At 42.7% G+C, this 144,179-nt stretch overlaps 1 long non-coding RNA gene across 1 annotated transcript; it reads right to left on the bottom strand.

The window, feature by feature from the left end:
• Positions 1 to 39,948: 39,948 nt before the first annotated feature.
• LOC131924371 (uncharacterized) lies at positions 39,949 to 122,501 on the bottom strand. Its single transcript, XR_009382871.1, has 3 exons — positions 122,349 to 122,501; positions 48,830 to 48,971; positions 39,949 to 40,542 (listed from the first exon to the last, which is right to left on the bottom strand). It is a non-coding gene; the product is annotated as an uncharacterized LOC131924371 (long non-coding RNA).
• Between the last annotated feature and the right edge of the window lie 21,678 nt (positions 122,502 to 144,179).

Here is a 144,179-nt window from a genome sequence, read left to right as displayed (position 1 = left end):
GATACATCAAAAATCATAAATATATCAACCAATTGTTATGTCAGCCTATCTATGATAGGGTGAAGGAGAATACATAATAGACATGAGGGATGGATGCACAGTGGACTGATGCACCTGTGTGACAGAGAGACTGCAAGGGAGTAACACTAAACCGCTCAATTAGAAGACCAGGGAATCAACTTGGGGAAGACAGCTTAGTCTTCCAGTCCATAACTTTAAACCTAACCCTTTCCCTCAAAGGTCCGGTATGGCCATCTACAGCAAGGAAACCTGAATGTCTTGATCTTTGTGAGGAGGAAGAATGTTCCAAGTATGCAGGGGTGGTGAATCCCACAGAGCATATGAAGAACTCCCTCTGCTGCGAGCACTAGGTGCTCAGGACACCACAGTAGTGCTCCAGCTGCAGGCACTGGGGAATCGTCTTCAACACTAACAACACACACAAGAACGGAGCTGAAACCCCAGTGCCGGGGCAAAGAGGACAGGGTGGACAAACAGCTCTACTTGTCACATGGGTTTCATCATGAAGAAGAGATCCAAGGAAGTAGATGATCTGGGGAGGTGAGGATGACCTAGGCAGGACTTTACAGATGAGATGAAGTTCCCAAAGCTTCAAGCTAGTTAAGAACATCTAAGAACCTACTCCAGGTCTTTCTTCCTTTAAGGTTTGAATTGTGTTCTCCTAAAAGATAGGCTGACCTTTCTAATCCCTACAAATGGTTTTTTATTTGGAACTAAGATATTTGCAGATGTAATTACAGGTTCAAATAATGACATTCAAGATTTATGTGGGACCTAATAGAATGGCTGCATCCTAAGGAAGAGAGGGGTTTAGGGGATAGTGGTACTTCTTAGCAGTGAAGAATACTGACTGCTCTTCCAGAGGAGCCTGATTTGGTTCCCAGCATTCACATGGCAGCTCATGACTGTCCATGGGGACAGTCCAAGGGGATCTGATGCCTTCTTTTGGTCTCTGTGGACACCAGGCACACACATGGTGTGCAGACATACATGCTTGTGAAACACTCATACACAGATGTGAGTAAAGAATGCCAAGGATTCTGTGAAGGAGAAGTGGACGAGATCTACATAAGTGGACTGGGTGTGGGGGGATGACAGAGGGCGAGGAGTGGGGGATGAGAACATAGGGAAATGAGAGGGTCAAGCTGGAACAGGGACAGAGTGGGAGGGAAAGGAGGGAGATACCATGATAGGTAAGGACATCATGGGAATAGGAAGAGGCAGAGTGCTGGGGAGGCTCTCAGGAATCCACAAGGATGACCCCACCTTGGTCTCATGGCAGTGGTCCAGAGGGTGCCTGGACCAGTCTACTCTGGTGACCAGCCTAGCAAATAACCTAGCTGTCATCATAGAGCCTTTGTCCAGTGACTGATGGAGGCAGATACAGAGATCCATGGCCAGGCACCAGGCTGAGCTCCAGGAATCCAACTGATGAGAGAGAGGAGAGATACTGCAGGCGAAGGACGTCGAGATCATGATGGGAGGACGTACAGAGATGACCGGCCACACTAGTGGAAGCCCATGAACTGTGGACTCGTGGCTGTGGAGCCCCCATGGGACTGGACTAGGCCCTCTGGACATGGAAGATGGTTGTTTGGCTTGAACTGTTTGGGGGGCACCCAGGCAGTGGGATTGGTATATCTGTTCCTGGTCTATGGGCAGGCTTCTGGAACCTGGTGCCTGTGGTGTGACACCTTACACAGCCTTGGTGCAGTGGGAAGGGGCTTGGACCTGCCTAGGCTCAGTGTGCTGGGCTCTGCTGACTCCTCATGGGAGATCTTGATTTGGGGGATGTGGGGATGCGGGGTGGCTTGCGAAAGAGGGAGGGGATGGGAGGTGGGGGGAGGGAGGGGGGTCTGTGGATAGTATGTGGAGTGAGTAGAAAATTTTTTAATAAAGAAAAATGAAAAAAAAAAAAGAATGCCAAGGATTGCTGGCAGCCTCCAGAAGTGTTCACACTGCTTCTAGAAGGATCCAACCTACTGACACCTTAATTTTGGATCCCTCACCTCTAGAACTGAGAAAAAACAAATTTCTAGTGTTCCGTTATGGTTTGTTTTAGAAACCCTATGAAAGGAACTCACTCCTGCTACAGCCAGCACCAGCAGATGAGGCAGAAGGCTGCTGGTGGACAGCTATGACTAGGCTGGATTGGCGGGCCTGGAGGAGGGATGAGAGAGATACAGAGGTTCCTGGGTGGTCCTGTGAGGGATATAACAAGTGATGAAAGGTCCTTCCAGAGAACCTCAGAGGTTCAGAGGGTCCATAGGAGCTGAAGTGCTTTTGAGCGTCACGTCTCACTCCACTGATGATTCCACTTGCTGTGAAGGAGTTCTTTAGTTTTGTAGCCCACTCTTTCACTCTTGTTTTTATTGCTCTCTTTTGGTGTCATATCCATGAAATTAATAGAGCCAATGCCATACAGTTTTTTTCTCCATTTTCCTCTAGGAGTTTTATAGTGACTGTCTCTGTGTTTAAGACTTCAATCCATTTTGTGTTGATTTTAGTGTGTGGTATAAGATGAGAATTTAATTTAAATCTTTTGCATATGGATATGTAGTTTTCTTAACATCCTGAGTATCTATCCAAAAGAATTGAAATAAATCTCTCAAAGAGGGCTTTGCACCACCATGTAAACTGCACGGTTATTTAGCACAGACAAGATGAGGGAACAACTTAAATGTCCATCCATGGGTGAATGGAAAAGATTCCAGTATGGTCACACAAGAAAATCTTACTCAGCAATAGAAAGGATAACATCAGCATGGATGAACCTTGAGGACACTGTGCTAAGTGAAATAAACTAGTCAAGAGAGTGAACATTGCCTGATAGCATTTCTACAAAGTATATAAAATAGTCAAGCATGAATAAGAGAACACAGTGGAGGGTTCCATGAGCTGAGGAAGGGCCACTCAGAAGGTCATGGTTGCAGTTATGTAAGATGATTCAGCTTTAGAGAACCACTGTACAGCATCGTGCCTGTAGTTAACAGCATTCCATTATATACTTAACTTTTGTTAAGAAAAGGTATGTACATAAATATATGTCTATACATATACGTACACAGATACAGACACACACAACACAGACACAGACAAACCTAATGTTGGACTGAGTCCTGGGATTTCTGAAGAACATGCAAAGAGAAAAAAACTGCTGTTCACATATCAGGAGAGATGAAATATTTACCTCAGTGAAACAGTTTGACCTTGCAGTTTGACCAGCATAGAACAAGGGGCACCTCCCTGTCACACCTTGAAAGCTTGGTTGTTCCTTCTGTGCTCACATGCTATCTAGGGAAAAGGACAGTGGGTAGAAGGCAGACTCCCTGAAAAACCAATCAACCAAATCGAATTGAATTGACCCAAAACAGACCCCAGAGTGGGAAAGATTAGGCCTTTGAATGTAGGAGCCACACTCATTCTGCTACATCCTCTGCTGGAGCAAGGTGGGGTAGCTGATCCCATTGGCCACTGGAGGGGGGGTCTTCAAAGTTCTAGATCAGTTCCAGAAACTAGAGAAAGGAACATTGTATCTCACATCTGAACTGTAGTGCATGCACTCAGACACATTTATCCTAGGAAACTGGTGCGGAACTATCTCACTCAAGCCTAGAGAAAAGGTTTGGTCAGGAGGGGTGACACACAGTGAGATGGCAGCGTTTTGGCACAGAGCTACTGAGCACTCACTCCATACAAGACTCTACAGGAAGGCAACTGTAGAGATCATAAGACAATATCGGCAGGAGCAGGGAAGAAGGCCCTGTCTTCCTCCCAGACCCTATCTTTTGCAAAAGACCTTCATAAATGTCTCTTTTCAATGGCCAATGTGTGTCAGGAGGAAGAACTAGAAGCCCAAGCATGAACTTTCAGACAGCTTTGAAGTAAAGACACAAAGTCATTACCTGTCTCATCATGCCACCCTCTGAAGTTTTCCTACGTCTTTCCTTAAGAAAGAACAAAATGTTCTCATCCCCCACTCCTTGCCTTCTGCCACCCCCCACACCCAGTCTGCTCATGTAGATCTCATCCACTTCTCCTTTGCAGGGTCATCCACGTGTCCCTCCTAGGGTCTTTCCCTGTTAGCTAGCCTCTCTGGAGATGTGGGTTGCGGTCTGGCCTTCCTCACATCTAGTATCCACTTATGAGTGAGTACATACTATGTTCATCCTTCTGAGTCTGGGTTACCTCACTCGGGATAATATTTTCTAGTTCCATCTATTTGCCTGCAAATTTCATGATATTGTTTTTTACTGCTAAGTAGTACTCCATTGTGTATATGTGCCACATTTTCTTTATCCATTCTTCAGTTGAGGGGCATCTAGGTTGTTTCCAGGTTCTTGCTATTATGAATAATGCTGATATGAACATAGCTGAGTATGTATCCTTGTGGTAAGATTGAGCATTCCTTGGGTATATGCCCAAGAGTGTTATAACTAGGTCTTGAGGAAGACTTAATCCCAATTTTCTGAGAAACCACCATACTGATTTCCAGAGTGGCTGTATAAGATTGCATTCCCACCAACAGTGGAGGAGTGTTCCCCTTGCTCCACATCCTCTCCAACATAAGCTGTCTTCAGTGTTTTTAATCTTAGCCATTCTGACAGGTGTAAAATGGTATCTCAGAGTTGTTTTGATTTGCATTTCCCTGAAATGGGAGGGTCAAGCTGGAACAGGGACAGAGTGGGAGGGCAGGGAGGAAGATACCATGATAGATGAGGACATCATGGGAATAGGAAGAGGCAGGGTGCTGGGGAGGCTCTCAGGAATCCACAAGGATGACCCCACCTCAGTCTGCTGGCAGTGGTCCAGATGGTGCCTGGACTGGTCTACTCTGATGACCAGTCTAGCAAATAACCTAGCTGTCATCATAGAGCCTTTGTCCAGTGATTGACAGAGGCAGATGCAGAGATCCATGGCCAGGCACCAGGCTGAGCTCCAGGAATCCAATTGATGAGAGAGAAGAGGGATTCTGCAGGTAGAGGACATCAAGATCATGATGGGAAGATGTGCAGAGATGACAGGCCACACCAGTGGAAGCCCATGAACTGTGGACTCGTGGCTGTGGAGCCCCCATGGGACTGGACTAGGCCCTCTGGATACGGAAGATGGTTGTTTGGCTGGAACTGTTTGGGGGGCACCCAGGCAGGGGGATCGGGATCTGTCCCTGGAGCATGGGCAGGCTTTTGGGAATCCGGTGCCTGTGGTGTGATGCCTTGCACAGCTTTGATGCAGTAGGAAGGGGCTTGGACCCGCCTAGGCTCAGTGTGCTGGGCTCTGCTGACTCCCCTCGGGAGACCTAGATTTGGGGAATGTGGGAATGTGGGGTGGCTTGTGAGGGAAGGCTGGGGGGGGGTGGGAGGAGGGAGGAGGTGGGATCTGTGGGTGGTATGTAGAGTGAGTAGAAAATTTCTTAATAAAGAAAAATGAAAAAAGAAAGAAATAAAAAAGAAAGAACAAAATTATCAAAAACTCCATTTTGCTGGCCACAGTCTGATAAAACTGAAGTCACAGAAGAGAGAAAAGTCAATGTTAACATCAAATGCTGGGGGGAGGTAGGGGAGGCTGCGAAGGAGCAGGCACAGGACACAGAGACAGAAGGACATAGTTCTTGTCCAGCCCTTCCTAGGCTGCATCCCAACAAGCACCACCTCAAGCTGGCAGCAGTCCCACCGCAAGTTGGCCAGTCAGCCTGGCTGAAGCGGAGCAGGCTACCAGAGCTGTTTGTAGCTAAGAGAAATAAAACACTGTCAGAAAGCAGCTTGGAGGGAGTGGACGATTTGCCTGATTCACAAAATCAAGTGAAAGCCACATATCACCTTAAATGAGTTTCTGGTTATCCTGAAGTTAGCCAGATGACATTCTTTTATAAAACATGACATTTATTCAAATTCCTGATTGAAGATTTGTGCCTCTTAAAGAGAAATGTGCATTTCATGGGATCCAATATTTTGGCTTGCATAGGAAAACATGTTCTTTAGTTTATATGCTAAGTACAGATTGCTGCAATCTATTTTAGGCATGGCATAGAAATGCGTTCCATAGGAAAGGCATAGGCACGGGGAGTATAACCTTCTTCACTCTACGGATAGCTGCACTCTAGAAAGAACACAAGCTCATACTTCATAACAAATCAACAGCAGAGCCAAAGAGATCCTGTAATTGAAATGAGATGAATAACAATGACCCTGAAAGTGATGGGGAGCAAGAGCTGGGTCACAACTGGCCATTTCTTAGAAGTCTGCTTTGCTAAGCACGTTATAACCCAAAGGAGAGCCTCAATCCTCTTTTCCCACAGCAAAAAGAAAGGCATTTTAATTTTTTGAAATGGCGTCTAGGAGACCCACACAATAAGCAATAGTAGCAGCATTGTTAAGAACTTTGTCATCCAGCAACTGATGGGTGCAGATGCAGAAAGCCACAGCCAAGCACTAGGTGAAGCCAGGGGAACCCCATAGAAGATGGAGAGGAAGAATTGTAGGAGCCAGTGGGGTCAAGGGCAGCATGAGAACATGGACACAGAATCCACTAAGCAGGGCTCACGGAAACTGAAGCGGCAAACACGGAGCCCGCATGGGTCTGAGCTAGGAGCTCTGCACATGCCTTAGGATTGTGTAGCTTGGTGTTCTTGTGCAAACACCAAGTTGCAAGCCACACTTCTCCACCACGTGCTCCTGCTCCAGCCACCCAAGAGAGCAAGGGTGACCCCTCTCCTCCATTCTTACTCAGTCACATACTCAGACAAGACCGTGCCACATAGGGCTAGTCACTCCAGTCCCATTGGCTGAATGGATCGAGTTCCCACAACACTGGATCTGGCCATTCAGATGTGCTAGCATTTGCCTTTCTCTTTAGACATGTCTCAAGGACTCTTCTTCCAGTAGCAGACTGGCCTCCTGCCTTTTGGGCTCAAAGTAAAAGGTATTTCCCTCACTACCTCCCCAGAGTGGGAGCCAATGTTTCAATTAAAAACAATAATAAAGAAATGGCCCAGCTGCCTGACAATGCAGTAGATGGCCTTCAGGTAGAGTGCCCTAGCTCCTTGAAGCCTTCTGGTGTCTGTGTGCAGTGCTGAGCCAGATCGTGTGTTTAACCTCCAGCTAATGACCGGATGAGGACAGTCTTCTTGCCTGTGACCATGTCAGGCTTCATCTCAGTATGAATTCCCCAGCACAGACTCTCTCTTCCTCCACTCAGCTCCAATGGCACTTTCCCAGGAAAGAAACAGAAACATGGGAGTGGAACCACGGCAGTGAAGCAAGGAACTGGGATCTGGAGGAAATGAGGGTTTCCCCTAGGCTTGAGCCAGATACAATAGAGAACGGAGACATATCATCAGAACTGGACACTGATTTACCCAATGACAGCTGTAGAAGGATTCTCACAATGTAGCTCTTCCTATAAAACCAACCCTAAATGTTTTCTGCATGTATTTGTAGTAGGTGCAAAGAAACATTCTAGATGGGTTTATTCTAAGTCAATATTAAATTGCTACCTGGTTACTCTTGGAAAGAAACTGGACTGGAGAGGTGGTGAAAGCCCACCTTGTCTTGTTTTAATTGATATAAACAAATATTGTCTATACATTGCTTAGATTAAAAAAAACTCATATAAAATATATATTGAAGTTAAGAGTTGGTATTCTTTTCTTTTTTGCTCTGGAATGGAAAACCCAGTGGCTAAAGGCAAGGGTAGGAAGAACTTTCTTTTCACTACAAGTCCTTTTGTGAGTGAATTTTGCATCACATGCAATTATTATAGAGAACAAAACAATATAACTCCAAAGAAATCACAAGGCTTGAAATGAGCTAAAATTTGTTGCAAAGGTTGGGCATATAATTTAGTCAAAATATCTTGGAAGAGTGCTTGGAAGAGGGAGGGAAGTCTGCTTTCAGTCTTTGGAGGGAAGACGGGCCGGGGCCAACTGGAATCTCAACATCCAAGCCCAGAGGCAGACTCTGAAGCTGCTGCCAAAAAATAAATGGCATCTACACCTCCAAGTGCCTTAGGTTGAGAAGCAGAGTTTATTGTAAGATAAAGCCTTGTAGGATTAAACCAGAGAGGCTCCCCACCTACCCAACACCTGAAAAAGAAGGAAATGTATGTAGGAGATGATAAATTTATGGCATTGAGGATGCCAATCTGTAGGGGGAAGAGTTAGTCTAAAGTGGAAGTGATCTTCGGTACTGCCAAATCTGTCCATCCATCCACCTGTCCATCAGTTCATGATTAGAAGTGCACCATTTAAAAAAAATAATTAAATATGTATATTGTGGTATATGGATGTGTTCCTGGGGGTGAGTGTGCACTGCACACGTGTGGACATACACATGAATGCCAGAGGTTGATGCTAAGTGTCTCCTTCAATTACTCCTGTGTAATTCCTTGAGAAAAAAAGGCCACTCACAGAACTTGAATCTCATGGGTTGGTCAGGGCAAGCTGGCCAATGAGTGCCTGGAACCCACCTTTGTCCACCTCTCAAGCCCTAGGGTTATGTGCTGCTGCATTGACTTGTCTGGGTGCTGGGGATCTGAACTCAGGTCTTCATTCTTCACAGAAAGCACTTTACTGATGCAGTCATCTCTCCATTCCCCTGGTTCTAATGTTTTAATACTTGCCTAGTAGTTCTTAAGAAATCTTTTAGTAACTAAATCATAATAGCTAGAGGCTCACCCATCAAAGGATCCCTCCCTGGCTTGACAATTACAAGAAAACGGTGTGTCAGTGTTTTAGTTGGGATTACTATTGCCATGATTGAAACGCCATATCCAAGAGGAACTCAGGGAGGTGTCAGAACAGAGTTGTGTGAGAGGCTTTTAAGTGTTTGTAAGAAAACGAGACATGAGTCTTGCGATCTGTTTCTTCAGAACATGGGATCGTTCTTGGATATGTTTTCATTCTTCTCCCACGTGTAGTGCATAGGAGTGAGTTTACTTCAGCTGTTCTTACTCATATTTACTGTATGGAAAAACATGTTTTTGCCACATGAAGCTTGTTCTTATGATTTTATACAGCCTGAACTCATGGGAATTCTACTCAGGTGACCCTTCTTAACCTTCAGAGTATAAACTGTCTGATGCTTTGAATAAAGTTGGCTACTGTGTGAGACTTTCCTTTAACCACCTAATTTTTAGGACCTGCTCTTGCGGGTTCATGCCTCCAATAAGCAGTCAATAGGGAGGATAGGGCTTATTTGACTTACATATCTTGAATTATAGTCTATTGAGGGAAGCAAGGTAGGAATTCAAACAACACAGACCTGGAGGTAGGAGCTAATGCAGAGGCCATGGAGGGTGCTGCTTACTGACTTCCTCCTCATGGTTTGCTCAGCCTGCTTTCTGATAGCATGCAGGATCACCATCTCAAGGATGGCACCATCCATAGTGGGTCCTTCCCCATCAAAATGTACTACAGGCTTGTCTATAGCCCATTCTTATGGAGGCATTTTCTCAACTGAGGTTCCTTCCTCTCTGATGACTCTAGCTTGTGTCAAGTTGTCATTAAAACTAGCCATCCCAGTTAGGGAAAACAATGGACTTGAGGAAGGTAAAAGTGGAAAATAAAATAAAAAGAATTTCCCAGCAGTTGCGAGTGGCAAAGGGAGAGAAATGTGCCCAGGGTAGCAACTCTACTTCAGACTTGGAGTCCCACAGCAGTCCTAACTCAGCCCTGTGAACACCCCTGGGTAACAGGTAAGTTAATCCCAAGGCAAAGGAAAACAGTGGATGAAGGTAAAGGCTTTCCAAGTAGTGCCTGGATTCCTACTCCCTTATGACATCATCTTTCTGAGTTTGACTACAAACTGAAGGGGTGAAACACGTGGCTGACAATGGACCTCTCTGAAGGGCCTGCTTACCTTTAGATGGGATGGGATCCCACCATCCACATCAGGTACAGCTTTCTAGCAGAGTTCAGGGTTCTCATGAGGAAGGCACCCCTGTGTTAGGACTGCTTGTTAGACACCTTTGTCCAGTCACTTGTGTTTAACTAACGTCTGTGAGCATGTTCCATCATCTCCCATTCTCACCTGGGCGGGAAGATGTGGGCGGGGACGATGTCTATCTGCTCCGCTGCCTAACAGGACTCTGTACCGGCTTCTCTGTGTCCTGCTTTGATGAATGGTTTTCACTTGGCATCACAGAGACTTTTCCTCTGTGATTTTCTTGGGCCACAATCTTTTAACATCCACAATCTTTTTATCTGATGTCAACTTAGACGGCTTCTAGAATACTTCTATCCCACTTCTATGTAAAGCACTGTAAATAGCTTTCTCCTTTTTGATAACTACACACAATATTCAATTCACAGAACCAAAGGAATGAGGGTTGTCAAAGACTTAAATGTGAGAAAGTCACGTCTTTAAATCTTCCTACCTTATGCTTTCCAATTTTGCAACCTGCTTGCTAGGACGTTTTCTGTTTCATAGCCTGTAGGGAAAGATAGGATATATCTGGAGAAGGAAACACTTCTAACAGTGGAGATCTCTGAGTTGGTCACAGCTTTGGGCAACAGAGCAAATGCAGCTCCGAGGTCTTCTTTTTCCAGACATGGTGGTGACCATGGAGGATGCCTAGGACTTAGAAAAATATCCAAAGCATGCAGCCAGTGTTGTGCTCTCATCTACCCAAAGACAGAATGGGCTTGCTGGCTCTTCGCCTACAGAAATAGGTGTCCAGGAGTATGGACAGGGCTTGGATCCCCTTGGCTCTAAGGTTTTTGGTGCATTTTGCAAATCTGAAGCTTTTTAATAACCAAAGTACTTGAAGAGGGTAAAGAGGTGGTCAAAAGACTTGGGAGAGATGATGCTTTCAGCTGGAAACCCAGAAGAATCAGACCCAGGAGAGTGACAATAGAATTTGCTTAGCAACTTAGAAAAATACCATGTAGCTTTGTGTTTTCCTTGAAAGAAAGGCAACGAGATGGCAGTTTGATCTTTCAAGATTCTGTCTGAAAGATCAGAATTAGGTGGGGGCCAAATCCACGTGGACTTTACCTACTTCATTTCATTCAATCTTTTCTGTGATCCAACCAAGTGGTACTGCCTTTGATTTCTTAGAAGATGAGGCTCATCAGCAAGGCTAACTGGGTAAGCAACCCAAATCATGGAATCTAGCACAGGTTTACTTATTGTCCAGACAGAAGCCCACTGTGGGTGCACTAGTTTGGTCGGCCATTCTGGTGCCATCTATAGGCTGGGGATGGCGAGGAGATTGAGGTTCACATGGCATACTTATGTTGCAGTATCACGCGTGACCATATCTTACTGGGTAGGGCACAATTCCATCCAGATTTGAGGGTGGGTTGGAAACATACACAATCATGTGTCTAGAAGGAGAAGAAAGCTAAATCCTGGCAAGCATCAGGACTACCACACAGACTGGTAAAAGAGGGCAAGTATTTATTATTGGCTGTCTGCTTTCTTTCAAGGAGGCCTAAAGCAGAACATGTAAGTCACACGGTCTCACACAGCTGTGTGTGACACAGTAAGGACTGGAAACCAGGCTCACCTGGGCCCAGATCCTGAGGCCTGCACTCTACTCCAGGGTTTCTCAAGCCAAACCACATGGTAGGAAGAGGGTATTATGCTTTTATAGACACCTAACAGCCTAAAGCACATTGCATGCTGGAACAGGGCGGTTCACATCAAAAGCTTGTTAGAAGACACCAAAGACAAACGCAGGTGAACCCTCCACGCTGCGTCTGCAGGGCAGGGCACTGGGCAGGCTTCCTTTCAGAGAGAACCACAGTTGCCTTTGCTTCCTTCGCCGTGTTTTGTTTTCTCTGAAGTTCATGTCCCGTGTTTACCACACCACTTAGACCTGTGGGTGTGCTGCCTCGCTCCCTTTTCATCTAGGCAGAACAGAGCACTTCCGGAGGGAGCGCTTAGCTCCTTGAAGTTTGATTCTGGATCATTAGAGGCTGAATTCCAGCCCCTGTTTGGCTGGACACAACCCCAGCTTTTCCATATACCTGGGATTAAAAAACACTTCCCATCAAAGACAGCATTTCCCTCTTATCTCAGCTCCAAAGAGTCACTTAGAGGACATCCATCCTGGGGTCAGAGAGTGATATTCCTCCGCACCCTAGGGGCATCCATTCCTAATCCAAGGTAAAGCCCGGAAATTTAGGGTTGGATAGTGATCTTCGCCCTTGTTCTAAATCCTTCATTTATCAAGGGGAATGTGAAAAGAACTATAGTCTTTCCTCACATCTCTGCTAAATTTGGTGAAAGATACTGAGCAAAGCCAAATACCTTTCCATAAACAAGAGTGATAAACATTAGATTTGTGCATAAGGAGGTAGGCAGCTGTGAGTATTTCAAGGCTTACTCTGAAGAAATGATGGAGGCCAGTGCATGGGACATCTTGGAAGGATGGAAGAAAGAGAGAAAAGTTTCTCTCTTTCTCTCTCTCTCTCTCTCTCTCTCTCTCTCTCTCTCTCTCTCTCTCTCTCTCTCTCCTGTAAACACAGAATTCTACATTTGTTGAACATATCCCTTCAAATTGCAAGCAAAGGATTTTTTTCAAATAAACCCGGATGAGAGAAAATTTGAAAACACGCATTCCCAGGAAATGCTACAGGAAGCACTCAGACTTCAGGGTGGATATCAGATAAAATCTCAGATCCAAGGAAGAAACCAGGACCCAGGAAACAGCATTCCAGCCATATGGAGATGCAAAGGTATAGCTTATTTTTACTTTCTTCTTCTAGGTTTCCTTATTATACATGAAACTAAAACAGGAAGGAGTGTTGTAGAGTTTCAAGCATGCAACCATAATACATACCATTAGTATGTTATAAAAGACAAGAGCTAGGGATTTCATGGTTTGTCTATGCATTACATGAAGTGGTACAGTATTTATATAAACTATGAATGGGGAAAACTAAATATTATAATTAATAGGTTAATAGGTTTTCTGTAGCTCTATAACAGGTTTTTTTTTTTTTTTTTTTTTTTGGCCAATGCAGTAAGCCAGATCAAGTCAAAGTGAGGAAGCGAAAAAAGAGGTTTATTTGAGCAAATCAGCTCTTGGGTGAGTCCTGCCCACCCTGCCCCCAGCCTAGAAGTCACTAACTAAAGCAGGGAGCTTATATACACTCTCCAAGGCAAGGGGGTGATGACGTGTCCCCCATAAGCTGGGTTTGTGCCCAAGTATGGTCAAAAGCTGACCACTTTAGGCAGGGTCTGGGGCTACCGGCAACTTCAAAGGAGGAGCCGCCGCAGCTGCTGAGAGTTCAGAACTGGGCTCTTTGGTGCCTTCTCTTTGCTGGAGATTCTCTGAGAGGGCAGGGTCAGAAGAGAGAAGTGGGGCTTTCCAGATCAAGCAGGTCTGAGCTGGAGGTTGCAGCTGAACAATGATATCTAGGATAGTCATTAAAATATGTAATGCAGTCAGGTGTGGCAGCACACGTCTATCATTTCAGCACTCAGGAAGTGGTTCCCCCTCCAGGTGACTCTAGTTTATGTCCAGTTGACAAAAACCAACCATCACAAGTATCAAACAAATATACTTGAGAACAAATTTAATGACAGATGCACAGCACACAGTCTTTGAATGCGACAAGATGCTGCGAAGGGCGAGCAGGGGATCCTACACAGAGGGCTGCACCGCGTTCAGTGAGTGGAAGACCGGGTGTCCTTAAGACAATTACCAGGGCAATGTGTGTGTGAAAGAAAAAGAAGACCCCGCAAAGTCAGGCGAGTCTTCACAAGACGGAAGGCAATTAGAGGAACCAATATTTCCTCACTTAGGTGGGACTGAACTCAGGGCTTCACAGACACTTGACCAGTGTCCAATATAATTAGTATAAATATAGTACAAATTAAGAGTTTCTCCAAGAAATTAGAAGTCAGCAACCAAAATAATAGCTAATAGCTGTACTCACCCAATTTCTTGTAAATAATGTCACTAAAGAGTTTTAGAGTTCAACCCGGTAGATGGGAATGGGGGGTGGGCTGGGGGATCCGTGGGGGGGGGGATGGACAAGGGAATCCGTGGCTGATATGTAAAATTAAATTAAATTATATATATATATATATACATACAGTATTCTGTTTTGCATGTACCCCTGCAGGCCCAAAGAGGGAGCCAGATCTCATTACAGATGGTTGTGAGCCACCATGTGGGTACTGGGAATTGAACTCAGGACCTCTGGAAGAGCAGCCAGTGCTCTTAACCTCTGAGCCATCCCTCCAGCCCCCAAATTAAATTATAAAATAAAACAAAAAAAAAAAAGGGTTTTAGAACAGCCCTCCTCTGAAAAAAAAAAAAAAACCCTAAAATATAAACAAATCCCAGATGACAGCCGATCGGAGAACTGGAGGAGTGGGTACAGCCTTCCCAGGGCCTGTGCTGCTTACAGCAACCACTGCACCGGAGGGCTGGAGGCAGGAGCTGGTGCACTGGTGTGCCCACAGGCAGACAGGTGCGGGGCGCTGAGACTGCAGCTGAGGAGGAAAGTGGAGTAAACACAGGGCTCCATGCACGAGGCCGAGGCCCGGAAGTTATACGAGAGATGGAGCAAGTAGTCAAGGTGAGGCAAGCAGCCAGAAACTGACTGCTAGGTGGGCTACAGGAAGCAAAGGACCGTCTGAGCAGGCAGGGAAGGAAGCAAGGGTTGAGGAGTCTTTTCTTTTAACTTCAAGATGGTTTCACAGCACAAGGGAAGCTCTGTGAGCTTCATTTACTAATGAATTCCAGAGAGAAAAGGGACGTGCGGAATTTCACACAGGGAGGCTGACATGATAAACAGCAGTCGCAGTGACATTTTTATTCTAGAGACTGGCCAGTGGGAACTGAAATCGATTCTATAGATGAGCTGAGAACAGTATCTATCCTGGGTGCCGTATCTTTTGAGTACTTCCAGAGGCTGGTGTGAGTAATGTTTCAATGGGAATGAAAAAATTAAAAGGGAAGGAAAGAAAGCAGTAGCCTGTACAGGCTGGCACAAAACAGAAGGAGACTGAGAATTAAAGCTTGGAACCATTTCCGTAATATCGATTTGGCATGGTGGAGAGTAGGACAGTAATTGTAACTCAATACAGAGGTGATTAGGAAACATGGCACAGCCATCAATTTAAGAATTCAAACAGGTGCTGCCAAGGTTTTCTTCTTACTGTGACTCTTTGATAGACAATAAAATACACCTTCTCCCAAGAACTTTCTCATGATGATGCCCTGGATGAAATGGACAGAATGGATCTGAGCAGGACAGGTGTCAGAGTGGGCAGAAGTCAGATAGGAAGTTGCTGCTTATGTTTCTAGAAGAGATTATGGTGGTCAAAAACTAGACATTACAAAGTATTGTAGAGGCAGGCATTGAGGATCATGCCTATAATCCCAGGATTTATGAGGCTGAGGCAGGAGGACTGCCATGAGTTTGGGGTCATACTGAGTTACAAAGTGAGTTTCAGGGCCACTTGAGCTACGGTACTATGAGTACTATGAGTACGGTACTATGAGTACTAAAGAGTACTATGGGAAGCGGGCTGTGGTGGGTCACATCTGCAATCCCAGCATTTGAGAGGATTATGTAAAAGTAGTCTTGGGGGTTCAAAGTCAGCACAGGCTACATAGTAAAGTGCTAGGCCAGGTGAGACCTACAAAAACAGACCATAACAGAAAGGGTTGTAGGGCGTGGCACAAAGAATGAAGATGGGCCAGTTAGAAGGATCATCAGGACATGGGCTGTGTGAGAGAACTCATGGGGAAGGGAGTGAGGGCTGTGCAGGTGTGTGGTAAGGCCACACATGTGGCTGAGGAAGCTCTGCATCTTAAAGGGCTACCAGTAGGCTTATAGATGCCTGGATCTTTCTTGCTATGGAAATTTACACATCTTATCCCATGTTCAAACCCTTCCCCAGGCTGGAATCAATGGCCTGTGGCCCTGATATAATGTTCTGGGAAATATTATTTCATAAGAAAACACAAATAGTAGGGCCGGTGAGATGGCTCAGAGGGTCCAGGTACCTGCTGCCAGACCTCAGGACCCGAGTTCAGTCCTTGGGAGTCTCACAGTAGAAGAGAATCAACTCTTGCAAGTTTTCCTCTGACGTCCACATGCACACTGTGGCATGTGTGCTCCCCCCACAATAAATGAATCAATCAAGAAATGTAAGTGTTAAATAAATAAAATTTAACCTTTAAAAGAAACAAACCACCAGGTAGTGGTCATCCACAAAACTGAATTGGAAGCCATACCCTTTAAAAAACATTGCTTATAACCTTTCTTAGAATGTAGTTCCCATTTTCACTCCCCATTTTGCTACATAAAAGTATCTTGCCATGAGTTATCATAAATAAATTTTGAAAAAATTGGCATCACACTATAAATAGAAAGAGAAAAAGCAAAAGATTAGACCTTTGGGAAAATAGAAGCCGACCTGGCTAAGTCAGGATGTGATTATCTCTGGCTGACAGACCTGCCTGAAACCTGGAGGGAGCTTTTCTCTATCTCACAGGTTTCGAAGTGGGCATTGCAGGGCCTGGCTGGGGCCTCTGCTCCTTGAGTGTTATAGACACCTGACTTCATGTCTATTCCCCTGTCTCCAGCTGCACTCTTTATCCTCATGGAAGAAAATGATAGCCAGAGCCCCAACTTCCACATCACACTTCAGAGAGGATGAAAGAAGAGTCCAGAAATTAGAGTGTGCACAGGATATCTTTTAGAAAAAAGTTCCTGGCAACAGTCCTATGAATTTTATTAGTCAGAAATTGGTCATATGACACTTTTTGTTATGAGAAGTTCTGGGAAAATCTTTGTTCTGAATGGCCACACACTAGCAAAACTGTATGCTTTCTGTCATTAAGGAAGAAGGGGAGACAGATTTGGGAGGGCTAGTTGGTATGAATCAGTCTAAACTGAATAAATATCTCATTAAAACAGACTCTTCAATTACAGAGTTTCAAGTGTGTCTGGTCATAGCAGTCTTCTCCCCTTCTGGCCACGTACACTGTGTTTCCCACTCTCTCTTACAGTAAGGAAGGTTTAGGCAGTCAACCAAGGCTAGCTGACAGTTTGTGACAGAGGGACGTGTGTCACAGAGTGGACATGTGTCATAGAGTGGACGTGTGTCAAAAAGTGGACGTGTGTGTGTGTCCCAGAATGGACGTGCGTGTGTCACAGAGTGGATGTACGTGTGTCACAGAGTAGACGTGTGTGTCACAGAGTGGACATGTGTGTGTGTCACAGAAGGGATGTGTGTCACAGAGTAGGCTGGCTCTAGAAAGCTTTCATGTTTCTTTCCTTGCTGGATGGTCAGAGCAGATGTGCCCCTTGCAAACCTGAAAACCACATGGCAGACATTCAAAGCCAGCAACAACTGCCTTCCCATTTCCTATGTATTGTGTGTGTAAGACACGAATGACCACTGTGTGAGTCACTAGATATTTGCAAGGGTTCTGAATTTGAGTTACTCTACCCTAAGACAAGAAATGTGATAAATCCTGTGACGTAACTTCCATAAAGGTTCTGTTGCACATATTTAAACTTAAGCATGTATGCTTCTCACAGCTTCAATATGTGCTATTTGGCTTTTTAAAAGTTTTCCAGTAGTGAAGGCTGGGGAGATTTCTCAGTGGGTAAGGTACTTGCCTTGTGAGTATTAGGATGGACCTGAGTTCAGATCTTAGGCATTCACACACAAGCTAGGCATTGCATTGTACTGCCGTAGAATATTATTTAAGGTGTGTTACTTTTGTTTATGCTGCATTTGTTTGTTTAACTCTGTGAAGCTGTGTTACTTTGCCTGCCTAAAACACCTGATGGTCTAATAAAGAGCTGAATGGCCAATAGCAAGGCAGGAGAAAGGATGGTGGGGCTGGCAGGCAGAGAGAATATATAGAGGGAAGGAGGAGAAGAAGAGGCAGCCAGAGGAGGACCCAGGAGCCAGCTACCCAGCTACACAGCAAGCCACGGAGTAAGAAACAAAGAAAGGTATAAAGGAATTGAAAAGGAAAAGGCCAGAGGCAAAAGATAGATAAGATAATTTAAGAAAAGCTGCCTAGAAATAAGCCAAGCTAAGACTGGACATTTATAATTAGGAATAAACCTCCATGTGTGACTTATTTGGGAGCTGGGTGGTGGGCCCCCCAAAAGAGTGAAAACAACCACCAACAAACACCAGCAACCCAAGAACCAGGGAGGTTGAGCCAGGCAAATCTCTGAATGTATTGGTGAGCCAATGTAGACAACTGGTGAGCTCCAGATCCAGTGAGAGACCCTGTCTCTCATAGATAAATAAGGTAGATATGAATAGAAGATGCCAGACTTTGACCTCTGGCCATTATACACACAGGTGCAGACATGTGTGGACACATCTCTCTCGTCCTCTCCATCTCCCCCTCTCACACACACTCATACACACTTTCACACACTCATACACACACTCACATGTACACACATGCAACACTCACACACTCACTCACATACACATGCACACACTCTCTCTCACACACATGCACACTTTCACACACTTACACACACTCACACATACACACACTCACACACTCATACACACACAACACTCTCACACGCGCGCACACACTCTCACATACACGTTAACACTCTTAACACACACACACACACACACACACACACACACACACACACACGTGCCTTTGCCAGCCTGTGCTAGCCTGGACTTGATTAGGCTTTCCTTCCCCTTTCCTCCTTTCTCTGTTGTCATTTGAGACGGAGTTTCATGTACTCCAGGCTATCCCCAAACACACTATGTAGTTGAGGATGACCCCAAACATCGGATTTTTCTGCCTCTAAGGTTTCACATTTCTTGGATCCTTTTTCAAGACTCTTTTGATAGATTCACTTGATTAAAGTTGTTGAATTTTCTGGAATAAAATGCCACACTATCTTCCTATCATCCTGAAAACATCTGAGGAACTGTAAAAACATTGACTTTTATTTCTGTTCATTTGCTTCTTCTTATTTTTCTCTTGATAATTCTTATAAATTTTAATCATCTTTAAAAACAACAACAGCTTTGGAAGCTGTCGAGACGGCTCAGTGGCAGAGGGTAAATCGTTCCCTGTGCAAACATGGAAACCTGAGACCTGCTCCCTAGCACAGATGTCAGGAGCTGGACTGTCAGCAGGGCCTGCGGTCCCGGAGCAGGGAGGTGGAGAAGGCGGCTCACTGTCAGCAGGGCCTGCGGTCCGGAGCAGGGAGAAGGCGGCTCACTGTCAGCAGGGCCTGTGGTCCGGAGCCGGGAGAAGGCGGCTCACGGACCCACTGGCCAACCAGCCTGGCTAATTGTGAGCTCCGGGTTCAAGTGAGAGACTCTGTCTCAAAAAATAAGGTAGAAAGCAAATGAGAAAGACATGGAACATCAGCCTCAGGCCTCCACACGTGCATACACAGGTACAGGCACCGGCACACGCACACGTGCATACACAGGTACAGGCACCGGCACACGCACACGTGCATACACAGGTACAGGCACCGGCACACGCACACGTGCATACACAGGTACAGGCACCGGCACACGCACACGTGCACACACAGGTACAGGCACCGGCACACGCACACGTGCATACACAGGTACAGGCACCGGCACACGCACACGTGCATACACAGGTACAGGCACCGGCACACGCACACGTGCATACACAGGTACAGGCACCGGCACACGCACACATGCACACACAGGTACAGGCACCGGCACACGCACACGTGCATACACAGGTACAGGCACCGGCACACGCACACGTGCATACACAGGTACAGGCACCGGCACACGTGCACACACAGGTACAGGCACCGGCACACGCACACATGCACACACAGGTACAGGCACTGGCACACGCACACATGCACACACAGGTACAGGCACCGGCACACGCACACATGCACACACACAGCTTGTAATTTAACTTTCCCCATTGTTTTCTGTTTCAGTCTTTATTATTTCTTTTACTTTAAATTTAATTTACTCTTCTTAGCTTCTCAGGGTGAAAGCTTAGGTTATTTTGGATATACCTTTATTCTTTCTTAATTAAAAAAAGAACTTAGAACTGCAAATTCCCCTCAGACCTCACATTCCCTAGTTATTTAAAAAGGTTTTCCCAACTTCCCCTGAAAGCTTACTTGCTATTAATCTTTAGGGTATTTATGAGAACATAGTTTCATTTCTAAGCACTTCAGGCTTCTGTAAGTATCTTGTTAATTATCTGTGATTGAATTATCTGTCAAAATATGTCAGCAGTAGAGACCACATTACAGTTACTCTAGTAGGACACTCTGTGAGCACTAGAGCGGATGCATGTTCAGGAGACAGGCATGGTCTTCTGTGGGTCAGGTTAATGTCGTCAGCTGAGGTTTGGCCAGCTCTGATTACTTCCACTGTACTTTGGAGCCACATCTCAGGATGTGAGTGAGCATGAGTACCCCAAGGTGGGTTGGCTCACCAGGTAATGTCTGCTCCAACATAGCACAAAGATTGAGCAGGGTAGCCTCATCCAAAGACCCTAGGATAGACCTTTGAAGAAACTCCTTTTTTGTCCCACAAGAACAGCAAAACAAACTGGGCTGTTTTTTATCTGTTTCTAGTCCCAGTGCAGAGGGAGGCAAGGAAGAGAACAGCCATTCAAGAACACAATGGCCACAGCTTCTGCCCTTGTGGCGTTTCAGTTTTATTTGGATTTGCCTCGAAGTAAGAGCAAACTGCAATGAGGATTTTAGAAAGCACAGATTAGCACACTGAAATTTGAATACTTCAGAGACCCTTACTTAGATACAGGGGCCAAGGGATGGGTTTTCTGTGCCGTCTCTTTGCCAAGCTTCTGCTGGGCTGTTCTTGACTGAATTACAGGCTGATCAATGCAATGCACCGTTCGGTCTCCTGAGCATCTCAACCACGTACACTTGGACCTTGGCTGAGGACAATTTTGATGAGGCCGAACTCACACTGATCCTAATAACATGCAGCTTGGGGTCTCCAGCACAGCTATGGATGCAGTGCAACACAAAGCCTGTGAACACGGTGGAGAGAAGGACCGAGACTCTGAAGCCTAAGCTCTTCCCTGTAATTCTAGGTGCTCTGCTCATTCTCTGAGTGTAACTTGATCAGAATGGTTCTGCCCTGGTTTTCTTTAGATCCAAATCTCAGCTATAACTGACACCCCACAGTGCTTGTGCAATCAAAACCAAAAACAAACAACAACAAAACCCCAACAATTAATTTCTTTCTAAATCATTCAGCTTGCCATGAGGTTATAGGTATTTATAAAGTTAGACAATCCAGAAGGAACAGAAATTTGTATTTCTAAAAATAAAGTAGCAAATAATCACTTGTTTTGTCACACTTTTGATTAGATATTTATATTAGAGGTATTAATTTCCATATCACTAAGAAAGTGTTCTGTGATAGCTAATTTTGTTAGTGATTATAAGTGTATACATTACTTTGTTGATGCTATTATATTGTTTTTTATATTTGTTGTATAAGCATGCATGTGCTTTAGTCCCTGAGAAATTCTAAGGTAATTCACACTAACAAAACAAATTGATCTAACTATTGTTTCACACAACAAACACTGAACGAACTGTGTGCCTGAATTTTCCATCTTTCAACTGATGACTTGGGTATCACATTTCCAATACTTCTGTTTCCTAATTTATCAACTCCCGGGGTTCATTTAGAGAAACTGAGTGCTTACCAGGCACCGTGATAAGTTGTGGGATACGTACTGCTTCACACACATGGAAATATCTGATCCCAGGACATGAGATCAAAAAGGAATAAGCTGAACATCAAAGTACTGTTTCTGAGAATGACAAGTGCCTTATGGGAAATGAAGTCAAGTGATCCAGGGAAGTTCCTGATATCTGACTAGGAACCCAGCATTCCTGGTGAAGGAACAGAAAGAAGCATTCCTGGGGCAGGATGCATTCGATGCAATCAAGCACTCAACTGAGATTAAGTGGATTCATCCATTCAACCTTGACGAGCTACTGAGGGGCCCCAACCTCTGTTCTGGAGCCTGACATATCTGAAGATAAAAAGGAATAATAACAGCCTCGTAACTTCCCAGCCTTCTGAAAAATGCCTGTGGTCATCCCTACCTCTCCATCTGGGTATTCTGGCTCCTCAAGGGAACATTTCTACAGTTACTTGGCTCCCTTACTATGCTTTTTCCTCCCTGCTTTCCAAGAAGGGCCCTGCACATGCAGGTCAGCACCTGGCACTGGTCGGCTGTCAGGTTGCTTGCTCACTAGACCTCAGCCAAGTCCGTTTAATGTTCTCACTCTTTCTTCATAAATCTATGATTATTGCCAGTTCAATTGGCTTTGACCTAGATGGGTAAATGCTGGCAACCCCAGGGATTCAGAGAACAGACCTTTCAGACAGGAAGGGATGGGCATCATCTTCCACAGATTCACAGCTTCTATGTTCAAGGTCTCTGAGGCTCTGTAGGAGTTCTGGACAGGGGAAAGGTCTGGAAGCTGTTGAGGCTTTTGGAGTTGATGGGCTGATTCCTTTGCAAGGGTTTCAATTTCTCAGTTGTTCTGAAATTTTTCAAATAAAATATCAAGCCTTTTCCTCAGAATTCCAGGGACCTGTATAGTTTGCTCTTTCATCATTTTAGAAATTGGACTCTTCCTGTGTCTTTGCTGTATGGCTTTGAAATCTATCCAAGTCTCTGGAAAACTTGGTGAGAAGAAGATGCATCATTTATCTGAACCCCTTTACATGAGAGCAGACCTTTCTAATAGGTTTTATGCCACCAACCAATAAATTTCTCCACTGATTCAGTAAGTCAAATCAAGCCAAATTGAAAAAGTATAGCAACAGGCATACTGAGCAAAGTAACCCCCGGGGCTAGTTCTCCAGTCCCAGAGATCCAGGCCAGAGAAGTTGCATGCCTGAACTAAAGCAGGGAGATCTTATAGGTTGTAGGAAATGGTGATGACATGTCTGCTGGGAGCTGGGTTTGTGCCCAAGTATAATCAAAAGCTGAGAGCTTTAGGCAGGAGTTTGGCAGCTGGCAACTTGAGAGGAGGAAGCTGCTGTAGTCACCAAGACTGTGGAACTGGGCTCTTTGGAGCCTTTCCTCTGTTTGGAGGCTCCGAGTGGGTGGGATTTGAAGGGAGAGAGAGAGAGAGAGAGAGAGAGAGAGAGAGAGAGAGAGAGAGAGAGAGAGACAGAGAGACAGAGAGACAGAGAGACAGAGAGACACACACACACAGAGAGAGAGAGAGAGAGAGAGAGAGAGAGAGAGAGAGAGAGAGAGAGAGAGAGAGAGAGAGAGAGAGAGAGAGAGATGGGGTTTCCTGGAGTATGCAGGGGCAAGCCAGAGACTGTAACCACACAGCCTGACATGCCTGAGCCCTTTGGTGGCTCCCTTATTCTCTGATAAAGACAAACATGACTTTCTACACACTCTAGCACATGTCACACCATCACCTTTTCAGAGAGATCACCTTGCTGTGTCAATCTTAGTGAGACTGTTGTTATCCCTGAGCCACAGTTTCGTTTTGTCTGACAGGGATGATGATGCTTATGAACAAAGGAGACAGTGTACACAAAGGTCTGAGAGAGTGTGTGGGACCCGAGGAGCAGAGGCTGCCGAACTCCTTAGCCTTGTCACCAGCTTCTTACAGTTCTTGGCCTCAGCAGCTGTGCCTCCTGGCATGAGGATGCTGATCACACAGACCAGCCCTTATTCACATGGTTTCAACTCCTGGGATGTTTCTAACCACATCTGGTAAATTCTTAGCAATGGTTTTGTATCCCTTGAAAAGCCTAAGGCCAGGCCTCAATGTTTTCCAATAGGCAGCAGCAGCAACACAAGCAGCCAGCTGCTTGCCCCTGGGTAGGAGGGTATCTTAGTGTTCTATTGCTGTGAAGAAATGCTATGACCATGGCAACTCTTATAAAAGAAAACATTTAATTGGGGCTGACTTACAGTTTAGAGGTTTAGTCCATCATAATCATGGTGGGGAGCATGGTGGCATGCAGGCAGACACGGTGCTGGAGAACGAACTGAGAATTCTACATCTGGATCCTCAGGCAGCAGGAATAGAGAGAGACACTTGGTCTGGCTTGAGCATTGAAACCTCAAAGCCCACCCCCAGTGACACACTTCTTCTAGAAGTGCCATACCTACTCGACAAGGCCACACCTCCTAATAGTGCTATTCCTTACTGTTGGATCCCAAAGGTTTAGGGTCTCGAGTGGGCGCCCCAAGAACCCAGACTCCAGTCCAGCTGATGCAATAGCAAGAGGTTTATTAAGTGACTGTACAGACGAGCAAACTCTGCTCCTAAGAGCAAGAGCCGCCTCTTACTGCAGCCCCATGGGGGCTTTTAAAGGAAAAACCCACAAAAGCCATAAGATTACAATTCCCATACAGTTTCGTTTCACAAGATCATGGTCTGATCACAGAGTGGGTACAGTCACGTCCGCATGTACATTCTTCCTGAAACCTCAAGGGGAGGTATCAGGGCGGGAGTGGAGTTTACACAAAGGTCACAGTGGTCCTTCCTGGAACATTTGCAACTATCCCAGTCACAGATGAGCACATCTCTTAACAGAAATCTCTTTACATTGTTACATTGTTACAGGTTGAATAATGGCTGAGTCAGGTGGCCCTTGGAACTAGTTTTCTTTTTAGTTCCTTATTTCCTGGGGCTTGGGGGTGTAAGCCTAAAGGGTTAGGGTCTTTCACTTATGAACCTATGGGATCCATATTCATCCACACCACCACAGAGGGAGGGAGAAGAACAAGTGTAAGACTTGGGTCATGAGCTTGGTCCACCAGCCCATAGTTTATCAGCTTCCTCCTCACTGGTCTCCTGCCTCCACATGGCCTGGGAGGACCACTCAGTCACAACTCTTGGCCTCACAGCTTTGTAATCATATTGGTACTTTAGATTCATTTATTGTTTCTTGCCATGTCCAGTAGTCTTGGACTGTAGATGGGTTGCCAAACACCCGAGGCTCTGATTTATGGATGGTCATAAATCTCCCAATGAAGAACGAGCCTTATGAGCTCATGTGGACATTTTTTCTGTCATCTTGCAGTCTAGTTATTGTTTTTTTTTTCATTTCTTGAGTGAATGCCAACCATCTCTCCACCTTAAAAGGGCAATGCCCTGACTAGCCAAGTGACTACTCTCTACAAGAGCCAGAACTCAAGCCAGTAGAGGCCCTAGGAAATTAACATTCACTATTGAGATAGATGTTCTGGATGCCAGCTACAGAACGCCACCAGGCCACATTCATATCCCTGCACTGAAAGTGAAGCCCATCCTGGCATACAGCATTAAAAAGTATTCCTTGTCAACCAGCCTCTACAGAGTACTTAATGCTCATGCAGGCAGAGGGCTCTTTACCACAAACCTCCCAAGCAGAGCAATCATGATTTCCTTTTCACAGATGAGGAAATGGCCACTGAGAGGCTCAATGAATTACCCAGGCCATATGAGTGGTAAAATAGGGCTTGGCTCAGAGCATACTCTTGGATTTGAGCCACCATATTACATTACTGGTATATCTACACACTCCCACTCTCCACTTTCCCAGTCCTCATGAACTGAATGAATTAATCCAAAGCACTCCAAAAAATACCAGCAGTTCCTGGCAGGGAATGAGCACATAGTAATTGACCTTCCGTTAATAGAAGGGTGATGGGAAGAGTTGGCTCTTAGCCAGGCACCTGGCTTTGCCACCAGGTGTGTGACCTTGGGCAGTAGCTGTCTGTCCAACTTTTCATCTGCTAATGACAATAACAGTGCCACTATCCCAGGGTTGATATGAATATTAATTGAGTTAATATCTGCACAGTACTGAGAACAGAACCAGGAAATTTCTAGGTGTGGCCTTTGTTAAGATATCTACAGGCTGGGGCTGGAGAGGTAGCACAGTGGTAAAACACTCCTACTGCTCCTGAAGAGTCAGTTCCCACCACCCATGTCAGGTGGCTCACAACTCTGACTCCAACTCCAGAGAATCTTCTCCTCTGGTCTCAGTTGGCACCATATTACACAATACACATGCACATTCACACAACAGAAATTAAAAGTAAAATATTAAAATGCCTGCTCATGCATATGTATGAACAGGAAGGGCATGGATGTTGATGCTCTCGAAGGTTATGTTTCAAGCCTGTTGTTACTGTCCAGGTCACCTTGGATAAATCACCTGCATCATGGAATCTTAAGTTCCTTGTAACAGAACTAAGATATGTCTCTAGGAAGCTTTTATAGACTAAAGTACGTTATTCAGTTTGGTTCTGTTCATTGATTCTGCATCCTTGATCCAACCTCCCATGAGTCAGAAAGTTTGTTTTAATTTAGTTTTGTTTTAATTGTACTCTGTCCTGCCCAAGGATGGGCTTTTAAACTTTTCTTGCCATAATATCTGAACAATATAGATTATAATTATTTTCATAGTGTTTACATTGTATAAGGGAAGGATGAAAAGGAATCTGAGATGACTGAAGTCTGCCAGAGAACAGCTATAGGTCTTTGGTATAAGGGATGTGAGCATCTGCAGGTTTTGTTATCTGCAGGGAGTTCTGGGATTGACCCTCCCATACTGAGGACCACTTTCACTTTGTATGAAAGCACAGAATCAGCAGAGCACACATGAGATGCTTCATCATCTTCTCTTTCCTCCAGCCCATTTTTCCTTGCAATCTCACAAAACCCCAAATCTTCGTTACAAGCTAGAGTTTTATCTAACACCCTGTTATGTCTTGCTATTCTTACTGGTCTCTGTTCTGTTTCCTTTGTGACAAATTTGGGCTCCAACTCTCTAGGACCCTCTAGAGGATTTTAGTAATTCTTGGAGGTGTTTAATTACAGCAGTTGAATTTGTAAAGGGCCCAAAAGGACTTTCCACAGCAGGAAAAGGTTAGGGCATTTTGTGAGGGTATGAGGGGGTCTCAGGGGTGCAGGTGCATCTGGCTCTCCCAGACTGGCTGCCTGGGCCCTGGTCTTCTCACAGCTCACACACAACATTCTAAGTCTGTCAGTGGGATCTATCTAGTTCCAGTTTCTCTCTTGGCTTTTTACTCTGGGCTTATAAAAACAAGAAGGGATAAGCATAAATAACTGTTTTTTATACCTTCATACATTCAATATCATGCTGTACATTATTTATTCAGAGGACCACATCTTATTTTTCATTCACATTTAGCTACCAGATGATCAGTTTTTATTGGGTTGTGTAACATGAGATGATCAAGCCATTTAACCTTCACACTGAGACATGTGTGGAAGGTGAGTTTCTCAAACCTGGATGAACTCCCTATCTTCAGGTGCCTATAAGAGTCAGGATGAGTTAGCACACTGGACCTGTGGTCAGTCAGAGGCCAGTACAGAGATGATTTAGAACCAGTGACCCTATTCCCCACACCTAGGAGTCACTTCTTGTAGCTGTCTAACCTGTAACATCAAATCCTATATAACTTTCTTGCTTGGATGCAGTAATACACTGAAAACATCTGAATTTCGTCTAAATTACTGGGTTTGATTCTCATTCAGGTCTTAAACAGACAGTTTGTATTCTAAGAGACTAAGTTCTAAAGAGACGGGCTTCTGACCAAGCAAGGGCATTTGCTTGACTGCATTTTCTAGCACAGCTCCTTTCTCCTGCCCTCCCTTCCAGGCTTTATTCCTTGATTGTAGTTCACTTACTACCTCCTCCTCCTCCTTCTCTTCCCCCTTCTCCTCTTCCTCTTCCTCATTCTCCTCCTCCTATTTTTCTCTCTTTTAAAAAAGAGATTTAAAAGAGATTTCATCAGGTTTAAGAAACTCACCTTCCACACATGTCTCAGTGTGAAGGTTAAATGGCTTGATCATCTCATGTTACACAAACCCAATAAAAATTGATCATCTAGTAGCTAAATGTGAATGAAAAATAAAATATGGTCCTCTGAATAAATAATACAACATAATAGTGAACATATGAAGGTATAAAAATAGTTCTTCATGCTTATCCCTTCTTTTTTATAAGTCCAAAGTAAAAAGCCAAGAGAGACTGGAGGATTGGCTCTATTCTAGCGGAGGTTTCTTACAAAGCTTCTGTAAATTCCTTTTGGAACCATGTTAGGCTTAAAGGCCTAAGGAAAGCTTGCAACCTCCCAGAACAGCTGCCTGCAGTGAGGTCAGATCTTTATGAAATACACAAACCACTGTTCTCTTGACTTATCCAAAGCCTGTCTGTCAGCTTCAACCACACAGCTCTGCACAGTAACTTTATCCCTGAAGCCCGGGGTTCTCCAGAGATATTGACAGTGAACACCAGACATCACCAGTCTTCTCACACTTCCAGCTGCTGCTGCTGCTGTGGCACATGCAGCCTTCTCCTTCACCTTCTTCTTACAGAGAAGATGTCTCCATTGCTACTCACATCCAAAGCATCACTGTGAAGCAAGGCACCACACTGTGCCCACCCTTGCCTATTCCAAAGCTGTCCCCACCTAGTGTCAAGTATGCCAATCCTGGTCTAGCTTCTGGGACTGGTATTTTCTGCAGTCTGGGATGTTCTGGTGACACACCCTTTCCACTTACACTTGTTTATTCTAGCATCTTCATCTCATCATTAAAGCACAGGTCACTGAAGACTAGGCGAAGACATCAGAACGACAGGTATCACGCCATTTTCTAAGTTCCATCAGGACCACCCCTCCTCCACCCTGATCCTGGGCCATTGCCATGACACCTGGTGCCCCCAATTCCTCTCCTTCCTAGGAGGCTTCATCGCTCAGGAGTGTAGCCTTATGGAAGGTACATCGCTCAGGAGTACCTTATGGAAGGCACATCGCTCAGGAGTACCTTATGGAAGGTACACGACCCAGCGTTCCCAAGCTCCCATCCATGTCATATCAGAGGAGGAAGGAGGTACAGGTAGCTTCAGCCTGGACCTACAGACACAGAGTAAGGAACTAACAACTGAATGAATTCGTGAATAAAAAGGCAGAAAGGATGACCAGAGGAGCATGTAAAAGGCAGGTCCAGGTATAGGTGAGTCAAAAGAAGAAAAGATTGGGGAGCAGACTTCTGTGGGCTGCACACTGCCAGCCCCACTTTATCTTGGAGGGGTAAAGAAGAGATTAACATCCCATCATTTGGTACAGGTGTCAGAAGCATGAGTGAATTAGATCCTTTACAGATCCTCTACATTACATCACCCCAAAAGAGGTAAGGCCTCTGGACCCTGCCTGTACTAATTTTGTGTCAACTTTTCAATCAGTAAAATTTTCCCAGGAGGAAAAGACCTGAAATGATCCTTTCAAACTTAATTTCATGTATGCTGCTTTGGAAGCAAGTAACTTCCTGCCACGAAGGTTTCACATATGCAGACTGTAAAGCTGAGATGCCAGAGACCCTCTTAACATTGCCCTATAACTCAGCAACTCCAAACAGGCCAGAGAAAGGACAGAACACATTCTTGGTAGAAGACCAGAGTTCTTCCCGTTACCAAGTGTGGAAGCACCAGGGAGCAGCCTTCTGGCTCATTGTCCGTTCTGACCTTCACAATTTGCCACGGCCCAAGGCTTTCATACTTGCAGCTGGGCAAACATCAAGAATGTGAAGCTGCTGGTCCCAGTTTGCAAAGTAAAGTACTCAAAACTGAGTTGAGAGTAGAGCCTGCCCGAGGACGCTCGGCAGGGGCAGGCTGGCCAGGCCCATCTCGCCGCTCTTCTACCTGCACTTAATTTAGTTTGATTCCTCTAGCTGTATATCAGTCTACTTGGTGGATCCTTTGCATGCTTCATCCCTCTTCCTTTAGGAATCTAGAAGAATGATTAAGTCTTAGTACTTGATACATTTGTTGAGTGAATAAAAAAGTGACTAAATTAGCAAGTTAGATTTGAATAGGTAGATATTCACACTTAAGAAACAATTACCTTTGGGCTGGAGAGATGGCTCAGAGGTTAAGAGCACCGACTGCTCTTCCAGAGGTCCTGAGTTCAATTCCCAGCACCCACATGGTGGCTCACAACCATCTGTAATGAGATCTGATGCCCTCTTCTGTATACATAACAAATAAATAAATCTTTTTTTTAAAAAGAAAACAATTACTTTCTACTTCTGTAGCATAGAGGAATCAGTGGCTTCCATAACACTTTGTTAACCTGAGATTTTAAGGAAGATATCCTATTGTACTTAATTCTTGGGCTAAAGAAAACGAGGAGTTTCAGTTGGCTCAAAGGAAAGGAGGTGCAGATACTTGAGCGGGAAAGGGAATGACTGAAGAAGAGAAGCCCATCCCAGTAGATCAGCATTGACATCTGTCTGTCCGAACTCAACCACGCCCAAGTTTCAATTCCTGATCCCCAGACAAGCCTCCAAGGACAAATGTTTACATTGCTGGTCCTGGGGCTTCTCTGCAGGGTTTACTGACTCTGACATCTTCACACTTTCTTCCTTTCTAGCCCGGCCTCTGCCTCAGACCAAGCAGTCAGGCTGCATTTTCTGGGTGGATGAAGAATGCCTGAATTATATAGTTTATAGCCCCAGTTTGCTAAAAAAGCACCTTCATCGGTATTGAAAATGGATGTCCCAATGGTGGACATACAGTTAAGTGAGTGAGGACTGGGCTTAATACTGGCTAGAATAGTGTTCTACATTAGTTCTGGTTCTGACAGGAACTGGGACACACTCACACTGAATAACTGAGGTCAGGGTAAGAGAAGTCTCTTATTGCCGAGATGTGCCAGTATTTTGAGATCCCCATGAGGAATGGTATAGTAACCCGAAGCCAGAAACAGTGAGGGATCATCATCACAGCCCTCCATACCGAGGGACAGGAGGAGACAACTCTCTTGAATTCTAAGAGAAACTGTAGCTGTGGGAGCTATGTCTGTCAGTGAAAGGAGTCTGCCAATAGCCAACCAGAAGGAAGGGAACCTAGAAAAAAAAAACTCCCCTTCAACCCCCTGCAAATGTTGCCTGCTGGTGGATTCTATCTGGGAACTGGAGGCTGAGGGACATAATGAATGCAGGTCAGATGATCATAGTACAGGGAGGTGTGGGGAGTGGGTTTGGAAAGGCCATTGGGAAAATCTAGTAGAGGTACCCCTCTCTCCAAGACAGCCACTTCTGAAAGGCCAATGTCACCCTCACTCATTCTTCCTGGGTCAGGTGTCTCTTTGCAAGGCAAGGCCTGTACCTTATGTGGGCAGCTCTCAGAGCCCTGAGGATGATACCTCCTTTATGCAAAGGATCTCAAATTACAAAATCAATGGAAAAAATACGTCATTCCAAGAGAATGTCTTCACAAATATGTTTCTATTCTCGTTCCAACTTGGCTCAGTTTCCTCAAAGAAGCTCTTCCTTTCCCCAGCAAATGGTGTGGCCATATACCACCTGATGCAGAGATGGACATTTCTGTTAACCTTGTTCCCCTTGCCTTCCATAGTCAAACAAGTGGTACCGACAGGCTGGTTCCCTTGGAAACCCATCACCTCTTCTCCATCCAGACTACACTGTCAAGGTCATTAGCACTTCTCCCTGGATTGACCCTTACATTTCCAAATCTAGCCCTCCATTGCTGCACTTGTGCATCTCCACTTGATCTGCACTCTCACCCCACAGTCAGAGCACTCCTTCTAAACAAAAAGTGCCACCTTATCACTCACTGTCTTCCTGGGGCTTCACCCAGTGCGTCCATCTGCTCCTCTGGCTCTTCAGGGTTGCAGTCTGCAGACTGCCGTGTCAACTTCATCACGTCACTTCACACCCCTGTGGCTGTCTAACAGGGAACTCCTGCTCCAGCCTCCTGCACACCTGTGCCCAGTATGGACTCTGCCTGGAATGCCTGATAACACTATGGCTCTAGGGAGTCACCTCTGGAGAAAGTGCCTCTTCCTTTTCCTCTGCAGGCTAACGCGATACCTTCATCTGTGTGTTGTGTTTTCTACACTCCAGGAGCCCCTTTGTGAACCTCTTGATCACATCAATAATGTGATGAAGAACTCATGGTGAACTTTCTCATTTGTCATTCTCACGACCCCTCTAGCCCTCTTGCCCAGCACATGCCTGGCTCTACCTAACATCAGTGTCTCAGTTAGGGTTTCTATTGCTGTGAAGAGACACCATGACCACAGCAACTCTTATAAAGGAAAACATTTAATAGTGGTGGCTTACTTACAGTTCAGAGGTTCAGTCCATTATCATCATGGCAGATGGGATCCTGGCAGACATGGTGCTGGAGAAGTAGCTGAGAGTTCTACATCTTGATCCGCAGGCAGGAGAAGGAGTCTGTGTTCACACTGGGTGTAGCTTGAGCATAAGAGACCTCAAAGCCCACCCCCACAGTGACACAGTTCCTCCAACAAGGCCACACTTCCTAAGAGTGCCACTCCCTATGAGCTCATGGGGGCCAATTACATTCAAACTATCACAACCAGGTGTAAGTGTTTGTTGAAACAGGACTAGTTGTAATGAAATGGGCTGTTACTGCTGGGCTTCAATTCATCTGTGTTGCAGGTAACCATGGACTCTGTCAACACAGTGTGTCTGCTTTATTATTTATGACATGATTACCATAGCTTATGCACTGCTGCGTGTGTTAGAGGCACATATTTGTGTGGGAGTACTTGTGCCCGTGCGTGACAAGGCATCCTCATTCTCACTCCCCTGTTGGTGGGGGCAGGAGTAGAGGACTCTGCTGCAGTTGAAACTTCGGCCTTAGTTTTGGGGAATAAAAACTTGGAGTTTTTATTCAGTGCTCAAGTAGACAGAGACCTGGGCCATCAAGAAAATTCTGCTTCCTATCTGGAAGCACAGTTGGATTCCTTAGCCGAGGTTGTTCTTCAACAACTTTATGTGACAAGGAGGTCTCTCTATAGCACTGGGAGAAACTTGTTGCCTCTCTTCCCATAAACGAAGGATAGAAAAAATTTAACAATGGTCAGAAATAACCTTCAGGAAAGAAAAAAGAGACATCAAAACTGTAACAGCTGGCTGGGCGGTAGTGGCGCATGCCTTTAATCCAAGCACTCTGGAGGCAGAGCCAGGCAGATCTTTGTAAGTTTGAGGCTAGCCTGGTCTACAGAGTGAGATCCAGGAAAGGCACAAAGCTTCACAGAGAAACCCTGTCTCAAAAAAAAATGTAACAGCTGGTACCAGTCTTTGTTCTCCTAGTCCTCCTGGTTAACTACTCTCCTTGTGGCATTGGCTGGGCCAATTACCCTTTTACTCCTAGACTTAACTACTAATGCTAAGAAGACAGTATAATCCTCCCCTTAGATGAGGCCACACCAATTCTATTAATAAGGGTTCTGAGGAACAGACTGTGGACTCATCTGGGGGGAAGGGGGTTATATTGTCTTCTTAGCATTAATAGTTTAACAGGATTTACCCTCTGTCTTACATAGCTAAGTAGGCAGTTGAGCAATCAGGGTCCAATAGTGAATGATAGGAGTCAAAGAATAATTGACCCAGCCGCTGCCATTAGTAGAGCAGTTAACAAGGGATGGGGCAGGGGCAGGGGCCAGGTGGGCCAGGGGCCAGGCAAAGCAGGAGAACTAAGATTGGTACCAGTTTCTGGATTTTTGATGTCTCTTTTTTTCTTTCCTAAAGGTTATTAGAATGGTTTACAGGCTGTGGTCCAGCTAGTCCAACAATTGCTGTCTAACAACAGAAGGCCCAAGAATCTAATAGCTGTTCAGTCCACAAGGCTGGATTTCTCAGATGGTCTTTATTATACACTGGAATCCCAAAGAAGTGGGCTCTAATGCCAGGGAAGGAATGAACTTGCTAGTGAGGAGAAGCAGGCAAAGACAGCCAGGTTCATTCTTCCGTGTCCTTTATACAGGCTGAGAGCAGAACAGGCGGCCCAGATTAAAGGTGGCTCTTCCCACCTCAGATCTGGATTAAAGATGGGTCTTCCCACTTCAGATTATTTAGTTAAGAATAATCCCTCACAGGTGTACCTAGCTGCTCGGGTTTTAATTAATTCTAGATGTAGTCAAGCTGAAAACCAAGAGTAGCCATTGCAACAACTTAAAGAGGGCAGATTCATGGTGGGTTCAGAAGCTTTGGTCCACAGCCCCTGGCTGTATATTTCTGCACCACAGTGAAGCAGTACATCATGTCCAAAATGTGTAGCAGAAGAAAGCAGCTCGCCTACTGGTGACCAGGCAGCAGAGAAAGAACCCAGAAGGGTCAGGACACAAGACAGCCCTTCAAAGGCAAGTCCCAGTGACCTACTTACTCCACCCGGGCCGCACCTCCTAATGGTCAACCCAGCTGGACACGCATCAATAGATCACTCCACTGATGAAGTTAGCAACTTCAGAATTCAGTTGCATGCCAATAGAACCATGAGCTGGGAGCCAAGCATTAGTGTGAGTTTGGTGGGGTGGGGGCATTATTTCATATTGAAATCAAACAACAGCCAGCATTGCTATAATCTAGTTTGCAGATGAGGACATCAGAATATCTCCATTTTGAATCCTCGCAGTCCCTCTTGTTGCTTCAGACACTGTATCATCAATTGCTCTATGCAGGTTTGCTGAGCTTCGTTCAGGGACAATTGAGTAGTGTCTGGCTCTGGCCCACACTCCTGCTTCCTGCCTTGGGATGTCTCTGATACCTTATATGGAGACTTGCAGCATCCGCTGGAAGCTTACATTTCACACAGTTTAGAAGGGGGCCAACAGATAATGCTTTCCAGAGTCATCTGAGACCCTCTTTGTAGGTTTCCTCTAAGGTCCAATAGTCTGTTGCCAGGAATGATGACTAGCTCACTAGTGTACCTTTGCGTGGCTCCTCTTCTGTCCCCATTTCACTTCTCTTCCCACACTCTCATCCCCGAGGAGTTCTTCCCAAATGAATGACATGTACACAGTTTCCATTCCTCAGACTGTACTTCCAGAGAACCCAGACCAAACTCATGAGAGATTATTTATTAAACAAATACTAGGTTTGAAATAGAATACTAGAACTCATGGTCAGATCCTCTGACCCCAGATTCCATGTGATATCTTTATCGACTTGAAGGATCCAATAGTCTCTATGAGCAAAGACTGGGGCATATAAACAAGTAACTCCAAAAGGTCAGTGTCAAATCAAACCTGGAAGGTCTGCCTTTGAAGCACACCGAGAAGGGATTAATTCCATAGGTCAGACACTTGGGATATGCAGGAAGTAATCCCCAGAGCAGAGAGCAGAGGGCCATTCCCTAACATACATGTTATAGTCTAGGCTCTTCTGCTATCTTTTCTCACACCATCATCATTTCCTTCCTAGTATTTAGCACAATGTAAAAGTAAATATTTATTGCTATTTACTTTCTGTCCCCTACAAGAGCAGGGACCCTGTCAATCTTGTTCATAGACATTTGAACACTGTATCCACAATATTTAACACAGTCCCCAGGACTTAAATGGCAATCATTGAATGTGTCAATCCAAAAATAAAGTCTTAAATGTTAAGTTAAAAGTTTTGTTCTTAAATAATGAGAGACTTAATGGTATTAAAGGTGAAATGAAAAATATAAAGAAAGTCGTAGAAGGAGGAACATATTGCCTATTCAATATAAAAAAGAAAGTCTGCAGTTGGGGTGTGTAGGGTGTATTTATTTGAAAGGTAAAGAGGAAGAAAGGGACAGGGGAAATTATTTAATATTAAGGCCAGATACTTTTTATGGCTCCATTCTTTGCACTGGATGATAGCATTGCCTCTGCTTGGTAACTGGTTGTATTGCTTGGGTCCTCCAGGTCTGCTATTGCCTGAATTAGGTATGCTTTCTCTCTGTCAGCTGTGGACCTTTTGAGTCCAGGTTTGCTTGTACATTGTGTGAGCTTGATTACCTGTTGTCAGTGACACCAGACACAGCTTGGGAAGTTAGGTGTTGACAGATCCTGGCCTGAGTCTCGACCCATTGGCTGTACTCCTGGTTCTGTCTACCTCTGAGAATCTGTTTAAGAACTTGCTGCTCTTTCTTCTGTTCTCACTCCAATTTCTACAGTATTACCATCAGCTTTCACATCCGTAGGAACAGGAAGAAAACTTCTCATTCATTTGTCCAAACAAAAGAGGTGGAAGAATGGGCTGAGCACATACATCTGATTGACTGTGAACTCTGAGCTGTTCAAATGGCGTGCGCACGTGCATGTGCTCAAGTATGTGTGTGTGTGCGTGTGTGCAGGGGTGCATGTGTGTGTGTGCAGGGGTGCATGTGTGTGTGTATTGAGCTATTTGTCCTCAAACTTCTGATCTTGCCTTAGTTTTCATGTGCTGAATTAACAGGCAGACGCTCCTACACTCAGCCTCAGACATACCGCTGATTGTCTAGTGATTGGGAGATTAATTCCTTAGATTCATCCCTCATCTCTCAACCCTGGTTACCAAAACCTGAATGCCTTGATGCATGTGTATTAGACAATGAGAGACCTAGTTCTGTACAGTCCTCCCTTAGCTCAACTTTTAAAAATAAATACATTCCAACTATTCAGCAGCTCCTAGACTGTTTCTCTGCTCTTTGCAAAAGCCCAGTTAGAAGCAGACAGCCACCTGTTCCTTCCCGGCTCTTAGTAAGATACTTTTCTACCCTCAGTCTACTGGTATTTCAGGAACCAGTGAAACTCACCTTTAACACTGTTTATTTTTAGTGTCTCTGCATTTATATTTAGAAGGGAAGATTGGTCATGCCTCTGGGAGCATCATTCTTTCAATTTTTGCTGGATCACAGGGAGGCCACGAGGAGAGAAAATTAGTAGCGCATGTAACTCCTCATTTATTTCCTGGAGCCAGTGACCCAGCACAGGCACATGTGCCAACCATGCAAGGACAAAGCAGGAGGCCTGGATGACCTTCAGTTGCTTAGACCAGGCCATTCACTGGTAGACACAGGCTTGCTGCTGGACTTGGCGGGGATCCCTAAGAGAAAGGGCATGTAGGAAATTATGGATGTCAACAGAGATGCTGCTAAGAGCTGAAATAAAATTGCTCCTTCTCTGTAGCTGGCCACACATTTTCTTTTCCTTTTTGTTCTCACAGAACATATTTTTGCACATTTAATTTTTAAAATAAGTGATATTTACATATCTTAAGATGAAATCCCAAAGGAAGAATTTATCAAACATATCATATGAAAAGGATTTATATTTCTAATATTTAAGAACTGCTAAAGCATTTGGTAACAAAGGACCAAAATCTTCAATGAAAAAAAAAAAAGCAAAAGACAGTTAAAAAAACAAATAGCAGATTTCAGAGACTCATGGCTGAGAATAAGTAGCTATGGTACACTCGTTCCTAAACAGGGGACATCTATATCTTCCCTTCCAGGACTTGGGGAGTATCATAGAAAACAGGGTAGAAAGAATGTGAGATCCAGATAATGGGGGGGAAGACTGGGACTGGGTCTGAACAAGGCTGGGCCTGTCAACACTCAGTCATAGGTGGGCAAAGGGCTCTTTGTGAACTATTTGCTTTTGATAGATCCTGGGGAAAGAGGAGTCACTTTTGTCTTTAGTGGTATAGCCACTGCTAAGTCCCCCATGTGCCAGTGGATAGCTCCATGCCCATGTTAACAAGGAGGCCCTCATGAAGCTCTGTAGGTTACCAAACAAAAACAAAAACCAGCCAAAAAGAGCTGTAAGTGGTGGGGGTGGGGGACTTATGGGGAGCTTGACCTGAGTGGGAGGGAGACAGGGAGATGGAAGGGGTGAGATTATCGGTATGCATTAAATATATGAAATTGTCAAATGAAAAATTTAATAAAAAAAGAAAATTAGATGCAAATACACCAATAGGCATGTGAAAAGCCACTTAAACTCCTTGTAAGAAATGGCTAGCTATACCATTCTTCATCTGTCAAATCGATAAAAATTTAAAAAATAGGACAATAGAAATCTTTTGGTGAGATTGTGGGAAATCATCTATTTTAATGTCTCTTGAGAAGAAATTGTTAGAACCCATAGAGTTCAATAGAGGAACAGAACTGATAGAATGGATATATATGCATTAAAAAAGGGATTTATTAGAGTGCCTTCTAGACTGTGGTCTGGCTAGTTCAACAATGGTTGTCTCCTGATGGAAAGGACAAGAACCCAGTAGTTGTTCAGTTCATGAGGCTGGGTATCTGAGCTGGTCCTCAGTCTACTTCAGAATCCTGAAGAAGTAGGTTCTCATATCACTAAAGGAATGCCTCAGCAACAGGGTAGATAAACTTGTCAGCAAGAGTGAAGTTAAAGGAGGCAAAATAAAAGCTTCCTTCTTCCACATCCTTTTAGGTAGGCCATCTTCCAGCCTCAAGTGATCCAGACTTTGAGTGGTGCAGCTGTAAGTTTTCTTCAGTCCTGCCCAGCCCTGCATTTGGGATGAATCTCTCCCTCCCATGTCCTGCAGCCACTTGGACCCACGTAAACATACAGAGGCTTATATTATTTATAAACTGTATGGTCTACACATCAGGATTCTTGCTATCTAGCTCTTATATCTTAAATTAACCCATTTCTATTAATCTATGCATTGCCATGTGGCTTTGTGGCTTATCGGTACTTTTACATCTTGCTTCTCCTGGTGGTGGCTCCCAGCTTCTCCCTAGACTCCTCCTTTCTCTTTCCTGTCTTTCTCAGATTTCCCACCTGCCTCTAAACTGCCTTGCCATGGGCCAAATCAGCTTGTTTATTAACCAATGGGAACAACATATATTCACAGAGTACAGAAAGACGTTCTCCAGCATAGTGGGTCATTTCTCCTCAAGTGATCCAACCAAAATTGTTCAGAGGTGTGCCCAGATGCTTAGGATTTAGTTTATTCCAGGTGTGACCAAGTTGACAACCAAGATTACCCATCACACTTAGAAATATTTAACAAAACTAGATATGCACTTGATTAAAAAAATCACATTTCAAGGAATATATCCTAAAGAATATTCCCAAGAGCAGAAACACACAACATTATTCATTTCTATATTATTTTAAACAGAAAACATTGACAACAACCCTCATGCTTGTACATGGAAGACTGGTGACATGGAGAAAGGAGAGCATTGCAGTGGAATGTGTGGGGTGAGCTGCCTGTGAAAGTGAAGGACGTCAGAAGGATTCGATGTGGAGACAGCTGGAGACCACAGCAATGGGGAAGTAAAGTGTGAGAAAGCAGCTGCACTTGTGCACCACCTCTGGAATTGGTGACATTTCTAACATTTTTATCTTAGAAACAATACTGTGGCAAATGCTTTATTTATTGTAGTTGCCTTATACACTCCTAATATTGGAATTTCCAGCTGTGTAGTGGTGACACAGGTCTTTAATCCCAGCACTTAGGAGGCAGAGGCAGACAAATCTCTGAGTTCAAAGCCAGCCTCATCTACAAAACAAATTTCAGGACAGCCAGGACTACATAGAGGAACTCTGTCTTGAAAAACAAAACAAAACAAAACAAAACAAAAAATGGAATTTCTGTCTCAGAATGTTTAAAGATATTATCTGTTACTGCTATGGTGACTTTGTTCTCTGTGAGTGGAATGCCAATCATTTCTGCCATCAGGGTAGGAAAGTACCCATTCCCACTATGATCAGCCTTGTTTGTAAATTTATTTCGGCAAATGTAGTAGATGGAAAAACAGCTCCACGTAATTTCAATATGATTTATCTTTCTGTGAGTCACGTCTAGGCTCCTTTCATACATCTAAATGTAGTTGGCTTTCTTTTCTTTTCTTTTCTTTTTTTTTTAACTCTTACTCTTCACTCTTTGGAATCCCACCACCCAACTTCCAAGTAAACACATGGAGACTTATTCTTACTTATGAATGCCTGGCCTTAGCTTGACTTGCTTCTAGCCAGCTTTTCTTAACTAATTATTCCATTCCCTTTTGCCTCTGGGCTTTTACTTTTCCCTATTCTATATACCTCTCTTTACTTTTTACTCCATTGTGGTGGGGTCCTGTGCTGTTGTTCCCTTTGGGGGAGGGGGCAGAGCCAATGACACAGACTCTGGGAGAATGTTGAAACAACAAGCTCAGTTTATTCTGGAAGAGGCAAGCATTATATAACCTCCACCCCACCCTGGGGGAAGGTCTGATAAATATGCATCTGCTGGTGTGACATGGCTGCCTTTCATTGGTCCAGGTCATCTCCAGATCATGTCTTAGCTGCTGTTGCTAAGGCTCATAGGTAGACCCAGGTTGGCTCTCAGAAAGTATCTTATTACTGGTTTGGATCAGCTGGCCCTCAAGCCTGTTAGGGATGAGTCATCCCATATATCCACCTCTTTTTATTATTTAATGGGACATGCTCAGTGGGAGCGAGGGTGCATTACCCTAACCTTGTTGACTGCACCTCAGGAGAGCTCAGCATAATGGATTGTGCCTGCCTTAGGCTGGCTTGCCAAACAAGCTCTTACCTGTCTTTGACTACCAGCCCTTAAAGAGCATCAATCCTGGAGAGCTGTCTGGGTGGTAAGTTTTTAGCAGTAGCCTTCTGTATCTCAGTGAGCCATGTGTGCATTATCTCTCTAAGAGGATTTTGTTCTGGGTGTCTGAGAGCCAACAAAACCTGTAGGGTTGACTTTGTGGCTGACTTCTGTTGGTGAACCTGTTGTAAAAGACATTTGAACAGGAGAAAGATTAGTCAAAAATTCAGTCTCCAGGACATGGATGGGACCCTAGTCATGTTTATATGAAATGTGCTAATCAAAGTCTTTTAATGATGCATTAGTGAGCATGTAGGGTGTGAGGCAATTGCTTGATATCTATGGTCACATGCCAGTAATGACATGACCTTTGCTAATGCCACAGTAGCAGAGCAAATCATACATTACTCTTCTGAAGCTTCTTCTTTGGCCAAAGTCTCTCAGTCTGTTGCTGGAAGCACATCTCTGGAGGGTATCTATACTAGCATGATGGTATTCTGGGGAAAAATGCAAGCATACCCTCACCCCCAGATTAATAGGTGAGCAGGGGGTTGCCATTGAAGGGTAATGGGATCTCTCCAGTGCACCAAGGGCAATGGTATCTCCCAAGGCAGGTAAGCCCAATGTTTGTAAGCAGGGCTTAATCCCTTGTCATCAAATGTGAAAAAGAACTTCTGCCAGGGCCAGGTTGGAATCTCTCTTGGCTTCTGAGGAAATTATTTTTTTCCAAGAGCTCTTTAAGGGTTCTATTAGTTCCTCTACAATGGCCTGTCTCTGTGGAATATATGGGATTCCTGTAGTATGGGACATTTTCCATGAACTCACAAAATCATTAAACTGCTGTGATACATAAGCTGGGCCATTGTCAGTCTTAATGGCCCAAGAAACTCCCATGACTATCATTACTGACTTGAGTGCCTTAATAACATTAGCAGCATTCTTTCCAGGCAAGGCCAGGGCATACACAAAGCCCAAGCAGGTATCTACTATTACATGTACATATCTTAAGTTGCCAAAGGGTGCATAATGTTTGCCATATAGCGTTGGGCAATAAGCCATGGTGATTTACCCCTGCTCTTTGGAGGGGCCCTAAGGGGGCAAGTGGTGCACTAGTAGCACAGGCCCTAGATAGATGTTTGCACTGAGAAACTGTCAATTCTGGGAGCAATTTTGCAGGCTCTGTGGTGATAAATGAAATTGCTGCTATAGTGCTCTAGCTTGTTCTAATAAATCTATAGCCACTGTTAAAATGATGGTATCAGTTATCTCATTCCCCTTGGCCAGGATTCCTGGTAGTTTGGAATGTGACTGAATATATGATAAATACCAGGGCTTAATTCTTGTATTAAGAGATTGTATTGGCTATTGGATTTAGAGCATCTTTAACCCTTGAGAATGCCAACACTCTTATTGCCTATACAGTGTACCGACTATCAGAAAAGATGTTAACAGGCTCATTTTGACACTCTACTCGGATTTTGAAAAGTGCCAATAATTCTCTCAGCTGTACAGAACCAGGATTGGGAAGAGCATATGTTTTGTCTTCTTCTCCCTTTCTCTGAATCAATATTCCATATTTATTCTTGTTGGCATCTAAGAAGGCTATGGTCAAATGAGGAATGGCCTTAGATAATGGTACTGAGTGAATGAATATCTCTGTTGGGAGCATCAGAAGCTCCACTAGTATTTGACTTTTTGGCAAATGATTGTCAATTGTTCCAGTAAAACCAGAAACCATATCTTGAAAGGAAATGGAATCTTCACAGAGAGTCTGTGTATTTTTTAAGCAAAATGGGAAAATTAACTTATCAGGTTCTCTTCCATAAGTACTTCAAGCTAGCATTCATGCCTTTAGTCCTATTTTAAATGTTTGATCAAATTTAGAGGTAGCTTTATGTAAATCTGAGTGTGACTGATGAATCCATATTAATGGACCAGCCTACTGGAGTACTCCCAGGAATCCTCCTGGTGTCCATAGGATTATAGCTAACAAGGAAAACTCAGGATTATTGGGCTGCTGGATGACAGTGGATAGTATAGCAAGAGACTTTTCTAGAACATTTTTCACCACAGCAGTGATCTTGACATTCTGTGAGGGGCAAGTAGGGCCCTCTAAAGAGAAGAACAATTCCCTCACTTCCTGTTCTAGAGTAGATAGGAAGAGTTTAAGCCCATTTATTGTCCCACATAATTGCTGTAGTTCTGAAAGGGAGTATTTGTCTTTTATATCTAGTTTGAAGTACAAGGGGTGAACATCCTTAGCAATAACAAAGCCCAAGAATGAAAAGGGAGGTACTATTTGGATCTTATCTGGTGCCACAATTAACTTTAAGGAAGCCAAGTCTTGTATCATTGATTCAACGATTTGTCGTGAATAAGCCAAGTCAGGGTGTGCCAATAGCAAATCATCCATATGATGTACTAGCACAATATCCTTAGCAACATTAACTAGAACCTGAGCAATGTATAACTAACATATTGAGGGGCTGTTTTTCATTTTCTGTGAGAGAAATATCCATTGATATTTTTTTGCTGTCTTGTGCATGTTTGGGTCCCAGACTGTAAAGGCAAAATGACTCCTCTCTTGCTGTGCTAGGGGAATTTGGAAAAAGCAGTCTTTGATGTCTAATATTGTGATATAATGAGAAGGAGGAATTGTGCTAGGGTGCGGGAGGCCTGGCTGCACCAAGCTCATTTTTCCCCTCCGGCCATTGACTGTATAAATGTCTTGCAATAGATGATGCTTTCCTGACTTTTTTGGAATAACAAATATTGGAGTGTTTTGCCTGCTGGTGGATGGTTCTATATGTCCAGTGCATAACTGTTCCTTCACCAGCTGTTTTAATGTTGATAATTTAGGCTCAATAATAGGCCACTGTTCTACCCACACATCTTGGTTAGAAAGTCAATTTATTGGAATAGGATCTGTTTGTTTAGTAGTGCTGGACTTTGTGAGGACAGTGGCCTTTAGAATTGGGGATGCTGCTTTGGGTTTGGTCAGTAAGGCCCATTTTTTCTTGGACAACAATATCATCAAAAAAGGACCTATTATCTGTTGTAAGGACAGCCACCATATCCTCCAAGATATCCTTGCCCCACAAGTTTCTAGGCACAATAGAGATGATAGGGGGAATGGCTTCCTGATTGCCATTAAGGTCCTCCCAATGGACTGGGCAGGTGGTTATCTTAGAATCTTGTTGATCTCCAACTCCACTAATTGGAGGACCAGGTTTAAATTTCCACTGTGGGAAACAGAGTACTTCTGCCTCAGTTAAAATGATGGTGTCTGCACCCATATCCACCAACCCTTTAACAGGCTGCTTATTGAGAAAGAGGGTCATTATAGGAAAGTGAGGAAAGATGGGCAGCATCCAAAAGATCTTCAGGTTTGCAGAGCCTCCCCTTACTTGCAGGACTGAGGAGCACCCTGCCTGGAGTTTAAAGGAACCTTAGCCTCCTCTGGTTGGGAGTGGCAGTCCTTGGCCTAATGGAATTCTTTGTTACATTCTGGGCATCTAGTTTTAGGCTTAGCAAGGGGCAGTCCCTCCTAAGATCATGTCTGCCACATCCTCAGCATGTTCTGTCAGCAGGGGCATATTGAGTCTCTTCCCTATTCTGTTTATCAGCAAGGAGGATATTAAGGGAAGCTGTGAGGGCAGCAATCAGGCCTCTGTTGGGGTCAAGATCTCTAGCAGATATTACCCATCTATGAATATCCTCATTGCAGATGGCAGTTACTGCATTGTGGGTGGGGACATAAAGCCTTTCCCATGTAAATTGTTTAATCAGCACCTCCCGAGTAGTGCCAGGATCCACCCTCCACTCCACTGCTTCATTAACCTGTGCAAGGAAGTCGGTGAACAACTCCCCTGGCTGCTGGATGAGGTTGTGAAAGTACGCAGATGGGTTAAGAGGAGTGTAAGACTTAAGTGCCTTGAAGGCCAATTCTGAGACCTGTTGGAAATAAGTGTGTTGTCCAATTTGGGCTTGTGTGACAGGGTTAACATATGGTCCTCAGCCAATTAGCATCTCATGAGAGACAGCAATGTTGAACTGTATATTAAAAAGAGCCTGAGCCTCAGCCTGGTCATTATAGGCAGCTCCCCAATTAAGGAAGACCACAGGTTCCAACACAGCCTTCATCAAATGGTACCAGTCTTAATAAGTCTGTAAATGCATTGCCCATTGCTGTAGGACTTGCTTGAAATACGGGGAGTTAGTACCTGATTCATTAGCAGCCTTATGGTCTAAAGACAGGTCTGCAAGATGGGTAGGTATCCACGGCTTGTTGGCCACATTGGGACTCACATTAACTGGAAACACCATGGTGGGCATGTGCGGCACCATAACTAGAATAGGCTGGCTTGGTGGGCAGACATCCAGGCAAATCACTCTGTGGATACTGCAGTGGGGAGAGCAGAGAGAGGGGCTGACAGTGTAGGCTTAGATGCTGCTGCAATCATTTCCTCTCTCTCTTTCCATCCTTTTCCTTTCCTTTATGCTTATTCTCATCCATCTTCTTGTCAGCAGAGGCAGAGGAAATATCAGTCATGGACAGAATGAAGACGATAGATAAGTTGGTGTTACATTGTTCCTGGCAGTGTTTATTATAGGCCTTAATGACCTCCTCACAAGAGAGGACTTTAGGTCAACGATTATAGCCCCCCCCCAAGAAAAATGGGCATAAAAACAATTAGAGGGTTACTCCTGAGGCCACTGCCCTTTTGCTGGCCAGGAACTCTCATTCAAAGATCAGGCACCCACATGTTCTCTGGAGGAGCAGCAAGCATTCTTAACTGCTGAGCCATCTCTCCAGGCATCACAATCCACAAGCACATGCATGCACTCATGAACACACACACGTACACACACACAACTAAAAATAGTCAGACCATGCCTCCATTTCCTGAGGGTCCAGCCCTTATATGGAAACACCAGGTGAGCCTGAACAAAAGTATGTGCCACCCTACTGTACAGACAGATTCACAAACAAGACAAACAAAAGAAGAAAGTGGGGGTCCCAGCATTTACCTGCTGAAAGGACCGAATTTACACAACCAATGTAGAGGGGCCTACTCACCGAAATATACCACTCAAGGGGGCTTCTCAACCAGCGCTGCATATAAGTAAAGGGAGACAAACAGACTCTGTTTCAGCACCAGATGTGGCAGGGTCCTATGCTGTTGTTCCCTTTGGGAGAGGGGGTGAGTAGGCACAGAGTCAACAACACAGACTCTGGGAGGATGTTGAAACAACAAGCTCAGTTTATTCAGGAAGAGGCAAGCCTTATATACCCTCCAGCCCACCCTGGGGGAAGGTCTGATGAATATGCATCTGCTAGTGTGAGATGGCTGTCTCTCATTGGTCCAGGTCATCTCCAGATCATGTCTCAGCTGCTGTTGCTAAGGCCCTTAGGGAGACCCAGGTTGGCTCTCAGAAAGTATCTCATACTGGTTTGGACTGGCCCTCAAGCCTGTTAGGGATGAGTCATCCCACACTCCATAGCTGACTGGTGGCTGGCCCCTGCTGTCTTCTCTCCCTCTCCTTTTCTCACTCCTCCCTCTTCTTTATACTGTTTATTCTCTCTGCCTGGAAGCCCTGCCTATCCCTCTCCTGCCCAGCTATTGGCCATTAGCTCTTCATTAGGCCAATGAGGTGTTATAGGCAGGCAAAGTTTTATAGAGTTAAACAAATGCAACATAAAAAAATGCAACATCTTGGCATCTTAGATAAATATTCCACAGCATAAAAGAATGTAACACATCTTCAACTAATATTCCACAACATCTAAACTCTGTTCATGTTTTCTGCTATGAACTGTGTACTTCTACATTTTGCTTATTGAAGTGGTGGGGAGGTTCAGGAAGTGGAGGAAGCCCTGAGTGAGTGAAGTCTACTGTTGGTTATCCACCAGAGAATACTACTTGGACACTGGTTTAACCAATAGGAAGTCTTTATTAGCTGGCCAGTGACTACACTGGGTGTTTGGGAATCCCAGTGTAGCCCCGAGCCTTTCTCAGGGTGAGCTTTTATGCACAAAACCCATATCCTGTATTGACAAATCTCAGTTAGGAAGAACAGTTAGCCAGAAGCAGGGCTACAGAAGCCAAAAAGGCAAGGTTAGGACATTTAGAGACTTTGTTTTAGCTTTGGCAGGTGGTCCTGTCTATGTGCTGGGTTCACGGCCTGAATGGTGCCATTGTGTCCATTGTGCTAAGGTCTAGGGGCCTGCTACAAAGTCCTGAGTGAATGTGTGTTTTGACATGCGCATGGCCTGTCAATAACTCCAAGATCAATTGGCCCAGAGGGGCTAGACTCAAGAGGGATGCAAAGCTCTCCTCACAAATCCCAGTACAAGTGTTTACAAATGATTGTTCAGTATGTGCAAAGACTAGCAGCTGTGGCTTCCTCTTTCTGGATGTTTACAGCCCAAGACAGCTCACCTACAGAGACTTCCTACTGAGAAAGGCTAACCCCTTCCCTAGTGCTGTTCCTGAGAAACAAGCTGACGTTCTGGGGGGCAGTGGTTAGAGAAGCTGACCAATCCCTGTTGTAGATATCTCTCTGTATAAATAAAATGCTGATTGGCCAGTAGCCAGGCGGAAAGTATAGGTGGGACAAGCAGAAAAGAGAATTCTGGGAAATGGAAGGCTGAGTCAGGGGACGCTGCCAGCCACCGCTATGATACTGGTAAGCCACGAGCCATGTGACAAAGTATAGATTTATAGAAATGGGTTAATTTAAGATATAAGAACTAGATAGCTAGAAGCCTGAGCCATTAGGTCAAACAGTTTAAATAATGTAAGTCTGTGTGTTTATTTTATAAGTGGGCTGCAGGACTGCCAGGGCTTGGCGGGAGCTGGAGAAAAACTCTCCAGCTACAAATCCCAGCTTCATTGTGTGTGTCTTCATGTCTGCCCTTTCTTCATTCCTTCTCTGTCCCTAGCCAGGGTTCCAGGACCCAAGACACAGGGGTCCAAGGCACAGGGGCCTAAGGCATAGGGACCCAAGACACAGGGACCTAAGGCACAGGGAACCAAGACACAGGAAACCAAGACACAGGGACCCAAGACACGGGGAACCAAGACACAGGGAACCAAGACACAGGGAACCAAGACACAGGAGGGACCTAAGGCACAGGGACCCAAGTCACAGGGGCCCAAGACACAGGGACCAGACAGGGAGGTGCTCATTGCTATTCCCTTGATATAATCACAAACTTAACAAGAAGGTTGAGAAGTGGATACAATTGCTGCCATTTCTCAGATTTAAAGTGTCAAGAATACTTCCCAGAGTTAGAATGTTATTTGTAGAACAGCTCAGAATCTCTGTTTGCCCAGCTTTGTCCGGGCTATTTCTGTCTCCCAGGTGAATTTTCTCAAAGGTTACTGCAGAGTGGTGCTTTTACTTCACTGGCAGGTGAACCTGTTCTCAAGAGTTCACTCGCCTCACTTCTGTCCTAGTGGGATCGTCTCTGTGCTTTCATCTACCGACTGGTTCCAATTTCATCATTTTCCTTTAAAAATGTTACTTAGGTTCATGTCTGGGACTCCAGACACGACTGGAGATGTAGACATTTTCAAATGGAGTTTGGAAATCTAGTACAGATCATTATAAATGTTAGAGAACACAGCTACATACATCAACAAGGCTTTGGCTGATGATTTTCAGCCCACAAAGGAGCATCTGGGGGGTCTCATGAGAAATGTGTGGCCAGGCCCTGCCACTTGCCTGATCCCTGAGTACAAGTATTTGCAGCTTTCAGAAGCTTCATGCACGAAACACAATACCTGCCACCCAAAATGCACCATACAGACCCTAAGCAGTGGCACCCTGAAGATGTTTGTAAGACCCACAGTTTTGGGTCGCCTTACAGACACAGCAGGAAGACCCTGCAGTTGCAGGCCATCCTCTTGGGAGTCACAGCTCATCTAAGTTCAGGAAATATGGTTCTAGGGTAAATTAGGAAAGGACATGAAACATCAAGTTTTTTGTTGTTTGGCATGTTTTATAAAAGTATGTCTCTAGGACATACAGTGAGCTGTACATTTTAAACCATATAATTGCATTGGACACATTTCACTCATGAAAACATCATCAAATGAAGATAGTGAACATATTCATTATCTCCAAAAGTTTAGATCTTTACCACCCTTCCATCCTTTCCTTCCCCCAGCTTCTCAATTCCTAGTTGATTCTATTCTGTCTTTAAATGTTAGCTCTAGAAAATCACTCATCTGAATATGGTACATGCCCTTTTCCCAGATGTGGATATGGTGCATGCTCTTTTCCCAGATGGTGTGTGCCCTTTTCCCAGATGTGGATATGGTGTGTGCCCTTTTCTCAAATGTGGATATGGACACCTTTGTTTTTCTTTCAGGATAGCCATTTTGAGATTCCTCCATGTGTTCCTCTATACTATTTCACATGCCAGAAGTTTGTTTCTTTTCATTGATGACTAGTACTCACTTGCTTGGATATGTAGAAGAGTACACTGGTATCATCTTGCTGTATTAGTTGAGAGCACCAGACTAGTGAGCATTCCCAGAGCTGAATTTTCATTTCTAACACCAGGAACCATGGCTCCTTGTAGAAATGGCTGATTGAAGAACTAGATATGAAATATAAAAATGAACCTGAAGTATTTTGTAATCCCAGAAAGTATGAGAAACAAACAAAAAAAGAAAAAGAAAAAGAAAAAAGGGGAAAAAAAAAGAAAGAAAGAGGAGAGGGGACAGTAAACAAAAGAAAACGCCACCATGAAAGGGACAGACAGAGTCACTGGAGGCCAAGCCTGGAATAATTTGAGCAACAAACTAAAAAGGTAAGACTGGATCATAACAAACAACATAGCACAACACAACACAATACAACAAACAGAAATCAAACCCAACGAATATTTGTTAGCCCAAAGTCATAAAGTTATTGAATAAATACATAAGATATGGAGGAGTCTCCTGTACAAAAGAGTCATGCTTTTATAAGCTCTCAACTCCAGGGAGATGATCAGTAGCCCTCTACTTCCTAAGTGTTGTCTGTGCAGTGACTTCTATAACACAAATCTTAAAAGGTCTTATTAATAAAAATCCCAGAGCCAGATATTGGGGTAAAAGCTGAAAGATCAGAGAAGCACAGCAAGCCATAGCCAACCTCACCTCACCAGCTTCTCAGCTGATCCTGTTTCCATGAATCCCCAGACTGAAAGTCTCCAAGTCCTCACCCCTGAGGGTCTCAGTTGAACTGCTGCTTAGTTCCTGTCCCCTCACGCCTTATACACCTTTCTCCACCCAGCCATGTCACTTCCTGGGCATGTGTGCTTTCCAAGCAAAGGCATGAGATCTCAAGTTCTGGGATTAAAGGCGTATGCCACCACTGCCTGACTGTTTCCAGTGTAGCCTTGAACTCACAGAGATCCAGATGGATTTCTGCCTCCCAAGTGATAGGATTAAGGGTATGTGCCACTAGTGCCTGATGTCTAAGTCTAATCTAGTGGCTGGCTCTGTCCTCTGATCCCCAGCAATATATCTCCACAGACTTCCATTGTACGATGTGAAGAGGTGAGAGGGCTTGATTTATACTGGAGAAACCTAAGTTCTGTCAGGTGATCAAAGTCACTGTCAGCAAAACTCATGCTGACAGTGTGTAATGGCATGACACTTTATCTCTGGCATGTCCCTTCCCCAAACTCATATTGTTGTATAATCATGAAAAGGAAGCCCTGAATCCCTATTTAGGGAATCCCACAAGGGATCTGACCAGTATTCTTCAAAACCTTGAAATCAAAAACAAAATCTGAACCCAGAGAGATGGCTCAGTGGTTAAGCATGCTTACTGCTTTAACAGAGGACCAGAGTTTGTTTCTAAGCTCATAACTATCTGTAACTCTAGATCCAGGGTATCCAACACCCTCTCTGACTTCTGAGGATACCTGTATGCATGTGTGCATACAGAAAGGTATACACATATACATATAAAATCAAAATTAAAATCTTTAAAACAAAAAGTCTGGGAAACTGTCATAGCTAAGGGGAACCTAAGGGGACATGATAACTAAATGTGATGTGGTGTCCTAGAAAAAGTATTGGAATAGAAAAAGGACATTATGTACAAATTAAGGAAATCTGATTAAAGTATGCACTTTGTCTAACAATAATGTATTCATTAAACTCATTGTGAAAATTCAGCACACAATATAGATAGTAATGACAAATGATTGGACTTTTCTATAAATCTAAAACTACTTAATACACAGGAAATAGAGGGGAAATCTAAGGACTCAAAGAGCAGTTGAATCGGAGTGCGTGGATTGACCTCTGGTTCCTGACTCAAGCAAACTAACTTAAAACACAGAAAGGATCACAATATGAGACTTTGAAAAATTACTCTCATTGAAACAATTGAAACTTTAAACTTACCACATTTTTAGAATCTTTGAACTTTTGAGATATATACTGAAATAATTAAGGAAAAATGAGATGAGACCTTGGATTTGTTTTAAAATAACTAAAGGCGAAGAGTTGGCAGTGGCATTGTTCAAACAAAGGAAAGGGACAGTTTCTGATAGTTCTTGAATTTTTAGTTTCTGGAACTGAGTGATATTTATGTCTACATTAATTAAGCTGTTCTCTCTGCTGTTGTAAATATTGAAAATGTTTATTGCAAGAAGGGTGTGTGTGTGTGTGTGTGTGTGAGAGAGAGAGAGAGAGAGAGAGAGAGAGAGAGAGAGAGAGAGAGAGAGAGAGAGTGAGAGAGAGAGAGAGAGAAAAGAGAGAGGAGAGAGAGAGAAGAGAGAGAAGAGAGAGAGAGAGAGGTTTGAACAATTATATTTCCTGACCTTAGAAGATAAACTATTAACTCTCTCCTTGATTTTTCTGACCCTAAACATTGCTCACCAGGAGTAAGCAGACACTCGCTGAAGTTCAGGAGTCTTTTCTGCTCCCATACCTTATAGTAGAGAGACTATGGATCATCAAAGACAGGTTTGTCAGGGGAGAAAAGACAGCCTTTCTCTGAATTCTGAGAAAGACCTGGAAGCCTCAGTATTTTCCAGGAGCTTCCAGGAGATGGTAGATTCTCAGTAGTTCAGGCTTATCCTGCAGTTTCCACTGTAGATGTGTTCACACAGACCCATGGTGCCAAGCTGACAAAAACAGCCTTTGGTGGTGGTAACGCAAGCCCATCTCCAGACCTGACTTCCTTAACATATGAAGGTGTAAAAAGAGGGAGATCGTGGAAGAGAGAAATGAGAGAATGCTGCAAAGAACCACTTGAAACTTTCAAAGTTTATTGAGACATAATTTACAAAGTCTTTTGTGCATGGTTCTGTGTTTGAGAAATGTATTTGGTTGTGTGTCTGTAACCACTATCAAGACAAGAAACAGTCACTTGCCATTCCTAAATCTCCTTACACTTCTTTGGGGTTAACCTTTCCCCTGTCCATTTCTTAACTATCCCTCGGTAACCATGAAACTGCTTGTTGTTTCTTGGGTGTCACACAATTACGAACTTGGTTTTGCTCCCTTAGTCTGGCTTTGAGTATGGAGACCTTTTCTGCTCCTTTGAATTCTTGTCTTTAAGACAATGGCTCCCTGTCGCCATTGCTGCAGCCCCACAGTAAGTCTTGAAATGAGGCAACATAACCCCCCCCCCACTACTATGAGACTTGTAAAAACAAACAAACAAACAAAAAATTCTTAGGCTGTTCTAGAACTATTGTATTTCTGTTACATTTTATTGTCATGGTGTCAGCATCAACAAAATATTCTTACTGTGATTTTGATTGGGATTGTGTTTGATATATTAAAAAAAAAATTAGGAAAAATTAGTAAGTCAACAACATTTTCATCCATAAACACAGTTAGTTTTTCATTTGTTTAGTTCTTTCTTATCAGGGGCTTATAGTTACTAACATACGAGATGTATATTTTAGTAAACTTATTAGCAAGAATTTTATTTTTGATGCAATTGTAAATGTTTCTGCATTTTAAAATGCAATTTGCAATCATTCATTGCTCATGGTAGATACAAAGTTGATGTTTGTGTATTACTATTGCATCCTGAGATCTCTGTAAGCTCACTTATTACTTTTAGTCACTTTTTGTAGAGTCCTTGGGATTGTTTACATATAATCACATTACCTACAAATAAATAAAAAGACAAGCTGAAGAATGGGAAAAATACCTACAAAATATCACTACACACCTACTGGAATTAAAAAGGCTGACCATAGCAATATTACTGGAGATGTGACAAAGTAGAGAGCTTGGACATTGCTCTAAGGGGATGTTCAATGCTGAAACAACTTTGGAAAACAGTTTGACAATGAATGTTTAATTTTTTAAGGTATATGGGAATACCCATTGAGATATGTGTTATGTTTGTGTGTGTGTGTGTGTGTGTGTGTGTGTGTGTGTGTGTGTACATACAGTATGATCCAGCTATTCTATTTATGGATATTTATTTATTTACTCAAGGCCAAGAAGAATTTATTCTATACAAAGGCACACATGATTTTTGAAGTAGCTTTATTTGTAACAGCCGTACACTGCATACAGCCCATCACTTCCATGTCAGTAGATCATCTCTGGTCTACTCCCATAATGGAATGCTATTCAGTAATAAAAGGTAATGGACTATTGATAAATGCTAAAAGTGAATTGATCTCAAAGTAAGCTAGCCCAAGGGAGAAAAATATTTATTGATTTAATTAAACATAATCCTGGAAAATGCAAACTAATGCAAAGTGATGGAGGGTCGGTCAGTGGTTGCCTGGAGATAGGAAGGTATATGGGAGGAGAGATGGGAAGAAAGATTACATGGGGCAAGAGGAAACTTCCTGAGTGGTGAGTGTGCTCATTGTCTTCAAAATAGATTAAAGCTTAAGAAAGTATATACTTTAAACATATGCGACATGTTAAACATGTTAATGACAACTCAATAAACTCACTATAAAGAACAAAGATGGTCTCAAAGTCATATAACTCTTCATGAAAAACACCGTTTCCATGAGTCTTTATATCACTTTCTATTGGTATAAAGCATGCTTTACAGCTCCATTGAATTGCAGTAAGTCATTGGCTTTCTGGTCTTCATATTTTCCCTGTCTCATTCACTGCTGTTTCCCTCTAGTTTATGGACAGAGAGAGCAAAGTGGAGATCAGTAGGGGACATTCAGAGACTGCTTCTAGAGTGAATACAGAGTATCAACAGCCTCCAATCAGCATACAAGGACACACAATCTTCTTTAATCTCGAATATAAAGTCCTTTTGTTGATTTAGATAATGAACATTACATGGATGCCTGCTATGAACTGGGTCCTCAGGATGCCCTGATGAAGATTTATTTTTGTCTTTATTATCATGCTTTCAAGCCTTAGAGACATGTAAGTGAAGAAATTGTGTCTTATCAGTGTGGTGATAAAATCAGCAAAGGAGGATACTTGCCCTCTTGGGACAGCTGCAAAGACTTCCTTCCCAAAGGGCAGAGTGCCGGGTCTGGGTATTCCTGGATAAGGAAGGAGTGATCACATGGGTGGGGTCCATGTGTCTGAAAAAGAAGGAACACCTGACCCAGAGGCACTAAAGAATGAGTAAGAATGGGTGGGCAACATCATAACCATAAAAATTCCAACCTGATCCTTATGTCAACAGCAAAGCCGGATGTGACAGGATAGTTGGATAGCAAGTTATGACTCAAGACTACAGAAAACACTGGAAATAAATTATGCAGATTGGTGAGGGGACAGACTAGATATAAGCCATGTTAAGCGGTGAGCAGGCTATGAAATTGTTCTACACTATGAATCTATATAGCTAGTTGTGTTTTCAAGAGAGTGCATGGGCCAGGCGGTGGTGGCACACGCCTTTAATCCCAGCACTCGGGAGGCAGAGGCAGGCAGGTCTCTGTGAGTTCGAGGCCAGCCTGGTCTACAAGGTGAGTTCCAGGAAAGGTGCAAAGCTACACAGAGAAACTCTGTCTGGAAAAAGCAAAAGAGAGAGAGAGAGAGAGAGAGAGAGAGAGAGAGAGAGAGAGAGAGAGAGAGAGAGAGAGTACATGGAAGATTACAGTGAGTGTGGCTTTGCTTGGGTAGGGTGGGGTGATAAGAAAACTAGGAGACTAGCTGAGAGTCCTTAAAATACTTTGGGTCAAAGAATAAAAGGCAGGAGCAAGGGAAGATGAAGGGGGACTTGGTAGTAGATTTTGGGCTGTTGGTAGTTAAGTCAGATTCCCATCTCTCCTCATTGCCCAAGAGGACCACACCTACAGATGTACAACAATGTCCAATTCTCCTAAACCTGCAAATTCTCTGAGCTGTGTTGTCTGTGACTTACTTTTAAGTATCTTGTCATAGATGCTGTGTAATACATAGAGAGGTACCTTGATTATAATTCAAGTTCTAGAGCCAGTTAGTTATTATCTGAAGAAATGTAATCAGAAATAAACACTGAAGGTTGTTAATATCTGAGATGGTTTTAACTGGATTCAAGTCTGCAAAGTGTGCAACTACTTCATTATTTTCCATCAAACCTGCACTGGAGGTGGAGTCAGTACACATAGATAAATGGAAATAGAAATATAAATTTCTCCTTGTACTCAGGGCTTCTATATCCACAAGTAGCTGGCATGGCAGATAAGAAGATCATATAAAGAGGCACTTTGTCCACCTGACTATCAGACTATTGAAACACTGGACCTCCAAAAATAGGAATTTCTCCAAGAATCTCATGTTGGAAGAAGGAAAAAAGCCCCAGTGTTTGGGGAAGGGGAGGGCAGGGTGAGAACTTGCCTTCAGGAAGATTTCTCACAGTTCTAATCACATGTCAGACCATCTTCCAGGATAAGACTGAGACCCAGACAATTATGGGTCAGTGCTGGGCAGGACCACAGCTTGACCAAAACTGCTTATATGTGCACATTCTTGGTCCTCTATTTAAACATTAATCTCAGTTCAGGATCCTGAGGATGGACTGGAGGGGGTCACAGGATCTCTTTGTCTCTCTTTCCAATGTGGCCACATTGAATAAATCTCACTTTCCTGCCATTTACTATTAATTTGCCTATCTTAATTGGCTCCTTGAGACAGGTGGCAGAACTTGTCTTCTTGGGTATAGTAGGACAGGCCCATAGGGTTGAGGAAATGGGCTCAAACCAGTTGCCAAAGTATGCACATAACGTACTTCCTTATGAGCCAACCCAGAGTCTGCCTGAGGGCCTAGCAACAAGCACTGTCAGAGTCCCTGATTGTGCCCAGCCAGTGAGGGATGACCACACCAGATTGGGACACAGCTTGGGTGCTGGGAGGAGGGTATATAAGGCCTTCTCCATTATTGAATAAAGGAGTTTGTTGTTTGCCTTCAAGTGACTCCCAGTGTTTGTGCCATTGACACTGTGCCTTCTCACCCCCTCCTCCAAGGGAGCTGTTAGAATCCAGCAATAGTTAGGGGCACAGACTGTGACCCAAAGTTTGGTAACACATGGATTTAACCAACTTTAGACTAGAAATATTTTGGGGAAAAGTTTCATGTGTTCTGAATATGTAGTAGAGCTTTCTCTTGTCTTCATTCCCTACGGGTTCAATATGACAACTATTTACATAGCATTCACATTGAAATGAGCATTATGGGCAATCCAGAGATGATTTATTGCACAAAGAAAAAAAGGTGTGTATAGGTTTTACACAAACAATACATTATTTTATGTAAGGGACAGGGGTATACATGCATTTTGGTGTCCAAAAGGGTCCTGGGCCCAGTCTCATGAATACTCAGTCATTCATGATGTTTCCAAATTGAAGCAAACCTTTTATGGTGCAGAACAGCCACCTATCCCTATGAACAGCTGTATGGGAGAAGGGGTAGAACAGCCACCATCCCTATGAACAGCTGTGCGGGAGAAGGGGTAGAACAGCCACCCATTCCTTTGAACAGCTGTGTGGGAGAAGGAGTAGAACAGTCACCCATCCCTATAAACAGCTGTGTGGGAGAAGGGGTAGAACAGTCACCCATCCCTTTGAACATCTGTTGCGGGGGAGTAGTCACCTCTTTCTTTGAATAGCTGTGGGTGGGGGAGGGTGGAACAACTATCATCCCTTTGAACAGCTGGCTACTGTGCACTGGGGCTTGGTGAGAAGCCTTAAACTAAACATCTATCTCACTGTCTAAGATTCCTCTCCCTGAAGTAATCAAATGTTGAACAAAATATGTTTAACAAGGATATAGTAACAACACCACATAACAGGACTAGTGGAGTCAGCCTTTAATCCCTCATGTCTATGTTCTGCTAAAAGATTCCAAGCTCTTGTGGCTGCTGTAAGGAAGAGGTCAGGAGATATGGACAAAGTAAGCACCTGACTGTAAGCCAAGGCACTATGAAACCACCAAACTGACCACTCCATTGTTGTGGAATATTATTATTATTATTATTATTATTATTATTATTTATTTTTTGGTTTTTCAAGACAGGGTTTCTCTGTGTAGCTTTGCGCTTTTCCTGGAACTCGCTTTGTAGACCAGGTTCCAGGTTGGCTTTGAACTCACAGAGATCCACCTGCCTCTGCCTCCCAAGTGCTGGGATTAAAAGCATGTGCCACCACTGCCTGGCCTGTGGAATATTATTTCAAGGTGTGTTAGTTTTGTTTGTGCTGTGGAATATTTGCTTTAATGATGCAAAGTTGTATTGCATTTGTTTAACTCTGTGAAGCTGTGATTCTTCATCTGCCTAAAACACCTCATGGTCTAATAAAGAGCTGAACAGCCAATAGCATGGTAGGAGAAAGGATAGGCAGAGCTGGCAGGCAGAGAGAATAAACAGAAACCTACCTGCCTTAGGATACCCACTTCTCTAGTAAACAGAAACTTCCCTATAGGTTTCTGTTGACCCAGTAACAGTTCTTTTTTACCTGGCCAGAGCACTTCTGTTTAGGACATTGTCATGAGCACTGCCATTCTGGGGATTGCTTTGGACTTAACGTTAGCCAACCTCAAAGCTGGAGGCTTGCTCAGGCCAAGCCTGGCTGTTTAGAGAACTAAGAATGCCACTATGTCAAGATGAGTCAGCAGAATTCTGCAAAAGGCTGAAGTAAGAGGAACTGACTTTGACCTCTGTGTCAAAGCTGGTCAAAGCTGGGTGGCGGGACAGGGCAGAATCTTGAGGTCTCTGGAGTTCCTTACTAAAGAGCTGTCTTCTGGTGGCAGGGAGCCAGCTGTGAAAGCTCAGTCCCAAAGTGACATAATCCAGGTCACCTTTAGTTCTGTGCCAACTGTGGCTGCTCCCAGAAGAAAGGCTTCCCATGGGACTTTACAGACCTACTCGGAATGCCAGGCAGGAGAACATGCAGTACCTGTCAGCAACAAACAAACAAATGCCCAAAGACTTCCTACAGAATGGAAGTGCAGTTTTAGAAGCTGGGAGACTTAGCGCTGGCAGAGATGGCCTGGGGATAAGGCAGTGTGGCTAATGCTGTAAGAACAGTTAGCTGTGTTTTTCTACTGCACACTCCCTGTGCTCTGTGGTTACTTTTGTCTTTTACTTCCTATGGGATACACTTAATGGACTCCAGGGCAGATGTGGACAGTGTCTCAGAGGAGCAGTAGTTTCAGTCTGCCACTAATGTAATTTCAGTCACTCTTATTTTTTCAATCTGCTCACAGTGGCCCTAGTGACCCAGTAGACTAGGCATGGCCACCCATTCCCCACGTGCCAATTCAAAAGAGAAGTGAAGACGACAAAAATCATGTTTATCTAATAAGTCACTCTGGGAAGAGGACAGGTGAAGGGGTCCAGGGACACTGCAGGGTCCTGACATTAGGTTTGTGTTTAAATAGAGGGCAAGAGGTGTGTTGCATAATCAATCAGTCCTACTCAAGATGTGGTCCAGCCTATCACTGATCCATCCTCTCAGATCTGGTCTGACTAGTTGTTAATTTAACAATTGCTGTCCTTATCCCAAGGAAACAATCTGGTTCTTACAAATAATGGTTTCTGTTCCAGGGTTCAGCCCTACCCTCATCTAACCAGATTGTTTCTGTGAGGTTTGTTCTTCCTGGAATCCAAGGGTACTGAGGGCTTTAAACAATAGTTTATATCTGTGTCATCAGCCTTGAAGGGAGATGAGGTAGATTTGGTATGCAGTTAAGCAGCATCTGAGTCAAAGCAAAGACAACAGACGCAGATGAAGGCCGACTTATGGATGAGGCGCTCATTCTTTAGACACCTTTTAGGTCCAAGGGAGGAATCAATGCTTCTTAACAACAGCACAACTGAGTGCTCATTTCAAATCCCACTCCATGTTTGAACATTCCTCAACTTTGAAGGAACTCTACCATCGGTCAATGAGACTGGAGAAAAACTAGTATGTGTTAAAGGGGCAAGCTGTCATGGTTGAAACATAGAAATGGTTAAGTATGAAAATGGATACACCACTACAAAGCTGAATGACAATAGCCTGTATGGTTTGGGGTGCCTCCAGGGCCTTCCTGCTCAACAGTTCATAAGCAGTATCTCACACTTAGCACTCAGATTTTTCTTTAACAACCTGTGATTTCTGAGAGCACTGGTATCCTAGAAGTCATCAGGGTATTCTACTTCAAAATACTTTTTAAAAATTAGTTTACAAAATAATTAGTTTACAAATTATTTTTCACATATCTTTTTAATCCTTTGTTTTTATTAGTACTGCCCACATTGTTTCCCTTATCCCCCAGCCTCTATACCCACTTAAATCTTTCCAAAATGTGGTGGTTTGAATGAGAATACTTTACATAGGCTCTTATGTTTGAATACTTGGACCCAGTTGGTAGAACTATTTGGGAATCATGAAGAGGCATGGCCTTGTTGGAGGAGGCGTATCAGCAGGGGGCTTTGAGGTTTCCCAGGGTCCCTCTCTTCTGCCTACTTGTGGATTAAGATGTGAGCTCTCAGCTATCCCTGCCACCATGCCTTTGCTCTGCCAGTATGGACGCTAACCCTCTGAAACCATATCCCAATTACATAAGTTCCCTTGGTCATAGTGTTTTATCATAGCAGTAGAAAAGAAACTGAGACACACCCTAATGTCTATCATATCTATTTTCATATCATGTTCTGCTCTCCCCCTCTATCTAGGCCTCTGACCCCTTAATAGTTTTCCTGACTCTTGATGCTACAAGCTAATTAATCAAATCTGAAAATTTGAGACTAGGGTTTTCATATGCATCCATCTACCAGCAAATTTCATTTCAATTTTAGAGGGATGTGAGTGTGTGTGTGTGTGTGTGTGTGTGTGTGTGTGTGTGCATGTGCATGTGTGTATTTTGTACAGGGTCATATATTACAACCTTGTTTCATTCTCATGTGTGCAGAGTTCTTGTTTTCCAGTACCATTTGCTAAAGAGGTTTTCTTTTCTCCATGTGCATTTTTGCCAACTTTGCCAATGATGAGGTGGCTGTCAGTGTGTGAGCTGACGTCTGGATCTTCTATTTGATCCTGTTAATCTACATGTCTATTTCTGTGCCAGTGTCATATTGTTTTTATTAATATGGCTGTTTAGTATAATTTGAAATCAAGAACGGTGAAACCTGCAGCAATATTTTTAATTGTTCAGGATTTCTTTGTCTGTCTGGGGTCTGCTGTGGGATGTATGGCAAATGTGTTGCTAATTAATCAATAAAACACTGATTGGCCGTTGGCTAGGCAGGAAGTATAGGCGGGGCAAGGAGGAGAATAAAGCTGGGAAGTGGAAGGCTGAGTCAGAGAGACACTGCCAGCCGCCACGATGACAAACAGCATGTGAAGATCCTGGTAAGCCACGAGCCATGTGGCAAGGGATAGATTTATGGAAATGGATTAATTTAAACTATAAGAACAGTTAGCAAGAAGCCTGCCACAGCCATACAGTTTGAAAGCAACATAAGTCTCTGTGTTTACTTGGTCGGGTCTGAGAGGCTGTGGGACTGGCAGGTGAAAGAGATTTGCCCTGACTGTGGGCCAAGCAGGAAAACTCTAGCAACAGGGGTCTTTTATGCTTTCATAAGAATTCAAAGATTTTTTTCTTTCTATGAAGAACTGTGTTCAATGAGTCTGTAGATTGCCCATGGTAGCTAGTCATTTCCAGACATTAATTTCAAACCATGAATGTGGAAGTCTTTCCATTTTCTAATGTTCGCCTCAATTTCCTGTTTTGGTGTGTTAAAAGTTTACATTGTAGAGAATTGCTACTGCCTTGGTAAGGTTTATTACAAAGTATTTTATTGTTTGTGAGGATATTTGAATGGAATTGTTGCCTTGGTTTCTTTCTCAGTTGTTTACCATTGGTATATAGGGAGGCCACTTGGTTTTATGTGTTGATTTTGCATCTTGCTACTTTGTTGAAAGCATTCCTCAGCTCTGGTCAGGTAAGGCAGAAGAAGTTCCATTTTCCTGTGTTTATTAAAAATTGCTTTATGTCAAAATCCAGAATCCATTTCAGAGAATGCTAGTGGGCTTCTGAGAAGACTGTGAATTCTGCAGTGTTTGTAGGCAATGTTCTCAGAGTCTGTTAAGTTCATTTGAGCTGTGGTGTCAATTAATGCCAATGTTTCAGCTGTTCGATGTCTTTTCAAATTTATTCAGGAATTTATTCATTCAATATTCATTGAACATATTTATCATCATTCTTCTGAATTCTTTTGTCTGGAATTATGCCTTAGTCTCTCATTAGGGTCATTTACTCCAGGGTTGGTAGATTATAGAGGAGATGTTTTGTATTTCATATAACTTGTGCTTTTACATTGAGATTTATATATCAGGGGTTATATCATCCTGAGTAATAAATATGACTAGGTCACCTTCTTTCAGTTGGGTATTTGCAATGTTCAGAAGGGACTAGAGTACAGTATGGTTGCTGTGGTTTTTTTTTCCTCTGAGAGACCAGTGTTCAGGACACCAGGCTCTGTCCCTAGCTCTCCCCTGCAAAACAATTACTACTCATGTGCAGATTCCCAGAAAACAATTATTATCAATTATACAATAATCTCCCCTTAAGTGGTGTGGTGTTTTGAATAAAAATGGCCCCTGTACACCCATGTGGCACTATTAGGAGATGTTGCCTTGTTGGAAAAAGTGTGTCATGGGGGGCAGGTGTTAGAATTCCTAGGTACTCCCACAGCTACATGACCACACATTTGCTGTCCAGTAGCCAGGCAAGATGCTTAGTCATCCCAGGGCCTTATGTCCTATGTAATCCATGCACTGCATGATCACGTAATTTGCACACATCATGATCATGTAATCTGTGTGTATGCATGGCATAGCTACATAAACCCATATGTGCACGTGTGGGCAGAACCTATAAAAACAGGTTCCACCTATTCCTCACCTCTCTTCCTGCATGATCTTTCCGCAAGCCTAAGCACCCCTTTGTAGCAGAAATCTTAGAAGGTCTTATTAATAAAATCAAACCTGAGGTGAATGCTGGAAGATCAGAGAGACAGAACAAGCCACAGCTACCTCACTTTGCCAATTCCTCAGATGATCCTATTTCCTCAGACTCGATGCCTCTGAGTCCTCATCCTGAATGAATCTCAGCTGAACTACTGCTCGGAAGCCTGAAAGCTTAACCAGCCAAATGCTGTTAGTTCCTGGTCTTCACACCTTATATACCTTTCTGCCATCACTCCTTGGGATTAAAGGCTCACTTCTTGGGATTAAAGTCGTGTGTCACCATGCCTGGCTGTTTCCAATGTGGTCTTGAACTCACAGAGATCCAGAGGGATTTCTGCCTCTGGAATGCTAAAATTAAAGGTGTGAGTGCCACCATTTTCTAGCCTCTGTATATAGTGGCTGTTCTGTTCTTTGACCCCAGATAAATTTATTAGGGTGCACAATATTTTGGGGAACACAATACCATCACACCCCTTCTGTTCCCTTCCCTTAATAAGCTCTTATAGTGGGCTTTGTTGTACCTCATGGCTATTCTCCAATGGTAAACAGCACTGCTTAATGAATAACATTGTGCGGCTTAATAAATGACAGCGGGCTTTGAGGTTTAAGAAGCTCAAGCCAGGTCTAATGGCTCACTGTCTCTTCCTGCTGCCTGCAGATCCAGATGTAGAACTCTCAGCTACTTTTCCAGCACCATGTCTGCCTGCATGCCATCATGCGTCCCACTATGATAATAATGGACTAAACCTCTGACCTGCAAGCCATCCCTGATTAACTTTTCTTTTATAAAAGTTGCCATGGTCATGGTGTCTCCTCAGCAATAGAAATCCTAAGACAAGTGGTAATTATTTTACATAGTACAGAGGCATTGGCTGTACAGTGTGTGCTAATATGTTAGTTAATGAAGGTGTGAGTGGAAAGAAAAAAGGAGAAAGAAGAAAGAAACAGCAGTATGATGGGTGGTTGGTAATGGACTGGTAGACAGAACACAGCAGGGGGGAATATAAACAAAAGGGGTTCCAGGAGCCAAAGCTAGCATGTGTGTGTGGGGGAGAGCTGAAATAAGCGGATTTTGGCTAAAAGTATCCTGAAGAGGAAGAGTTAAGATATGCTATCAGATAATAGAAAAGTCCCATGTGTCTGGAGGCTGAGGCACAGGAACCCTGCAAACCAGGCTACACTATGCTGTTTGGAAGAAGAACAGGCCAAAGGAAGCCAACAGGAAATGGGGGATGGAAACATGAAGTCACTACAAGAACAAAGCATGGTTAAGAAGGCCTGCTGAAAAGACCCTGTGCATTAATAGACATAATAATAGACATAATAAAGACACAGATGGCATATATGTAGAGGGAGGGAAATGGGGGTGTAGATCTTAGACATGAAAACTGGCTGACCCAGTTGTTGCTCTCATCTGGACTCTCTTGAGCTCCTTCCCCAGTACTGGGAGGTCTTCTGTGGTGGGCACTTCTCTTCCAAGTGGGCTTTCTGACGACTGGACCATTTGCAGTGCTTCACAGGTGGCACACTGGTCTAGTTACACCCCTGTGAATTCCTTCTGGTCTCCAGTTGAGACCGGCTCTGTCCCTGTGCAGCTCTGGCTAATGTACTACAAACTGAAGTTGGTGTGAAGGTTCCTGTGCAACTTTGCTTCTGTCTAATTTTCAGTCCACTGAATACTGTTCAGATCTGTTTCATGGTTTCATTTTCACTGTCTCTCCAAGTTTTTGTTTGTCAGGTTTCACTTGGTCTGAGTTTCCCAAGTGAGTGGTCTCTGGCTGTTGAGCTACAGTTGGAGCTTACCAAGGGGTAGGACCTGTAAAGTCCAACCCACACATCTCTGCTTCACCAAAGTGAAGGGGGTGGACAAGAAAAACTCCTAGTAGAGAAGCTAAGTGGGACCATCCCATCTATTTTCTCTATCTGGGGTCAATTTGTGCAAATGGTTGACACACAAAACGGCATCTTTTCTTCTGGTTCTGCTCAGCAAAGTTGTAAATAGAGTTTTTAGGTAAATATTCCAGATTCTGGCTAGGCTCAGCTTCTCCATCCCATCTGTAATATGTCAATTAAAGAGATAAGTTAAAAACTTAAAGTATGTGCTTATGATTCTCTGGATTTCCTCAGTGTCTGTTGTCATGAAAAAAAATTCCTTTCACTTCTGGTTTTATTAATTTGCATATCCTCTCTCTGTCTTTTGGTTAGTTTGGATAAGGATTTGCCTATCTTGTTGATTTTCTCAAAGAACCGAATTTTGTTTCATTGATTCTTTGCATTGTTCTCCTTGTTCTGTTTTGTTGATTTCAGCCCTCAGTTTGTTTATTCCCTGACATCTCCTCCTCTTGGGTATGTTTGTTTCTTTTTGTTCTAGAGCTTCCAAGTGTTCTGTTCAGTTGCTAGTATGAGATCTCTCATTTCTTTATGAAGGCACTTAGTGCAAAGAACTTTCCTCGGCACTGCTCTCATTATGTCCCCTAAGTTTGGGTATGTTGTGCATCCATTTTCATTGAATTCTAAAAAGTCTTTCATTTCTTTCTTCATTTCTGTCTTGACCCATTTTCATTCAGTAGAGAGTTGTTCAGTTTCCATGACTTTTTATGCTGTCTGTTATTTCTGTGCTTGTTGATATCCAGCTTTAACCCGTGGTGGTCAGATGGCATGCAGGGAGTTATTTCAATTTTCTTGTATCTATTGGGACTCGCTTTGTGTCTGAGTATGTGGTCAGTTTTGGAGAAAATTCCATGAGGTGCTGAGAAGAAGGTATTATTTTTTGTGTGTTTGGGTGATGTGTTCTGTAAATATCTGTTAGGTCCATTTGGTTTATAACACCAGTTAGCTCTAGCATTTCTCTGTTTAGTTTTTGTCTAGATGACCTGTCCACTGGAGAGAGTAGGGTATTGAAGTCTCCCACTATTAGTGTGTGAGAGTCAATGTGTGATTTAACCTGTACTAGTGTTTCTTTTACAAAAGTGGGTGCCCTTGTGTTTGAGGCATAGATGTTAAGAACTGAAATGTCGTCTTAATGAATATTTCTTTTGATGAATATATAGTGTCCTTCCCCATATCTTTTGATTAATTTTGGTCTAAAGTCTATTTAGTTAGATCTTAAAACAGCTACATCAGCTTGATTCTTAGGCCTATTTGCTTGGAATATCTTTTTCCAACTGTTTACTCTGAGGAAATGCCTGTCCATGATGGTAAAGTCTATTTCTTGTATTCAGCAGAAGGATGGATCCTGTTTTCACATCCATTCTATTAATATGTGTCTTTTTATTGGGAAATGGAGACCACTGATACTGGTAACTATCAATGAATAATGATTATTAATTCCTGTTATGTTGTTATTTTTGATGGTGGTGGTGATGGTGGTGTGTGTGTGTGTGTGTGTGTGTGTGTGTGTCTGTGTCTGTGTCTGTGTGTATCTGTGTCTCCCTTCTTTTGGTTTTGCTGGTGTGACATTATTTATTTCCTGTGTTTTTATGGATGTAGTTAACTTTGGTTTTGGATTTTTTCTTCTAGCACCTCATGTATGGCTGGATTTGTAGATAGATATTATTTAAATTTGACTTTATCATTAAATATCTTATTTTCTCCATCTATGGTGGTTTCATGTTTTGCTGGGTATAGTAGTCTGGGCTGGCATCTGTGATATCTTAGAGACTGCGGCACATCTGTCCCTGCACATTTGGCTTTTAGAGTCTCCACTGAGAAGTCAGGTGTAATTCTAATAGATCTGCCTTTGTATGTTAGTTGTTTTTTCCCTTTTATTTAATGTTCCTTTTTGTTCTGCATGTTTATCAAGATCAGATAAACAATTTAAGTAAACCTAAAACCACTAGTGAACTAGAAGCAGTCATTAAGTCTCCCAACAACAACAGAAACCAAAAAACCAACTAAACAAACAAACAAACAAAAAACCAAAACCAAAACCAAAACAAAAACAAAAACAGGGCCAGACAGTTTTAGCACAGAATTCAACCAGATTTCAAAGAAGAATTAACACCACTACTTTTTAAATTGTTTCACAAAATAGAAACAGAAGGTACATTGCCCAATTAATTTTATGAGGCCACAGTTACCCTGATACCCAAACTCCAAAAGGACTCAACACAAAAAGAGAATTATAGATCGATTTCCCTTATGAACATAGATGCAAAAAAACTACTCAATAAAATACTTGCAAACAGAATTAAAAAACACATCAAAAAGATCATCCATCATGATTAAGTAGGTTTCACTCCAGAGATGCAAGAACGATTCAATATAAGAAAAGCAGTAAATGTAATCTGCTATATAAATAAACTGAAAGGAAAAAAAAAGCACATGATCATCTCATTAGTGCCAAAAACAAAAAACAAACAAACAAACAAAAAAACCAAAAAAACTTTTGATAAAACACAACACATTTTCATGGTAAAAGTCCTGGAGAGATTAGAGATACAAGGGACATACCTCAACATAATAAAAGCATTTTACAACAAGCCTATAGTCAACATCAAATTAAATGGAGAGAAACTCAAAGCAATTTCAGTAAAATCAGGAACAAGATAAAGCTGTCCACTGTCTCCATATCTATTCAATAAAGTACTTGAAGTTCTAGCTAGAGCAATAAGACAACTGAAGGAGATCAAGGGGATATAAATGGGAAATAAAGAAGCAAAAGTATTGTTATTTGCAGATAATAAGATAGCATACATAAGTAACCCTATAAATTCCACTAGGGAACTCATACAGCTGATAAACACTTTCCGGCTGGGTACAGGATTAACTAAAAAAAAAAACCAGTAGCCCTCCTAAATACAAATGACAAATGGACTGAAGAAGAAATCATGGAAACAACATCCTTCACAATAGCCTCAAATAATATAAAATATCTTGGGGTAATGAACCAAGCAAGTGAAAGACTTGTATGATAAAAACTTCAAGTCTTTGAAGAAAGAAATTGAAGAAGATATCAGAAGGAAAGATCTCCCATGCTCATGGATCAGTAGGATCAACATAGTAAATATGTCCATCCTACCAAAAGCAATCTACAGATTCAATGCAATCTCCATTAAAATTCTAACATTATTCTTTACAGACCTTGAAAGGACAATTTTCAACTTCATATGGAAAAACAAACACCCCAGAATAGCTAAAACAATCCTGAACAATAAAAGAACTGCTGGAGGTATCACCACTTCTGATTTCAAGTTGTATTCCAGAGCTATAGTGATAAAAACCACATGGTATTAGCATAAAAATAGACACATTGATCAATGGAATCAAATTGAAGACCCAGAGATAAATCTGCACACCTAAGGACACCTGATTTTTGATAAAGAAGCCAGAATTATACAATGGAGTAAAGAAAGCATCTTCAACAAATGGTGCTGATCTAACTGAATGCCTACATGTAGAAGAATGCAAATAGATCCATATCTATCATGCTGCACAAAACTCAAGTCCAAGTGGATCAAAGACCTCAACATTAAACCAGATAAACTGAATCTGATAGAACAGAAAGTGGGGAAGAGCCTTGAACACATTGTCATAGGAGACACCTTCCTGAACAGAACACCAATAGCACAGGCACTAAGATCAACAATTAATAAATGAGACCTCATGAAACTGAAAAGCTTCTGGAAGGCAAAGGACAAAATGGCAGCCCACAGAACAGGAAAAGTTTCTCCAACTCCACATCTGACAGAGGTCTAATATCCAAAATATATAAAGAACTCAATAAATTAGATATCAAAAAACCCACAAATAAGCCAATTAAAAATGAGGTACAGTTCTAAACAGAGAATTCTCAGTAGAGAAATCACAAATGGCTGAGAAGCACTTAAAGAAATGTTTAACATCTGTAGTGGGTAGCCATTCCAACCTTGATCTGGAAGTTCCAACCCCTATAGTGGCTTTGGTAACTGTCACATCTACAAGGGGGGCCAAGAGAGGACCCTGAAGACCCGAGATCCAGATGCATCATCTCTCTTGGTTCCTGGACCCTGGATGGTGGAGGTAGACTGAGCAGAGTTCTCCAGAGAACACCGCCAGACTGCACTACGTCTTTCCCAGACCCTGCAACCTACCTATCCCTTCATTTGTAAGTTACGCCACTAAATAAACCTCCCTTTTAACTATGTGGAGTGGCCTTAATAATTTCACCAATAAACATCCTTAGCTATCAGGGAAATGCAAAGCAAAACTACTTTGACATTCCATCCTACACCTGTCACAATGGCTAAGATCACTAACACAAGTGACAACTCATGCTGGCAAGGATGTGGAGCAAGGGGAACACTCCTTCACTGATGGTGGGAGTGCAAACTTTTACAGCCACTTTGGAAATTAATATGGTGATTTCTCAGAAAATTTGGAATTGATCTACTTCAGGACCCTGCTACATCACTCATGGGCATATACCCAAAGGACACTCCATCCTACCACAAGGACACTTGCTCAACTGTGTTCATAGCAGCTTTATTTCTAATACCCAGGACCTGGAGACAACTAATGTCCCCCAGCTGAAGAATAAATAAAGAAAATGGGTACATTTATACAATGGAATATTACTGAGCAGTTAAAAATGATACCATGAAATTTGCAGGTGTGTCTCTGACTCTTTTACCTGCTCTTTTGCCTCCTTTTGGGTTGCCTTGTCCAGTCTCAATAGGAGAACTTTTGCTTTGTCTTATTGTGTCCTTTTTTGCTTGTTTGACTGTGCACTCTTGGAGGACTGCTCTTCTGAAGAAGAAACTGAGTGGGAGTTGTTTTGGGGGAGAGGGGAGGTGGGGAAACTTGTAGGAATGGAGGGAGGGGAACTGTGGTCAGAACGTATTATATGAGAGAAGAATCTATTTTCAATAAAAAATTAATTAATTTAAAAAAGAGATAAGTAATAGTGAGAAACAGAAAGGTGGATTTATTAAGTGTGATTTCATTGGGAAGCTCCAAAGTCAAGTTAAGAGCTTTTGCTACTCTTGGAGAGGACCCAGGTTCAGTTCTGAAATGTCTACATAGCAACTCACAATTGTCTGTAACCCCAGTTCCAGAAGATCTAATGCCCTCTTCTGGCTGTTGCAAGTACTGCATACACATGGTGCCTAGACACACATAGACAAAACACTCATATGCACATATATGTATGTATATTTAAATAAATAAATATGCATGTATATATAAATAAATCTTTTTAAAACAAAAGACAGCCTCTAATTTGGAGCTTACAATTTTCAGAGGCTTTGAGTTTGTGGTTGTCACAGAAGGGAGCATGACAGCAAGCAGGCAGTCATGGCACTGGAGCAGTAGCTGAAAACTTTCATCTTTATTCATAATCATGAGGCAGAGATAGCTAACTACAAATGTCTGGGCTTTTGATTTGATTTGATTGTTGTTGTTTCTTTTCTTTACTTTTTTGAGACAGGTTTTTAACTGTGTAGTCCTGGCTATCCTGGAACTTGCTCTGTAGAACAGGCTGGCCTCAAATTCAGAGATTCACCTGCCTCTTTTTCTGAGTACTGGGATTAAAGTTGTGTGCCACCACTGCCCAGCATGGCTGGGCTTTTGAAATATCAAAATCCAGCCAGGCTGTGGTGGTGCTCGCCTTTTAATCCCAGTACTCAGGAGGCAGAGTCAGGCAGATCTCTGTGAGTTCAAGGCCAGCCTAGGCTACAGAGTGAGTTCCAGGAAAGTATCCAAAGCTACACAGAAAAACCCTTTGTTGTTTCAAAACAAACAAACAAAGAAATATCAAAATCCATCGCCAATGACACACCTCCTCCAAAAGGACACACCTCCTAATCCTTCCCAAACAGTTTCACCAACTGGAGATGAAGTATTCAAATACATGACTCTAGGGGTCCATTCTCACACAGCACAGATGCAGAAGAGGATAGGCACAGGGTAAGCTTGTGGGAGGGAACCATGTTTTAATATGTCACGTGTTGAATCTGGTGACTAGCCCCAATCTGAGGCACCCGAGAGCCCTTAGCATCTTGTTAGTTCACCAGATGCTGTTAATGCTTTGAATCTTGGAAGCTATATGTCAGAAAACAGGAAAGATCATGTATTAATATATTTTATATAATCACAATCAGGTGCCCCTATTGCAAATGATTGACACTGATTGGTTTTGTTCTTGCAGGAATATCCCAAGTAGTTCTTTTGTATTTTTGTGCATGGAGAAACCACTCTAAAGCTTTAAACCATGAGATGTTCAGCCAGTGTCTTACCCAGTACCTCTCCAACATTTTCTTTTTTCCTTTTATTGAACATAGATTCTTTTCTCATACAATATATCTTCATTATAGTTCCCCTTGCTCTACTCCTCCCAGTTCCTCTCATCCTTCTCTTTCCTCATGATGCACTCTTTCTGTCTCTTATTAGAAAAGAACAAGCTTCTAAGAGGTAACAACCCAACATGACAAAATAAAATATAATAAGATGGAGCAAAAATCATCATATCAAAGTTGGACATGGCAACCCAACAGAAGGAAAAGAGTTCCAGGAGCAGACGACAGAGTCAGTGGCCCATTCATTCTTACAGTCAGGAGTTCCACAAAAATACTAAGCTAAAAGCTTTAATATACACACAGAGGACCTGGTGCAGACCCATGTAGGTCCTGTGCTTGCTGCTTCAGTCTTTGTGAGCGCATATGTGCCTTGCTCAGTTGATTTGGTGGAACATGTTCTCCTGGTGTTGTTCATCTCTTCTGACTCTTACAGTCTTTCTGCCCCCTTTTCTGTGGGATTCCCTGAGCTCTGAGGGGAGGAATTTGATAAAAAAAAGTAAGAGACATACATAATTAAGTAGTTCTGTGTGGGGGCCCACAGAGGTTTCCTAGTGAGAGCTGACCTTCTTTTACCCGACAGGGCTGCTTTAGGGGATAGCTTGACCACGTATGTGGTTACCAGGTGTTTGAAAGGGTCTGCACTTGTCTGTGTTAGGGGGAGGTCTTTTGCCCTGCCCCTTGTCATTCCTATAAATAGTCCCTTTGAAGAGACAGAAGGGGCTGATGGATATTGATCTTGGTCCTCCTTAAGCTATCCTATGTTTCTGTCTGTCTTTTCCACACTACCTTTCTATCTAAATATTTCTTATCCCTCTCTCCTCAAGAGTACCCTGGGAAAAAGTGGGAGCCAGCCTCCCACAGATGGTGCCTGAACTGGGACACAAGTAGGGACTTGACGAAAGGAGAGCAAAGGGCATCGCAGGAGCAGGAAGCATGCCTGGTAATAAATTAAAAGTAAAGGCGATAGTATTCTATTTTGAAGAGTAAAATGGTATATAGATAAAGCAAAGTGGCTGAAAGAAAAGCCAAAGTGAGAAGCTTGGCTGCAGCTAGTATTCTCTCTGTCTTGGTTTCTTTCTCTCTTAATTTCTATCTATAAAAATTAGGGGAGAAATGTAGGGCTTAGGTATAGGAATATAGTGTAGGAAAAAAACTTAGGGTAAAGTAGAAAAACAATGGTACAGAGGAGCTGTGGCCTTGGTTCTCTGAATGATGGGACTCTGAACACAGACTCCTGGGGAAAAAAATCGAAATCAAAAAGCAAAAATACTATGAAGAAAATGGGCCAGAAAATATTCCTGTGGAAGCTTTTGACCTGTGGACAGCTTAGATCTGAGCCCTGAGTGGCAGGGGGAAGTTTTTCCCTGAGGTGGACAAGGGCAAGACAAAACCCTACACTCCAGTGCCACTGAATAGAGATGCTTGCTTATAACATCATACCACCAGGGTCAGTTTCCTCTTGGCCATGAAGCTGAATTTAGGGAACAGAAGTCTTGGGATAAGACAAGGGAGGAACCGAAGGGCTTAAAAAACTTAGTAATCTCTCTTACTCACAAATTGGAAGCTCTTCAAGTCTCATTCCTTCTGTAAGGACAGAATTAGACTCACTTGGAGGGAACACCTATCAGAATGGGAGAGTCACCTGTAATTACCCTAGCACAAAAATCCCCTGGAGCATTGCAAACACTCACTGTTAGTGCTGCATCTTCTCTTCAAGCCAGCATTCAGGAGACAGCTAGCATGGGGGAAGAAGAGCGAGGTTTAAGTCCCTAGCAGTAGTTGCAATGGCAACATGAGAAAATCTGAGGCTATGTTTGGCTATAAAAATGAGGCAGAAACAGGGACACAAGCCCCTCCCCCAGAACAGAAAGCAGTTAGCAGAGGACTGAGCCTTGGCTGAGACATCAGGGACTCTGCATTTGGGGGAAGGAGAAAAGCAAGAACAAATGGGATCTGTTGGGAAGAAATCTCTCTGAAGAGGCTCTTGTTTCAAGTACTCTCATTGTTTTTTTCACTGATCCGGTAAGTCAGGGAAGTGAGGCCAGAGCGTTTTCTGCTTCTGACACCAAGCACCTGTTCATGTGTGCATGTGGGCAGGCGGGCATGACCCACTCCAGGGATAGTGCTGCTTGGGAACCATAGCTTATAAAAGTGAGGTGGCATAGGTAAACAGGCCTGGAGGAAGGTGCAGACAGACTGGGACAAAAGCTTTCAAATGTTCCCAGTAATTGAGCATCAAGACGCCCAGGGAAATATGTGAATACATGTTCCAATTCCTCTTAAACAGCTTACAGAGTTAAAAATGGCTTGCTGCTGATACAGGTACAGCCCAAAATGCTGCTTTTCCCCAAGCACTATTAGAAAACTTAGCTTAGCTCCCAGGAACGGGAAACAGGTGAACAAAGCTTGCCTGTCAGGAGGCAATTAAAATGCTAATGTTACTTTGTCAGGTTGCTTTGAGACAATCTAGAAAGCAAAGGAGAGCAGTCTGAACACTGGAAAATTGCTTTGAGGTGTGGAAGAAGCTTAAGGATGAATAAGGAACCTGGGTTGTGCTTGAGATGCAAGAAGGAAACATTAGGCTAATAGAAATCTATCAAAGACAAGGCATCATTAAAAGAGCTCATGGCAGTCTTAAGATGCAGCTTCAAAAAATTAAGAAGGGGGAAATTAGTTGTACCCTCAGTCACCAAATGAAACTTGCTGGTTGCCTGAGCATTTGGTACAATGTGTGGAACAGAGGAATGTCAGCTCTGAGACTGTAGGTGCTGACATTCCTCCAGAAAGGCTGGAATGAAACGGAACCTAGAGCCACACTGCTTCTGTTTGTTAGCAGCAAATCAATGCCATGGCTCCTTTAAGGGATGATTCCTAATAGCTGCACAGAAAGTTTTTTCAAAGAGCTTTACAGCAGCCCAGTACAATAATTCCATCCTTGCCCTGAGGCAAGGTTCTCAAGAAAGACTGTCATAAAGTGCTGCTGTAGCAGGGAGTGAAGTTTCAGCAATGTCTGTTTGAATTGTGGCACTTAGGGGAGCTGCAATGAGTTTGGGTACAGGGACAGCTTCCCAGCTGGGGACCATTCACCACTGGGTGCACTTCTGCCAGTTCTGGAATGGCTGAGAGGGCCCAGTGGAATAGGTGGCTTTGGGGGAGTGGTGTCATCCCAAGTGTTACAGCCCCATAGCAGCACTAGCAATGACACTCATTGAATTCGGGGGTCTAGGGAGCTGGATACAAAGACTCTAGAGCCACCAATGAATTAGGCTCTGACTTCAAACTGTCAGGAAAACGTTCAGGATGATATCAAAGCTGACTGTGAACTCCAAACTACAGGAATGAAGCAGTTTTGAGTTCACCTACAATTTTAACTGTGGTCACTCATGATTTGCATACTCTCTGTCTTCTTAGAAGAAAATGTAGTTTTGTTAAGAGATCTTTTCTAGATATTTGCTAAAGTTGGTAAAGTAGTCCTATAGAGTTTGCTTTTGCATGTAAGTTTGTAAAAAGTGTAAATATGTGTAGTGATATTCATGCTAGTTGTAAATATGTATAGTAATGCTCATACTAGAATTATGTTAATTTATTAATGAACCATGGTTTGGTGGAGCTAATAGAATCTTTAAATTTGATGCAGTTTATTTGATGCATTTGCATTGAGAGTTTTGATTTAGAAAAGGGTTTGGCACAGCTAAAGCTGTTACAGAAATTTTAGATCTATTAAAAAAGAACATTCCATTTTTATTATCTTCTACTCCTTTACTGGGGAATGTGGCAGCCCAGAGAACACTGTGGATATTCCAACTACTTACAAGCTCTAGTTAGAGACCTGAGTCAGAGCTGAGTTAGGCTCTGTACCCCTTCTTGTCAGAGGCTGGCAGTCAAAGATGGTTCTTCTTGCTAGTTTCCAACCTAAGCCAGAGTATGCTTGATGGAAAGTGTATCTCCATGATGGGTAAGGAAGATTAGTAAAGAATGACCTAAGACAGGCACAGTCTATCTGAAGGGCCTGGGGGGTCCTTTATTATATAAAGAAGGGGGAGCTGTGGGGGATCACAGAGGTTTCCTAGTGAGATGCAAGCTTGCTTTACCCAGCAGGGCTGCATTAGGGGATGGCTTGACCATGTGTATGGTTACCAGGTGCTTGGAAAGGTCTAGATTTGTCTGTGTTAGGGGGAGGTCTTTTGCTCTGCCCCTTGGCATTCCTATAAAAAACTCTTTTGAAGAGACAGAAGGGGCTGTTGGATGTTGATCCTGGTCCTCCCAGCTATGCTGTGTTTCTGTTTGTCTTCTCCACATTATTTCCTATCTAAATATTTCTTATCCCTCTCTCCTCAAGAGTACCCTGGGAAAAAGTGGAAGCCACCCTCCCACAGCCCTGGTCAAGAAGTGGTCCTATCCATCTTTGGCTGCCCCTGTTATGATAACTTGTTAGTGGCCATTTAGTGACTGTCATCACTGGAGTGGGTCAATCTTATTCCTCCAAGATAATGGCCTCTGTTTCTTTTCTGTGTGCATCCTTGCCCTCATGTACAGTTGCCCTTATCTGAGAGGGTGTGGTTGTCTGTTCCCTGAGATTTATTATTCCTGGAATCCAAAGTGACTGAAGGTTTTGATCAACTTAGTTCTTCAACTTAGTCTTCAGCCTTGAAGGGAGATAAGATAGTTTATGCATGCAGAGTAAAGTGGAGTCTGAGCTAAAGCAAAGTCAACAGACACAGAATGAAGCCTAGAGCTGGGCTCTCATCTGCTTTAGCTGTCTACAGGCCAAAGTGAGGAGACAGTGGTTTTCAGCAAAAGCAGCTTCTAACAGTGGTATTAAGTGGTATTCAGTAGTATTAAGAATTCATGAAATTATACTTTATATAATAATAACAATAATAACAACAATAATAATAATATAGAAAATTGGAGCATTGCTCTTGGGAGGTGGAAGCAGGAAGATCATAGGTTCTAGTCAGCCTAGACTACAAGTGAGGTCCTATCTCCAAACAAGGAAGCAAGCAAACAAACAAAACTTCATATTTAGAGTAAGACCACGTTATTTTGCTATGTCACTAAATGCTTATTAAAGCACTTTAAAGTCTCATTATGGGCCTTACAGTGTCTTTCTGTTGGGATCAAGGTATTATCTCCATTTTTTTCAGATAAAACTAAGACTCAGATATTTTGTATGACTTAGCCCAAACCATGGAAGTTGAAAGTAGCAAACTCAGACCTAAAATCTTTTTGTTTTGTATTCTGTCTGTGCTGGCTAGTCTTACATCAACTTGATACAAGCCAGAGTTATTTGGGAATGTTCTGGGCCTGGGGTCATTAAGAGATCCACCAGTATGATCATGAATAAATTTTTAACAAAGAAGAGGCTTTACTTAGATACTCTTGCCAGATACTCATGGTGCCAGGACTGCACCCGAAAGGGCTGTCAAGATACAGGTCTGAATTACACTGGTCAGGGGTTAATAAAGGCAAAACCCACAAGGCTATGCACTTCCTGCCTATTTGTGATCAGGCATACATCCTACCTATGTGTAGTTGGGGGCAAGCAAACTTGTTTACAGAAGTGAAAAACATGTGGTTGGTTTGTTATCTTACATGAACAATATGAGGTAATTATAAAAATAGCCCCCAGCATTCTGGGAAGTTATCTGTCCTTGTGTAAGTGGGGCTTACAGGTTAGAGACATTTTTGTTTTGTAGTTCTCTTAAGCACAGTAATTTAATATCTACCATCACAGGAAGAGAGAACCTCAATTGAGAAAATGCTTCCACCAGATTGACCTGTAGTGCATTTTCTTTATTGATAATTGATGTGGGAAGGCTCAGCCTACTGTGGGCAGTGTCATCCCTGAGCAGGTGGTCCTGACTGCTAAAAGAAAGGATCAGGCTTAGCAAGCCATGGGGAGCAAGCTGGTAAGCAGTACTCTTCCATGGCCTCTGTAAGAGTTCCTGTCCCCAAGTTCCTGCACTGACTGAGTTCCTGTCCCAACTTCTTTTCATGATGGAATAGGATATAGGAGCTAAAACAAACCCTTTCACCTTCAAGTCGCTGATGTGACAGGGTAAGAGTGCAGAGGTTCCTCCATTTTGAATTCTTGCTGAGGCCATTTTAGGTTTAACTAAAATTTGATTTCCTTGATGGAGAATCCCATGGAAAATTACCCATCACTATTCTAGGAACCCAACATCAATATGCCTCATCTAATTAAGCTTCTGTTAAACTGTTTGTTTGCGCAGGACCCCTGCCCATCCATCTAATTGCTTATCTTAGCTTCTGTTAAACTACTTACTTATATGAAGCCTTCCTCTACTGCTAAGCAAAATGCCAGGATGTGTTTTTTGCATTCAAAAACCCTGTACTCTGGACACTTGTTGCTATACTTAGGTCCCAAATACCTTAGTGTAGTCTCAGCTGGCTGGAATAAAAATGTTCAATTGGCTATAAACTCTATCTAAGTGATCTTCTCTGTGGCCTCCCTGTAACATTTTTTTTTTTTTTTTGGTTTTTCGAGACAGGGTTTCTCTGTGTAGCTTTATGCCTTTCCTGGAACTCACTTGGTAGCCCAGGCTGGCCTCAAACTCACAGAGATCCGCCTGGCTCTGCCTCCTGAGTGCTGGGATTAAAGGCGTGTGCCACCACCGCCCGGAGCCTGTAACATTTTGAAAGCCCCAACAAGACACACAGAGACTGGGCCCCAACACTTAGGGGCTGAGAAGAGTGGCCCAGCTGGAGGGGATTCCTCAGGGGTGCTTGCCCTGAGAGGTTCCAGGTATCTGGGAAAATCCTCTCTGACCAACCACTGCCCAGTGCTTTGGAGGCACCCTGATGCCACAACCCTAAAAGGCAAATAGAAAGTCATCTTTTCTGAACACACCCAGAGATAAGTTTGGTCTGTAGGAGGAGCCATCTGGTTAGCACACAAGGGAGGAGGTCAGATGCAACCACAGATCTGTGTGTTCACAATCCACATGAAACGTCATCAGTCTCCCCTAGTCTGTCCAGGTATATGAACGTATGGTGCTCACCCCTGGTTTTCTTTACTCTGTGTCTCCCTGTATGTTTTATTTTATTTTATTTACTATGTCTCTTCCAGTATGTCTCTCTGCCTGCTTTTGTCAGTTCAGAATTGGGTATGAGCTGTCACAAGATGGAAGCCACCACTCTGCCCAAGATGGTACATGATTTCCTGCAGGCTTATGGCCATGCTGAGCCTCCTACCCATGCTGGGGCACCCCACATCCAGCAGCAACTGTGGCTGGGCACAGCAACTAGCTACAGCTCTTGCTATGGTGATTGTAGGGAAATAATGGAAAAATCACCCTTCCCCTGGCCTGCTCTAGAGCTCAGAGACTTGGAAATCTCTGCCCCTGTGACTTAGCATTAATGGTCAACAATATTTCAGAGTTAACTTCTAATAGCCAAGCAATACTTCTGGCCACACTGTACTTTTCCACTAGCTCACTGTGGATAAAAACCTTACGCTGACTTAGATAGACTCTCCTGGTGCCTGTGCTCCTTCTTGGGGTCTGAAATGATCCCCAAAGGGAGTAGCACTATTAGGAAGTATGGTCCTATTGGAGTCGGTGTGATGTTGTTGGAGGAAGTATGTCACTATAGATGCAGGCTTTGAGGTCTCATATATGTTCAAGATACCACCCTGTGTTTGAGTTCACTTTCTGTTGCCTTCTGATCAAGATGTAGATAGCACCAAGTCAGCCTGCATGCCACCATGCTCCTTGCCATGGATAATGGACCCGAACCCCGGAACTGTAAGAGCCACCCCAAGTAAATCTTTTTCTTGTAAGAGTTACCGTAGTCATGGTGTCTCTTCACAGCAATAAGAACCCTGACTAAGATAGAAGTTAGTACCAGGGACTGGAGTATTGTTATAATAGGCTTAATCATGCTTTTGTTTGAAGAAATAAGGACCTTTGGACTGTGGATTAGAAAAGCAGTCAAACATTTAAATGCTGTTTAATGAGCCATACTAGTAGGAGCATGAAAGACAGTGGTGCTGAATATGATTTGGTGAACTGTGGGGGGCTACCTCAAGAGTTTTCAGAAGAGAAGAATTTTAATATGTTGCCTAGAGATTCTTGTGATGTTTTGGTGAAGAATGTGAGATTTTTGTTGTTGTTGTTGTTGTTTGGTTTTTTGTTTTTGTTTTGTTTGTTTGGGTTTTTTCTACCCTTGCCCCAAGAGTCTACCTGAGGCTAAAGTGAAGAGATTTGGATTAATTCTTTTGGCAGAGGAAATCTCAAAACAGCTTAGTATAGACTCTGTCATATGGTTATTAGTGGTAACTTTAATGAAGATTTATAATGAAAAGGAGCAAGCTGAGCAAATAAAAATACAAAATACACAGAGTGAGAAATGGGGCACCAGGAAGTGGGATGGAGCTAAGTCCTGTTTTCAAGGAGATAAATGGATTAAGAAATTGAATAAAGGGAGTGGTAACCTCAGAGCATGATCCCACCCAGCTAAGTTTCCAATTTATGAAAAGGAATTAAAGAACAGTTTAGAGCCAAGTGTGGTGGTGCATGCCTTTAATCCCAGAAGAGGCTGGGATTAGTCAGAAGGCAGAGGCTGGCAGATCTCAGAGTTTGAGGCCAGCCTGGTTTACATAGCAAATTCCAGGATAACAAACCTTAGGGAAATGAAGGACAGAAAGCTGGTAAAGGTGTAATTGAATTAGGGGGCCATGTTCCAATCCCAGTAAACAGCAGAACTTGGCAGCTTTGGCCACATGGTTCTGGCTTTAGAGTAAAGGAGCTACTGAGGAAAGGCACTGAGGCCAGGCATGTGTCAGGGGTGTCCCTGGATGGAGGCCTAAAGAGGCCATTGTGTGGAACTATGAAGTTGAAGCCTGGATGGCCTTGGAGACCCCAAGGTGTTAGAGAGGTTAGAGCCATGAGATACCTGCTGAGGAAAGTTGTTAACAAGGAGTAGAACCAACCTGAGAGAAAGAAATGTGTTGCAGTTAACAAAGCTAAAAGGAGTTGGAGACCTGAAAAGCGTTCTCTGCTCTGGTTTCACTCCTCCTAGTCCAGACCCTGCCCCTCTGAAAGCCCACCAAGTGTCAGCTCCTCCCCTGGGCTGCTACAGGGTATTTAAAACCTGGTCACCAGACCTGCCATGTGATTTTTCTCTCCTGCCTTTCTGAGAGTCACCCGGGAGTTGCTTTGCTCTGTTTATTAAACCTGGACTTATTAATTTGGTTTGATTGGCTTATCACATCGGCAGGGGATATTTTTTATTTATCATCTGGTGCATTGGCTGTGGTGAGTTGAGTCTTTCTGTGACTGTGGGAAGCCACCCTTACTCTCCCCCATCTCCACCTTCGACTTTTGCCTGGTAAATCATCCAATTCCAAACCAAATGTCTGTAAGAGATCCAGGATCTCTGACCATCTGGGCTAGAGACTTCTGGATTGCCTGCTGAGTCACTGCAGTGCCAGGCGACTCGGGCCCATTCTGGGGTAGGGACAGTCTCCGCCCTTGGGGTCCACTCGTTGGAGAGATATTCTGCACAGGGACACCCCGCCCTCCCCACTGTTTTGGCCCCAGACTATCTAGGGAGGATGCTCCACCACAGTCTCCAGTCTTCAGTAATGGCTTATGAATGGATACTTCCAGGGTCCAAGTTCTATCCCCAGAAACCCTTGGGGTGTCCCCTACAAAAGTTATCCAAATCGGGGCTGTCACACACCATACACCTCATCCAGATTTATGAGCGAGCATTGTACTCCTGCCTCCTCCCCCTCTCGCTGGCTCTCTGTGTCTCCACCCCTCCCCACCGGCTCTCTGCTTCTCTGCCTGCCTGTACTTCATGCTTTTATTCAATTGCTCTCCCAGTTTCCCCAATACGTTGCTTTCTTTCAATGGCACACTTTGGCAAGGCCAGTCAAAGGGTGCTCACTCTAACTTGGCCTTTGCTTCCCTGGTGTTTGGTTCTGCCATGCTGGGATTCATGCCCAGCACATGACCGTTCACTACCCCCCTGTAAATGTCTCAATCTTCTGTTTGTTCTGTCTCTGTTCACTCTCCCCCCTTCCCTGCTTGCTGCCGCCTGCCTCTTATGTCTGGAACAGATCCCTTCTCCCTGCTTCTGCCTGCTTTCCAGCTCCCACAGTACCATGCTGTAGTTCTACCTGCCTGCTCCACTCTTAACAGATCCACTCTTTTTGCTTGTTCCTGGCTCCTTTGGCTCTTTTGTAAACGTCTCGTTCTTCCATTTGCTACAGAGTCTAAATGAAAGATAGAGACACTGCCTCCTTCATGCCCAGCACATGGCATGAAGTGCAATGCTCACTCATAAATCTGGATGAGGTGTATCTTATCTCCATACAGGGGTGGCACACATTCATCTGCCATGGGGAACGGGCAGCACAGTGTAGGTCTCCCACTGCCTTCCACTGTGGCTGTGGCTTAGCGTACTGTGTCATATGGGGGATGCTATGGGGTTTTCAAGTTTTGTCTGTCTTTCTGTTAAAAAAAAAGTTCCATCTATCCTGTGTGTGTGAATGGATCTGTGCCTGTATGTTGACTTCATGCTCAGTGGGCTGTGTAAATGTGTGGCCACTGCATGCTTGTTTTAACTGGTCTTGGATGCCTGGGTTTTTGTGTCCTGTTTATTTTGGTTATAGCTCAGCTTATTATTTCAAGTAGCTGTCCAGGCTTGGGATTTGCCTCTAGGCTTTGCTGAATGTGACGTGATGACAGAAAAAGTTATTTTATGCTGTTCTACCCTGTTATAAAGAAAAACTGCTAAGAAATTAAGAAATTGGGGTATGGTTAAAAGTCTGTAACAAAAGTTAACTTAAAACTGGTAACTCCAAATTTAAAACAACCATGTGGGCAGCAACCATTAAAAACAGCCACATGGGCAGCTGCCATTAAGAACAACCACATGGGTAGCCACCATTTTAACTGAGGTTAAAAAGGGGAGGTCATATGACTTCATTGAGATCTTAAGTATGTTTTTCTGTATAATAATTTCTGTCCTGTAATAAAAACAAGGTTTATAAAAGGTAGGATTTAAAACAATGCTGGTTTAATGAGGTATTAAAGCATTCATGTACAGGGATTTATCTTGCTGGCAACCAGATTTTGTAACCTAAGAGTTAACCCCTTGATATTGATTTTCAAAACACTAAATTGTTTGCAATGTTAAAACTTGGTTTTGCCTTATGATTATGTCTTAGGAACACAACTGAAAACTAGAGACTGAAATTTATTTACCTTCTAATATTCTTGTTTTTACTAACATTGGTAAGCTGTAGCTAATTGGGTAAAATAAGTTAAGCCTAAACAACATTTGCCTAGTTTAGATATACCTAACAGATTTTGTTCCCCTGATCCTCAAACACTTCAGAGATCTGAGAATATGGCCTTTTAATAAAAAAGCTTCTCACGATAGAAACATGTCAGCTCCTGGCAACATCCTTTCTCTCCTCCAAGAGGATGGATGGCTGCAGAAGAACTTCTACCTGGAAGCTTGCTTTAAATGTAGCAAAGCCAGCCACACAGCAAAAAAAATCTGCTTTGCTCTTTAAACCACTGCCAAAACCCTGTCCAGACTGCCATCAACAGGACACTGAGGAATCAATTACCCTGCTTTGCTGAGACAAGGTAGGTTGCTCTCCCCAAATTCCTATCCCATAGGAAAGTCTGTCATATCCTCTGGGTTTGGCAGCTGAAGACTGGTACAGCCTTGGGACTTTTGACCCTAACAACCACAGAGAAACCCAGGATTGCTGCCTAGGTAGCTGGAAAGCTGTCTCACTTCTGCTTAAATCTATCCCTCTCAGATCTGATGTCATTTGATGACTAGGGTACTGACAGATTTGCCAGTTTAAGAGCTCTCCCCTGACCCCCAAAGCTACAAGCACCTTGGTAGCTTATTAGTTCATTAGTTAAGTTTCCTGTTAAAAGTACAGACAGGTGTGCCTCATTCACAGGCTTCATGGCACAGGATAAACAGGTTTCAGATGTAGTTTTTGATGTTCAGAGTCTTAGCATTGATAAATGCAATTTTGGTAAATTGATATAGCACTGACTATAAACAGTTTTCAGAAGTTCTTAAATTTTTGTGGATTTTACTGTGCCAGCTTTTAGGACCGCATAGAGGTTTTTTACTATGATACCAAGATGTAAATCTGTTCCAGTTGTTTTACAGACACCTACCTACAGGTTCCTGGGGAAAGAGTTCTGCTACTGTACCAAGAAATCTGGCCAGGTGGAAGCTAATACCAGTCTCTAGAGCCCCTCTTTGACTCCACCCATCTTTAAGCCCATATTTTAGAGGTCCACTCCTCTCTCCGTGCCAAGGTCAACCTACAAGGGCTCCTCCCAATACACCAGCCCCTGTACCAGCTACAAGGACACCAACTGGATGAGAACTGGCAGGTTGACTTTACCCACATGCCCACCCATAAAAAGCTCCATTATCTCCTAACTCATGTTGACACTTCTACAGAATGAATACAGGCATTTCTCATCTCCAAGGAAACAGCAGATTGATGGCTCAGGTACTCCTGGAACACACCATCCCTCGGTTTGGCATGCCATCCCCCCCTAAGCTCCTGGAACATCAGTGCTGGTACCACCTCTCTAGGCTCAAGCAGGCACCGATCCAGCAACTGGGACCTGGTTTTCCAAGATGTCCCAATGAAGGGCATGTCTCTCATGTTTTGCTCATTCACTCTTGTCTCTTTTGTACAACCTGGGCACATCTTGGTTTCAATCTTTCTGGCAGTCATCACTCTTCCCATGGCTAACCCCATTCATAGGGCTGGTGTTAATAATCTATTTTTTTCTTCTAGCAACTTGCCTTCTCTGTCTCCTCAAGGAATAGATGCCTAAGGTCTCCAGGGTGGAGGTTAACTGAATACTTCTTCACCCACACCTCCAGCTGAGCATGAGCCCACCAATTCCTGACTCCCCTTCCCCACATCATCTCTTGCCAACAGGAAATAGCCAGATTTGAACTAGTGCCCATATATATCCAAAAGGGTTGGGATGTTGGGAATCACTCCTCCCATTCCAGACCCTACCCCTCAGAAAGCCCACTAAGGGTTAGCTCCTCCCCTGGGGTTGCTCAAGACCACTCCTACAGTACCTGGCCACCAGATCTGTCACATGATTTTCTTTCCTGCTTTTCTGAGAGTCACCCAGGAGTTGCTTTGCTCTGTTTATTAAACCTGAACTTATTAGTTCATCTTGATTGGCTTACCCACATCAGTGGAGTTACCCACAATTGGGGGATATTTGTGTGAAGTACGTTACCTGCCCTTTGATTTTGACTTTACAGGGGTTTACAGTTAAGAGATGGCATGAATCTCAGACAAGACTTTGAACTTTAGACTTTAAAATTTACTTTGGTGAGACTGTGATAGACTATGGGGACTTTTGAAATTGAACTGAATGCATTTTTGCATTATGATATGGCTACAAACTTTTGGGGGCAGGGAGTGGAATGTGGTGGTTTGAAAGAAAATGGCCCCCAAAGGGAGATGCATTATTAGGAGATGTGGCTTTGTTGGGGTAGGTATGGTCTTGTTCGAGGAAGTGTATCACTGTGAATGCAGGCTTTGAGATCTCATATATGTTCAAGATACTCAGTGTTTGAGTTCACTTCCTGTTGCCTTCTGATCAAGTTATAGATAGCATCATGTTTGCCTTCATGCCATCATGCTTCCTGCCATGATAATAATGAACTGAACCTCTGAACTATAAGCCAGCCCCAATTAAATGTTTTCCTTTATAAGAGTTGTCATGGTCATGATATCTCTTCACAGCAATAAAAACCCTAACTAAGACAATGACCCTATTCCTCATCTCCAGTCCACCCACAATAGACTCACCTTCAGGCTCACCAATCACTCAGCACCTCGTCCACCAGGGGCAATTCAGTATGCTTACCCTTTGGTCAGTGTGAATGCTTCCCTTCTCTGTCTCCTCAAGTGACCACTGAGCATCTGGCACCCCCATGGTACTCTTGAAGGCAGAAGTACACCAGTCATGATCTTTATTTATGGCTGGGGCTGGCCCTTTTTATTGACAACCCTTCCTAGCCACAATCCCATAGCACAAACCACTTCTGATGTAGCTGATGAGCCTCCCCTTTATTGGTCAGTCATTCCTTTCCCTGCTTATGGTTTATGTCTCTTTCTCCACCAGTGATTTGTATTGCAGTCTTTGGGAGTACCTGCTTCAAGACCATATCCAGGGTTTGCAAAAAAAAAAAAAAATCCACAAAGGTAGGCAAGGGCTAAAGTTTTCTATCTGAGGGGTATTAGGGAAAAACATGCATTCTGATGGTAACTTTTTGTTTTACAATCTTGAAAAATCTTTCTCTCTCAAAATCTCTCTGTCTTCACACAGCCACATCTCTTTACACAGCCATGTCCCTCTTCTACACAGCTACACACCTGTCTTCTACACATCTACACATCTCTATTATACACATATCTCTCTCTGGATGTGTAGAAAAAACTCTGGATAATTATATAAGTTACATTTTGTGAGTCCCATAACTTTTCTTGAGTAAACAATAAGAAACAGAGCCAATCTGATATCACATGAGAAATCACAGTTTCTCTCAGACTTGGGATGTCACATTGACCAGCCAGTGAATAAGTAACCATGGCAATGCTTGGCTGTCAGCCAGACTGTAAAGCAAGAGCAGGAGGCATATAGCTCAGTGCTCAGCAAATCCCGACCAAGAGTGCCATTGAAATTCAGGTCCTAAATAATAAACAGTTAGTTGGCTGACCCTTTGGTCTTTGTATCATAAAACTGATGTTAGGATTATGTGCAGAGAGTCATTTGCTGAGAGAATCTATGCAGGGAGTTATGTCTTTAATGTTATCAGCCAGACTTTTGCAAGTGAAGAGCTGGCACTGAAATTGCTTCATGCCTGACCTTGGTTCAACAGACATCTGGGAATATGTCCTTGTGCAATTCATTTGCAGGGGCAACTAGTCTACTTTGAATTTGTTTTTAGGTCTTAAATCAGCTAATGATGTAAGAAGCTGTCTTTGTAACTCAAAATATTGTTATTTTCCTATGTCAGTCTGAGCTATGAAAAATATCCTAGTATTATTTCTATTCATCAAAATTATACAGCTTAAATAGAAACCATCTTTCTGACCATACACACACACACACACACACACACACACACACACACACATATGTGAGATAAACACACAGACAGTGTGGGAAATATCCATAACTGCTTTTAGGGAAGACATATAGTGGCACATGAGAAAAATTACAGACAGAAGCAACCAGTTTTCAAAGTCTGTGGTCCCATAAGCCTTTCTTGACAAGTTTCCTTCATCAGAAAGTTGTTCATCTGGTGGTTCAAACCTGAATTATTAATTGCCATCTGTTGTATTAATGTCATGGCCCATGACAGATTTGTATTATTGGAAGACTCCAAACCTTCCATTTTTGTAGAAGCTGCAGGCTTCTATCAGCCTGTTGGAAACTGCTTTAAGATAAGAGTACATTGGTTACTTCCCCCCCACAGCAAAAAAAAAATTGGGAGGATTAAAAATGGAAGGTGGGTAACTTAAGGCAAGTCATATAACTCAAGGACCTGATGAGTCACCTACTGGATTCCTGGAAAGGCTCCGTGAGACATCCTACATATTTATCCCCATAGTCTCAGATGCTCCTGAAAACCAGTGAGGCACTAACATTGCCTTTGTCATGAAGTTGGCCCCAGGCATAAGGAGAAAGCTCCAGAAATTAGAGGGCATTGAAGGGATGAATAGGTCCCAACTTTTGGAAATTGTTCAGAAAGTTTAAAAGTACAAAGATTCAGCTGAAGACAGACAAGGAAAGAAACTCTCCCATGCAGTCATCATTGCCCTTGTGGAAATAGAGAAGAGTAGAAATAGGGAAAATAGACCAGGAGAAGGGGTTCAAGGGCTCACTAGCATCATCTAATGAGGCCCTGAGTGCAGATCTGTTGTAATTTTGACAAAAATATCTGCAAAACACCCTGCTCCAGTGTGTAGATGGCCTCCTCAGGGATCTGACCACTGAAATGGAACATGGATATACAACAGAATGCCTTCTAGAGGACCTCCAAGCTCTGGAGTATAGAGTCTTATTGATAAGGCTCAGGTCATTTGCCTAGGTTAAACCTAGAGGAAGGAAAGCAAATGTTTTCCCATGACTGTGTTTCATCTATCCTGCAAATCCCTGCTCAGACATCAAAAATATAAATGTGGAAATCCCTGGGCATGGTTGGATACTGCTGGCTATGGATGGCTGGGGCCCTCTATGCCAGTGATATGCAGCCTTTGGAATGTATTGAAATTGAGAAGAGGGCCTTCAAGGCTTTGGAAATGGCCCTGGTGTCTGTCCCAGTCCTGGCTATCCTGGCATTACTAAGCCATTCCACTTGTAAGTGGATGATGTGAGAAGCATTGCCTAAAGAATTCTTGTGCAAACACTGGGATCCTGCAAAAGATTGGTGGCATATCTGTCCAAGAGACTTTCAATGTCTGGCATGTATAAGAGCCGTAGCCACCATCACTGATGGTAAAAGAAGCTGACAAATTAAGTTTAGAGTAAGAACTGTTCCTGACAGCCCCACACAATATTGAAGCCCTCTTGAGAGCACCCAAGAGATGATGTCTAACTCCCAGTAACCCAATACCAAGCCCTGCTTCTGGATCAATCATGCATTCAGTTCTATAAGATGTCAGCCATCAACCTTGTTGGTATCATGTCAATGATAACCCCATGGGTCTCCTAAATGACTGTCTTAATGTGATTGACCTGATTCAGTCTATTAGGCTTGATTTGACTGATATCTATTGGTGACACCAGATGAAGTATTGTTCACAGATGGGAACAGTTTTATCCAAGATGGGATCAGGTATACAGGAGCAGTAGTTATTATCCAAAATAAGTCTATCTGGGCTGCTGTGGGATGGTCTGTATGTCAAATGTGTTGCTGATTGGTCAGTAAATAAATCACTGATTGGCCATTGGCTAGGCAGGAAGTATAGGCGGGACAAGGAGAAGAATTCTGGGAAGTGGAAGGCTGAGAGGGAGACACTGCCAGCCGCCACCAGGACAAGCTGCATGTGAAGATGCTGGTAAGCCACGAGCCATGTGGCAAGGTATAGATTAATAGAAATGGATTAATTTAAGCTGTAAGAACAGTTAGCAAGAAACCTGCCACGGCCATACAGTTTGTAACCAATATAAGTCTCTGTGTTTACTTGGTTGGGTCTGAGTGGCTGTGGGACTGGCGGGTGAGAGAGATTTGCCCTGACCTCGGGCCAGGCAGGAAAACTCTAGCTACACTGGGCACAATCTTTAAGCAGAGGAAGCTCAGCTCAACAGGACTATTACCACATACACTGATAGCCAATATGCTTTTAGCATGGCCCATGTCCATGGGGCTCTATACAGGGAAAGAGGATTGTTAACCTCAGCAGGAAAGGAAATCAAAAATAGAGAAGAAACCTTAGCCCTATTGGAAGCTATCTGGTTACCCAAGAGAGTGTCCATTGCAAATGACACCAAAAAGGGGAGTCCCCAGCAGCCAGAGGCAACAGAACCACTGACTCCAATGGAAGCCTCTCCAGGTCTTGGTAGCCCTGCTAAAGCCTAGCTTGTAAGTATGCCCAGAATACAACCTGGTGAAGTTGACCGGGAGAATGAGAACTAGCAAAAAGGACAAGCAAGGGTATTGGATACTGTGGACAACATGAGTCTGGGAAGGCGGCTGGTTATGGAATTCCACCAATCCACTCACCTAGTGAACATAAAACCTTCTGAATTCCTCAGATCCAAGTGCTATGTTCCAAGTTAGAGAAGCCTGATTGAAGACACCATGTTTAGATGTGCCACCTGTGCTCAGGTAGATCCCAATGGAAGAAGGAAGATTCCAGAAGAAATTCCAGCTCCAGGAAATGGGTCTGGGGAACACTGGGAGTTGGACTTTACTGAAATCAGTCCTATTGTTTTTGGCTATAAATATTTGTTGGTGTTCGTAGACACTTTCTCAGGATGATTGGAGGTGTACCCCACCCAAACAGAGACTGCTCTAATAGTTACTAAGAAAGTTCTTTAGGAAATTATTCCTAAGTTTGTACTGCTCCTAGCTTTGGAGTCTGACAATGGCTTGACACTTGTGGTGGTTTGAAAGAATGTGGCCCCCAAAGGGAATGGCACTAGTAGGAGTTGGGCACTTGGTGAAAGGATGAATGGCACTGGTGGGTCAGTGGGTGCCGCAGAAAAGTTACAAGCCATGGCTATGACTACCAGAGTCAGAAAGAGCTTTATTAGAAAGAAACCAGGCCTGGAGAGGCAGAAAGATAGTGGGAGCGGAGCAGAGAGGAAACAGAAAAGAGAGAGGGTGGGGGCCCGTGTGCAGCTTTTTAAGGCAGAAATTGTGTGACCACATGGTGGTGCAGTTGCCTGTGCCCCCCTGATGATGTAAGACATTAGACCTGGAAGAGTGAAACCCGGATCCTAACATTCCAGACTTTTGCTTATTATAAAAAGCAAGTAAATAGGAATAGGGGCATCGTCTCTCCTGGAAAAACTTCTTCCAGCTGACTTGGTGGGCATTGATTGGCTCTTAGGGGGAATGGGGAAGGGGGTCTTCAGCGGTAGATAGGCATTGTGGAATGATGTGTGGTCTGTCATCCATTGCTCTGGAGCCGTGCATCCCTCTTGGCTTGGCACTCTGGCTGCTTTTGTATCTGACAGGATGCTGGTGAGACAGGAAAAGCCTGAAGTAGATCCAACCTGTCCAGATAGATTTAAGGTGGTTTCTGGAGCTTGGAAAAAATTTTGAACATGTTAAGAAGCAGCCATGAAAAGATTAGTGACCATTTGTGGTGTTTAGTACTCTGCTTGTATTGGTTAGTGTTAATGGGAGAGACAGAGAGAATGGAACATGTTAAGCTTTATCAGAGACAGATTGTTTAAGGCACCTGTTTCCTTTACTAGTTTAGCATCCAGGAGACACAGGTGATCAATTGTTAAAAAGCATTTAACAGTAATAGATGGTTATATTAAAGTCTGTTTTTGCAGATCCCAGACATTTTTGGGTCTGGGGGTGTAAATACTTTTTAGCTGTTACAGTTTCTTACTTGATGATCTCTGGACTCCAGTTCTGTGGTGGTCCTGTACCATTAGCTGAGCAGTGAGTTAGAAGAGGGAACTTGGAAGAGAAAAGCTTGTGGTGCATGAGAACTTATTTCTTTGGAATTAGGGACAAGGCAGAGATCAGGGCCCTGATTGTGTACATGATAATGAGAAGCACTGCTGACAGGTCTGGAGTGAGGCACATGGAGGGAGCAATGAAATTAAAGCTCTTATCTTAGCTGAAAAATCCTTTCCCATTAAATAACCCTGAAAGTGCAATTAAATCTGTTGAGGTGGGTAAGACTGTCCTCCCTACCCCGACAATAGGGAAATGAGGAGAGGTGACATCCCAAAACTCCCAGGACTGGGTTAGTGGCTCTGGTGTCCAGAAGGAAAGAAATGGATCACTTCCCTACTGCGTTCTGGGTTCCCTTGCAAGCCTGTCGCCAAGCCTAGGTCTGCTGGAGGTCTTAGCTTGATGCTCCCATGCCATATTGGTGCCTGGGGGCAGTCAGCTGACCAGTTGTCTTTCTAGGTGGCACTTTCAACAAGGCTATTGACGGCTTGGCAGGGCACTCACTAGCCCGTGGCCTTTTTCCCCACTTAAAATGGGACCCAACAGCTTTTGGGAGCCAGGGTGTACCAGCACTTGGCAATTTTGTCCTTGGGCTTTTTATCTCTTCCCTGGCACACCTTGAATGCCACCAATGCCACTTTCTCCTGTGGGGTCAGGAACTTTGCTCTCCAGATGGTTAAGTTTTAGTTGGGGAGGTCTGGAGAACAAGAGACAGATTTTACTCCATGTCTTGAATTTTTTTCCCTGATGTTTGCTGGCTTGAGGACAGCTTTTGGAAGACTTACAGGCTATAAACTGATCTCTGGCTCAAGAGCCATCCTGACTACTGTAAACTTATTTGTGTGGATCCTAGCCTGCTTCCAGACCCCCTCATGGCAGCTTGAGAATGAGTGGGAGGAGTTAAGGTGAGTTAGGGTGAGAGTCAGCAGAAGCGGCCCACAACAGTAGAGAGCCTGCCCACTGCCGGAGAGCAGTAAGCAGAAGTCAGATAGACAGAAAAGGTGTCACGTGGCAGAGAAAACATCAGAAATGGGGAGGGAGAAGGGTTCAGAGCTTTAGCAGAAAGCTTGGGAATAAAGTAACTCTTTTTATTTGCCTGTTTGCTGGCAGAAGTTCCCACAAAGCTGTTATGCCACCAAATTTACTGGTATCCACCCCTTTATCCCATGGCTGCAGCTGAGAGAGAAAAATAAAAAATTAAAATAACAAACCGGGATCCTAGGCTGCTGTCTCAAACATCCCTGAAGTAGGGGAAGGATCTATGAATCAGCACAAGTTAGCCCTCTCCACTTCGTCAAGGGAGGGGTAAGGGCTGGGAGCATTTGCAGCACATGGACCACCTGATGGTCCTACAGCACTGACCTCCTCGTCAGGAGAGAAAATGTATCGTTGCCAGTGCAGCCGCAGCTGCAGCAGCGGGACACAGTGGGACGCAGTTGCAGTGGTTGTTGTGGCTGCAGGGCACATGGCGGTGGGCAGGATCACAGGCACTCAGTGCAGGGGTTCCCCGAAACACTCAGCCGCAGACGCTGGGTGTGAAGGGAGCCTCCTATCTGAGATCCAAGTCCATGGCACCAAAGAAAGGATGGACAGCACTGGTGGGTCAGCAGGTGTGGTGGAAAAGTTCCAAGCCATGGCTATGACTACCAGAGTCAGAAAGAGCTTTATTAGAAAGAAACCAGGCCCGAGAGACAGAAAGAGAGGAAACAGGAAAGAGAGAGGGTGGGGGCCCGTGTGCAGCTTTTTAAGGCAGATATTGCATGACTACACGGTGGTGCAGTTGCCGTGCTCCCCTGATGATGTAAGACGTTAGACCTGGAAGAGTGACAGCAGGATCCTAACAGCTGGAGGATTTGTGTCCCTGTGGGGACAGGCTTTAAAGTCTCTTTTGCTCAAGCTTCCCTCAGTGTGACAGTCAGTTAACTTCCTGCTGCCTTCTGGTCAAAATATAGCACTCTCAGCTCCAGCACCATGTCTGCCTGCACACAGCCATGTTTCCCTTCAGGATAATAGTGGACAGAACCTCTGAAAATGTAAACAAGCCACCCTCAATTAAATGTTTTCTTTATAAGAGTTGCTATGGTATCTTTTCACAGTAATGACAACTCTATCTAAGACAGAAGTTGGTCTTGGTTGGACTGGGATATTGCTGTGGTAGATCTGACCATGCTTTTGTTTGAAGTGTTATGGACTTTGGTACTTTGGGTTTGGAAAGCAGTGGAATGCTTTAAGCACTGCTTAATGGGGCACGGAAGACATTGGTGCTGATAATGATTTGGAATACTGGAAACTGGCTTAAGAGATTTCAGAATGTTGTCTAGAAATCATTCTTGTGATATTTTGGTGAAGGAAGTGGCTGCCTTTTTTCCTTGTCTGAAGAGTCTGCCTGAGGCTAAAGTGAAGAGTTTTAGATTAATTCCTTTGGCAGAAGAAATCTGAAAGCAGCCTAGTATAGACTCTGTCATGTGAATATTAATGGTAACTCTATTGAAGATTTATAGCAAGCTGAGCAAGGAAAAATATTTGAGGAGAAAAAGCACCAAGTGGGATGGAGCTAAGTCCTGTGTTCAAGGAGATAAACAGATTAAGAAATGGAATAAAGGGAGTGGTGACCTCATGGCAAGATCTCACCCAGCTAAGTTCCCAACTTGTGGAAAGGAACTAAAGTTTAGAGCAGGGTGTGGTGGGGCACACTTTTAATCCAAGCACTGGAAAGGCAGAGGCTGGAAGATCTGAGTTTGAGGCCAGCCTAGTCTACAGAGTAAGTTTTAGGATAGCCAGGCTTAAGCAGTGAAGGACAGAAAGCTGGTGAAGATATAATTGAACAAGGGGGCCATTTTCCAGCCCCAGTAAACAGCAGAACTTGGCAGTTTCAGCCACGTGGTTCTGGCGTTAGAATTAAAGATAGAAGAAAGGAGTTATAGAATAAAGCCACTGAGGTCAGGCATTGTGTGAAGCTGTAAAGTTGAAGCCTGGATTGTCTTGGAGTACTTAAGATGTTAGAGATGCCAGAGTCATGTGACACCTGCCTAGGAAAGCTGCTAACAGAGAGTGGAACCAGCTCAAGAGAAAGAAGTGAAGTGTGTTGTAGTCAACAGAGCTGAATGGAGTTGGAGATCTGAGTGGTTTAATGGGCTCCCCATAACACTTTTGGTCATAGATTTTTGTCACAGAAAATAGAAACCCCCAACCAAGACATCATTTCTTAAGATTTATTTTTTTAATAAAGAAAATAAAGGAAAAAATAAGGAAGTAGATAATTCACAACGAGATCACAAGTCTATTGAATACATTTAAAGTTTGTTAGATATTCATTTTCTGATATTTGCTCCCATTTAAATTGTAGTGTTGGGCATGGATAACCAACAAAGGAAGTATAAAGAGAACCCAGGAAAGGTGTTCCAATTTTTAATGATATTTTAGCATCACTCAGTATAATTTTCCAGATTTTGTCCTCAGACATCACAGAATATTTCTACAATTAGTTCAAACGATAACAATGTTGACACTACCCCCAAGGTAAAAGATTCCTGGCTTACTGAAATCTGAGATGCAGGGGTTTATTATCTACTGTGTTTTGGCAGTTGGAGAGGGTGCAGGAGAAAGCAGAAGGGTGTGGGAAGGAAATCAACATTTGGGAACAGAATGTCACCTGTTATTCCTCATTGGGTGGAGTACAGAGTGCTGGCCACTGAGGCCCTCTCTACTCTCACAGACTGGTGTCCCTCTGGGTGTCAGGAAGCCATTCTGCTTCTTCTCCTGCCTCTATGTTCTTGCTGAGGGAGGGATCAATACCAGCCAATGCTTTCTCCACCTGACATCATCTTTCCCAGTCAAGGTCTTGTAGCCTTGTGTGTGCCTACCTGTGTACCAGATGAGACATTGTAGTCCCTCCATAATGTTTTCTGGATATTTACTTGGAAAATAACATTCTGGCTAACACTCACCCAGTCCTTGAATATTTTGTGAAAGAGCTTACATTTAGTAGGAAAAACAGACATATGGAAATCTATTATTTGTACAATAAAGGGATGAGTCCGATGCAAGGAAGTTTAACATAGAACATGAGGGTCAGGTAGACAGGGTGCTGTCTACCTGAGAGTGTTGAGCAAGGCATTTCATGGACTAGGTGCTTGCCAGATACAGATAGGCAATCCAGATAGAGGGAATGACAAGAAAGCTTAGACAGATAGAAAAGGAGGTATATTCAACACAGCAGTAATGTTAGTGCTATTGAATTAGTAAGTTTAAGTGTGTGTCTGTGTGTGTACAGATTGTGAGACAAGCAGGAAAGGGGTGTGTGCCACATTCTGGGATCTACATTTCATCCCACAGCTAATGATATGGGCTTTTAAGCAGGAAGTGATGGTCAGTTCTGACATCTAAGGAGGTGGCGTGACTTCAGCAAGAGGGGAGAGATGAGGCTGGACACCCAGGGACAGTGTGGAACAGTTGGAGTTGTCTCAGAAATCCCAAAGGATGTCAGTTTCCCAAGATGGACCATGGCTCAACTGTGGCAGTGCATGTGTGTGTGAAAAGGAAGTCTCTAGTGGTAATTGTTCAATTGATTGACAGTGATTGAAAGCCTGACTTTTCTGGTGGTTGTTGAACCTAGACCTGATAGGACAGGCATTCACCAGGGGAGATGCAAGCAAACTGTGTGTTCAGAAACATTATTAACAAGTCTGTAGAGGAGACTCCTCATGCTTCAAAGGGATAATATGATTAAAAGGATGTGAGTTTATTTAGCAAATGTAACTTTTGATCATGGAAAGGACCACACAAGCAGTGTGGAGACAGAATCAGCCCTTTGTTCACCCCTACATCTGACTTCAGTTGAGGCTGTTTCTCCTTTGCTTTTGAGCTCAGTTTTTTTCCCCTGCTATTAATCTGCCACCTCGTGGCCTAATGAGAAATTTCAATCTTTTAAGATGAGAGAGAGAACTTGGGAAATCAATATTCTTTTAGCAAACACAAACATTGACACAGCATTGGCTGTGAAAAAGATTGTATCAGAGCGGGAATGCCCCCTCTGCTACATAAGGCCAGCTTTCCTGCTTCCCTGATGTCATGTGATAGGAATTCACAGAGTCAAAGGAAGAACAGCCGTAGGAACTTATAAATCTGTACGCTTTTGATCCTACAAAACAAAAGCTTGGATGGTATCTTCACATTTTAATATAAAGGTTAATTGCCCTTAAAGCTGAATAACCATGTAAGATTAACATCCCTAAACACTGTCCAGAATCATAAGACAACTTTGCAAACAGATAGCAACTAGACACTGAATAAACACTCTGTCAAGTGAAATGAATGGATTTCACACATACACCTCTCAGCATCCACATGGCAGCTCATAATCATCTGTAACTCCGTTCCGGGGGATCGATGCTCTCTCCTGGCTTCCACTGACACCAGGCACACACATGGTATACATACACACATTCAGACAAAACAATTATACACATAAAATAAAATAAATAAGTCATTTAAAAATTAAAGGGCAATTAAATCACCTAGGAACTAGTATATTTCTTTCTTTCTTTCTTTTTTTTTTTTTTTTTTTTTGGTTTTTCGAGACAGGGTTTCTCTGTGTAGCTTTGCGCCTTTCCTGGAACTCAGTTGGTAGCCCAGGCTGGCCTCGAACTCACAGAGATCCGCCTGGCTCTGCCTCCCGAGTGCTGGGATTAAAGGCATGCGCTACCACCGCCCGGCAGTATATTTCTTAAGTTTCCATTTTGAGGTCTCTATTTTAATCTGATGCCATTAGTTTTTAATTTTCTTTTCTAGGCAATCTTTGTATTTTCTCGGTCAAAGTCTGTTGTTCTTAAATGCTGTTATTTTTATTTTATGTGTTCTCCTTCCAAACAGCCATATCTTGAACTTACTATGTATCTGAATTAGTGGTATGTAGCCTCTCTCTCTCAGAGTGGGCATCCATTTATTACAGCAGGACATACTTGGCTGCAGTTAGCAGCAAGCCTTGGCTGCTCTGTAATGTGTGGAGGAAATGAGAAGTCTTTCAAACCCTGCAGGCTTCTTACTCCTTTTCTTACTAATTTGGAAATCTGGCTCCCTTCTCAGTTCAGGTTTTACTATTGCTTGTGAGTCCACCTGGCTGGCATTGGCATTAACAGAATGCCTGTCTAAACACTGGGCTTGACTTTAATACATCCTGTCACCCACAAAAAGACGTCCAGTTGACATGAGCAGAACCATGAGGAGAGGACCTGCAGGTGTCCTTCCATGTCCACAAGTCCATACTTGCAGACTTGGACAAACACAGATGGGAAATACTTTAGAAAACAAGAATTGCATTTATTGAACATGTAATAGATTTTCTTGATATTATTTCCTTTTGTATCAGGTATTATTAATAAACTAGAGACCAGTTAAGGTATATGGGAAGATGGGTCTAGGTGGTATGAAAATACTATTAACACACCATTTTATATAAGGGGCTTGAATATCTGAAGATTTTCATATCTCTGCATGTGAGGGGGCTGGGCAGCTAATACTCTAGGACTGCCAAAGGCTGTCTGTATTACACAGTGATATGGAAGTTAGAGTGAGTATAACAGAGACAACCCAGGCCACCAACATGGCCTCTGGGATAACTGAGACAGTAGAGGTTGGAGCTGGGTCCTTTCATTACTTTCCTGTTGCTGTGGTAAAATACCCTGACAGAAAGCAAGTTAGGGGGAAATGGGGCTTCATTTGGATCATGGTTCCAGAGGCTTACAGTCTACAATGATTGAGAAGGCATGGGAGCAGAAGGCGGAAGGAGAGAGAGAGAGAGAGAGAGAGAGAGAGAGAGAGAGAGAGAGAGAGAGAGAGAGAGAGAGAGAGAGAAACAGGAAGTAGGTGAGCCCACAGACCCCCAACAACAAATCTCCATGTCCTGACAGTTCCATAACCTCACAAACCCTGTCACCAACTGTTCAAATGCACGAGCCTAAGGGGGACATTTCTCACACTAACGGTCCTGAGTAATGCAAGCAGTGTAGGTGACATGAATAACCGGAAATGAAAGTGATCCAAGCTGTAAAATCAGGAGGGAGTTCAGAGTTAACGATTAAGCTTGGGAAGGGCACAGCACTTATGTTATTTACCTTAGACCTCTATCCACTTTATGTACTGCTGAGAAATACTTATACTGGAAACACACTCCCCTTAGTGTCTGAGCACATGGCAAGGCTCCATTGCCTCCTAAGGGAAGATGAGGTGCAGCTGTTGGCTTGCCTTTTTCACCCTGTGAAAGACTGTTCTCTAACCCACTGGCCCAGTATCATGTGATCTACTTCCCTAGGCCCAGGCTGTATTAGGTGCTCAGTTCCCAGGAGCAAAGGGAAGTGGAACCAATTCTGCCACCCTCAAGGAACAACTGAACACTAACTCCCTGCCTGTTCTCACAGTTCAACGTCTTCCTCTTTCTGACTTTGACTTTCTGGGCTTCATTTCTCCTTCTGATGGAAGTGGAGCCAAGCTAAGCACACCACCCCAATTTCACTACCCCTTTCCTCTGGAGCAGGAGCGTGGCCCCTGTTATCCTCGGCAGCTGAGGGCATGCCTGGTGGCATCTCACTTACCACAGTGGACTTGTCTGGTAAGACTGCAGGTCACAGAACTGAAGAGAACAATGGGATTATTAGGTCCCTCCTTTTGGGGGCATTCTGGAACATTTTCCAAAGCCTGGACATCCTGGTTGCTCGGCTGCTCCTCTTCCCCCACCCCCCACCCCCAGAAGCCTAGCATTACCTCAACTCTGACCCCCAACTCTGAGATCAGCCTGGCTCTGAGGCCCAGTCCAAATCATGTTGACAGCTGGAGGGCAGTAAAACACTGGCACTCCTTAGGAGTTCAGATGTCTGTGCCTGAGGAGTCTGTGTGTTGTGTGATACTTTGTCCGTTTTCTGACAAATAAAGCTTGCCTAGAGATCAGAGGGCAGAGGTAGCCACTAATTAACCATAGAGGCCAGGCAGTGGTGGCACACACCTTTAATCCCAGCTCTTGGGAGGAGGAAGCAGGAAGATCAGGGGTTCAAGGCCACCCTGGGCTATATGAGATTGAACTAACCTAAATGAGAAACAGAGCCTGGCGGTGGTTGTGGTGGTGGTGGTGGTGGTGCACACCTTTAATCCCAGCATTTGGGATGCTCACACCTTTAATCCCAGCACTAGGGAGGTGGAGACAGAAATATAAAGCAGATGAAGACAGGATCTCGCTGCTGCCCCAGTTCAGTCTGAGTACTCGTAGAGACAGGAGTTCCCCCATTCTGTCTGGGATTTAGTAGAGGTAAGGAGTCTCTGGTGGCTGCTGCTCTGTTTCCCTGATCTTTCATCTTCCACCCTCGTACTCTGACTCCGGGTTTTTAATGTTAAGACTAAATAGATTGGTGCTTCATCTGTGTGAAGCTTATTGTAGAATACACACAATTTCTGAATGAATTAGTCACCCAAAGCTACAAATTTTCAGGTTTAGGGCTCAAGGGTGGCACTAAGGTGGGTTATCTTTTGGGGGTTAGCAGTTTGTTGAAGAGAGAGTAATGTCCCCACAGAAGAGTGAGGATCCCTCCTTGTACCATTTTAGAGACAGTGGGAGGTTCTGTGTCACGTGACTGTTGCTTGCAGCCTAGCTGTCTGAATCCTGGACAGTCGAGGACAGTCTTTAGCCTAGGGCCTGTATCAGCTTCAAGGACAGGGAGAGAAGGAATCTAGGAAAACAAACCAGTGGAGAGGTGTTATAAACAGGCATGGTCCTGGCTAATTAATAGAAGGCCTCCCCAAAAACCTTACAGAAGAAAGAAAAGATGGAGCAAGCAAGTTATGCTCATGAAGGGTTAGGAAGAACCAGAAGTAGAAGGGTGTTTTGCTCAGAGGCCATCAGGAGCAGCAGAGACGCAGGACTGTAGTCACGCAGGGGTAGATCATCCCAGAGCCACAGAAGATCTCAATCTGCCTTCAGTAGTTATGCCTGCTGCACCAACCTGGGCGTTAAACTACCTCTGTATGGCTTTCCTGGCAGCGCTGCCCTCTAGTCGGAACTGTCATGCAGGTTGAAAGCCATTGTTGATCTACGTAAAGAAGGACCTTTTCCTTCGGTATCAATACAACATAAAATTCAAGTCAGAGCCACAGACCGGAGAAGGCACTCTCGGCTGAGGTCATGCAGCATCGGAGTCCAGGGCTCCTGTATCTGATCTGCCCTTCACACCATCCTTCCTTGGCTTCTCTGGTCCCTGTTAACTCTATTGCCATTCCCTTTCAGTCTCCCCACGACCCTCTGGATCCTTTCCTTTCTTTCTTCACAATTAGCTCGTGTGCTGTTTAACTGAAAATAAAAATGAGCATTGCTTCCTGGAAGCCCCTGGACCCCCAGGCAGCCTGCCAAGCTGAAAATATGGACAAAAAGGCAACAGGGAGCCACGGGATTCAAGACTGCCTCTCCATGCTGAGTGGGCATTTGTCCTTATTTGAAGCTAATTTGTGATCCTTTCCCAGCTCTTGCAGATGCTTTAGGTTCTGCAGGCACCAAATGTTCCCTGAGTACGTTAAACAAAAACACCAGGAAAGAACAGAAGGTTGACATTTTACCCAACCCTGTGAGCAGAAAGGAAAACATTGAAGCTGAAAAAATGCTCTCTGTGCCTGCAGTTCTGGGAAGGTTAGATTAAGTTAAATGGCCTTACCAGCCCTTTAAAATAGTAAAGGACTGCCTTGCTTTCATCTTCAATTAAAGCTAGCTCATACTGCCAGCAGTTGGCAACACGGACCCCGGGGAGGGCCTACTGCCACAAACGTGCGTCACCACTGTTCTGTCCAGCGCTCACAGGCACCATGATGCTCCTCCATTTCCCATCTTTGGCACCTAACTGTTGACCCACACTCTTCTCAAAATGTCTCTGTATCTACTCCGCCCCTCACATTTCTCCATCATTCAAGCCATCTGCCCGTCTTTACCTCTCCATCCCTGGAAGGATTACTGCAGCCAGTTCATCGGACTCATCCTGAAGCTTCAAATCCCTCTAAGGCCAGACCAATACTTCTTAAGCTCAAATTTCATTTTTTCAGTGAAACCTCCAGTGGATCTTCATGCTATAACACAAGGCTTAAAATACAGGCCACTGTAAAGGTTCCCAATAACTGGCCACCATATTTCTCACTTACGTTGTTTCTATCCATTTCCTAACAGTTTCTCTGTGGGTCCCCTCCCCATTATTATTTTAACCAGAATGGCCCATGTGAGGGAAAGTTCCTGAAAAGAAACACAAATTTGGCTAAGACCTCTGAAAGGCTGATTAGAACTTTAATGATGTGGAGAGGTTGGAATGTTGCAAATCACTATCCAAGTTATCTTGGGAAATCTTTGGCTCCATTAATAGCCATTTATTACCCACCTCTGTATATGACCTAATATCTTCATGACTATCAGGTAAATCCTTTGGCATGTAAAAGCAGACCCCCAGTCTCCAGTCAACTGATGGGCACGAATGCTGTCAGACAGCGTCTAAGGCCTATAGCTGAATTCTTCCTGCTTTGCTTGTAACCCACCTATCTAACATTTCTGCCAGTGTATTTAAAAAGAGCTTGATTTATGACTTCTGTTCTGTTACCATAGAAACCTCACCAAGCCATTACCACTTTGGAGCTTGGAATTTTGGGTAACCTAAATCTGTGTTTTTGGGCATTGTCACTCATATTTGATTCTAGAATAAACTATCTCTTATCCCCTCTGAGGTGAAGGTTTGTGCCAATAGGCACATGCTTGGTGACCCATCTGCTTGTGCTTTTGATTCCCCAGAAGAGGTTCAAATGAGACACCCAAAGCTCTGCATGCATCTTGCAGGACCCCCCCCCCACTCTTGGCTGACCTCACCTTTGTATCACCTGTCACCTTTGTATCACCCTGTCACCTTTGTATCACCTCTCACCTTTGTATCACCCTGTCACCTTGCTGAGTGGAAGAGATGGATGATTTCTTGGAGCCGACAGCATCCAGTGGAACACTAGGAAGCTAGTGTGAAGATAAAGGGGTGTGTCTGTAGAGAAACTGTCTTGAGTCTGGGATTGAGTTCTGATTTGTGAATTAATATGAGGAAACTGCTCAAAGTTTGTGGGGAAAGCCACAGGAAAAGAGGAGATGAAACCATCCTTAGGTCTTAGAGCTGAGAAAAAAAAAAAACCTGTATCAGCTGTAACAGAAAGACAGACCTCCTAATATATAGAACATGTAGTAGTGTATGCAGAACATGTTGCTGAATTAGCCCAGACTTAAGCCTAGATGTGTGTCGTAGATGTGTTCTAAGCCTCTCAATGTGTCCCAAAGATACTAGAAATAGATTAAATCTACTCAAAAACATAAAATTTATAATCTGACACTCAATTTAAAAATAAATCAGTAATTCAAAGAAGCTATAAAGTATGACCAGTGACAGGGGAAGGGACTATCAATAGCAGCAGACTCCAAAAGCACAGACAATAAAATGAGTCCACAGTGAAAACAAGGCAGCCAATAGTAACACACTCTGTACCCACAGGGACAAAAGCGGACTGAGTATGGAGAGAAGCTAAGAAAGCATACGAGGGCTGAGGTGGTGTCTTACTCTGCTCTCTATTGCTGTGATATCACCAATACCAGAAGCAATTTGGGGAGGAAAGGGTTTATTTGGCTTCTACATCCCAGTCACAGTCCATGGCCAAGGGGAAGGGAGGGCAGAAACTCAAGCCAGAACCCAGGGCTGGAACTAAAGCAGAGGTCACGGAGGAATGGTGCTCTCTGGCTCTGCTCTCCATGGTTCTCGCCTGCTTTCTTGTACAACTCAAGACCACCCACAGTGGCCTGGGCCCTCCCTCATCAGTCATTCATAAAAAAAATAACCCACAGACTTGCCTACATGCCAATCTGATGGACACATTTTCTCAACTGAAGTTCCTTCTTCCCAGACCCTGGCTTCTGCCAAGTTGACAAAAATCTAACCAGCACAGGATATATCACTGCATGAGTTCAATATCTACCATCGATCAGCAGACATAAAGAACATTCACATTGACTTTCTAGAAATGCAAATAGTAGACTGAGTGGAAATACACCCAACAGAACTAGTGGCACATTATCCGCTGCAGCACTGTGGTTACTATTTATGTAGTCACACACTGTTAAAAGAAATGATGAGATTTTTCTGAGAATGTCTTTATTATGCTTTCAAAGGACACTCTTGCTTGATGCAGAAACCTCCAACATTAGGTCGGAAGTTGTTCATTGCTATCTGGGGTGTGTGACTTGGAGTCACTTACAGCCCGGCTTTCCCTATACTGCTGCTGGAAGGTTTTTCTCTTTATTTATTTGACTGTCCACAGACCAACTATGACATGAGGGGATGGAGCTCTGAGTCTATTCTCCCGGAGTTTGTTGAGTTTCTTGGATGTCTCAATTTATATTTTCCCCTGGGGCTGAAGGGATAGCTGAGTGGTTAAGAGCACTCCGTTGGTGCAGAGGACCCAGGTTCAGTTCCCAGCATTCACATAATAGTTTGCAACTGTAACTCCAGTTTCAGGGGATCTGATACCTTCTTCTGACCTTCGAGGTTATGTGGTACACATACATAAAAGAATTTTTTAATTAATTTTTTCTTATCAATGTTGGTGAATTATTTTTTCAAGGTATTGCTTTATTTCATCCTCACTAAGCCTATTCCTAAAAACCCATTTTACAGACGAGGAAAGTAGATATAGAAATTGTCGTTTATACAAAATGGCAGAGTTCAATTCAAAGCCTTGGTGAGTTTGTCTCTAAGCTTTACCCACTTTCTTTAAAAACTGATGTTGACTGTATTCTTTGACAATTCCACACATGTACAATGTGTTTGGATCATTATCCCATCCCCACCCCCACCTCCTCCCACTCCTGGAATCCCCTTCTCATCAGATCCCTCCCCCACTTCCACACCCCTCTTGTTTGCCACCCTCCCTCTTCCTTAAAAGAGCTTTAATTAGGGCTGGGCTCCTGTGCATGGGTGTTGAGATGTTCACTCACATACATGGACACTTGCCAGCAGCTACACCCGAAAAAAAGTGGCCATTAATTGCCAGTAGGTCCTCATCTCAAGGGTAGGTCCCCATCCACTCTGGAAGTTCATCCATTTCTATTAGATTTTCCAATTCGGTGGAATATACAGTTGTGAGATGTGTCCCAATATTTTCTGAATTTCCTTGGTTATCTGTTGTAATGTCTCCCTTTCATCTCCATTTTGCTAATTGGGGTCTTCTCTTGTTTATCTTTCTTATAAGCAACTGCTGTTTATTTCATTGGCTCTTGTTATTTAGTTTTCATTTCTAGTCTGTTAATTTCTGCCCTGACCTTTATTTTCCCGTGGACCCAGGTTGGGGAGGGAGTATAACCTCTTGTCTGTCAGTTTCTGCTGCTCTCCCTTGGACCATCACCTTGGTTCCAAAGTCTCCTGCTGCTGTTGCAACCTACAATTAGCATCTAGTCCTGGGTGGTCCAGCTCACTGTCCCTGCCTTGCCGTGTGTACGAGAGACAGTGTTTCTCAGCAGTTTCTCCTGCACTCAGGAGCCACTTGTGGGCACCGCTGCTCCTGTTTGTTTCCTCAGAAGGTCTCTCCTGGCTTCAGAGGTTCATTTACAGCTTGTGGGATTGGCTTCATTGTGAACACAGATGGACAGGCACGCGTGTGTACATGTCTGTTCTCTTTTACTGAATCTCATGAAAGAGGTTTTTAATCAGTCATCTTATCTGGAAATCCTCTTCAATATTTTTTTTCTCTTATTCAGACTGGAAAATTTCTATTAATCTGTGTTCAAGTTTACAGTACATTCCTTTCATTAGTTCACTCAAACTTGCTGTTGAGACCATCTAGTGACGATTTCATTTAGCCTGTTCTAATTTCTGGATCTAGAATTTCCAGTGGGGCCTCTTTTTTGTCATACTTGCTGTTTCTTTATTGAGGTTTCCTACTTGTGAGTCATTACTGCCATGTTTTCCCTTAATTCTTTAAACCTATTTATAGTCACGGCTTTGATGATTGTGCTGCCAAGTCCAACATCAGAGTCACTGTCTGGTGACCAGTTTCCCTGTGACTATGACGCCACATTGATTGTTTCTTTTCATGTTTTCAAGTGTGTGAATGTACTGAAAAGTAGACACAATTTAAACAACAATTATTGATTCTCTTTACTTTACCCATAAATTTTATTATCCTAGTAACTGACCTAGACTTAATCAGAAGAATTTTTCACCCAAGAATGTCCAACTATACTGAATTAAAGAAAGTTCACTCCCTAAGACTCCTACACTGTCACTAGAGCTGTATTATACACAGATCGGACATTTGGAAGACACCCAACCTCATTTGAATTTCATTAGATGAGTTTCCTATGAGCAGACACCACCCTCAGCCAGTCAGAGATGAAGTGTCTGTGTACCCCTCCCGCTCCTCTGTTTTCAGGATCTCTACACGTTCTAGTCTGCTCACACTCACTGGAATAAGATTACACATTGTTTGGTGGCTTGTTTTTTAACACAGGGTCTCTCTATGTAGCCCTGACTGTCCTAGAACTTTCTATGTAGACCAGGCTTGTCTTAACCTCACAGAGACCGTCCTGCCTCTGCCTCAGATGCTGGGATTAAGGGTTTGTGCCACCGTGCCCAGCAAGACCACCCCATTAGCTAGCAGAGCTATGGTATCTGTTTCTTCCAGATTGCTACTAATACAATTATGTTAGTTATGGGGTTTTGCTCAGGTTCGTTCTCTCTGACCATGAAGTTGTTGTTTTTCACAGATGGTTCTGCCTAGAAATCTTAAATTTTCTTATCAACTGAGGTAAGATAAGGGACAAGAGACTCCCAGCCCAGGAGGCTACCAGTTCCCGCTATTTTTAGTAAACAGCCAACCGATTTTCATAAATGCTTAGGAAGTCTTTTTTAGTCACATTTTTTGTTAAACTAATGTCAGCTTACACAATGTATACATAAATAGTTTCAAATGTAACATGAACAGTCATTGTTTGTTCACCTTAGTTTCTTATTAATTCATGTTTTCTTTTGTTTGGCTGTTTTCCTACTAAACCAATCAAATAAAGCATCACTTCTTTTTCGACTTTTTTTCCATCTGAACATTTCTCTGAGATTCCTTCTTTGACTCTTGCAATTTGGTTGTTTTCTTTTCTGCAGAATACTCATTGTAAGAATGTCCTTTGTCTTTCTTCTATGTTGGGGGTGCTGTTTCATGGTTAAATGCTGTTGTTTTGAAGGTAGTAAGTACAGTGACCAGAAGCATTGGCTCCGCAGACAGAGTCCAGCTTGGGCTGGAGTCCAAGTCTAAATTAGTGTACCTGCCAAAGACCAGCTTTCCCAGCAGTGGTGTGAAAGACAGCACTTACCCCATCCCGTGGTTCCAAAGACCCCAGGAGCTAAATATCAGCACTGCTATCTTAGGTTATGTCTTGGGTATAATCTCAGATATACTAGAATGTATTTGCTGAAGCTCTGGAATGTTTTGAGATATGTTTAGAAGTCCTCTGAATGTTAAAGGTGCCATGTCATTACCTCACACATTTCAGTGTCACTGTTGTGAGGTTGATTGTTTTCCTTTAGGGTCAAAAAAGAAAGAAAGAAAACAAAAAAACAAAAACAATTCTTGGGAATTTTCAGAATCTCTTGTTCCTGTTTGACTTTTCTCCAGAGGTCACCAACAGTGTCTAGCCTCTTTTAAGGCTGCCCATCTTTTCAGATTAGAGTTTCATCTTTCTCCTCTTTTTTGTCTTTATTACATCCTGGAGCTGAAGAGATTGCTCAGCAGTTAAAAGCACTCACAGTTCTTGCAGAGGACCAGGGTTTGGTTCCCAGCACTGTAAGGCCCTCATCACAAGCGAGGGGCTAGGCCTTGCCCCCAGACTACTCTAAAGACTTGGGACACAGGTGGCCAAGCTCCACCCTACAGAGAAAAAAGGCCCAAGATCAGGCCACAGAATCCCATGAATCCCAGGCTGCACTGGAAAGCTCTGCCCGCCCCCAACCCCACCCAAGAAACATTATATAAAGCCTGCCTGGTGCTCAATTCCCTGCTGCTTCTCACTGCCCCCCCCCCCCCCCCCCCGCATCTGTGGACTACTCTGAAGGCTGACAGCTCTGTTCCATGGCCAATGGAGCATTCAATTTTTGTATCCCCCAACCACGGGGTGGTTTATTGATGGTCTTGATCTAAAAGTGCTAAGACTATTATTCCCCAAGGGTAATTCCCTCCAGTGCAGAACTCAGTGTTTTGTTTCCCTTATTTTCCCCACAATGTTGAGGGACGCTTCTCAGCCTGGCCATTCACCACTTCTGCTGGAACAAGTAGAAACCTGACCAACTGACCTGCTACAAAGTTCATTGCAACCAGCATCCAGTTCCTGGTATGCAGAGAGAAGCTTATAGTGTGAATGCAGTCCTGGCTTCTCCCTGCCCAGCCAGACACCACTGCGTACCACAGGAGCAACAAAGATGAACTATAATAGATCTGGGTCATGAGTTCAGGATCAGAGGACCTGGAAATTATCTTCCTCAATCTTTTTTGTTTGTTTCTTTGTTTGTTATTGTTGTAGGGTCTCACCTTGTAGCCTGGAACTTGCAATGTTCATCAGGCTGATCACGAACTCACAGAGATCCACTTGCCTCTGCCTCCTGAGTGCTGGGATTAAAGGCATGTGCCACCATTCCCTGCTCTCTTTACCAAGTTTTAAAGTGTAGTTTTTACATAAAATATTATGCTTTTATTTTTATTCCTCTCTGTACAATTAGCTTTATCTATTCATTTTTAGAAGTTTCTTATACATTGTCTCTTGCAGTTTTACTTCTTACATTTTTTCTTTTGTCTTCTTTCACTGAGCCATATACCTTGCCCTGCTTTTCTTTTTTCCTTTTCCTGCCTTTTTAATCTTCTTTTATTGTCACTTCTAATTTTTCAATTCATAGTTTATTGTACATTGTTTTCTCCTTTCCTTTCCCTCTGTTAGTGGTGTAGTTGCTGTCTTCAATTGGTTTTCGTTGTGTTCTAGTATCTGGTTTTGATCTTGCTAGTGCTACTTAAGTTAGTTTTCTCCTCTCTGAGCAGTGTTGGGTACTGAGCCCTTAGAAGGCAGCTGCTCAGTAAGCTAGCTCCCATGCAAAACACATGCACAGATTACAAAATAGAAAATCAAGTAGCATGACAAAGCGAGGTAACAGGAGTTCTCTAAAAGTTCAACACGTGTACTCAGAGACATTAAAATGGTTAGAATGCCAAAGAATCCAGAAGTCTACTTTTTAAAATAATTGATGGTCTTAAAGAAGACCGAGACAAACAGATTAATGAAATAAAGTTAATGAAAGACTTGGTTGAGAAAGTCAATAGCTTTGACAAAAATTCAACAAAGAAATATAGATTCTGGAAAACCAAACCAAAACAGATAAAAAGAAAGATAACTCTTGGGAAAGAGAATTCAGTAAGTCAAGTAAAAAGCTCAATGGAACAACTTAAAAATAGATTAGACCTCGTGAAGAAAGGACAGTATGAACTGAAGAGAATGACTAAAAAAGAAGACTAGACCCAGTGGAAGAAAGAAGTGCAGTTCTGAAGACAGTTAAGGCATTAGTGAGATTGGAGAACAGCCATGAAGCAGAAAAACTCAGGCATGATATCCAACACCACAGAGTTCTGGAATACAACCAAGAGACCAGACTTGGATATGTGGGGTGAAAGAGGGAGCCAAGATATAGACGGAAGGGTCAGAAAACCTATTCAATTCACCACAGCAGAAAGTTCCCCAACTCTAGGAAAGAAATGGACATCCATGTATAGGCAGCTTTTAGAATGCCAAGTAGATGTGACCAGAAAAGAACCTCTCTACCCCATATTATAGTTAAAATGCCCAGAGTGCAGAACAAAGAAAGAACACTGAAAGCCGTAACAGAGAGGCACCAAGTTAAGTTACATGCTAAGGTAAAATAAAGAAATGGGATAAATAAAAGATGACAAAAGGAAAAGAATGTGGGGAAGAAGAAAGAGCCAAAACATAAAATCTAATTATAAAATAAGGGGAAAGTACATTAAAAATTAAGCAAAGAAGGGCTGGAGTGATGGCTGAGTGGTTAAGAGCATTTGCTGCTATTCTAGAGGACCCACTTGGGGTGGCTCACAATTACCTGCAACTCCAGCACCAGAGGATCTTGTGCCCTCTTCTGGCCTGAGTAAGAACCTGCACCCCCTCATTCCCCGACACTTACACACAATTCAAAATAGAAATGAACTTGGGGCTGGAGAAGGCTTTGTGGGTAAGAGCACGTACTGCTCTTGCAGAAGATCCACGTTCTGTGTCAAGCGCCCACTTTAGGTTGCTCAAAACAACCTGTAACCCTCACTGCAGGAGACCTGATACCTCTGCTTTCCTAAAGCTCCTAAAGTTCACACACACACACACACACACACACACACACACACACACACTCACTCACACATACACATAGAGAAAATAAAATCTTTTCGATATTAAAAGTACATCTTTTACAAAATTCGGGAAAGAAGAGGACTAGGGCTGGTGATGTGGGTTAATGGGCCAAAGTGCTGGCTGTCAATCTAGACAATGTTGTTCTATCTGAGGACCCCACATGACAGAAGAAGAGACTGTTGTTCTCTGACCCCTGCATGTTCTCTGACCTCTGACCTCTGCTATGGCATGTGAGTGTGCACACTCACACGACACAAAATAAATAAGTAAATGTTGAGAAAATTAATATTTAAACATTTAATATTAAAATTTAAATATAAGAATATTAATGTCAAAATAATAGCAGCAGTTTCAGCTGACAGAGTAAAGTGCAGAGACCCTCAGAGCCATCCAGATCATAAGAATGAGCTGCAGGCGTCATACCAGAGTCACAGCAACAAAAACAGCATGTACTGACAGAAAGCAGACGTGTGCACCGTGGACTGGAACCGAGCATACAAAGATAGTCTCACATAGCTACAACTGTCTGCTTCTTCACAAAGATGCAAAAAAAAAGTATGTTGGAGAGAAGACAGTATCTTTAAGTAAAAGGTGTTGGGAAGACTGGTACCCACATATAGAATAGCTCCTGTCTCTCACCTTGTACAAGAATTGTCTCAAAATAGTTCAAAAAAATCCTCAAGACCTGCAACTTTGAGACTGCTATAGAAATACATAAGGGGAACACTTCAAGACACATGCACAGGTACCAGCTTTCTGAATAGGTCACCAGCATCTCAGGGAACAGCCACGGGCTTGATAAATGAAACTGCACCAAGTTAAAAAGTGTCTGTGCTGCAAAGGGAGCACCTGCCAGAGCAAAGAGAGAGTTTACAGAGTAGGAGGAAAACTTTGCCAGACACACATCTAATACTGGATTCACATCCAGAATACGTATGAAAGTACGTTGTTTATCAGAAACAGTTGGAACTGGAGGACATCATGATAAGTGAAATAAGCCAGACTCAGGCACCTAACACCATTTCACTCATATGCAAAAGATATATTTATTTATTATTTTTGAAGATTTATTTTATTTTGATTTATGTGTCTCATGATGTGTACGCGTGTGTATGTGTGTGTGCGTGTGTGCGGGGGAGTCCTGTGCAAAAGCAGCAAGGTTTTTAACCACTGAGCTATCTCTCAGCCCCCCAGATTCTAGATTTAAAAACAGGAATAGGAAGAAGACTCAAGAGTACAGAGCAGCCAGGCGGTGGTGGCGCACGCCTTTAATCCCAGCACTCCGGAGGCAGAGCCAGGCGGATCTCTGTGAGTTCGAGGCCAGCCTGGGCTACCAAGTGAGTTCCAGGAAAAGGCGCAAAGCTACACAGAGAAACCCTGTCTCGAAAAACCAAAAAAAAAAAAAAAAAAAAAGTACAGAGCACTAGGCTATCTTGCACAAAACCCTGGGTTCAATCCCCAGCACCATGAGCAAACACATTTTTATATGGAAAAAGCAAACAAATGTGAAAATAGAAAGAAACTATTTAGGAAAAGAAAGGGACTAACAGGAGAGGAGACAAGATGTATGTATGTGTCATGTGATCAAACTAAATTATACATACATGAAAATGCTGTGGCAAACCCCATTATTTGTACCGTTAACACTTACTAATAAAAAAGAAAAAGTACAAACAGAAATGAAAATGACAGAACTGTTATAGACTGGCATCTGTTGTGTCCAGCTTCCACGTAACCACGCAACTGTGTACAGCAGTGCAAGATGGAGGAACTCTGGCAGGGCCTATCTGCTAATAAAAAAGCATTTTAGGGTCCTCAGCCTTGAATGGGAGACAGCAGAAGTCAGAAGACAGTTAGTTCTTCAGCAGTAGAGAAGGGTTGAAAGACGATAGCACACCCTCTCAAAGTCTGCTATGTACTGGAGAGAGAACCGTTTAACCACGCTGGACACAGTCTGGCTGCAAGCTGTAAGATGTCTCCACAAGTTCAGAAGCAGGCTTTCTGGCCAACCTGCTCCCCTGCCTTTGGTTTCAAAGACAGTATTTGCACATTGCTGGCACAACTCATTGTTCCTTTCCTCAATTCTATTTGATGTTAAACTAATAATTATAATAAATGACCGTATCTAATCACTGAGCAAATAAATCAATAAATTTAAAGATAGATTGGGTGGTGAGGAGTGCCTTAGCCTACCATTCCAAGGTCCCTGAGAAGCAATCTTGCACTCCTTCCCTCTTGCAAGTTCAAAGTGGGTAAGCTCTGAGCCCACTCCCGAGCCTCTAGAATAGCCTCTGGTACACACTCTCCTCCATAGCTCTGAACAGCTCAGACCCACAGCTCTGTGTATTGGCACAGTGCAGACCACCTCAGTCACCTCCAGAATACCATGCAAAGCAACCTTTTGTGTTTTCAAGACCCATATCATATGATGGCTCATTTGGTAATTCAGATCCCCACACCAGTAAGCCACTGGATGTGGGCCAGAGGAGGGGTGTGACCTTGACAGAGGAGGCTCTGTGCAGACAGGTTACTAAGTTTCCATTGAAGAGTGATCTGGACAGCATATCTCTGTGTCTACTATACCATTCTTTAGGGGCATTTCTCCCTGCAGGCTTTCCAACCTTAAATTTATACCAATTTTCCCCAAGATAACTTTGTTCAGTATGTACACACCAATAACAATTGTTCCCAAACTCTCCACCTGTTCTAGCGACCTACCACATAATGTCCCCACTTTATTTCTGATTTGTCACTGACTCATGCCCTCCCTGCACTTAGGAAGCTTAGACATTTATGGCCATTTGCTTAGTAACTATTTATTGTTTATAATAGTTCTTTGTCTATGTCAAGACTTAAGCTCCAAATCCACCCCACACATTTTAATTGTGAGAGTGGGAGACAGCAAAAGTAAATGGCCTTTCACCCCAGACTTCATGCTGGACTTGACTTTGTTCCCACAGAACCATTACCTTTGTGTTCCTTACAAACAAAAGTCAATCTAATTTACTGGACAAAGTGTGTTCCCATTAGCTCACTCAAGTCACTTGAGAAATCTACTGGCCTTTCTCCAGAAAAGGGGAAGCCATTTCCCCCAAATGACAAAGAAACAATACCAGCCAGGACTAGAAGCCCCCATTTCTACCTTCACCTCCTGGCTCCATGCTGAGGATGAGCGGATGAACATATCTGCCACCACACAGGGCAGTGTCCGCCCATGAGACTCTTTCCAACAGACACATAAGCTCACTACTGATGTTCAAACTTAATCTTTTCAACACCATTTTCTCTAACTACAGTCCTTGGTACTTGGTGTACAATGGCACAAATTAGTCAGCACATTTTCTGGCATTTTGCGTTCTATTGAGTACTTCCCCGTAGCTAACCGGTCATTTTCAGCTGTGTTGTCTAGCACTGGTAGTCTGTGCAAGACCTTTGAATTTTTCTTAGCATGGCTTCTTTGCCAGGCACACATATGTACCAGGCTCGAAGACTCATCCTCTTCTTAGCAGGGTATGAGACAAGAAGTTGGCCTTGATTTTCTCATCTTTGGACAAGTGTTTTGTTACCCCCAGTTCCTGGTTAAAACACACACACACACACACACAATATTCTGTTCATAAGAATTCCAAAGTTCAATGAACAGAAAATGCCTGGAAAATCACCCAAGCTAAGGATTTCTCCAGCCATGCTTTGGGGAGAGATGGGTGCAGAGACTGGTGAAGAGTTACATGAAGTAGGAGGTGTATATGTTACCCAAAGTCTACAACATTGCTGTGAGGTGGGAACACATGATGGACATTGGCACTTTCCATCCTTAAGAAGGTGTCGTCATCTACCATCAAAGAGGTATCCTTTTGGAATTCTATTCCATCTGGAGAGATTGATTGATATGATAACATATGTCCATTGTTGGTCTCTTGCAATCAGAGGCATACTTTATTAGGAAGGCTATCAAATAAAAGGCTTTGTTGTGAGTTATTATTAAGCCATTATATATTACTGTATTACTCTCTAAGCAGGGTCTTAAAATTTACTGAGACTTAAAATTTCTTTGGAGAATGAAAATGCCATTCAAAATGTAAGGTAGTTAAGACATGTGCTCCTGTCCTTGAGAAATCCTGACTGCACTTGGAAATGTTTGATTTTGGAAGAAAATGGCAATGATTTCAGAGGAAGAAAATGCAACACTGAGGACAAATGTGATTCATGATTTATGAGGGGTAGAGCTGGAACTAGAACTTGGCTCTTCATATTCTGAGTTCAATGCACTTTTTATTGCCAAAATTGTCTTCCTGGTGTGCAAAGATTTAAAGTCAATTCACCCTAAGACAAGTGTTTCATCAATTTCCACCTTATTAAGAAATGTAAGTAAGATATACAAAAAGCACCAAGAATAAAATATTGACTCTCATGAAACCATCATTAGCTTAAGAAATAAACTATTATATTACCCACTGCTTAGCTTAAGAAGGAAGACTTAGTGTGTTGGCATTCTGGCCCACTCCTTGGGGACCCGCCCAGCATCCTGATGTAAAGCCCCCTTCAAGAGGAAAAACCCCTTGCCCTCATCCTTCTTCCTCTTTCCCACTCTCTCTTCTCAAGTCTGCGCACCTCCACTTTCCTTTCTCTTCTTTCTCTCTATTCCCTCTCCCCTCCCCCTTTAATAATAAAACTTTCCATCCTTCAGATGCCCTTCAACTGAAGAATGAATAAACAAAATGTGGTACATATACACAATGGAGTACTACTCAGCAGAGAAAAACAATGACATCATGAGGTTTGCAGGCAAATGGATGGAACTAGAAAAAATCATCCTGAGTGAGGTAACCCAGACCGAGAAAGACAAACATGGCATGTACTCACTCATAAGTCAATACTAGATGTAAAGCAAAGGATAACCAGACTGCAACTCACAACTCCAGGGAGGCTACCTAGTAAAAAGGACCCTAAGACACAGGGATCGCCCAATGACAGAGAAATGGATGATGAGATCTACATGAGCAAACTGGGGGTGGGGGTGGGGTAATGGAGGGCAAGGGTCGGGGGAAAGAGACCTTAGGGGAGAGGGAGGTCCCGGCTGGATCAGGAACAGAGTGGGAGAACAGAGAGGGAGATACCATGATGAATGAAGACCCCAGGGGAATAGGAAGCAGCAGAGTGCTAGAGAGGTCCCCAGAAATCCACAAAGATACCTCCACTGTAGACTACTGGCAGTGGTCCAGAGAGTGCCTGAGCTGACCTGCTCTGGTGATCATATGGTCAAACACCCTGGCTGTCATGATAGAACTCTCATCCAGTATCTGACGGAAGCAGATGCAGAGATCCACGGCCAAGCCCCAGGTGGACCTCTGGGAGTCCAGTTGGCGAGAGAGAGGAGGGATTGTATAAGGGAGAGATATTGAGACCATGATTGGAAAAAGCACAGGGACAAATAGCCAAACTAGTGGAAACACGTGAACTGTGAACCAATAGCTGAGGAGCCCCCATGGAACTGCACCAGACCCTCTGGATAAGTGGGACAGTTAATTAGCTTGAACTGTTTGGGAGGCCCCCAGGCAGTGGGACCAGGACCTGTCCTTGGTACTTAGGCTGACTTTTTGGAGCCTGGGGCCTATGCTGAGACACTTTGCTCAGTCTTGGTGTAGGGAGGAGGGGACTGGACCTGCCTCAGCTGAATCTACCAGGCTGGGCTGACTCCCCAGGGGAGACCTTGCCTTGGAGGAGGTAGGAATGGGGGGCGAATTGGGGGAGAGGGCTAGGGGAGTGGGACGAGGGAGGACGGGGAATCCAGGGTTGATATGTGAAATTAAGTTAATTATAAAATAAAAATACTATATAAAAAACAAAATATAAAAATAAATAAATAAATAAATAAATAAATAAATAAATAAATAAATAATAATAAAACTTTCCATGCGGACACAGTGCCTGCATGGTGTGAGTAACTTTCTGCCGTGCCCACTTGGCTGACATCACATGGCATGTCTCTTCGGCTCAAACCCGCCAAGGCCTCTCGCTCACCATTTCACAACATAGTGGGCTAGAGGGATGGCTCAGTGGTTAAAGATGCATACTGCTCTTGCAGAAGCCCAATTTTGAATCCCAACACCCACGTCAGGCAGCTTATAACTGCCTGTAATTCTAGGTCCAGGGCATTGTAGCTGGAGTTTTCTCTCCAGGTCCCGCCAAGCCCTGGCAGTCTGACAGCCCACTTATAAAACAAACACACAGACACTTATATTATTTACAAACTGTATGGCCATGGCAGGCTTCTTGCTAACTGTTCTTATATCTTAAATTAACCCATTTCTATTAATCTATAAGTTGTCAGTGGCTCGTGGCTTACCATTATCTTAGCATCTGCTTCTCATCGTGGTGGCTGGCAACGTCTCTCTGCCTCAGCCTTCCACTTCCCAGCATTCTCTTCTCTGCTTGTCTCACCTATACTTCCTGCCTGGCTACTGGCCAATCAGCATTTTATTTATACAGAGTGATATCCACAGCAGGGCATCTGGATCCTTTGACCTCTGTGGGTACCTATACTTACAGACAAACATACATGTAATTAAAAATAATGAAAATAAATCTTTGAAAATTTTAAGAAGTAAGGCATAGGCACTGTGGTGGCCTGCAAAATGCCATGTCCCACCATGATGATAATGGACTGAACCTCTGAACTGTAAGTAAGCCACCTCAATTAAATATTTTCCTTTATAAGAGTTGCTGTGATCATGGTGTTTCTTCAAAACAATGGAAACCGTAACTAAGAAGGCACATTTAAAGCTCTTTCTGTATGACATTTAAGACCCTCTTGAAAGAATGAGTATCTTTAATTTATTATTATTAATTTCATGAATATTTTAACATTTGCTACACATATATATGTACATAAGTGACATATGGTATTCTTTGCATTTTAAAGCTTTATAAATGATGTTATACTATATCCTATTCTGTATCTTTTTCCGTTTCACCTTTCTGAGATGTATGGATATATATATATATATATATATATATATATTTCAATTTGGTTACCCTATATTATAAGAATACACAACTACATACTTCTCTATTCTTATATTTCTTCTTCATTGATATGTAGATTGGGTCCAGATTTTTGTCATTTCATGCACATTTGTGTTCTGTCACCTCAGGTACATTCAGGATGCATTCCACACAGTACATACATCCTAAAATGTGCTGGGTGCCAGCATCAATTCTGCATCCCTGGCTTTCCTGGGCTTAGCCTCATAAATCTATTTGCTTACTGAACACATTTCTGGCTTTTCATTTGAGTACAAGCTTGAGATTTTAATGATAAAAGAACTTTTCACATGTATCTGCCTTCTGAAGTTAGAAGATGCAGGCTTAGTTTGTTTATAACTAGCTCATTTGAAATTACAAGGAGATAGAAGTGTTTATATTGAGCTGATTTATTATTAGGGCATATAATGAAGTCCAAAGGGAGAATCAACAGGTGTATTTTCCTATGGACCAATAGGGAAGAGCTCTCTCACCAATGTAGATGAAAATCGCCTTCCTGTAGGTAAGTAAAGAAATGTGAATTGTGATGAAAGTTGATGAGTGACACATACATCTTCCCAAATCACTTTCCCATGGATGTATATTCATTTAATGTCAATGGCAAATTTACTTCTCTGTGCTTATGGTATTATGATTTCTATGTCCAAATGTTGCTATAGATTTCCATAGACAGACTGACCATATGATCTCATCTATCTTCAAAGATAGGTATGAAGAAACCTCCATATCAAATCCACCTTTCACTTCAAATCTACCTTTGGTCTATAATTTCTAAAACCCAATTTTACGGGTTTGTGTAACCAGGTGAGTCTTATCCAGATGATCTTTCTTTCTAAATCTATTGTATGAACTCACCATATTCACAGTCCTAGATATGATGCAGAGAATATAGATATGATATAGAGAATATAGATGACTTGTAGAGAATATAGCTATGATGTAGAGCATATGTAGGTCTTGGATGGCTCCTTAGATTTGCCTAAGATATCAACATATCTATCAGCAGCTTTTTAAATTTTTTTTAAAAATTTTACATACCACAGTTTCCCCTCCCTCCTCTCTCCCATTCTCTCCTCCCACCTCCTTTCCACTCCTCAGAAAGGGTAAGGCCTCCCTTAGGAGTCAACAAAGCATGGCATACAAAGTTGAAGCAGGACCAAGCTCCCCGTCCCTGCATCAAGGCTGTGCAAGGTGTTCCACCACAGGGAATAGGTTCTAAAAAGCCAGCACATGCACCAGGGACAGATCTTGGCACCACTTCTAGGGGCCACCAACAAACCAAACTACACAACTATCACCCACATGCAGAGTGCTTAGGTTTGGTCCCATGTATGCTCCCTAACTGTTGGTCTAGAGTCTATGAGCTCCCATGAGCTCAAGTCAGCTGTCTCTGTGGGTTTCCCCATCATGATCTTGACACACATTGCTCCTATAATCCCTCCTCCCTCTCTTCAACTTGACTCCTGGAGCTTGGCCCAGTGCTTGGCTGTGGATTTCTGCATCTGCTTCCATCAGTTACTGGATGAAGGCTCTGTGATAATAATTAGGGCAGTCACCAATCTGGTTACAGGGGAAGGCCAGTTCAGGTACCCTCTCCACTATTACTAGGAGTCTTAGCTGGGGTCATCCTTGTGGATTCCTGGGAATTTCCCTAGCATCAGGTTTTTCCCTAACCCCATAATGGTCCCCTCTATCAAGATGTCTCTTTCATTGCTCTCCCTCTTTATCCTTCCCCCAACTCAGCCATCCCAATTCCTTATGCTCCCCTCCCCTCTACATCACTCCCCTCTGCCCCCAATTTACCCAGAAGATCTCTTCTATTACCCCTTCCCAGGGTGATCAATGTGTCCCTCTTAGGGTGCTCTTTGTTACCTAGCTTCTCTGGGGCTGTGGATTGTAGTTTAGTTAGCATTTGCTTTACATCTAATATCCACTAATGAGTGAATACATACCATCTTTGTCTTTCTGGGTCTGGGTTATCTCACTCAGAATGATTTTTCCTAGTTCTATCAATTTGCCTGCAAATTTCATGATGTCATTATTTTTTAGAGCTGAGTAATACTCCCTTACATGTGTAAATGTACCACATTTTCTTTATCCATTCTTTGGTTGAATGACATTTAGGTTGTTTCCAGGTTCTAGCTATTATGAATAATGTTGCTATGAACATAGCTGAGCAAGTATCTTTCTGGTATGATTGAGCATCCTTTGGGTATACGCCTAAGAATGATATCGCTGGGTCTTCAGCTTGATTCCCAATTTTCTGAGAAACTGCCATACTGATTTTCAGAGTGGCTGTACAAGTTTGCATTCCCACCAGCAGTGGAGGAGTGTTCCCCTTACAACACATCCTCTCTAACATAAGCTGTCATCCATGTTTTTGATCTTAGCCATTCTGACAGGTGTAAGACGGTAACTCAGTCGTTTTGATTTGTGTTTTCCTAATGACTAAGGACGTTGAGCAATTCCTTAAATGTCTTTCAGCCATTTGAGATTCTTCTGTTGAGAATTCTCTGTTTAGATCAGTACCCCATTTTTAAATTAGATTATTTGGTATTTTGATGTCTAGTTTCTTGAGTTCTTTATATATTTTTTAGATCAGCCCTCTGTCAGATATGGGGTTGGTAAAGATCTTTTTCCATTCTGTGGACTGCCATTTTGTCTCATTGACTGTATCCTTTGCCTTACAGAAGCTTTTCAGTTTCAGGAGGTCCCATTTATTAATTGTCAATCTCAGTTTCTGTGCTACTGGTATAATATTCAGGAAGTGGTCTCCTGTGCCTATGTGTTCAAGGCTACTTCCTACTTTCCCTTCTATCAGGTTCAGTATAGCTGGATTTACTTTGAGGCCTTTAATCCACTTGGACTTGAGTTTTGTGCATGGTAATAGATATGGATTTATTTGCATTCTTCTATATGTTGACAAGCAATTATGCCAGCACCATTTGTTAAAGATGCCTTGTTTTTTTTTTTTTTCATTGCACAATTTTAGCTTCTTTGTCAAAAATCAGGTGTTCACAGGTGTGTGGATTTATGTCAGGGTCTTCGATTTGATTCCAGTGATCCACCTGTCTGTTTTTATGCCAATACTTGTTTTTTAATTAACATAACTTTATAGTAGAGCTTGAAGTCAGGGATGGTGATGCCCCTGGAAGTTCTCTTATTGTACACGGTTGTTTTAACTATCCTGGGTTTTTTGATTTTCCATATGAAGTTGAATATTGTTCTTTTAAAGTCTGTGAATAATTGTGTTGGGATTCTGACAGGGATTGCATTGAATCTGTAGATTGCTTTTGGTAAGATTGCCATTTTTACTATGTTAATCCTATCTATCCAAGAGCATGGGATATCTTTCCAATTTTCTGAGATCTTCTTAAATTTCTTTCCTCAAAGACTTAAAGTTCTTCTCATACAGGTCTTTCACTTGTTTGGTTAGAGTTACCCCAAGATATTTTATATTGTTTGTGGCTATTGTAAAGAGCATAGTTTCTCCAATTTCTTTCTCGGCCCATTCGTCATTTGTATATAGGAGGGCTACTGATTTCTTTTTTTTTTTAGTTACTCTTGTATCCTGTCACATTACTGAAGGTGTTTATCAGCTGTAGGAGTTCTCTGGTAGAATTTTGGGGGATATATATAATCATATTACCTACAAATAGCAAAAGTTTGACTCCTTCCTTTCCAGTCTGTATCCCCTTGATCTCCTTTTATTGTCTTACTGCTCTAGCTAGAACTTTGAATAGATATGGAGAGAGTGGAAGCTTTGTCTTGTTCCTGATTTTAGTGCAATTGCTTTGAGTTTCTCCTTATTTAATTTGATGTTGACTGTCCACTTTCTGTATTTTGCTTTTATTATGTTGCAGTATGTTCCTTGTATCCCTGATCTCTCCAAGACCATTATCATGAAGAGGTGTTGGATTTTGTTAAAGGTTTTTTCAGCAGCTAATGAAATGATCATGTGGCTTTTTTTCTTTCAATTTGTTTATATGGTGGGTTACATTAACAGATTTTCATATGTTGAACCATCCTTGCATCTGTGGGATGAAGCCTACTTGATCATGGCGGATGTTTTTTTGGATGTGGTCTTGGATTCAGTTTGCCAGTATTTTATTGAGTATTTTTTTTTGATCAATGTTTAGGAGGGGGAGATTGGTCTGTAATTTTCTTTCTTTGTTGCATCTTTGTGTAGTTTGGGAATCGGGATTACTGTGGACTCATAAAAAGAGTTTGATGATTTTCCTTCTGTTTCTATTGTATAGAACAATTTGTGGAGTATTGGTATTAGCTCTTCTTTGAAATTCTGGTAGGAATTCTGTGCTGAAACCATCTGGTCCTGGGCTTTTTGGTTGGGAGACTTTTAATGACTGCTTCTATTTCCATAGGAGATATAGATCTATTTAAATTGTTTATCTGGTCTTGATTTAATTTTGGTATGTGGTACCTATCCAGAAATTTGTCCATTTCTTTCAGATTTTCCAATTTTGTGGAGTACAGGTTTTTGAAGTGTGACCTGATGATTCTCTGGATTTCCTCAGTGTGTGTTGCTATGTTCCCTTTTCATTTTTGTTAATTTGTGTAGCTTGAGTCTTCCTGCCTGGCTCACAGTCAGGACAAATCTCTCTCACCTGCCAGTCCCACAGCCACTCAGACCTGACCAAGTAAACATAGAGACTTATATTTCTTACAAACTGTATGGCCATGGCAGGCTTCTTGTTAACTGTTCTTACAGCTTAAATTAATCCATTTCCATTAATCTATACCTTGCCACATGGCTTGTGGCTTACCAGCATCTTCACATGCTGTTTGTCATCGTGGTGGCTGGCAGTGTCTCTGACTCAGCCTTCCACTTCCCAGCTTTATTCTCCTCCTTGTCCCACCTATACTTCCTGCCTGGCCACTGGCCAATCAGTGATTTATTTATTGACCAATCAGCAACACGCTTGACATACAGACTATCCCACAGCTCTGCTTTTTGGTTAGTTTGGATAAGGGTTTGTCTATCTTGTTTATTTTCTCAAAGAACCAAGTCTTCGTTTCATTGATTCTTTGTATTGTTCTCTTTGTTTTATGCATTTCAGCCTTCAGTTTGATTATTTCCTGTCATCTACACCTCCTTGATGAGTTTGTAAGGCTTTCTGCAATTTGTGTTGTTGTTGAATTCTAACTTTAAGCCATGATGATCTGATAAGATTCAGGGAGTTATTCCAATCTTTTTTGTATCTGTTGAGGTTTGTTTTCTGACCTAGTTTGTAGTCAGTTTTAGATAAGATTCCATGAGGTGCTGAGAAAAAGGTATATTCTTTTGTGTTTGGATGAAATGTTCTGCAGATATTTTTAAGTCCATTGAGTCATAACATCTGTTATTGCCCTGTTAAGTTCTATCTGGCAGACCTGTCCAGTGGTCAGAGTGGGGTGTTGAAATCTCCCGCTATTAGTGTGTTGGGTTTGGTGTGAGATTTAAGCTTTAGTAATTTTTTTTTAACAAATGTGGGTACCCTTGTATGTGGGGCATAAACATTCAGAATTGAGACTTCATCTTGATGGATTTTTCCTATGATGAATTTGAAATGCTCCTTTTCATTTTTTTTGATTAATTTTAGTTTGAAGCCTATTTTGTTAGATGTTAGGATAGATACACAAGCTTGCTTCTTAGGTCCATTTGATTGGAAAATTTTTTCCCAGCCCTTTACTCTGAGGTAATGTTTGTCCTTGAAGTTGAGGTATGTTTCTTGTATGCAGCAGAAGGATGGGTCCTGTTTTCATATCCATTCTGTTATCCCATGTCTTTTTATAGGCAAATTGAGTCCATTGATATTAAGGATATTAATAAGCAGTGATTGCTAATTCCTGTTATTTTTTGGTTTGGGGAATGATGTGGTAGTGTGTGCGTGTGTTTTCCTTCTTTGGGATTTGGTGTGAGATTTATCTATTGCCCGTGTTTTCATGTGTGCTACTAACTTCTTTGGGTTGGAGTTTTCCTTCTAGTACTTTCTGTAAGGCTGGATTTGTGGATAGGCACTGTTTAAATCTGGTTTTGTCTCAGAATAGCTTGTTTTCTTCATCTATGGTGATTGAAAGTTTTGCTGGGTATAGTAGTCTGGGTTGGCATCCATGGTTTCTTTGTCTGTTCAGGACCTTCTGGCTTTTAGAGTCTCCATTGAGAAGCCAGGTGTTATTCTGATGGATCTGCCTTTATATGTTACTTGGCCTTTTTCCTTTGCAGCTCTTAATAGTCTTTCTTTATTCTGTGTGTTTAGTGCTTTGACTATTATGTGGCAAGAGAACTTTTTTTTCTTTGATCCAGTCTGTTTGGTGTTCTGTAAGCTTCTTGTATCTTCATAGCCATATCCTTCTTTAGGTTGGGAACGTTTCCTTTTGTGATTTTGTTGAGTATATTTTCTGTGCCTTTGAGCTGGAATTCTTCTTCTTCTACCCTTGTTATTCTTAGGTTTCATCTTTTCACGGTGTCCCAGATTTCCTGGATGTTTCATGTTAGGCATTTTTTGGATTTAATATTTCCTTTGACCAATGAATCTCTTTCCTCTATCATATCTTCAATGCCCAAGAGTCTGTCTTTCATCTCTTATATTCTGTTGTTTATGCTTGCCTCTATAGTTCCCGTTCATTTACCCAGATTTTCCATTTCTATATTTCCCTCAGTTTGTGTTTTCTTTATTGCCTCTATTTCAATTTTCAAGTCTTGACCTGTTTCCTTTACCTATTTGATTGTTTTTTTTCTCAGCTTTCTTTAAGGGATTTATTGATTTCTTCCAATTTTTTGTTTGTCTTTTCCTCAATTTCTTTAAGGAAATTTTTCATTTCCTCTTTGAGGGCCTCTATCATCTTTATGAAGTTATTTTTAAGGTCATTTTCTTCTGCTTCATCTGTGTTGGGATGTTCAGGTCTTGCTGTTGTTGAACCACTCGGTTCTGGTGCCATGTTGCTCTTTATGTTGTTGAATGTATTCTTACACTGCTGTTTACCCATCTGGGTTTCAGATAATTATAGGTACAGGTATTGATTCTTGTTTTGTCTTTGTTGGATAGGTCTTTTGTCCTTTTATTGTCTGTTTCCTTTATTGTCTTTTGGCCTGAATGGCCAAGGGTTCTGGTGATTGGCTGGTTTTCAGCTGAGGTTTGTTGGGTTTGGGTGCCTAGATCCAACATATTGTCCAGTTCTTCTGGCTGATGTGGGCTTTATTCGTGCCTATGGGGTCTGTTCTTCCAACTGATGTTGTGCCTATGCCTATGGCATCTGTTCTTCAAACTGGTATAGGTTTTGCCTGTGCCTGTTCTTACAATTGGTGCAGCTGTTGTTTTGTGCCTTGAGGGACTGCTGATGTTGCAGGGGGTACTTGGCAGAGGATGGGGGGGGGTGAGAGGGGGTGATAGGTTCAGTGGGTTGGGGTAATAGAGTGAGTCTTGTAGATTACAGAGTCCAGTAGGTAGCAGCAGTGGGCCTGCCTACTGGACTCTTATCTGCTGGCAGGCTGCTGGGGCTAAGATGGGAGGGTGAGGGCACAGGATGTGCCCTGAGCCTTAGGACATAGAGATTTGGGCAGTTCAGCTAGAAGACCAATCACTCACCTCTTCTTCCAATTGATGCAGGTGGTGCCTCTAGGGGATGCTGGTGTTGTGGGGAATGTTTGGCCACATGGAGGATGATGGGTTCAGTGGGTTTGGGTGGCAGAATGGGTCTTGTAGGTTACCCCATTGGCAGCTCTTGCATGTGGTTCTAGTGTTGCTAGGTGACCTACGAAAGAATCAGAAAGAATTCCATCCTATTGGATTTTAATTCATTTTTTTTTCTCAGAATGTGTTCATTGGGGCTTCTTCACCAGAGAGGACAAAGATTCATCAGGTGCTCACAGTAGAAGTGACACAGAAACCAACCAGAGGACTCAGGGATATGTTGTTCCTCTAATCTTTAGGCCTTTCTCACACCACATCTGTGCTCCATAAAGACTCTCATGCTATTGGCAAACACCCTGCAATCACATGTTAATTGTACAGTCTTTTCTAAATAATTTGGAAATCTGTATTACTAAGCCTTGAATTGTTCACTCTACCAAGCTTAGTAAACACAATTTTAGAATAAAAACAAAAGCTCAGATGTATATACAAGAACAGTTATAATGTTATTTATAACTGAATAAAATACAGAACTAGATAAAAAGGTTTATGAATTAAGTATGACATGGTTATTAACAAATATTTTTGAAAAATACTTAAATATATGATATTATGATCATTGACTATGAGGCTGGAGAGATGGCTGAATAGTTAAGAGAACATGCTGCTCTTCCTGAGGAACTGGATTTGAAACCCAGCACCATCAGGTGGTTCACAACAGCCTGTAAGCCCAGCTCCAGGGGAATCTGACCTCAGTGGGCACTTGCATTAATGTGCATATACCCCCCCCCACACATACACATAATTAAAATAATAAAAATAAATAACTTTTTAAAAAGTGATCATTGACCGTTTTATTAAATATAAAACCATATATAAAAAGTCTATTCTAAAAGAGCATTATATATACATATATGTATACATATGGAAGCCACTCAAGGAGATATGATAAAATTTCAGTTATTTCTCACAGAGTGGTGGAATTGGGTGACATTTTTATTCTTGATAAATTTCTTATCTTCCAAGTTTCAGCAATGAAATCACACTGCATATAGAACCAGAGGCAAATGCTGAGAGTTATTGTAAAGCCTGGGTCGAATTGCTGGCAGATTTCTCCCACACTTCCAGTGCAGCTGGTCACATGTCACCAACTGCACATAAAGCAGTCTTTAGCAAGACAGTAATGGCTTTTAAATATAGATGGTGGATATCTGATATTGATTTACTGTGTTTTCAATTTTTCATTCTAACTGAAAATGTTTATAATAAGAAATTGTAAGACTGATTTATCATCTGACAGCATCTTTTTTACTTTTTCTGTACCTAAGTCTTTTTAGCTTCCAAACATGTAATGTATCTTGTAGTTGACTAATGCTGGGTGACATTTAAAAATCCTGCTTAAGAGAACCAGAAGCTGCTGTCAATTCTAGAACAAAGAAGAGGTGTGCAGTCTCATCTTTGCAGGTACTGGCCAAAGCCTGGCTTGGGCCAGCAGGCTGAGTGTCAGCAGCAGGGGCAGCATGTTGTCACATGGGCACAGAGAAGTACAGAGACCTTGAGTAGACTTGAGGCTGAGCAACAAAACCGGAACCAGATGTGCAAATGTCCAGATAGAGGGAAAGGTAGAAAACAGAGGGCAGCACAGAGGTGACTCCCCTCCCGGGTATTTCTGGAATTCTGTGGCTGTGTGGAGCACCAGGCCAAACAGCTAAGGAGCAAGGCTGAGTGATTTTTGCATCTTGGAGACACAGAAGGGGCTTGGTATGCAAGCCCACCTGGACAAACGCCTTAGCAAGACAGCCTAAACTCAGTCAAAGACCCAGAACACTACAGGCATAGAAGGGGGTCAGAGGTCAGTAGACTCATTCAGAAACTGCAACCAGCCCCACCTTGCCTTCTCCCTAAGGTTAGGGAGTTAGACTAAGCCTCTATCTGCTGATTAGAAGAAAGGGTCAATCCTCCCAGAGGGAAGTGAGAATCATCTAGATCCTCCACAATGACTGACACAGATCTCAATGCCATAGGAGGAGGAGGAGGAGGGCAATGTCTAGAAGCCACCTTTGGAGAACAAGGGAAGATTTTCCATATGAAAGTCTCACAACTACCTTCTGCTTACATGGTTTACCTATGCCTAACCATCATTTTGATGAAGACAATGAGCTGACCTAGCCTGGATCAAACCAACTAAGGTTTGCAGTCCTCTTTTTGTCCACTGAGGCTGAAAGGGCCCATTGCTTCTGCATGACATGTCCACTTGGAAGAGGGTTAGATCAATCATGGCTCTACTATTAGCGAGGAAAGAGGGGATGGCTACCAGAGAAGCCATCAACAATGTTGCCAAGCCATTTGCCAGCTACTAGCATGCCTCCTTGGGCAAGCTACTTCATCTCTTTGAGCCACAATTTTCATATCTGTAAAATTTAAAATAACATTAGCGCCTCGGAAGGCTTTTACAGTCCAGCACATATACAGTTAAATAGTATCTTTCCAAAAACCATTTGTGTAGCACGCTCGTGTTCCAGTTGTCAGGTATGGACAAGTTCTATGGCTATGGCCCTTTTAAGCACAACATGCCAACCCTAATGAGTGTGTCAGGTGCCTGCTGAACAGTACCGAAATCTTAGCACTCATCTCACTCTGGCCTCTCTGTGTTGCTCTGTAGAAATCCAGGGTTTCTCAAGAAAATGGTCCAGCGAGGAATGACCTGAGTCTCTAAGGGGAGATGCATTCCACTTACAGCCCACTCTCTCACACTAAAATTCTACCTTTCACTTAAAAAGTAATTTACCGCTTTTATGTGTCTTGTATGAAAGATTTGTAGAGGACCCAGTGATGACAGGAATTTACAGGACAAATTCAGCACATGTTCTAAGAGTGCCTTAAAGATATAGAGTGGGTGGGGCTATAAAATTAAATATTTCACATTCATGCTCTAATCAAATGCCAGGAAAGCGATTTAAAACAATATTTTCTTTTAACCCCAGCATAAACATGACATGGAAAGAACACAACATTCTCATAGATTCCATGAATAAAAGCACAAGGCTTGAGGAAGCTTCCTTTCAGGTGCCTGGGGAGACTTTTTCACTAGGTTACTGCTGTAGGCAAGGCTCAGAACCAATGTTTAAGAATGTCTATTCCAGACTCTTTTTTAAAGATGCGAATACTAGGAATCCCTCATGAGTTGAACAGAAAATTTTTCTCTTGGAAAAAACAGGAGTGATAGGGAAAGATAGCAGTATCTGGGAGAGGTGGTGATCCCTACCTACAGAGTTGAGTGAGTGCCTGGGCTTGGAGGATTTGGTGAGATGCCATATTATCAGGAAGTAAAGTGTTAGTTCATTACCCAGCCCCTTTAAGAGGTTGGTTCATGCTTTCAAATTCCACAGCCTAAAGAAATCAGGCCATGGGCTGGAGAGATGGCTCAGTGGTTAAGAGCACTAGCTGCTCTTCCAGAGGTCCTGAGTTCAATCCCCAGCAACCACATGGTGGCTCACAACCATCTATAATGAGATCTGGTGCCCTCTTCTGGCCTGCATGCATGCATGCAGACAGAACACTGTATACATAATAAATAAATCTTTTAAAAAAAAAAATCAGGCCACGCCCCTAAGCAGTGTTATCTCTTTCTCTGGGAGAGTTAAGAAGTCACGCTGTGCTGTGCTCATAATTTAGGGTCCTACTCAGTACCTGGCTTCTCCATGGTTCTTGTCACATGGGCTATCTCAGATTAAATCACGTGGTGTGGAACTTCCCACCACCTGAAAGGACATCAAAGTCAGATATTTTCCTTTGTTCTTAAGATTTCTCTGAAGGCTCCTTTCTGGGGCTTCCTTGCCGGCAGGGGGCCTCTCATTTACCTAAGGAGGTAAACAAAAGCTCTTGTATCTGGGACAACAGAAGCTTATAGAAGTCTCAGGGCATCTCCCTCTTAGTACAGAAAGGAGTAAACAACTGCCCAGAGAGGACACTGTGACCTGTGACCCACACAACTGCTGAGAGGATGATACTCAACCTCCAGCTGCCAGCAAACTGCAGAGCTCCAAGGTTTAGAGATATCTCCCATGCTGGGGCAGGTTTTTTAGAGATGCAGCTGCTTTTGAGTCATCCTGCTCCCTGAAAATAATCCCTACCCATACTCCTGTCAGTGACCCCCAATAAAACTCATTGTTTCACCAAGTTGGACACTGGTGTAATTATTACTTTGGTTACTTTGGTTTGTCATGGGTTTCCTTTGGGGGCTGAAAAGCTCTCTCTCTCTCTCTCTCTCTGTCTCTCTCTCATCTCTCTCTCTCTCTCTGTGTGTGTGTGTGTGTGTGTGTGTGTGTGTGTGTGTGTGTGTGTTGCGTCATCCTAGGGAAGGTCTGTCATACAATGTACCTCTTGGTAAATGTAAGCTGAGTCTTTATTCTTTCTACTGTGTAATGAACAACACAGTTCCTCTTATGGTCTTGATGAAACTCAAGTAAGGAATATAAAGTAGGCAGAGTATTTAGCACAGTTTCTGACATAAAGCTACATGTTTAGTAAAAGTAGGATTGTCTATAAAGCTTAGCTTGCCAACTAGAGACCAGCCCCTCAAAGCCTCTTTTCATAATTACTGAAATCAATGTCTATAAACAGTGATTCAGTGATCAATAGAATGGTAATTACTTCTCCCCTGCTATATATGGTTTATACAAGGGATTATCCTGAGAACTGGGCAGTTCAGTCTTATCCTTGGTCATCTCCATAGCCCACTAAATTCTAAACCCACCTAAATTCTTGTGGAAGACCCCCCCCCAACAATGGGGTCCCATGTGCTTTATTTTATCTAAAGTGCGAGTCTGAGAGTAGAGGATGAGGGGACCTGCTCGTTCAGTTGTTCGCTAAGAGCAATTATGTATCACATGATTTTATTATTCTGTTTCTGCTACTTATTTTCACATTTAGTAATAAACTATTAAACTAAGTTAAGTGAAATAAATTGTAAATGTATTTGATTTCAAAGATTAAAAAACAAAGAGGCTGCAAGGGCCCCTACTTGAAAGGCAGAATATTAACAAATGAAGGAGATTAAGATTCAGTGGGGGCCTATTTTATACCAATTATTACAGCTGCTAAAATCCATGTAGAAATACGTGGTTACATGGCTCACTTCAAGTTAGACTTTTTTTTTTTTTTTTCCAAATTCTTAAGTTTGAGTAAGAAAACTTGCACTGGTTTTGCAGATTATGTAGCTGGTGTGAGAACCTAAGTTACATTTTAAGTTTTAATTACATGCCTAAGAGATCCATGGAACAAAAATGCCTCTGATCTGCAAACTCCTTGCCTGAGGACAGACAGTTCCTGAAATGCTCGAAGCTATTGTTTATGGGAGACAACAAGCCACACATTTTTCATTCCCCTAAGCAAGTTTGTTTGACCTATCTGCACCAGATGTGCTTGATCACATGTGGGAGGGAGGTTCACAGGCTGGAGATAATGTCAGGATGTACGCTTGCCCCTGATTGGATGTAGGGTGGAGGGATGTCAGGATGTATGTTTACCCCTGATTGGACCTGATGGGAAATGCAATGAATTGTGGGCTTTCCTTCTTAAGCCATTGCAAATTGTGATTCTGGGCTATTTCCTGGGAACCTGGGTATGGACCCAGCCAGAGTCCATCCACTTGGCCAGCATTTAATTAAAGCTTGCTTCAAATTTGGCTTTACACTGTGCTAGTGGTCTTATTCTCTCTCGACCAGTGGGATTAACACTGGTCTAAATGTGACCCACAGGATCAGGAAAGTATCTTCAGAAGAGCAGGCATCAGCATGTGCCTGAGCAGGGATTGCTTGCATGATCTTGGGTCTTCCACGACAACCCACGGTTCTTGCTACCATCAGTTAATGACCTTGCTTTTCACCACATAGATCTCCTGGGCTTTGCTTAATTCTGCCTTTCATTTGATGACAAATTCTTAAGGAGTTGCTGCCATGACCTAGTGTTTCATGGTCTCTTTGTTGCTGCTTGTGCTAATGGTGCAACAATTCCTTTAGCTCATATTAATATTGTCTAACAGAGAACATGATTGGTACAAAAAATACCAGTTGCCTATCAGGTAATGTGTTAGAAGTTCAATTTGTTTGGAAGCTCCTCTACCTTCTTCTCTCTTAGTCAGGGACTTCTATTGCTATGCTGAAACTGTATGATAAAAAGCAACCTGGGAAGGAACGGATTTATTTCACTTACACTTCCAAGTAACAGTCCATCAGTGAAGGAAGTCAGGGCAGGAACTCAAACATGGCAGGAACCTGGAGGCAGAACTGAGGCAGGGACTACAGAAGAGTGTTGCATATTGGCTTGCTCAGTCTTCTTTCTTATAATACCAGGAAACACCAGCCTAATGGGCTGGGCCCTCCACCATCAGTCACTAATTAAGAAAATGCCCCACAGGCTTGTCTGTCTACAGCTTGGTCCCTTGGAGGCGTTTTCTCAACTGAGGCTTCCTCCTTTCAGATGACTCTATTGTGTCAAGTTGACATAAAAACTATCAGCACATTATCCTTTCAGATACTACAGTTAGACAAGGGTCCCCATAGCATCAAGGTCTCCTCAGAGATGCCTTATCTAACTGGATCCCTGCTAACCAGGATCCTGGGAGCTCTCCAAATCCCTTGGAGTTCTGTTCACCCAACCACCTTCAAAACTCTTTGCTGCAGCAAGAAAACAACTTAAGTTCAACACATGTGTGCTCTGTCAGGCAACTGCATAAGATGGTATAGTGAGGAAATCAAAAAGTTTCATCTACAGCAGCTGAATTGAGTGCTATCAGAGAGCAAGCTCAACACCAACAATGACCACCATGTGGTATAATACATAACCATGTGTTTGTCACTGGTCTCTTTCTACATAGATATAGCTCTTAATTGATTTGCTCCTTAAAGCAACTCTACCATCCATAGTTTATAAAATAGGACCACTAAATTTAGCCAGGTATGGTGTCACACCCTGTGGTCACTCAAAAGGCCAAGGCAGGAAGGTTGAGTTTGCATAGTGAGTTCCAGCTAACCTAGGTTAGATAGAGAAGCCTTATCTCCTAGCTTCAGGTGTTGTACTTGCTTGACTAGCATGCTCCCTGCCACAAATACTCATGTGTTTGAGTATTTGGTCCTCAGTGGGTAGGTAGAACTGTTTAGAAAGAATGGGGACATGTGGCCTTGTTGGAGTGGTATGTCTCTGTGGGTGGATCTTGAGGCTTCAAAAGACTGGCACCATTCCCAGTTACTTGCAGGTTAAGATGTAAGCTCTTTTCTTGCTACTGTGCCCTTGCTCAGCCATCATGAACTTGGATGCTCTGAAATCATAAGCCTAAAGTAATTTCTCTTATAAATTGCTTTGATCATGGTGTCTTATCACAGCAACGGAAAAAGTAAGGGAAGGGTAATCTGAGAGAGTTTAGGTTGAAGGATTGCTGTGATCAGATTGGTCTGTGAGCATGTCTGTGGGGCATTTAATTAGTGAAGGAGGACCCAGCCCACTATGGGTAGTAGTATTCCTAGGCTGGAGGTCCTATGCTATATGAGAAAGCTAGTTGAATCAGGCGATGGTAGTGCATGCCTTTAATCCCAGCACTCGAGAGACAGAGGCAGGCAGATCTCTGTGAGTTCAAGGCCAGCCTGGTCTACCAAATGAGTTCTAAGACAGCCAGTATTACACAGAGAAACCCTGTCTTGAAAAATAAACAAAAATCAAACAACAAAAAAGAAAGCTAACTGAGCAGAAGCTAGGGGATTTAGCTTTTTAGGTACTCAGGTCTACATGCTTGTAAGACAAGTACTTCATCTACTGAGTCATTTCCCCAGGCCTTGAAAAGTGGTTCTAAGAAAGAAAGACAGACAGAAAGAAAGAAATAAGGAAATAAAGACTGAAGGTGTAATAGCACTTTAATTTAAAACACAGTACCAAGCTATAGTGACTAAAACAGCCTGGTATATAGACCAATGGAACAGGATAGAGAAACCACAATTTAGTCCATGCTTACACAGACAATTGATTTTTATTGGCATATATTTATTGTACAAGTACTGGGTTTCATAATAAATTTTCATATAAGAATATAAATATAATTTGAGCACATTTCTCCACATCTTTCTCCCATGTCCGTGCTCATCCCCACCACCTCTTTTGTTGTCCTGTACAGTTTCACTTCTACTTTTATGTCATGTAGAGATACATGACTGTGTATCTCTAGAAAATCTGGAATCCACAAATGAGAGAAAACACTTTCTAAGACTGACTTGATTCATTTAATAGGATAATCTCCAGTTGCATTCAAGAAATTGAATACTTTTGTTTTTCTCTGTGACTGAGAAACTTCTCCCCACCATCTCATGTATGTGTATGTATGTGTGATATCATCACACACACACACACACACACACACACACACACACACACACACACATGTAAAAATGGTTTGTTTGGTCTGAGAGGACAGGAGAAGAACAGGTGGGTGGTGAGGCCAAGAGGGAGGAAACAAAGCTATAAGGAGGATGAAGTAAGAGCTTCATGGGAGATTGGTGTGTGTCCAAGCTGGAGAGAAGTACAGGCAGAATCTGTGACAGGTTTCTCACCTCACCCTTGCAGAGGCTTGCTGCCACCAGTGCCCTGTCTGTTTCCTCAAGGGAACCTGGAATAGGAAAGAAAAACATCCTAGCAATTGGGTGTTCTAGTCTGTGAAGAGATCTTTGCACTGAGAAAAAAACATGAGCTAGCATCTCATTTTATCTTGCTTCTCCAGCCTTAACTTAAAGCTCTCTTGATCACTACAAAATAATGTAAGGAGGGAAGAAAAGTAGGTCATGTTCTCCCTTTTTATTGCTATTGAAATTATCTCAGATGGTCCACTCTTAAATGACAACATACCCACCCTGGCCCACTCTGCCTCCTCTAAGTCTGTAGAAATGGGATGTGAAATTCCCTTCCAGCTTTGGTTTTCATACCCAGACAGACTAGAGTGTGCTAAGCACAAAGTCAGCAGGTCTTACTTGGGAGGAGCAGGGACACTGTGTTCTATAAACATCTGTCATCATTAAAACCAAAATATCCCAAGTCAGGGGTGGCCAGTTTCTAAAAGCTGTAGTTGCTTCATAGTTTCAATTTAGAATCACTGACAAAATGCTTATTTTTTAAAGTTTCCCTGTTTAAAACTTAGAAAAATAAATACAAGCTAATAAAATATATCATACATGTGTATAATATATAAGGAAATACCTAAATGCATGAAGAAGAAATGAAGTCATCCATAATTTCAATCATTCACCAAAAGCCACTAATGTGCAACAGCCATCCATCTCTTTATTTTTTGCTTTTGTTTTGAATCATATACTGTCCTATTTTGAGACTACTTCCTCATTTTGTGTGTGATAATAAGACATCAAATGAGTGTGCCCTTGCACCATTATATAACACTTTCCCAAATAAATGTTAAACTGATTTCTTTAATCTGATTATGTGTTCAGACTTCTTCCATCTCAGATACTATTTTCATTTTCTTATTCTCTTGAGTTCTTCATTTTCACTTTGTACTTTTATTTTCCTTTGCCAGTAAGACATAGGAAATATGTGTACCTCATTCATGGGCCATCTTTTCCCTCTCACTAGGAAAGTCCAGCCTCACACTGACCCAGCCTATGATGTTGACTTTCAGACCCTTATCACTTTGCTCTCTCAGCTTTTGCTCACAGAACAAATTCAGCTACCTAGGTTGTTATCATGTATCCAAAGCCTAACACAAAAGCCAGTCTTCCCTTTCCAGCCATGCCTCCTGGTCTAATCTTCCCAACTGATTTTCCTGGTAGATCCTAAAGTGTGCTCAGCAAATATCTGTTGAGTGTATGAACATAGAGAACTTTCTTTATTGACAGAATCACGGTTTTATCATTTTGAAGTCTCAGGGATAAAGAGCAGTTTGCTTATTAAGCAACTCTTTTGTATGAGAATAATAAAGCCCTCAGTGGTCAACACCACACAACAATAGAGTTGAGAGAATATCAGAGTATGTAATAGTTAAATTTTCAACTCAATTAGATTGAGAGATGTCTAGAAGATTAGTGTGCCCCAGAGGACATTTACAGAGGCCATTGGATCTTGAGGGCTCTAATATAGTGAGTAATTTAATCCACTACTGGAGTTAAAATCTGAGCAGGCTATGTTTTGGGAGATGGTGAACTGTGGAAGGTAGGACCCACTGGTTCTACAGTGACATCTTACCCTAGCTCTTCCCCATCACTCCCATGATTTTCTTCCTGCCTGTCATTAGGTGAGCTGATCCTCCATACTTCCTAACACAGCAGTTCTCAGCTGTTGAGTGGTGACACCTTTGGGAGTGTCAATTATCCTGAATATCAGATGTTTACATTAAGATTTATAACAGTAGCAAAATTACATTATGAAGTAGCAATGAAATAATTTTATGTCATCACAACATGAGGAACTGTATTAAAGGGTTGCAGCACCAGGAAGGTTGAGAACCACTGTCCTACGATGATGGACAGGAACTTCTTCAACTTAGAGCAAAAGAAATCATTTCTATCTAGTTTCTCTCAGGTGTTTGATCACCACAATGAGAAAGTCTAGGATCCAGTAACTGTGTATAATAAACTATTCTCTACCCCCATGAAAACTTGAGTGTCTGGAGTTACTGTCCAGGTACTTTTTCAAAAATCGTTACTCTTCCTCCTTTAACACACACCAAGTCAAAGTTCTTAAAGCAGCTTCTACCCTAACCTTAGCACGAAGGTCCTACAATAACGATACAACTATTTTGAAATAACTTTGATATGACTACAACTTTAATGTGATTCAGAATCTGCAGGACTAGTGAGATGCCTGCATTTTTCACTGATACTGGAAAGAAATGTTGCTATTTTCAGCCCATTTTGGTTTACCAGGAAATGATTGGCAGTCTAGGCTTGCATGTCCAGATGAACTCAAATTGTTATTTCCTATAGCCAATAACCAAACTATCATTTCTAAATCTAGACAGTTGTTACTATTAATAGGACTAGACTAGTAGAGACAAAGATGCTGGCTAGTCAGAAAAGGTAAGAGATTTGAGTAGAGGATAAACCATGTTCACTCTGGAGAACTTAAAACCATGTCTTCATCTATGTCCTACTATTTTAGTCTGTCCTGAAAAAAAGATTGAATTCCACGATTTTCACCTCTTCCCCATTCCATTTTTTCTCATCTCTTTTTTTTTCCTACTGACAAATGAGTCTAAGGCCTTACAACCAGGCAAGTGTTGTACCACTGAGTCACACCCCCAGCCCTAGCCTACAGAATTCCTAAAAAAAACTATAGAGTATTGAATTTGATAATTACATACTAACATGTGATCGCACATTTGCTAGAAGTTATGGCCATCATGGTTATGCCTGTACAAATTAAAACTGACAATGCTCCAGCATATGTCTCTGGTAAAATGAAACAGGTTTTTTTTTCTTTTTTTGCTTATTACAATATCAAGCATATTACAGGTATACCACATAATCCCACAGGCCAAGCAGTCATACAAAGATCAGATCAAGCTCTAAAGGATATGTTAAATAAACAGAAAGGGGTAACAAAACCTCCAGAAATAGATTACATAATGCTTTATTAGCTTTGATTTTTCTCAGTGCTAAGGAGAAAGGAACAACAGCTGCAGAGAGACATTGGATAATAGAAAAAACTACAGAATTAAATCAGCTTGTATACTTTAAAGATGTGCTGACCTCAAAATGGAAACCAGAGTATGTATTAGATTGGGGACAAGGTTTTGCTTTTGTTTCTACAGGAGAAAAAAAGTTATTGATATAATCAAAATTGATAAAGGTTTGATTTGAACAAGAGAGACCTCTTTATTAGAAGAGATGATAGTTCATCAACCAGCATGACCATTCAATTTAAATTAACTTATACAACTAACAAACGGTCAGATATAACTTGCCAAAAGAAAACCTCCCAAGAGTTAGGATTGTAAAAGGGTTTTGTTTTTGTCTTTTAGGAGAGTGAAGGGTAAGGAATCTGAAGAACACTGGACAAATGAGACAGCTGAAGAAAAAGGACAAATCATCCAGAGAAAAAATATCCCAAGAAAAAAAGTCAATTGGCCTATTGGTACATCACATATCTAACTGGGTAAAATTTCATAAGTTTTCCTAAATGTTTGTTTCTGCTCTTTTCTACAGACATATAATGCAAATGGTCTTTATGTAGTCCCAGTTCAATTAAAAATTAAAGCTGGCTTTGGAGTTGGAGTGTGGCTCTCTCCTTCTCTAAACCCAAGCATGATTGTTAAAAGAAAATGCAAAATCTCTGTATCATGTCAGAAGAGCCACCTGATATGGGACAGAAGAAAAATCAAAATTAAGGGACTATTCTATTGCCACTAATCTCTTAATTCTTTGGTTTTATTTTGACTCTTTAAAACTTTTCTTAAGGTATGAATTTTATATCACAATTTATAAGGTTAATATATATATGTATATATATATATATATACATATATATATTTAAAACTTTTGTCATGATATTAATGGTCATATAGCGTTCTAACTAAGCCTAGAAAAAGGCTTCATCTAGCTTCCTGTGCTGTGGGATGGTCTGTATGTCAAGTGTGTTGCTGATTGGTCAATAAATAAATCACTGATTGGCCGGTGGCCAGGCAGGAAGTATAGGTGGGACAAGGAGGAGAATAAAGCTGGGAAGTGGAAGGCTGAGTCAGAGAGACACTGCCAGCTGCCGCCATGACAAACAGCATGTGAAGATGTCGGTAAGCCATGAGCCATGTGGCAAGGTATAGATTTATAGAAATGGATTAATTTAAGATATAAGAACAGTTAGCAAGAAGCCTGCCACGGCCATACAGTTTGTAAGCAATATAAGTCTCTGTGTTTATTTGGTTGGGTCTGAGTGGCTGTGGGACTGGCGGGTGAGAGAGATTTGTCCTGACTGTGGGCCAGGCAGGAAAACTCTAGCTACATTCCTGTGCATGACTTTAGGTTTGAGTCTCTATCAGTTTTCTGTAGTGAACCATGATCACACCAAACAGCAACTTTGAAGTCCCAAAAAGATGATGGGCTCCACAAGGATGATTCTATCAGGACAATGATAATACCACTAAGCTGACAAACACCACCCAAAAATCAGGTTTGGACTACAAACTGCTCAGGACAATTTCAAGATGGCTAGCTGAGATGATCCAGCCTCACAGATTACTTGAGCAAGGACTTGAGACAAGCCCTGCACTTTCACATTATGCAGAGACTGGACAAATGATGCAGCTAATTCCCAGGACTTGACAATTAACCCAAAAATTTTCCTTTCAGGATTCCCTAGAGATACCATCACCCCCAGACAGCAGGAAGTAATTTTTAAAAAATGATGCCCACATTCCCAAGAGGTGGGTGGGTGGTTTTTGGTAGTTCAGTGGGTTATGGATAATTGTCATTGTTTAGGATGGTTGGTTACAAATTGTTAATGGTCAGGGAAAAGACAAAGGAGATTAGATTTAGGATTCTTGTTTTTAAAAAGGAAAAGAAAAAATGAGGATATAGATATAAGATAAAAAGTAGGTTATTGAATCTACTCTGAAAAGAAAAAAGAGAACATATGGATATGAGAAGATAAAAAGGGAGATTATTGAATCTACTTTTAGAAAACAACTACTAGTTTTAAATATTTTACATTGGATTGGATTTTGTATATTATATGCACATTATGTATATTGATACAAATTTGAGATTGATTTTGTTAGAAAATACTATACATATATTTCTAATCTTATTCAAGGTATTGTACCTATACAGTTCATTTAACAATGTAATGCCAATTGCTAGTCCTTGAAAGCTATTATTACCAACTAAGTAGGACATAAAGAAATGCAAGTTAGTATTTAGTCAACTATTACAATGAAACTTGTCATACACTTCAGAGACCTAGATTCTTTTTTAATGACAATGAGACATATCTGCTCCTGGCAGCACCAATATACTTCAGAGAAGATGATGGGCATAGAGGAAACTCCATATGGAGTTTACTTTCTTTGTGGCAAAAATTAGGGCATTGGGCAAGAAAGTGCCCTTGCCTCAACTGCTGACAGTATGCTGTCCAAAATGGGCAAGCAGGACACAAAATAAAGGACTGCCAAATCTTGCCAAGACAAAGTAGGAAGGCCCTTTACAAAATCCTGCTTCACAGATGAGTCTGTCAGATATGCTATGCCTGTAGGCTGAAGATGGATACACCAACGTTGCAGAGAAATCTCGAATGACTGTCCAAGCAGCCAGCTGTTTCTGTCATTTCCCATATTTTTTGTAAGTCACTTATTTGCACTTCTTGCTTGCTTAGGTAATATTATTTCCTTCTCAGTTCTCTGAAGGAGTTGAAGGTTAGATAGTTATAGTTTTTCTTATTAACAAAACAGAAAAGAAACTCACTAAAGATGTATAAAGTGTATAAGTTTGAAAGACATCAAAAGAAAGTTTTCGGTTGGTAATACAAGTTAGTGAATTAGGTACAACACTTTGGACTCACAAAAATAGGATAGATAATGGAGTATTTTCTCTGAATTTGTGAAATATTTATGAACTGGACATTGTTAATGTAACTCTTGATTGCATATATTATTATATACTTATTGTATTTATTGTATATAGTTTTTCTTATATTAGTTACAAACTTCTTCTGTTATTTTAGACAAAAAAGAGGAAATGAGATGAGATATTATGTACCCTAATAAAGCTTGTTTGAAGATCAGAGGACAAAGCCAGGTACTAGAGGCCAGACAGTAGTGGCATATACCCTTAACTCTCTCAGGAGGCAGATATCTCTCTGGATCTCTGTGAGTTCAAGGCGTACTGTAAACAGAGCCAGGCAGTGGTGGCACACACCTTTAATTACAATACTAGAAATCACACCTGCCTTTAGTCCCAGGAAGTGATGGCAGGGTAGAGAAAGGTATATAAGGCGTGAGGAAACAGGAAGTAAGGCAGTTCAGCTGAGCTCCACTTCAGGGGAAGACTCAGAGAATTTCAGTCAGAGGATTCATGGAGTTGGTGAGGTAATAGGTGGTGGCTGTGGCTTGCTCTGCTTCTCTGATCTTTCAGCTTTCATCCCAATATCTGGTACCAGGTTTTTTATTATAAGACCATCTAAGATTCGAACAACAATGTACAATATTTATCAAATCATTGAGGACAATGAAAGCTGCTGAAGTTGCCAGCAAGAGACTAGGGGCATGATAAAGAGGGTTGAATTCAAGAAGCACAGAAGCTGTGTGCATCCCAGTCATGCTCAAGAACTAACAACAAAAGAGGACAAGACTACAAAATTTAAAATCACCTTTGTTGTTTTTTTTTCCCTCAAATGAAGCTTCATTATAAAAAAATATATATAGTTGCACTTGTGGGGGTGAGAGATTGACAAAGAGGATCTTCTATCATGCTCCACTTTTAAAATTTTTAGATTTTATTTGTATCTAATATGTGTACATGTATAGATGCATGTATGCCAAGGTATGAAGGGGTCATAGGACAACTGAGGTTCCAGGGATAGACCTCAGGTTTGCATTGCAAACACTTCTATAAGGTGAACCAGTTCCCTGGCCCTCCACTTTTGATTTTGAGCCAGGATCTCTCGGAACCCGGAACTCTGATGGGCTAGATAGGCTGTCCTGGGAGCTCTGCCATCCTTCTGTCTCCACCCTCTACAGTTAGAATTACAAGAGTGCACTTCCCTACCTAGCTTTTTATGTAGGTGCTGGGGATCTAAACTCAGGTGCTCAAGCCTTCAGAGAAAGCACTTTATCCAGCAAGGTATTCTCTAAACCCCCATCACTAAACTCAAAATACTGCAAAAAAGAAAAGCCAAATACTAGTATGTATGTACACATGTAGCCAACTCCCTGAAAATATAAGCTGTAAGCAGACCACTTTGTTAAATCAGAACGTTTGCTGTGGAGTTGAACTATCCCCAGGGCTTGTTTTATCACATGAGGTTTACGTCTCTTTCAGGCATGAAAACACATTTGGCAGTGCTGGAGTTCTGTTACCATGACAATTTAATGTTAATGAGAATCAATGGGGGGAAGGAAATGCACCATCAAGATGGTGAGAGTTGACCTACTAGCTCTTTTATCAAAACATACCATTACTATGGCTGTGCTGGCACATTTTGACACTTGTAGAAATTGTTTACCCATAGCCATCACACTTCTATCAACAAGTTTTGTAAAACTACTTTTAATCAACACCACAATTTATGAATCCTTTGGAGCCCTGGAACAGTGGAGAAGGGAGCTGGAGAGAAAGATGAGTGACAGACACATTTAGCTGACATCAGGTACACACTTACACCTCTTTCCTCCTCACTGAAAAGAGTAGAGAGGAAAATCTCTCCAAAGCCAACTTCAAGGTTATTGGATTTAATGTTCTTGAATATGAATGACAGTTTGTATGACAAGATGTGTACTCTGCTGCCCCGAATGACTGTTTACTTGTGTCCCTGTCTTCTGTCCTTTAATAATATTTTTTTCTTGGGGCTGGAGAGATGGCTCAGTAGTCAAAGGCATTGGCCGCTCTTCCAGAGGACCTGGGTTTGATTCCCAACATTCACATGGAGGCTTATAACCATCTGCAACTCCAATTCCAGGAAATGCAATGCCCACTTTTGGCCTCCACAGGCACCTGGCACACATGGTATATGGACACATTCAGGTAAAACACTCCTATACATAAAAAATAACTAGTGATAATAATGGTTTTGTTTTGAGATGAAGATGTATTTTATTGCTATTCTTATACTAAGTGTGCCACCAACAGGCCTGGGCATTTAAGCTGAAATGGCAGCCAGCAGTTTTCTGAAGAATCGTCTCCTATACCATCCTCACAGCTCACACTCCTCTGACAGCCATGCTGTCTGTGCTGGCCAGTGTTCCAAAGCTACAGTAAAACACCTGAGACAAGTGACTTAGGCTGAGAAATGGTTTATTTTGGTACGCAATTTGGAGCTGTAGTCCAAGATCAGGGAGAACCACCACTTTGGACCTCTGACGGGAGACTGACAGTAGATGGCAGACAAAACTTCTCACCTTGTGGCCAGGAAGCAAGAAACTGAGGAAGCAACCAGGGCTCCACAGTCCCTGAAGAGGACTCTCTGAATGACCTCAGGACCTCCCATTATGACTCAGTTTCTAAAAGTCCCACCATCTCATAACAACACCCCAGGAATCAGCCTGTGAAATGAATTCAGTGTCCAGCAATAGTGCCTACCTACCTCATTACCAGGGCCTTTACTCTGGCTTGCCCCCTTGGCCAATATCCCATTGGAACTGTTTGCTAGTCTGGTAGTATATGGGCCCACAGAATTTCATAGCAGAAGCAGCTGAAATATTAAAAAACTGAATAACACCAAATATTTCATGATAAATGGCTTTCCACTAGAAAAATGCCTTGAAATTTCTATATATAGCTTTAATACACAGCTGAATCTCTATAATATATTCTTGGAGCCCACAAGAGGAATCTAAAATCATTCACATCCAATCAATTTCACTGAGACATAACTCCAGTTTCCCAAGAATTGGAGAATTACAAGAAGCTCCTTGGATGTTGTTCCAGCTTCATTAATCATTCATCTATTTAGTAGATGGATTTTGAGTGTTCATTTTATCAGATATCTCCTTATGCTTAAATGAATCTATAACTTATGAATCTATGCTTTACCCAAAATGTATTTATCAAACATGTTCTGTCCCCCAATAATAGGTTTCTCCTCCAAGACAGTAAGCTGGATCAAGCCAAACTGAAAGAGTATAACAATAGGTTTATTTGAGCAAAGCAATTTTTGGGCAGGCTCCCCAGTACCAGAGATCAAGGCAGGTGAACCCACACCCACAAACAAAAGCAGGGAGACTTTATAGATTGTATGCAAGGCATGATGATGTGTCTGCCATAAGCTGGGTTTGTGCCCAAGTATGGTAAAAAACTGAGCACTTTAAGTGGGGCTGGCAACTTCAGGGTAGGAGGTTGCAGTTGCCACCAAGAATTTGGAACTGGGTTGTTTTTTTTCTGCAACCAGGTGGTTAATTGCCACCCTTAAGACCTCATGAATCTGTTCCTGAATAAGCAGAGAAAGCACATTTCTACTATAAAAAATAGATTATTATCACCAGCCCTATGAACAAGGCTAGCCATGGGAAGAGTGAATGTTGCCAGAAAGAATGGAACAGAGAGGTGACCTGGTTGTATTAACAAAGTTCTTTAATTTGTGGAGCAGCTTTAGTTTCTACCAGGCCAGATTCATTGATACAATAGCTGTACTCTTTCCCCAGGAGCATGCAGGTGTCTGCAGAACAGATGGAACAGATTTACACCTTGGTGTCATAGCAAAGGCTATGGCTTTGGGTTAAAAGGTATGGACATTTTTCCTATGTCTAGAGAGCCTTGTTTTAACCCAATGAAACACATCTTTAAGTCTAAACTTAGAAAACAACCAAAGGAAATTTAAAATCTGAGCTTGTCAAAGGATAACCAGACTACAGCCTACAGCTCCAGAGAAGCTAGCTATCAGGGAGGACCCTAAGAGGGACACATGGATAGTGTAGCAGATGAGAAATAGATGAGATCTACATGAGCAAACTGGGGATGAGGGGGGTAATGGAGGGCAATAATGGGGGATAAGAACATAAGGAAACTGGAAGTTCGAGCTGAAACAGAGACCAAGTGGGAGAGCAAGGAAATAAATACTATGATAAATGAAGACATCATGGGAATAGGGAGAAACAAAGTGCTAGGGAAGTTCCTAGGAAGCCACAAGGATGACCCCACCTTAGACTACTAGCAATGGTGGACAGGGTACCTGAATTGGTCTATTCTGGTAACCAGATTAGTGAATACCCTAACTGTCATCATAGAGCCTTTATCCAATTACTGATGGAAGCAGATGCAGAGATCAATGGCCAGGCACCAGTTCTATAAGCAAGGGACACTGAGATCATGATGGGAAAACATACAGAGATGACCAGCCACACTAGTGGAGACCCATGAACTGTGGACCAATAGCTGTGAAGCCCCCAGGGGACTGGACTAGGCCCTCTGGATACATGAGACAGTTGTTTAGCTTCAACTGTTTAGGGGGCCTCTAGGAAGGGGAACCAGGATCCATCCCTGGTGCATGAGCCGGCTTTTTGGAGCCCAGTGCGTAAGGTGTGACACCTTAAGTAGCCTTGGTGCAGGGGGTAGGGGCTTGGACCTGCCTCAACTGAATGTGCCAGGCTCTGCTGACTCCCCATGGAGGAGGAAGGAATGGGGGTTGGGTGGGGGAGAGGGCTGGGAATCAGGGGGAGGGAAGGGAGAAATCTGTGGTTGGTATGTAAGATGAATAGAAAATTTCTTAATAATAATAATAAGAAAAAAATCTTGAGCTTGTGACTGAATAGTAAGTACTCAGTGCTCTATCAGAACTCTATTCATCCATACTAAAACTCTGAACCTCAAAAATCCCAGTGTAATAATAGCATAGAAAGGGGACAGAAGTTCAAAACATCTTTATATACCTTAAGTCATAATCATTTACTCATTATACCTTTATAACTTGGATTTATACATCTTACTCATTTTCTGTGTTCCTTTAGTGGAAAGTTATATCTGAAACCTGTTTATCCTTCACTATGAAACCTGTGAACAAGGCAAATCTGTCTGTATTTTTTAACAAGAAACTTAAGTAATGAACTAACTAATGAATTACTAAAGTAGTTGTAGCCTTGGGGTAGGGGAGAGCTGTTAAAGTGGAGAAGCTATTTAATCAAGATGGTGGTGAAGCCACGTGACCTCCCTCTTCCCTAACCCTAGTCAAAATGGCAACTGCCCACATGGCTGCACTTAGTTTAGTTCAGATAGTGGGAAATCATGTGCTATTTCCCATAACAGCTCCAATTTAGAGTTAGAAGTTTTAAGTTAACTTTTCAGTATAGATTTTTAACCGTAAAAGTTGGGATTCCCTTATATATTTTTTAATAAAGTAGAACAGCATAAAACAACTTTAATATTATTTATACCCAAATGACATATGAATCTCTGTCATTACATCAGATTCAGTGGCCAGAAAGCCCAGAGGCAAATTATGAGCCCAGGTATCTAGTTGTAACAGTAACAGCTGAGCTATCAACAGAACACATGGAACATAGTAAAGTCACACATTCAAGACCAGTCAGAAACAAACATGCAGTGGCCACATATGTTTATACATTTAATTTAGCCTGACATAATTTTTTGTGGATCCATGTCCACAAGAAGATGTACAGGCACAGACCCCATCTATACATACAAAACTTTTCTAACAGCAAGACAAAACTTTGCATGGGAAACAGACTTTGTTACAAATATATAGATTTTAAACCACACCAGATAGCAACTTTCAAATGCTAAAATAAGAGTTTACAGTATAATCTTAAGATATAGAGCAGCATACAAAGAAACCATAGGAATGAAAAATTTTTAGGAGTAAGGAAATAGAGCCTTAGCAGGTAAGGGACTTTGGAAGTGTAGCAGAGCAATTTTAGGTATAAGGTGTTTGGAGATCATTTGTTTGTGGCAGTAGCAGTTAACAATCTGTGAGAATTTGGAAACCAAGTTTGCCAATTTTGGCCATTGATTTGCATTGAGACCACACTGTTAAAACAAAATCTGAGTCCATGGAGGAAGAGAGAGAGGGTATCAAAGCGGAACACTGTGGGGGTGGTCCGGCTGGCTGCAAGGCAAGAGAAAACCAGGAGGGAGAAGAAAAGGGAGGTGTCCATGTGGGTCAGTAGGCCAAAAGAGCCAGAGCCAGAGCCAGAGCCATGTGGAATACAGTGGCCTAGAGCTTAAGCTGTGGATCTCCCAGCGGCTGGGAGAGTGGAGAGAGCAGGAGGGGAGATGTCCATGTGGGTGCAGAAGGCTGCAGGAGCCAGACAAGCACACATGTGTCCACGTGCATGGTAATGCAGGGCAGCGGGAGCAGCAGTTGAAGAACTGGACTCTAGAATTGAGAATAAAATCTACAGACAAATGATCCACACATACCTTATTGAGGGTTAGAGCAGTAGATGGTATAAAGGAGAAGAGGCATGTGCTGGGCACGAAGCAGCCTCTCTGGCTCTGACTCCCACATTGTAACAAATGTATGGACAGGATTTTACACAGTTTATGGTGGGAGAGCATGTTAGTATTCTGACCCACCCCTTGGGGACCCACCCAGCATCCTGATGCTATCCTATGTTCCCTTTAAGAAAAACTCCTCCTCCTATCTATCTGTCTGTCTGTCTGTCTGTCTATCTATCTATCCCCCCTCTCATCAGAGGGAGCATGCATCTCTCTCTCTCTCTCTCTCTCTCTCTCTCTCTCTCTCTCTCTCTCTCTTCCTCTCTCTCTCTTTCCTCCTTCCATTCCTGCTCCCCATCTCAAACCTCAAAATAAACTTGCCGTGTGGATATCGGTTCTACCATGGAGTAACTGTCCACTATCTGCTGTGCCTGTATGGCATGTCTCACCTGCTGTGGGGCACCTTGGTCCAAAATCCACCAAGGCCTCCCACACACTGTATCATTATAGAGCAGACAGAAATAAACAAAGAGAGCGGAACTGTTGTGAGTGGAGCAGGTGGGCAGGACCCCAGCATGACCAGACCAAACACCAGAAAAGCCTAGTGAGTCTTTGGCACCAATAACAAGATAAAAAAGGTGAAATGGGTGCCTTTTCAGTGGGCCCTGGTAAGATACACCACTAAGAGAACACACCA

The sequence above is a fragment of the Peromyscus eremicus genome, chromosome 14, assembly GCF_949786415.1.
Source record: "Peromyscus eremicus chromosome 14, PerEre_H2_v1, whole genome shotgun sequence".
Taxonomy (NCBI): domain Eukaryota; kingdom Metazoa; phylum Chordata; class Mammalia; order Rodentia; family Cricetidae; genus Peromyscus; species Peromyscus eremicus.
Note: the sequence above shows the minus strand (reverse complement) of the source record. Positions and strands in the feature narration are given on the sequence as shown.